This window comes from Watersipora subatra, chromosome 2 (genome assembly GCF_963576615.1).
Source record: "Watersipora subatra chromosome 2, tzWatSuba1.1, whole genome shotgun sequence".
In the NCBI taxonomy this organism is placed as follows: Eukaryota; Metazoa; Bryozoa; class Gymnolaemata; order Cheilostomatida; family Watersiporidae; genus Watersipora; species Watersipora subatra.
In genome coordinates this window covers 28,758,091-28,881,861 of record NC_088709.1, presented here as the reverse complement: position 1 = coordinate 28,881,861, position 123,771 = coordinate 28,758,091, and the positions used below count along the sequence as shown (strand labels likewise).

The 123,771-nt window shown below is 35.9% G+C and overlaps 3 protein-coding genes and 1 pseudogene across 3 annotated transcripts; 1 reads left to right on the top strand and 3 right to left on the bottom strand.

The window, feature by feature from the left end:
- Nucleotides 1-4,761: 4,761 nt before the first annotated feature.
- Nucleotides 4,762-44,025, top strand: LOC137388105 (dentin sialophosphoprotein-like). Its single transcript, XM_068074617.1, has 7 exons — nucleotides 4,762-4,778; nucleotides 12,506-13,569; nucleotides 13,963-14,109; nucleotides 16,726-16,872; nucleotides 25,029-25,178; nucleotides 28,535-28,706; nucleotides 43,920-44,025. The coding sequence occupies exons 1-7, from the start codon at nucleotides 4,762-4,764 to the stop codon at nucleotides 44,023-44,025; spliced, it is 1,803 nt and encodes a 600-aa protein (XP_067930718.1).
- LOC137387036 (uncharacterized) lies at nucleotides 42,667-43,824 on the bottom strand (annotated as a pseudogene).
- An 8,956-nt stretch (nucleotides 44,026-52,981) lies between the features above and the next one.
- Nucleotides 52,982-68,558, bottom strand: LOC137387103 (metal cation symporter ZIP8-like). Its single transcript, XM_068073403.1, has 14 exons — nucleotides 68,346-68,558; nucleotides 65,805-65,976; nucleotides 62,827-63,191; nucleotides 60,507-60,609; nucleotides 59,459-59,569; nucleotides 58,680-58,834; nucleotides 57,199-57,370; nucleotides 56,802-56,971; nucleotides 56,602-56,689; nucleotides 56,248-56,318; nucleotides 55,716-55,871; nucleotides 54,937-55,156; nucleotides 54,281-54,468; nucleotides 52,982-53,668 (listed from the first exon to the last, which is right to left on the bottom strand). The coding sequence occupies exons 1-14, from the start codon at nucleotides 68,520-68,522 to the stop codon at nucleotides 53,537-53,539; spliced, it is 2,280 nt and encodes a 759-aa protein (XP_067929504.1). The 5' UTR covers nucleotides 68,523-68,558; the 3' UTR covers nucleotides 52,982-53,536.
- A 26,155-nt stretch (nucleotides 68,559-94,713) lies between these two features.
- LOC137388104 (fap1 adhesin-like) lies at nucleotides 94,714-97,564 on the bottom strand. The gene is made up of 4 exons (XM_068074616.1): nucleotides 97,446-97,564; nucleotides 96,164-96,785; nucleotides 95,764-95,906; nucleotides 94,714-94,834 (listed from the first exon to the last, which is right to left on the bottom strand). Exons 1-4 carry the CDS (start codon nucleotides 97,562-97,564, stop codon nucleotides 94,714-94,716), a joined length of 1,005 nt encoding a protein of 334 aa, XP_067930717.1.
- Between the last annotated feature and the right edge of the window lie 26,207 nt (nucleotides 97,565-123,771).

The following is a 123,771-nucleotide window of genomic DNA, read 5'->3' as shown; positions in this document are numbered from 1 at the left end:
TCCGAAGGGCGATCGCTACGCGGATGTTTGGTATAAATCAAATTTCACCAAACCTTTAGAAAAGTCGTTGACAAAAATATTTTGCCGATGGTGGTAATAACGACGCTTATGAATTACGAAAAGTTGAGGTTTACCTCTATGGCTTGGAATAAAGTGATTTTCTAAAGTGATAACAACCGTTTCGGTAGCCGTTGGGCAAAAAACAGTTCGAGTTAACAGTGTTGAGTTCGGTTATCTATAGCAATTTATCATTACGTGGGAACGGACCAAAGAAATCGTTCGAGTTAACCATGTGTTCGAGCTATCCGTGGGCGAGTTATCCATGTTTGACTGTATTTTCATTATATACCATTTCGATTAGCTACTTTTTCAGATATGTACCTTTTTGATTAGCTACTCTTCATTATATACTCTTGTGCCATGTTTATCTTGGTTTTCAACTTTCAGTTTTTCTATCTTTTTGATTTCCCTTTTTAACTATTTACTCCTTCATTTCATTATTTACCCTTTGAGTCATGCACCCACTTGATAACTTACGCTTTTGATTATACTGTATATGTACCAAAAACAAAACTGTTGTGAAAACAAGTTTTTTTATATAATATTATATGAAGTGGTGTTGGAATTCATCTTTCACAAATACTAGCTGAATGCCCAGCATAGCTCAAATAATAAAAAAGTTTTTACACAAAAAATGTATTTTTATTTAACATATACCAACAGTTACTATTCTAACCTTCAAATTTCATATCATGAGAAAAGCGTTCTGTGCAGTTGAAATAAATTAAGAAAAAATAAAACAACTGTAAAGGTGTTTAAATGTAAATGTGAAATAATTAGCAGGTAATGGCTGAATAAAGTTTGTTCTCCTATGATTACAATAAAACATGATTTGCTAATGATACAATTAATACAAACTGAGGAGACAAAATAAAAATCATAAATATGTTGAATCAATAATAACAATTAGTACCCAAAGTAACTTTAGTATATTTAGTGACTATGATCTGCAATAAAATATCACATTAAAATGTAAAATGTGCAGTATTTACCTTAGGGAGTTCTTACCTTCAAGACAGACGTATAACATAAACTTTGAATTTAACTTAAAATGAATTTATTTTACTAAACACATACTTAAAAGCTAAATTTTAGTATGTATTTTACTATACTAACTTCAACTTTGTCATAGGCTAAAATTTTAACACTTATTTGTTCTGGGTTACATGTTTACGATATTTTATAAGGAATAACACTGAATTGAGATAGAGAGCGAGCATCGTATCTCTTTCAGGCATTGTGGGAGGGATTTCGGTGAATAGCATATCAGCATCTTCGTTATTCCAATGTAATCAGCACACTGACTACCAAATTTTAATTTCGAGAGAATTTGTTGTTCATATCATTTGGCAGAAAAAAGCTTAAAACGTTTTCCTCCTCGAATGGAAACGACGTAAACACATCATGTTCCACTTGGTAAGGCGAAAAAAGCGTATAACATGGTCATCATAACCCGAGGGCACATTGCATTAATTAATGATTAAAAGTGCACATTTAGCATGGCAATGGCGAAAAGGATATACATGTACAGTATATATGGTAAGAGCGATAGGTGTGATAAGAATGGCTGGTGAATAAGACGTGTGGTTAGGAACACTTATTAGTAAACTTGCGAATGAAGAATGTCGTGAGCTCAAATCTAGTATGAAGGTGATTTTTTGTTGCTAAAACTATTGCTATAACCAGACAGATGAACGACAGACAAACAAACACTGAGATTCATATATATATAGATTACATTAGTTGCCAAAATCCACTTAGCTCAAAATGCTTGCTTTAAGGAAAACACTAAGTTCTGAAAACAATGTTGAATGAGTCTATTGAAAGACGCATTTTTTATTTTTTTGACCTAACAGCTAGAAAAATAATTCATGAATGTTGTAACTTTATAGATCGCGGTTAACACAGAACAGACTTGAAACGATTTTGTCACAAAGAATCATGCCATTTCACACCCCATATTAGTTTTTTGCTGAACAAAAAACAAATGAGTTTTTGACTCATAGTAAATCACCAGCAAATTAACAGGAAATATTTGTTTTCAAAAATATTCATGATAACTTTATTTCATGTTTTTTTTTTGTATAAGCATATATCATAATGACTAATGATCATGACTAATGATCTCTTCAGCCCATTTGGCTCGAGTGTGAGAGTAACATATTCAGAAGCTATAGTAAATGGTGGTAACAGGAAATTTGTGCAATATCAACATATTTTATGTCAATTACTTGACTGTGAAACACACAACGGTTCTCTCAACTATTTCTGACTTTCACTGTATGCAAATTACCCCAAAGGAATCAGGTCCTCAATATTGATGAAAAATAGCTTATTGATAGTAAAAGCTATGTAATATGTTGTTTGCAACGGTATATTACAGAACGGCAGACTTTACTAAATGGTAAAAGCCTTATTTAGCCTCAGGCTTCAAGGATGTTGTTTTACTAAACTCACTGCAGTTCATTGACAATGTGAATTTGGTAGCCACATAATAGATAAATCGGAAGTTATTATGCAAACCGATGAAATACCAAAAAGAATCAGTCGCAATATCATTTTACTACACGTTCTAAGACATGGGCCTATCTACGCGTTTTTAAACCTTGAAAAGGCATAAACATGGCGACCGGCCGCTAACTTGCCAATGCACCTGAAATACTAGACAAAATATTTTGACATCACTGATAGATTTAGAACGCTTCTTTAGATATTCTTTGTTCCGTAAAGTGTTGACAAGCACAATTTAACTCGTTGAAAATGTTTGCATGAATTGAAATGTTAAATCTCAAATACATTTTGTGAGATCTGTTCCTTGGTCATATGAAAATCTTTCTAATTGCATTGTATTAATAATTCCGTGTTTTATGTGTAAAGGTATCTCAAGACTAAAACATACCGCTTAAAACCTATATGTAAGTTCAGATAAACGACCCGTTTGTGTTTTTATGAGACGTAGTGTAAGCGTAATAATATAACTTGTCGCCACAATTTTCACTTGACTCAGATCGCGGCGTAGATGTAGCGCATACTCGTAAAATTAATCACGCTTTTTGAAAATATTTGTATCATAAAAGTACTATTTGACGGTACATAGGCTATTTAAGGCGTAACGATAAGGCCTTCAGCCACGCCTACTGCAGTATGCATTGGACTAACAACTCCGAATGAGTATGCATTAAGGCGGGACTGAAAAACGAGCTTCTCTCAGTCAGGGGTGCAGTATATTGTGTATTGACCAGTGGTTCCGTCTACACTCTTATATGATGCATAGCATGACAAGATCACAAACTTAGAAGTATTGAAAAAAGCAGACTCACCATCAATGATAAACATCCTTACTGAAAAAGGTCTGCGACAGTTGGGCGTGTATAAGGAATGTAACCAGAAGGTTTTTTTCTAAAAATTGATTCTAATAATGACTAGATAACATTGACTATACATGACTTCTTTTGAGACGCAGTTGGTTTTGTCATATATTCGAGCGTATTCTTTTTTAAATTGAGGCTTGCTTATTTTATTTAGTAACTAGTTTCTGGTGTGGGTAGCAACTGAGAACTTCCCTGATACAAAGGTCGCAATGAAATAAGTTAACTCGACGACCTAATTGCCGTAGACTGGCAGAATCATAGTCAGTATTCAAATGTTTAAACAGCATTTAGAGGAAACTAATATGACAAATTTTTAATTTCCCTTATTTGAGGCGTTTGAGACATTTATAATAATCTATTTGTAACTAGATTTAAAATTTTATCCTAGCAATCATGAGCAAATACAAAATAAGATAAATGCCAACAGAGCCGCATAGAACTAGACTTTTATTGCAATAGCCGATGTGAATAGGAAAAATAGAGACAGACTGTTTCACTATATACATCATTTTGGGCAAGCCTGGGTGCCAAGTCAACTAAAATACTCGCAACTATGTATTAGTAAACAAAACCAAGATTTGCCTAAACTCTGCAGTTATCATGTAGCTAAGAAGATTTTGAAATGAGAGGAGATCAATACAAACTTTTATCTGATGACTGCTCATAATCAAGCTGATTGTGGATCTACTATCATACGTAGCCATTACTATAGACAGTTTTAGTTGCCTCGACTGGCTGCAAGAGAGAGAATTCGTGAGATTTCTTTGACTTGAGAAAAAAACGAAACTTGCATTTAATAGTTTATGTAATCGCTTGCACACAACAAATAAAAAACAGTACTGAAAACGGGTTGTATGAATTTGGTGTGTTTTATGTAGAATTTGCTACTAGTGTATGTATGTATCGTTCTATTATAGAATTATCATAGATACTTTGTTTTTCCACTAGTTCTAATACTAAGCTTGTCTATTCCTATAAATAATACACAAAGTTCTGCTAGCTCTCCCACTGACTGAACAGTTTTAGCCTCTACACTTAAATTCATTTACTTAGCAAATCACACTTATTCTGCTACTTACTCTAAAGGTCTGTTGGTATTTTCTTGCTAAACTTGTGTGGAAGAATAAAGGATGGCAGCAGATATATTGCCCACATGAAGAAACACAGCTGATTCACACTTTTGTAAGTTTTAGAGTTTGGCAATCATTAGCGGGCGCTTAAACCTCCCCCCTTTGTAAACGAGGTACAAGGAATCTTCAGCTTTAGTCTATATTGTGGCCTAGTGGCCTAGTCTATATTCATTGCGATACTGAGACAATGCTATGCTTGGATGGGGGCTAACATTAGGTAGAGCATCTTATATGTGTGTTCCTATTTGGCAAAGTTGGCAATAGGAGTTGTGCTCTCTATTCGAGAAAATAGTCAACTCTCGACTTTTGAGGGTACTAACTGTTTTGGCTTTGCATATCCATTGAGAAACAAATTTGTGACTTTGTACGATCTATCAAAATATCCAGCTATTGTAAAAGAAGTTTAGATTCTGACCAATCTACGACTCAGCCCTGATGGAATCCTAACGCTTTCCTACTGCCACCAACTATATGTGCAGTTTTGCAATAAAAAGTGGTCATTGCTTTGTGTAATATATTTATAAAATGAATATATTTGTACAGAATATTACACGAGTGAGTACAACATCTATATATATATGTCTCAAAGTTTATGTATTCGTCCGTCGTTGTATATGTTCATCTATAGCTATTAAAATCTTGGTATAAAGAATCCATACTGCAGATGGTACGATCTCAGGCTTCCCACTTGCCAGACCAATGCCTTACCAATTCAGCTACACAAGATTGATAGATTCGCTAGGCAATATTTGTCACTATATGGGAGCAAATAGGCAACCGCTTTCTATTACTACGTTGGGTGATGGCGTAACGTCACGGAGAGGGGTAGCTCTTATTAGTAAGCTTACTCAAATTATCCATTGGTGATGTGAAAGGCTATTAGCAAGTGGCCGGCAACTCTCATTACCTCTCATTGTTTATAAGTGGATTTTTAAGACCCGGGCAATGCCGGGTAGCACAGCTAGTCAAATATAAACAGTAGCTCTAAAGCATAATGTTATTAAAAGTTTTGTACTTGGCTATCTTGATCAGGTTAAGGAAATTTGTGTAATTACATGTGAAATACATGTACTATAAAATATTAGCAATAAGTCACTAGTAGATTAATGCAGACATCATCATGGTGAGAACGCATAAAACATGAAATCCTGGTATAGATAGTATTGCTATTGGTTCAACCACTGAGCAATGATTCAATAGAAACAATAAAACTGCTAAAATTCACAAATCAAACTTGGGACAATTTTAACAAGCAGCTGAAACATTGCTAAGACTAGGTGAGAAGTTTGTAAGCATCTACTGCCTGGTACTAGATACAATTTATCTGTTTATTTTTTACTGCATTGTCTTGCTTGCTTTTACTTTTGCTCTCTCTCACTCGCTTTCTCTCTCTCGTTCCCTCTTTCATTTTCTTTTTCATTCTCTCACCCACTGTCCTTATCTATCTCTCTCGCTCACTCTCTCTCACTCTCTCTCTCTCCTCACCCTCACTCCCCTATCTCTTTCCTTCGCACTCTCTCTCTCTCTCTCTCTCTCACTTTTTTCTCTCTCGCTTTCTCTCTCCATGATTTGTTCTTTTTTTCTCTCACTTTCTCTCTCTCACTTTATCTCATTCTTATTTTCTCTTTCAACTATGTGCTCTTTCTCTCTCTTTCTCTCTCTCTCTCTCACTCTCTCTCTCTCTCACTCACTCTCTCTTTCTCTCTCTCTCTCTCTCTCTCTCTCTCTCACTCTCTCTCTCTTTCTCTCTCTCTTTCTCTCTCTCTCTCTCTCTCTCTCTCTTCTCTCTATTCTTCTTCTCCCTTTTCTCTCTCTTTCTCCCTCTTCTCTCTCTTTCTCTCCCTCTTCTTCTTCTTCTTCTCTTACTCTCTCTTTCTCTCACTCTCACTCTTTCACATTGACTTTATATGCAAAAGGGTTGCCCGGGTAATGAAACAGTCTTGGACAGAAAACTGACTTGTATTAAATATATAACATCATTTCCCATTCTAACTTTCAAACTACATATCATGAGAGAAGCATTTTGAGTAGTCAAAAGAAATTAAGAGAGAAAATAAAAACAACTGTAAGGGTTTTTAAACATTGTCAAACAACTAAAACTTTCAAACTTATTATCATGAGGAAAAGGTTTTGTGCAGGACAACTAAGTTAAAAGTAAATAAAACAACTGTAAAGGCTTTCAAACAACCGTATGTTTAAAATTTAATAACTTGAAAGAAGTGTTTCGTTGAAATAAATTAGAAGGAAAAATTAAAATGTAAAGGAGTTTAACTGTAAATGTGAAATCATTAGCAAGTAATGACTGAATAGAGTCTATTTTGCTACGATTACGAGAAAAAATATTTAGTATACAGTTATATGATTTCAGTTCATTTCAGTGTTGGCATGCAAAAATTGGCATGTTAATTTTCGCATGGCAGTGTGAGCATGCGAGAATATTCTAGGCAATAGACGTACATAAAGTGGTATAGAAAAACATAGTCATTATCTAATGCAATCACTTCGTGGTAAAATCATCATCATTAAAAATAGTACCAAAATACTATATTAACCTTAGTAACTATAGGTACCTACAATATATTAACCTTAGTAACTATAGGTATCTATAATATATTAACCTTAGTAACTATAGGTATCTATAAGGACTTTAGTGCATTCTGTGATTATGATCTGCAAGATAATATAACATTACAATGTGCTGAGTATATAGTTGTTACTTTCGAGACAGACGTGTAACTTAATTGCTGAATCTAACTTGAATGAATTTAGTTTACTAAACACGTACTTGAAGGAAGTTTTAGTATGTATTTTAGCAAACTTCAAATTTTTTAACAGAAACCTTATCATTTATACGTTGACGAATCATTTTTATTATAATGGATACCGGATATAACGGATACCGGATATACCGGATAACGGATACGGATAGCTCGATATGGCGAGTTCAGCAACATGTATCTTTTAATAACTTACATAATCAGTATACTAATCACGAAATTTTAAGTTCGAGATAAATTATTGTTGATATGATCGGGTGGAATAAATTAGCCCTAACGAAAAGAAGACAAAAAAGCATCACGTTGCATATGCTTAGGTCCCAAAATATTTCTTAACAGAGGCATCGTAACTCGTAGGCGCATCCCTAAAATAATAGCTATAGCTGAATGCGCATATATACACACAAATACACACACATACACTAACTTTGAGTAATACATATCTATCTATCTATCTATCTATCTATCTATCTATCTATATATATATATATATATATATATATATCTATATATATATATATATATATATATCTATACATCTATATATATATAATAGATGCCTATGGCATATTATCTATTTTATATATATATATATACAAAATATATAATAAAAGAGCAGTGTAAAATTTGATAAAAACTGTATAACTTAGAGTTTCATGCTAAAAAGATGTTAAAATATTTAGCATTCATCAGACACTCATTCTGATTGGTATTATATATATATATATATATATATATATATATATATATATATATATATATATATATATATATATATATATATATACAGTCAAACATGGATAACTCGTCCACGGATAGCTCGAACACATGGTTAATTCGAACATTTCCTTTGGTCCGTTCCCACGTAATGATAAATTGCTATAGATAACTCGAACTCAACACTGTTAATTCGAACTGTTTTTTTTGCCCAACGGCTACCGAAATGGTTGTTATCGCTTTAGAAAATCACTTTATTCAAAGCCATAGAGGTAAACTTCATCTTTTCGTAATTCATAAGCGTCGTTATTACCACCATCGGCAAAATATTTTTGTCAACGACTTTTCTAAAAGTTTGGTGAAATTTGATTTATACTGCGATACGATGAATAGCACGGGCCAGCCGGGTCACGCGCGCAAGGATTTTCGCCACGCACATACAAAACAAAAATCGCATGTTGTTTTGTATGTGCGTGGCGAAAATCCTTGAGTGCGTGACCCGGCTAGCCCGTGATGAATAGTTTTCCGACGTTGATTCCGTGTTGAATCAACGTCGGAATGTTGAATGTTTAAAACGTCTTAAAAAATGTTGTAATTAAACGTATACGTTGTCTGAGCTACAAAAACTATTCATCGTTTGACCTGAACACAGAATACGTGTGTACATTCAATAAGTATCTATTAAAAAAGCGTGAGTGATATAGAATGTACCGTAAAACCTCGTAAAACTTCTAATTGAACTGCCTCGGAGTGTTGTTCTTAACGAATCCCAGGTAAAGTAAGGTAATCTGCATAAACTTCAAGAAAAAACGGCAAAATTGATCGTGGGTAAAACCCCAAAAGAAAAAAATGTCTTTTCTTTTGAGCATTTCAACAACGATCAAGTTTTGCCAATGTCAATCTGAAAAACGTCCTGGCAATAACATCACCTCAAACAACAAACCAATCTCAAGTGATAGAAAAATCTCTATACTTTTTCATGAAAACGTTTTAAACTTTACATTAGAAGCATTTAATTTGAAACAAGCCATTTGTGCTTTTGATTTATATTATAGTTTGTATATGTACATGTATCTACTAATAAATAAGTAAATATATGGACTTGTGACAGTGCTCTGATAACTTGAACGCTCTGATAATTCGAACACTTTTGCTCGGTCCCTTGAAGTTCGAGTTATCCATGTTTGACTGTATATATATATATATATATATATATATATAGCATCCAATATATATATATATATATATATATTGGATAATAGTAGCGCTGCCATCTAGCCAAGCTGGAAGTAGACCCTATATAACTTAGAATGAGTGCATTTGCTACCGTAGCCCTGACAGTGTGATCAATATACATTCTCATATCACAAAATATTCTTGACTACGAAACTTTACTGTATCAATTACATCTCATTCAATAGTACAATTCTAAAGTTAGTTATTGTTTGAATGTTTGAACAAGAATATGTAATCTGTTTAAGTACACAAGTTTCTTAGCAACATCAGCATTAAGCAAAAGGCAACGTATTGTTTTTTAGAATAGACTAGAGGCATAGGAACACTCAATAGCTCAAAGATTTGAGAGTACTCAAAGTAGCGTTGAAAAGATCGGAAGCAAAATGGCAGACAAATCAGGTATAAATGACACAAATTTATAGTAGAATAGATAAAGATAGTTTTTGAGTTATTTGTTACCAAGCTTGGTAACTCTTACTTTAGAATAATACTATGGCAATAGTAATGAATTCTTAGATGTCACTGTGACTTTCTGCTTTGCATGATACAGGGTCACCTAGCACAGAAGATGGTAAGTAATCACGCATTGTTTGAAGCACTTCAAACTGATTGGCCAGCCTTTGTTGAGTTAAAGTTTTATCAGTCCACCTCATCGACAGTAACGGCTTCAAATGCTTTGTAACGCTTCTTGTCTAATCAAGAAACCACTTTGAGTCGTCACAAACACTCCGACATTTAAGCAGCTAATTTGGAATTATAGTAATATTTACTTTAATAAGAGCTCTGTCTGTCTGTCTGTCTGTCTGTCTGTCTAAAGGCACGGGTGGAGGTTGGGCAAAAAAGTAGCCTTGCATAAGATTTGAACTTCAGTTTTTGGCTTAGCAGTTCAGCACACTACCCTCTGTGCCACTATAGCACCTTTAAATATTTTTACATATAGCTATTACACATGACGATCTCTCACGGTGCACTAAACTACTATCATACTAGTTCCTAAGGATGAACTTAATAATCAAATTTTAGTAAATTTTAACAGAAAGTATCGAAATTTTTCTATTATTTGCGATTGTTTTTGATGCTCGAGGTGATCTGATTGCCAGGATGTTTTAAGATTAAAATTTACAAAACTTGGTTGCAGTTACAACATTCAGATCAAGGAAAAGTGTGATTATGGCAGTTATAGTTTCAAAGAGACCGACAGAATAAAGACCCGGAAATGCTGCCACTTGAACACAATAGCCGATATCAGCTATAGCACCGATAACGGCTAGTGAAGTCATCTTATACGTGTTTTTCTTCTGAGCATTTTAATCGTGATCATGTTTTATCAATTTTAATCTTAAGCCAAAATGCTTACATCTTGGCTGTCGGATCACCTCAAACATCAAAAATAATCACAAATGGTAAGAAAGTACCAATATTTACTCAGATAAAATCTACTAAACATTAATTTTGTGCAAGTTTATCCTTGTTATATATGCAAGTAAGCAGACTTAATCCAGTTGTTATATATGCAAGTAAGCAGACTTAATCCAGTTGTTATATATGCAAGTAAGCAGACTTAATCCAGTTGTTATATATGCAAGTAAGCAGACTTAATCCAGTTGTTATATATGCAAGTAAGCAGACTTAATCCAGTTGTTATATATGCAAGTAAGCAGACTTAATCCAGTTGTTATATATGCAAGTAAGCAGACTTAATCCAGTTGTTATATATGCAAGTAAGCAGACTTAATCCAGTTGTTATATATGCAAGTAAGCAGACTTAATCCAGTTGTTATATATGCAAGTAAGCAGACTTAATCCAGTTGTTATATATGCAAGTAAGCAGACTTAATCCAGTTGTTATATATGCAAGTAAGCAGACTTAATCCAGTTGCTTTGCAATCATTAATAATATACTTGATGCAGTTTAATAGAATTGTGCTATCAAAACTGAGATACGTGTATAAAAGAGTTAATTGATTTTAACACTAAGATATGACTATAGCTACTGTTTTGGTCTTCTTACTTGACTAGGTGACAAACCTCAAGCCTGTTGTGCGCTGGTCACTATAGGTATCTTTTGCTGCCAGTTATTTGCTGATGGATTTGTAACGTTACCAGTGGCAACATCAGCAGATACCTGTCAGGTAGTAGCAGTAAAAGGGAATATACAGAGGGATGCAAATAGCTGTGACAGTTTAATAATTGCTAGTTCTTGTGAGATTTATTGATGACTAGCTTGGAGCCATGAATTGCCCGATATTTCTTTCATTTTCCAATCAAATAGCTTGACGCACCCATATAAATTTTCAATGCAAATTGCTACACTGCTGTCATGACAACAATTCATGAATACGTCCACTGAGGGCAATTCATGGGTTCATGCATTCTGAATTCATGCATTCTTGAGTTACCAATCAGAAGGCTGGTTATCAGGAACCCAACACAGTGTTCAAACCAAATATTTTCAACAACCTGGTGGATGAAATGAAGCGAATGGATATGAAGGTTGAATAAAATCGGCAAAATGTTCCGCGAAACCGCCGAACATTTACGCAGACTAAAAAACACGAACTCACATGTACACAGGCTCCCATATGTGCGCATACACGCATACACATTGAAAAAAATGCAAGTTATTAGTTAATTATGTTGCCTGACAGAATAAAACCATTTACTCCTGGTATTTGACTTAAAAGGCTAGAAAATGTTGGTGCTTGTATTTTGGACTCCAACTTGCATAAATATTTGGTTCTTGGAGCTTATGAAGTGTAAACAGCACTGCATGTAACAGCAGCACTACATGTAACAGCAGCACTACATATAACAGCAGCACTACATGTAACAGCAGCACTACATGTAACAGCAGCATTACATGTAACAGCAGCACTGCATGTAACAGCAGCACTACATGTAACAGCAGCACTACATGTAACAGCAGCACTACATGTAACAGCAGCACTACATGTAACAGCAGCACTGCATGTAACAGCAGCACTACATGTAACAGCAGCACTACATGTAACAGCAGCACTACATGTAACAGCAGCACTACATGTAACAGCAGCACTACATGTAACAGCAGCACTACATGTAACAGCAGCACTACATGTAACAGCAGCACTACATGTAACAGCAGCACTACATGTAACAGCAGCACTACATGTAACAGCAGCACTACATGTAACAGCAGCACTAACATTAATGACCGCACTAACATCAATGACAGCACTAACATTAATGACAGCACTAACATCAATGACAGCACTAACATCAATGACAGCACTAACATCAATGACAGCACTAACATTAATGACAGCACTAACATCAATGACAGCACTAACATCAATGACAGCACTAACATTAATGACAGCACTAACATCAATGACAGCACTAACATTAATGACAGCACTAACATCAATGACAGCACTAACATCAATGACAGCACTAACATCAATGACAGCACTAACATTAATGACAGCACTAACATCAATGACAGCACTAACATCAATGACAGCACTAACATCAATGACAGCACTAACATTAATGACAGCACTAACATCAATGACAGCACTAACATTAATGACAGCACTAACATCAATGACAGCACTAACATTAATGACAGCACTAACATCAATGACAGCACTAACATTAATGACAGCACTAACATCAATGACAGCACTAACATTAATGACAGTACTAACATCAATGACAGCACTAACATCAATGACAGCACTAACATCAATGACAGCACTAACATCAATGACAGCACTAACATCAATGACAGCACTAACATCAATGACAGCACTAACACCAATGACAGCACTAACATTAATGACAGCACTAACACCAATGACCGCACTAACATTAATGACAGCACTAACATCAATGACAGCACTAACATCAATGACTGCACTAACATCAATGGCAGCACTAACACCAATGACATCACTAACACCACTGACAGCACTAACATCAATGACAGCACTAACACCAATGACAGCACTAACATTAATGACAGCACTAACATCAATGACAGCACTAACATCAATGACAGCACTAACATCAATGGCAGCACTAACATCAATGACATCACTAACACCAATGACAGCACTAACATTAATGACAGCACTAACATCAATGACAGCACTAACATCAATGACAGCACTAACATCAATGACAGCACTAACACCAATGACAGCACTAACATCAATGACATCACTAACATCAATGGCAGCACTAATGGCAGCACTAACATCAATGGCAGCACTAACATCATTGGCAGCACTAATGGCATTCCATAAATAGTAGCCAGTGCAATGTGCACATATATATATTATTCAGATTGTATCGGTAATGTTGAAGCTGGTATTATATACTATTTATTACAATTATTGGAAACTAAACTAAAATCACACATATAGAGTAACTATTTTGAAAACATCTAACTTCTATTGTCAGCAGTTCACTGACGATTCGCTGCTTAGGTTACCGTTTTGATGACATTGATCTGTTTTTATACACCATGAGCATCTTTACTTTGTCATCGACCTAGATAATCCAGCTCTAGAATTGGACTGTTAGATAAGGAGTTGAGTCGTATCAAAACATTGGATTCTGATGACCATACAATGATCTAAAATTCACTTGAAGAAATCTTGTACAAAGATTTATGTGTATTTTAAGACAATGACCAAGCACAGCTGATACACACTGGCCAATCAACTAGTGTGGCTCCGCAGGAAAATCCATCACCTTCGAGCTACGCTCTTCAACCAGGCCAGCCACCTCAAACCAGCTACGCACCTCAGCCAACCACTGCGGCCCAACAAGGTATACAAACATCAGTGTCCACAAACTGGAGACAACAGAAGCCAAGTGTGCTAGAATTTAAAAGAAAATTTATAGAATAGTTCTAGGGCTAGTTAGCAAGAAATATTTAAATGCATTAACGATTAACTTACGCAAAATTTTAGTTTATGTTATCAGAAAGTATCGGTATTTTTTGATCATTTGCAATTGTTTTTGATGTTTGAGGTGATCTGATTGCCAAGATGCTTCCATATTAAAAAAGAAAAAAGTTGATCATGGTTCAAACGCTCAGAAGAAAAGCATGCGTGAAATGATGTCACTAGTTGCTATAGTTGCTATAGTTGATATCAGCTATTGTGTTCAAGTTGCAGCATTACGCGTCTCTATTCTATCAGTCTCGTTGCGACTATAAAACGACATAATCGCACTTTCACTTGATTTGAGGATTTTAATTGCGATCAAATTTTATTGATTTTAATCTTGAAACATCCCGGCAATCAGATCACATCAATTATCAAAAAGCAATCGTAAATGATAGACAAACACCGATATTTTCTGGTGAAATCTACAAAAATTTTGTGTAAACTTATTTGTCAAGCTGCAAGATTTCAAAGAATAAAAACAGAATCATAATGTTATATAGTTTAACATCGTATAACAATATTAACAGTATAACTAGTGATGTGACTACAATGATAATGGTAGCTGTAATATGACGTATCTTGTACTTAGCATATTTGATATCTATTAAATAATACTTTTTAATTTACACTTTTTTAATTACCAAGTTCTCCATAATTTAAATATTGAACGCTGCCAATTGTTATTGCCATTTTCATAACTATCATTTTAAACTTTGCTCTGATGACAGTTTTGACGCAGAACTGTAGGGGAAGTTTTTTTTATGTTAGGGAAAGCTAAAATGACCCACTTCTCTAAGCGCATAATCAATACTATTGATTCCTTTAGTTCAGTCTTCCATCAGGTCTCTGTTCGGTATCAATTTTTCTGCAATTATGAGTGAGAGCTCTTGTTTTTCTACCTTTTGTTCTTACAGTGAAGTGTAAATAATATAATATAATGTAAATATTAAAACTGAAATAAACACAAGTTGTTCCAGATTTATAGTTTCTATATATTCCAACATGGAGGGGTTTGCTTCAGGTCAATTATATGTAGAAGTCATTGTAGGTAAGGTCTTCCTTGCTTCCTAAAGATTTGAATATAGAGTTATAAACTATAGCACTGACAGGAGTTACTCTCCAATTGGTTTATAACTGGAATGTCACATTTTTGTTGATTTGTCATCATAATGATGCCTAGACTCACATAAAGGAATTAACGGTAAAACAAAACATATGACGAAAAAAACTTACAATTATAGTATCGTGACGGAGAGCTGTAGCGTATTTGCTCCCATCTAGCAACATATCTCACCTAATAAATCCACCAAGCTTGTGTGGCTGAATTGGTAAGGCATCGGACTGGTGAACTAGAAGATCTGAGATCAAATCTTTTGCGATATGGATTATTTATTCCAAGATATTAATAGCAATAGCTGGACAAACACAGACACATATACACATACTTTGAGAAATATATATATAGATAATAATGGTAATATAATCCTTAACTTAATTTAATAGCATTTTTAGCCTGAATGAGCTGAAGAAAATCAGTACATATTTTTTGTAAACCTAAAACAATTAGTAAATGATTTCATTGCTGATGTGTATTATTACGTAACCTAAGATGGTTGCCAGTTAACACCTTGGAATGTGGTCCTTTTTAGAAAATTTGTTAACGTATGTCTAGAAGCGTGATGTTTGATTAAAAATTCCCCATATTGAAAAGGCTCAAATATTATTAATTTAACCTAATGTGCCAGTAAAATCTATCAATCAAGTCATCATAACACAAAAATTGTTTCATTCAAGTGCTTGCTAAAATTAACATAAGCTTCCTGTTGGTTAAAAATGACCTGATGCATAATTTTTGTCAATTTTTTCAAAAAGTATCAATATTTTCTATCATTTGCAATTGTTTTTGATTATTGATGTGATCTGATTGCCAAGATTGATAAAACTTGACTGCAATTGAGGCGATCAAGAGAAAGGACATGCGACATGCCGTCACTACATTTAGTTGTTATGGTTACTATAGTTAATATCAACTATTGCCTTCATGTTGAAGCCTTACACGTCTCTATTCTGTCGACCTTTTTGCACTTATAGATGTCATAATCAAACTTTCATTTGATTTGAGCATTTTAATCATGATAAAGTTCTTATCGATTTTAAAATCTTAAAATATCTCAACAATCAGATCACTTCAAACATACAAAACAATCACAAATGATAAAAAAAACAACTTTAAAATAACTATTTTGAAAACATCTAACTTCTATTGTCGGCGGTTCACTGACGATTCGCTGCTTAGGTTACGATTTTGATGACATTGATCTGTTTTAAACACCATAAGCGTCTTTACTTTGTCATCGACCTAGATAATCAAGCTCTAGAAGGGGGCAGTTAGATAAGGAGTTGAGTTGTATTCAAACATCGGATTCTGATGATCATAAAATTATTTAAAATTCACTTGAAGAATTCTTGTACAAAGATTTATGTGTATTTTAAGACAATGACCAGGCACAGCTGATACACAATGGCCAATCAACTAGTGTGGCACCACAGGAAAATCCATCTCCTTCGTGCTACGCTCCTCAACCAGGCCAGCCACCTCAAACCATCTACCCGCCTCAGCCGATCACTACGGCCCAACAAGGTATACAAACATCAGTATCTAGAAACTGAAGATAACAACCCTAAAGTAAATTACCTTGAATTTAAAAGGAAAATATATGGAATAATTTTTGGGTCAGCTGGCAGGAAATACCTAAATATGTTAGTGATGAACTTACACACAAATTTAGTATATTTTATAAAAAAATATTTTGATTTTTCGATCATTTTTTCGATTTTTTCGATTTTCGAGGTATTTTTCGATCATTTGCAATTGTTTTTGGTGTTTGAGGTGATCTGACTTGATTATGGTTCAAATGCTCAGAAGAGAAGCATGTAAAAAATGATGTCACTAGATGTTATGATTTCTATAGTTGATATCAGATATTGCATTCAAATTGCAGTGTTACTCGTCTCTACTCTGTTAGTCTCTTTGCAACTATAGATGTCGTAATCGCACTTTTAATTGGTCTGAGCATTTTAAACACAATCAAGTTTTGTAGAACAAAAGTTTTGACGCAAAACCTCAGGGGAAAGTTTTCTTGTTTTATATTAGGGAATGCTAAAACAACACGCTACTCTAAGTGCATAATCAATACTATTGATTCCTTTTGGTCAGCCTTTCATCAGATCTCTGCTTGGTATCAATTTCTTTGCAATTATGAGTAGAAGCTTTTGTGTTTCTACCTTTTGTTCTAACAGTGAAGTGTAAATAAAATAATATAATGTAAATATTAAAACTGAAATAAATACAAGTTGTTCCAGTTTTATAGTTTCTATATTCCAACAAGGAGGGGTTTCGCTTCATGTCAATTATATGTAGAAAGGTATTTCTTGATTCCTAAAGATTTGAATATAGACTATTATAGCACTGACAAGAGTTACTTTCCAATTGGTTTATAACTGGAATGTAACGTTTGGTTGATTTTTTATCATAATGATGCGTAGACTCACATAAAGAAATAAACGGTAAAACAAAACATATGCTGAAAAAGCTTACAATTACATTCATACAAAGCTTGTTGTACAATTGTGCCCAAGGTGTGTATGAGCAATCCCTTGATTTGCCAAAGGATAATTTGAGTAAGCTTACTAATAAGAGCTACTGCTTCTTATGACGTTACGCCATCACATTGGGTCATGATGGAGAGTAGTAGCATATTTGCTGTCATATAGCGACATACATTGCCTAATGAAGTCATCAAGCTCGCATGCCTGAATTGGTAAGGCATCGGACTGGCGAACCGGAGGGTCCGAAATCAAATCTTCTGCGATACGTATTATTTATTCCAAGATATTAAAATAGCTATAGCTGAACAAACACAGACACATATACCCAAACTGTGAGAAATATATACATGCATATAGATAATAATGGTAATACAATTTAATATAATCCTAAATATGATAGAATTTTTAACCTGAATGAGCTGAAGAAAATCTGTACACATTTGTTGTAAATCTAAATAAATTAGTAAATGGTTTCGTGGTTTAGTTTTGGTCAAATGTGTCTTATTACGTAACCTAAGATGGTTGCCAGTTAACAACTTGGAATGTGGTTCTATTAAAAAGACTCAAATATTATTAATTTAACCTAATGTGCCGGTAAAATCTATGAATCAAGTCATCATAACACGAAAATTGTTTTATTTAAGTGTTTTCTAAAATTAACATAAGCTTCCTGTCGGTTAAAAATGAACTTACGCATAATTTTTGTAGATTTTATCAGAAAGTATTTTTCTATCGTTAGTGATTGTTTTTGATGTTTGATGTGATCTGACTGACAGGATGTTTCAAGATTAAAATTGATTAAACTTTACTGGGATTAAAACGCTCAGGAGAAAGGAGGTGCGAAATGGCGTCACTACATGTAGTTGTTAACGTTACAATAGTTGGTATCAGCTATTGCGTTCAAGTTGAAGCCTTACACGCCTCTATTCTGTTGGTCATTTTGCACTTATAAATGTCATAATCACACTTTCATTTGATTTGAGCGTTTTAATCATGATAAAGTTTTTATCGATTTTAAAATCTTAAAACATCTCGGCAATCTGATCATCTCAAACATCAAAAACAATCACAAATGATAAAAAATATATGCTTTCGGGTAAAATCTACTTTCACAAAAAATTGTAAAAATTAAGCTTTATTATTAATACAGTGATAGTAGTTTTATAGCTATCAACAGTTAGCTGGAACGTGACAAAAGCCCTATTTAATATCCTTTGATCAGAGTTATTTTTGATACGAAGTTTCTTGAAAATAATTTTGAAATGATTGAGACTGCTTGCCGTTTTATTATCACAAAATATTTACGTTTATAAAAATAAGGACTTATTACAACATAGCCTTTATAAGGAAACAATCATTTTAGAATATGTGACAAGCATTCATAACACTTTAAGAAGCCTGATTATCAGTATGAGGCAATAGTTCTTGCATAATTAATATACAGCTACAAACTACAGAAATGTCTTATCAGCAAACATTGAGTTTAGTTTAATTTCGACGCAGCTGCTACTCATTGCCATTTTAGTATCACTTCCTTGCGTGTAAACAGCCCCAAGAAGGAACAGTAGGTAATTTATACTCTCTTACTGTACAATGTGACTTCATGGTTATTTTTGTATGCACGTATAGCTTTTTAATGAAAGTGGTAATCATCAACAAAACTATGTTTTTGTTATGTGACAAAGGAAATAAAGAACACACAAACTGAGAATTATTGAGTGCATTGATAAAACATATTGAAAAGTTCTGAAATAACAGAAAGTTCATAAATTGAAAAATATGATGGTAGATGTGGTATGTTTATGTCACGGAATAGAGAACGAAGTTTGTCATACGTTAAGAAGAATAAATACAAGCATTCTGGGCATAGTGTGTGAAGGATCCTACAGCCTGCAATGCCAACACAGAAATGAGAAAGTTTGAGATAAGGCAAAAATGTTCAAAAACTTTGTGATGTGTCGAAGTATAATAGGCTGGAATGAGTGACCGATGGTATGCAAAGTATTAGTATAGATTTCTGTAAGAGGAATATCCTTTTCTGCTGTTGATATGGTGAGATGGAAAAATATATATCAACGACTGATTGGATGAAAATGCACAGAATTAAAAAAAATTACTAAAAACAGTAAAACAACTGTTCATTAATAAAAAATAGTTTATTACCTTGTTTTACAAAACTGAGGGTGCACAATATATATGCATCTATAAGTATATAAAATATAATATATAATAATATATAATATATATACATCTATAAGTATATAAAATATAATATATAATAATATATAATATATATACATCTATAAATATATAAAATATAATATATAATAATATATAATATATATACATCTATAAGTATATAAAATATAATATATAATAATATATAATATATATACATCTATAAATATATAAAATATAATATATAATAATATATAATATATATACATCTATAAATATATAAAATTAAGTAAGATGAAAGTTTAAGTTCCGTTTAAAACATTTTTATTACTAGTAGTTTCATATTGCAAAGCAATAATCATCAGGTACAATGTATAAAATTGCCAACACTAAAGGCGTCGTGTATATATAGGTTGAAATAAAAGCATAGTTGTTAAAAATAGCAAGCATTGCGAGGATGTACAATGTAATGAGACAAAGCTTAACAATTTTGGTGTTAGAGTTAAGTTTTATAATTAATCAGAAGGAATCTGTCAGCATGTCTACATGTTGATACAAGCTCACACCTTTTGTTCAATGTAGCGGTTTCACGTCTGCATATGATGTAAAATTTCTCATATAGACATAGATTACATCTTCCTGTTGTCTTATTATATGATGGTTTTCTTCTCACTATCTCCTACTTGATATTATAATTTATGTTTTGTCCTTCAATGTCCATATATACTTACTTAGCCTAGTGCTTGATCTTTTACACATGTTTCTATCGGTTGACAAATGGTTGTGATATCATTGTTTAAATGGAATATCCGTCAAACCCATGTAATGCTCATCTCATGAGCTATTTTTGGTGGTGACTGTTGCTCTGTATATGATAGACTTGCTCAAGCACTTTCCTTGTAGTGGGCAGCTACTACTATCTCGGCAGTTGCAGTCTCTCAATTCTGTATTTATTTGCGTACTGTTATGGCGCTGCAGTAGTCTAGTGTTATGAGCACTGATGATATTGCTCACATTTTTTATGCAGCTGTAACTAATTTTAACGGATTTTCTATCGAAATTTTTATGTAAAATATGGAATTTTTTGCAAACTTTATGTCTAAAGTATGAAAAAATGTTTTACCGATGTTAGTTGCTACATTCTTGTTGAAAGGTGGATTACACCGTAATAAAGTACTATGGTCGATAACACCTTTGATCAAGATGTCTTATGTAGTTCAGTGATAAAGTGTGTGGATAAAAAACTTGTGGATACATTCATTGTGAGTTCTAATCCATCAGAATGCGGAATTCCATTTCCAAAGTTTTAATAGCTATAGCTGGACACTCAAACATACCCGCATACACACATGCGACCAACTTTAATAAATATGTATAGATATATTTATATTTATTAAATATATACAAATATATTATATAATGAACATATTAATAATTACAGTATTGAAATGATTAATAACATATTATTAATTAAGTATATATATGATATACATGTATAATGAATATATAAAATATATTCATTATGCATATATTTATGTTCATTAAAGGTTGGCTTGCAACAAAATTCACATTACAGTTATTTGATATCAAAAGATTCACCATGTCTCACTCTGCTGTGTTGTAGGTGCAAAATATGTGGAAATGTGATTACAAGCTTTTAAAAGATAAAAGCGAACAGTTAATCGCAGCCACACGAGACCACCGTAGTTAAGATTCTCTTTCTAAAACGGCTCAAATGTGACGTAGTTGTGAGAGATGGTTTCTGTTTACCTTTTTATGCAACCTTATTCGTCGAAATATTTTCATAAATATACTTCACGCATTCAATAAAACCATGTCTATTGTTCTTACGCGTCTGTTTTATTGTCGTTGTAATGCCGTCACTTTTAGCACTGATATCTTATAACTTGCCGTAAAAAATTCATGTAATTTTTTAACCTCACCTCGAAGGAGTACATATCATTGTCTGATAATCAAGACGAGCTTGTTGGTCGCTTGTGATAATCGAAAAGTGCTGCAAAAATTATTTGTGAAGTGTTGGGTCATATGATCAGATTACGACTAGACGATTAGCTCAAACCGAAACAAAACTGTAAAGTAGCGAGCATCTATATTTGATACAGGGTCTTCGGTAAAACCCGAAGTGTTTGTCATAAACTAGTGCTACGATAAGTTTCATACTGAGCTTTGTATTGGCCTTTCAATTCACGTGAGAACATCACGTGACAAGACAATAACCAAACGGTAATGACTACCTCAGATAAATAAACAGATTCTAATCTACGGTGGCTTTTCGTTTTTGAGCTTTAAGAGCTTGTAATCACATTTCCACATATTTGGCACCTACAACACAACAGAGTAAGACATGGTGAATCTTTTGATACCAAATAACTGTAATGTGAATTTTGTTGCAGGTCAACCTTTTTATATATATTTCACATTATGTTAAATAAGTTACCTTTGATCTCTCATTTTACTGGAAGCATCAAATTATGAGATAGACATTTGGTAAAAATTGTGTGTCTGCTACAAACTAATTTCAAGAATATGCTAAATGTTCATAAATGTTGTGCTTCCAAGTGTTGTCAAGTGCCATCAAGTGTCTGTATAACTGTGGCAGTTGTATTTGCATAGATTAGAATAGATATAGCTTATTCACTTTTTTATTATTATTACGAATGTTTTTTTTTAATTACTTTTAGTAAATATGAGTTATTTATTTACAGTAAACAGATATGAGTTATTACAGAAAACAGATATATGTTACTACTGTAAACAGACACGAGTTATTACAGTAAACAGCTATCAGTTATTACAGTAAACAGCTATCAGTTATTACAGTAAACAGATATCAGTTATTACAGTAAACAGATATCAGTTATTACAGTAAACAGATATGAACTATCACAGTAAACAAATATGAGCGATTACAATGAACAGATATGAGCTACTACAGTAAACAGATTTAAGTTATTACAGTAAACAACTACGAAAAAATACAGTAAACAGATATCAGCTATTACAGTAAACAGGTAGGAGTTATTACAGTAAACATATTTGAGCTGTTACAGTTAACAGATATGAGTTATTACAGTAAACAGATATGATCTATTACAGTAAACAGATATGATCTATTACAGTAAACAGATATGAGTTGTTACAGTAAACAGACACGAGTGATTACAGTAAACAGATATGAGTTATTACAGTAAACAGATATGATCTATTACAGTAAACAGATATGATCTATTACAGTAAACAGATATGAGTTATTACAGTAAACAGATATGAGTTGTTACAGTAAACAGATATGAATCATTGCGGTAAACGTATATGAGTTATTACAGTAAAAAGTTATGAGTTATCACAGTAAACAGATATGAGCTATTGTGGTACACAGCTACGAGTTATTACAGTAAACAGTTATGAGTTGTTACAGTGAACAGAAATTACAGTTACAGAGGATTCAGTTAAATTTTCATTATTGTTACCACTTTTATTATTATTATTTTTTCTTTTCATGAACCACTATTGTTATAATACACTAAATGATTGAGTGTATGTGTTATTAATGTAAATAGTGAGATCTAACAAATAAAATTTTGTAATATCAGCTGCTGTACCACAAAAGGTGATGATGGGTACAAGGATAACTGTATTTGCAATATGATATCTCTTCTTATTGTACTTGATCTCTCTTAAAATTATTCTTTTCAGCTTGCATATGTTTTACAGTCATACTTCGACTTACGAGCTTAATGCGTTCCGAGACTGAGCTCGTATGTTAATTTACTCGCATGTTGGTGCAATTTATTTATATATAGAATCATTAAATATATATCGATTGGTTTCCATACTTTAAAAATGCAAATAAAACACTCAAAACAAAAATATTTTCACATAAAGAACATGTTGGTTATTGTCCTAATTTAACAAATGCTTTCAAAAAGCAACAATTAAAAAATAATGCAAGGAAATGTGATTAATTAAAATGTAAAATTAAATACATACAATAGCAGCTAACGCTAGCATTTGCCAGAGAGGGAGATATAAGTTATCGTTCATTACAACAATTGACTTTGTTAAATTTGGATTTTATCAATGTTTTAAAAGACAAACGTAAAAGCAAACCTAAAAGCAAACTTTCATTTTTAACTTAACGTATTTAAAATTTCTTCGGCGTTTGTAGTTAGAAGTTTCTCGCTGGTTAGCTAATTTTTCCCTTGTTTCGCTTTCACGACTAGCCGGCCGTTTTAAGATAATCCTATCTAAAGACGTTTGCCTTTGTCGCCCTTTCAACATGTTGCAATTAGGACGAACGCCAGTGTCGTCACAAAAGATTACTGCACGACCACTAGCCAACCCGTCCGAATGTCTATTTTTATAGTTTTGCTAGATAGCACCGGCCTTTTCATATAGCATCGTTTTAGTTACGCTGTCACCGGCCAATTGTTTATCCAATGCCTCAGCGGTCTCTCCATCAGCGGTTATGAAGATCGCTGCGCCGTTTAGAAACTATGGCCAGTCCTTTTGCAAACTAAATGCCCTGAATATAATCCTTCGGTTTGATAATTGTGGAAGTATTTCTGTCATATTGTTGAGCTAGTTCAATCACGCATACACATTTTGCATATTTTTCAATAATTTTCCGTTTAATATCAACTGTTATCATTCGCTTTTTCTTTGCATTATCTTTCATTTTACTGGCAAACTTTCGGTCAACGCAGAGTACTTTTAATGCACATAATTCTGCACTGAAAATCGCACAAAAAACACGGTACAAAAGTATAACCTGAGAAGTTGAAAAATACAGAGTGATGCTGTTCTCATAAAACACCTCCGGCATACTTGGCAACTGACTCACGTGCTCGTATCTCAAACATGGCTCGTATGTTAGTGCTAAAACTTGCTTAAAAGCTGGCTCGTATCTCAAGTCTCTCGTACGTTGGAGCACTCGTAAGTTGAAGTATTACTGTATTAATTTTTTCATTCATTCATTGTAATTTGAAGGCAAGGAACAAGTTCAGCAGATATTTGTTGTACAACCAAGTAACCCGGCCTCGTCAATGAACCCAGCCCTTTATAGTCCCGCTCCTCAGCCAGGCCCGCTACCTCAGGCCAGGTACCCGCCTCAACCTATCAGTCAAGTACAGAATCGAGGTGAGCTAAACTCAAATAGAATGCAGTGAAGCATCGACTTCCTGACTCTTCAACATACAATTTTTTTACATATCATGTAAAATTAGGATGTTTAGCTGTCGCACGCTCTATGAGAGCTCCCAAATGAGTCGTCAATATGTATTTGCATAATAAAGTCATGATGAAGTAAGGCGGCTGAGTAGTGTAGTGGTTAATGTGTTGGTCCCTATCTTGGAGTAACAAAGTTCAATTCCTATGATAAGCAATTGTTTTTTTAAGCTTTTAAGGTGGCTCCAGACAAATGGATGGACACTGCTCTTGTTATAGTAAAGACGTGAATTATTTTTTATTCACTAATTGCATAATCAATACTATTGGTTCCTTTAATTCAGACATTTATTCAGTTTCTATTTGGTATCAAGTTCTCTGCAATAATGAGTGAAAGGGTTTGTGCCTTTTGTTCTAAAGGTGAAAAGTATATAAAACAAAATAATGTAAATAAAGAAGCTGAAATAATTTTAAGTTGTTTCAGTTTATAGTTTAACATTTGATGTCCCAGTTTCTTGAACATTGCAGTTTTATAAATCAGTACATATGCGCGCAGTTCTCCTTCACACAGTTTAGTTCTACAGTAGGTTTAGCAGTTTTAAAACCATGGATTCATATTAGCTGTCTTAGAATCCATGGTAATACTAATTTTAATACTATTTTAATACTTTTTTAATCCGCTAATACTCATACTAGCTGTCTTAGAGTATTAGAAGGGATTAAAAAAGTGAAACAGCGACATTTTTTAGATTTAAATAACACGTAAAACGAAAACATAAGCCCAGACCTTTTATTCCTGTCAAGTAGTCAGCATGAGAAGAAAAGTAAAGACAAGGTAATTCAAATGAGTAAATGGTGAGAGACTGTCTGCTAATTATAGATAAATATTTAAAGAAATATCGAATGTGAAAGAAAAAGAATATAAGATCTTTTAATTTAAGTTTTATATAGTCTGAGACGAGGTGCTTGTTGCTATGGTGACCTCTACCCAAGTTATCTCCCATATTGCAAAGGCTGCATCGCTGTCTGCTTGCTTTTAAAGTGACAATAAATAATTTTTTATTGCTTGTTTTTTTCTAGTATTTTATTCAGTTTTTTTTACAAAAGCATTAATTAATTTTTCAGACTTTTACCTAGTGCTATATGATGCATTTTTAAAAATTTTATGTTTACCAAAAGTTTTTATCATTCTTGCGGTTTTTGAACAAATTACATGTAATTAAAACACAAATTTTTTCAACAAGTTATTTCCTTTAGTATTTCACACATAACATCCATGTATAATGCATGAATGGACAGCCAATGAGGCCTGTCATAGCATGTAACATGTGAATGGACAGCCAATGAGGCCTGTCATAGCATGTAACATGTTAATGAACAGCCAATGAGGCCTGTCATAGCATGTAACAAGTGAATGACCAGCCAATGAGGCCTGTCATAGCATGTAACATGTAAATGGACAGCCAATGAAGCCTGTTATAGCATGTAACATGTGAATGGACAGCCAATGAGGCCTGTCATAGCATATAACATATGAATGGACAGCCGATGAGGCCTTTCATAGCATATAACATGCAAATGAATAGCCAATGAGGCCTGTCATAGCATGTAACAAGTGAATGACCAGCCAATGAGGCCTGTCATAGCATGTAACATATGAATGGACAGCCAATGAGGCATTTCATAGCATGTAACATGTAAATGGACAGCCGATGAGGCCTGTCATAGCATGTAACATGTGAATGGACAGCCGATGAGGCCTGTCATAGCATGTAACATGTAAATGGACAGCCAATGAGGCCTGTTATAGCATGTAACATGTGAATGGACAGCCAATGAGGCCTGTCGTAGCATGTAACATATGAATGGACAGCCAATGAGGCTTTTCATAGCATGTAACATGTGAATGAACAGCCAATTAGGTCTGTCATAGCATGTAACATGTGAATGGACAGCCAACGATTTTTTGCATAGTATGTAATATGATAATGCAAAGCAAATAATGTCTCACGCAACATGTAATTTGGAGATGGACAGCCAGTGATGTTTCACATAACATGTCATCTTTGGATGAACAGCCAATTATTTCTCCTATAACATATGACAAGAGGATGGACAGCCAATGATTGTTCACGTAGCATAAATTTAGTTGTGGACTGCAAGTGATTTGCTATAGTAGCACTGAACCATAAATATATCTTGTATTAAATAAAATATTTAGCTATATACAACATATTATCATCATGTATAATAATAAGTTGTCAATAAGCTTATCCACAGAATATCAATATGGTGATAAACAGACAATGATCTAACATGTACTGCGCATATATATGAACGCTAGCTGTGCTACCCCGCATTGCCCGGGTATTAAAAATCAGCTTATAAACAATGATAAGTAATGAGAGTTGCCTACCCCTTGCTATTAGCCTGGCAGATTGCCAATGGAAAATTTTAGTAAGCTAACTAATGACAATCACTTACACAATCACCTTGGGTGGTATGCAAAGCCATTGGGAATGTGCTCTCATATAGTGACTTGTATGGGCAAGTGAACAACTCAATCTCTGTGGCCTATTGGGTAGGGTGTCAGACTGGTGAACGGTAGGGTTTGAGATCAAATCTTCTTTGGTATGAAATGTTATTCCAAAATTTTAATAGCTTTAGCTGGAATACAGACAGACATACAACCTAAAACATACTCTGAGAATTATATATATAAATAAAATATTACTGATGTATATTTTACTCTTTGTGTTATGTACTCTACTACTGGCATCTTATTTAACTGGAAGCACCAACATCAACTAATGGAATGTACCAGGTAACGATCGTGCAAGCAACATGCAATACCTGTCGTCGTTTGATTTGTATAACTGAATGTTTGAAAATTTTTACTGTCCAGTACATTTCATACCCAAATCTCATTTTATTTTCAACAGTTCTCCATTATGGTGTCAGTTTGGATCAGTTTAGATCAGCTCTTTGTAAATTCATATATTCAATTATTGATTACCAGTAGGTTCACTCACTCCGTTAGTTTTAAAGATCTGCGTCTAAAACCTTTCTGCAGATTTATTCGTCATCGAAACATTAATTTTTGGTTATTTACTAATCTTAATCTTGATTTAATAAAATTAGTAAAACAAAACTATTGAACCCCCCAAGTTGACAAGAAGTAACAGCCGAGCTACCTAACTAGCGAATAACCAAACAAACAGGAGGCCGCTACAGATCATCCATTCAAAGAACAGAATTTTAATAGTTTTATGTTGACTGCAGCATCTCTATCATCGTTTCATGTTCAGCCATCAGTTGCCGTTTTGCAGGGTTTGTGAACAGCCACCTTGTGGTGGCTCCTGTGGTAGTCGGTGTTCCAATGCTCGGAGAGAGTCCAGTAGGCATGACGTGTCCAGTGTGCCGCCATCAAATCTTAACTTGCACGAGGAACACCACCGGCGGCATGACTTGGCTTATTTGCTTCCTGCTCTTCTTCTTTGGGTGAGGCTCTCTTGTGATCATTTGGGTGAAGGTACATATACCTATACCGTAAGTCCTTATGCTCAAGCCGCGCGGCCTGTTGTTGGGCGCGGCTTCTGATTCAAGGTCATAAGCCGCGGCTAAAGCCAAGTTTTTAAAACTTACATGGTGCTCAGGGCGGCTTCTCGATAAATGCGGTCTCTGCTCAGTTCCGCGCTATAACCATAGAATCGCAGTCATGATGCACTTTTATGTACGAGGTTTTGGCGACCTACTCGTTTATGTTCAAGGTCATGTTAATGGAATACTTTAGAATAAAGAAGAATTTACTGCTCATATTTAACTCACCACACTCATAGGTAATTAACACCTTTTCATTCTTGACCGGCATCTTTCCATAAACGTGAAGCCCTCTAACAGTGCAATAAAAATCTAGCTGAGACATGGCAAATGAGTTATTGATGCAAGGGTTTAGGAATTTTAATTCGAACTTGGAAGTAAAAGAAATTTCTTTTCATGTGTACAGATGTAGCCTGGTTTCTTATTCAAGAGGACGGGGGTATAGCGAAACCCGTCTTAAAACTCTCGCTCCCGAAGGGGGTCAAGGATGACAAAACCTCAGTCATTAGCCGCGGTGTGTGGGCATACGCGGCTTGTTGGAGGATTATTTTTTCTTTCGTAAGACATCTGTTTTTGAGCACAAGCCGTGCGGTTTGAGCATGAAGACTTACGGTACATATATTTATACATATATCTATACATGTATATATATACATATATATATATATATATATATATATATATATATATATATATATATATATACTAGATGAATGCCTTCTGTTGAAAAACTGCTTATAAAGAGTGGCAGGTAATTTAGTTTGCCTAGGTTTTACCAAGCCTTCTCAAATTAGCAAATTTGGAAAAGGGCCAACCAACAATGGGCAACAGTTAACCAATAAAAGGGCACTAAAATCCAATAAATGGTTTAGATTATAGCTCTTAAAATACTTATTTTATGTGTATTCGAATACACAACTATACTACAAACGTAAATGTTTTGTAAGGTATTAACCACCAAGAAAGGATAAAATTTTGTTCTGAGACTGCTCTATTGTGGTAAATTCTACCACATCAAAAACTTTCTTTTGATGGTGTGTTTATACCAGAATGTCTTATCGGAGTTATCTCCATTTCGTCAACATCTGTTAGTCATAAAACGGTTGTAAAAATGACTTTGTCCCAATCACTGACACAAGATCGGTAAAATGCTGCATACTAGGTTTTCTGTTATTTACGGAGTAAAACTTGGAGTTTACCAACCGTATATCGCAATGTTAATATCAACAAAGATGCCACCAAATGAGCGGAATGAATATTGATGTTGTATTTCATTGGCTAAAAAAGCTGACCTATGTTGTATAGTTAGAGTTTTATGTAGAGGTTTAGTTTAGAGGTTTAGTGTAGTTTTCGCAAAAGCGTATTTCAAATAGTAAACAAACTAAAAGTCATTCCAATTATCTCAGAAGAAACACAACTCCAACAAATAATTTTGGTGCAAATGATACAAAGGCTAACTAGCAAAAATTCATTATTTTCTATTTGCTCTATGACAAGAAAAAGCTCCAACATTAGTTCTCATTCTACATAGCATGACTGAAGTGCCTTTGGCCTGTAATGACACTGCCATATATTCTTGACTACTACATTTCGTGTAGAGAAAGTACAATTGTGAACTTCTTGTCTAATCAAGAGAAAACAACTCCACTGCTAAAGTCATACAGAAATGTTTATGACTGATGTGCAGAGGAATCTACATTAGTATGTATGTACCCACTTGTTATGCTGGCTATTTCGTCAGCTTGATTGTCTACATGTATATGTATTAGAAAAAAGGAAGAAGACGGCAAGAGTATGTAGTCTAAAGAGTACAAGCAACATAATATGTACAAACTGCATAAATAAATCTCCGTTTGTTGTCTGCCTGTCAATCATGTGCTCAGTTATAGCGATAAAGTTTTAAGAACCAAAAATCTGCTTTGTATTGGAATTGAACTCAAAACCTTCAGTTTTGCAGACAGATGTACTATCCATTACACTATGTGTCTGACGGGCTGTACTATGTAATAATTGTGCGCATCGTATATGTACTTGTTACACATGCCAATCTTTTATGTCGACTGATTAAAATAGCACATTTCTCTCTTCAGCTAGCACACTTCTCTCTTCAGCTAGCAAACTTCTCTCTTCAGCTTGCACACTTCTCTCTTCAGCTAGCACACTTCTCTCTTCAGCTTGCACACTTCTCTCTTCAGCTTGCACACTTCTCTCTTCAGCTTGCACACTTCTCTCTTCAGCTAGCACACTTCTCTCTTCAGCTTGCACACTTCTCTCTTCAGCTTGCACACTTCTCTCTTCAGCTTGCACACTTCTCTCTTCAGCTAGCACACTTCTCTCTTCAGCTTGCACACTTCTCTCTTCAGCTTGCACACTTCTCTCTTCAGCTTGCACACTTCTCTCTTCAGCTTGCACACTTCTCTTTTCAGCTAGCACACTTCTCTCTTCAGCTAGCACACTTCTCTCTTCAGCTTGCACACTTCTCTCTTCAGCTAGCACACTTCTCTCTTCAGCTAGCACACTTCTCTCTTCAGCTTGCACACTTCTCTTTTCAGCTTGCACACTTCTCTCTTCAGCTTGCACACTTCTCTTTTCAGCTTGCACACTTCTCTCTTCAGCTTGCACACTTCTCTTTTCAGCTTGCACACTTCTCTCTTCAGCTTGCACACTTCTCTCTTCAGCTTGCACACTTCTCTCTTCAGCTTACAAACTTCTCTCTTCAGCTAGCACACTTCTCTCTTCAGCTTGCACACTTCTCTCTTCAGCTAGCACACTTCTCTCTTCAGCTTGCACACTTCTCTCTTCAGCTTGCACACTTCTCTCTTCAGCTTGCACACTTCTCTCTTCAGCTTGCACACTTCTCTCTTCAGCTTACACACTTCTCTTTTCAGCTAGCACACTTCTCTCTTCAGCTAGCACACTTCTCTCTTCAGCTTGCACACTTCTCTCTTCAGCTAGCACACTTCTCTCTTCAGCTAGCACACTTCTCTCTTCAGCTTGCACACTTCTCTTTTCAGCTTGCACACTTCTCTCTTCAGCTTGCACACTTCTCTCTTCAGCTTGCACACTTCTCTTTTCAGCTTGCACACTTCTCTCTTCAGCTTGCACACTTCTCTTTTCAGCTTGCACACTTCTCTCTTCAGCTTGCACACTTCTCTCTTCAGCTTGCACACTTCTCTCTTCAGCTTGCAAACTTCTCTCTTCAGCTAGCACACTTCTCTCTTCAGCTTGCACACTTCTCTCTTCAGCTTGCACACTTCTCTTTTCAGCTTGCACACTTCTCTCTTCAGCTAGCACACTTCTCTCTTCAGCTTGCAAACTTCTCTCTTCAGCTTGCACACTTCTCTCTTCAGCTTGCAAACTTCTCTCTTCAGCTAGCACACTTCTCTCTTCAGCTTGCACATTTCTCTCTTCAGCTTGCACACTTCTCTCTTCAGCTTGCACACTTCTCTCTTCAGCTTGCACACTTCTCTCTTCAGCTTGCAAACTTCTCTCTTCAGCTTGCACACTTCTCTCTTCAGCTTGCACACTTCTCTCTTCAGCTTGCACACTTCTCTTTTCAGCTTGCACACTTCTCTCTTCAGCTAGCAAACTTCTCTCTTCAGCTTGCACACTTCTCTCTTCAGCTTGCACACTTCTCTCTTCAGCTTGCACACTTCTCTCTTCAGCTTGCACACTTCTCTCTTCAGCTTGCACACTTCTCTCTTCAGCTTGCACACTTCTCTCTTCAGCTTGCACACTTCTCTCTTCAGCTAGCACACTTCTCTCTTCAGCTAGCACACTTCTCTCTTCAGCTTGCACACTTCTCTTTTCAGCTTGCACACTTCTCTCTTCAGCTTGCACACTTCTCTCTTCAGCTTGCACACTTCTCTTTTCAGCTTGCACACTTCTCTCTTCAGCTAGCACACTTCTCTCTTCAGCTTGCAAACTTCTCTCTTCAGCTAGCACACTTCTCTCTTCAGCTAGCACACTTCTCTCTTCAGCTAGCACACTTCTCTCTTCAGCTAGCACACTTCTCTCTTCAGCTTGCACACTTCTCTCTTCAGCTTGCACACTTCTCTCTTCAGCTTGCACACTTCTCTCTTCAGCTTGCACACTTCTCTCTTCAGCTTGCACACTTCTCTCTTCAGCTTGCACACTTCTCTCTTCAGCTTGCAAACTTCTCTCTTCAGCTAGCACACTTCTCTCTTCAGCTAGCACACTTCTCTCTTCAGCTTGCACACTTCTCTCTTCAGCTTGCACACTTCTCTCTTCAGCTTGCACACTTCTCTCTTCAGCTTGCACACTTCTCTCTTCAGCTTGCACACTTCTCTCTTCAGCTTGCACACTTCTCTCTTCAGCTTGCACACTTCTCTCTTCAGCTTGCAAACTTCTCTCTTCAGCTAGCACACTTCTCTCTTCAGCTAGCACACTTCTCTCTTCAGCTTGCACACTTCTCTCTTCAGCAAGCACACTTCTCTCTTCAGCTTGCACACTTCTCTCTTCAGCTTGCACACTTCTCTCTTCAGCTTGCACACTTCTCTCTTCAGCTAGCACACTTCTCTCTTCAGCTAGCACACTTCTCTCTTCAGCTTGCACACTTCTCTCTTCAGCTAGCAAACTTCTCTCTTCAGCTTGCACACTTCTCTCTTCAGCTTGCACACTTCTCTCTTCAGCTTGCACACTTCTCTCTTCAGCTAGCACACTTCTCTCTTCAGCTAGCACACTTCTCTCTTCAGCTTGCACACTTCTCTTTTCAGCTTGCACACTTCTCTCTTCAGCTTGCACACTTCTCTCTTCAGCTTGCACACTTCTCTTTTCAGCTTGCACACTTCTCTCTTCAGCTAGCAAACTTCTCTCTTCAGCTAGCAAACTTCTCTCTTCAGCTTGCACACTTCTCTCTTCAGCTTGCACACTTCTCTCTTCAGCTTGCACACTTCTCTCTTCAGCTTGCACACTTCTCTCTTCAGCTTGCAGACTTCTCTCTTCAGCTAGCACACTTCTCTCTTCAGCTAGCACACTTCTCTCTTCAGCTTGCACACTTCTCTCTTCAGCTTGCACACTTCTCTCTTCAGCTTGCACACTTCTCTCTTCAGCTTGCACACTTCTCTCTTCAGCTTGCACACTTCTCTCTTCAGCTTGCACACTTCTCTCTTCAGCTAGCACACTTCTCTCTTCAGCTTGCACACTTCTCTCTTCAGCTTGCACACTTCTCTCTTCAGTTAGCACACTTCTCTCTTCAGCTTGCACACTTCTCTCTTCAGCTTGCACACTTCTCTCTTCAGCTTGCACACTTCTCTCTTCAGCTAGCACACTTCTCTCTTCAGCTTGCACACTTCTCTCTTCAGCTTGCACACTTCTCTCTTCAGTTAGCACACTTCTCTTTTCAGCTTGCACACTTCTCTCTTCAGCTTGCACACTTCTCTCTTCAGCTTGCACACTTCTCTCTTCAGCTTGCACACTTCTCTCTTCAGCTTGCACACTTCTCTCTTCAGCTAGCACACTTCTCTCTTCAGCTAGCACACTTCTCTCTTCAGCTTGCACACTTCTCTCTTCAGCTTGCACACTTCTCTCTTCAGCTTGCACACTTCTCTCTTCAGCTTGCACACTTCTCTCTTCAGCTAGCACACTTTCTGATCATGATTGCGTAAGAGATCCGGACACAATCTTTTCTCCAAATGCTGGTTTCAGAGAGAGAAACATGGATTTTACTATAAACTAAGCTAGCCTGAGTTACACAAGTTCATTGGAAAAAGAAACTTTGCCGATTGAAAATAAACGTTCTATGCACAAACTATTTTATCCCTCGTGTATCGTAAACCAAACCTGAAGTAGAAAGCTTTGTATCAAGCAGCCTTATTTATATTGAAGTACTAAAGAAGGATGCACCTAAAGTGTCTCTTTACATTACCTAAAACCTGATTCACACTAAATGATAACAGTGTTCACACTAACTCAAACCCATTCACATTTTCATCAGAGAATATTCTGTGGCATAGCATTCTCATTATATAATGTAACTGTGGTAGTGATGAAACGCTAATCCCGCAGCAACTGTCATGAATGAAAATATAGATCAAGCGATCTTAAATGACCGATCACAAATTGTACACATTGCACAGACTGCTACATATGCTCTTCTAACCATCGGATAGTTTGACAGCGGCACTCTTTTCTGACGTGTCCGCGTTGCTTCAACAATGCTATTGGTTTAGGATGCACATGGCCGATGAATATTTGCTGAGAAAACAACCCCGACATGCGGCGATATAGCGTGAACAAGCCAGAATGTAAATGTGTTGTTCAACCCAACAATGGCGGCTTAGCATAACATACAAGTCAAGATGCTGTAATAGTGCATGAGTAGGCTTCCACTGGCTTCCATTGCATTGACATCCTGAAATCTATCTTATGTCAATATTTGTACAGTACTGACAAGTCAGTAGAGCAACATTATACAACTTAAAGGTTTACACAGCGGATGACGGCTGACATCAATGCTTTGATAGCATCAACCATGAGAGCTTATAATATAAGCTCCATAAACTCCACACATATATTATATGTGTGCTTGTTTCTTAGCAGCTTTGTTAGCATCAAGTAATGATTAAATCTTTTAACATGATGAGACTCCAATTATAGAAAGCTTTTAGTGATTCATAAGAATATAACAAGACCAGCAAAAACAGCGTTTTTGAGACAGTAGTAGTTAAAGTAGTATTAGTAGTTAAAGTAGTTAAAGTAATACTCGCTAATGATGCCACACCCGACCGTCAAGATTATACGGGGGCTACCTTAAGTCTGACTAAGCTGGACCGAAGACTGGCCCTGACGAATTTGGACCGAACACAGGCCCGTAGAATCAGACCGAATACTGGTCTCGTAGGATCAGACCGAATACTGGCCTCGTAGGATCAGACCGAATACTGGCCTCGTAGGATCAGACCGAATACTGGCCTCGTAGGATCAGACCGAATACTGGCCTCGTAGGATCAGACCGAATACTGGCCTCGTAGGATCAGACCGAATACTGGCCTCGTAGGATCAGACCGAATACTGGCCTCGTAGGATCAGACCGAATGCTGGCCTCGTAACATGGTTGCCGGTATACCCCGACACGGTAACTCCTGAACAAAACTCTTGGAAGTTAGAGTTACTCGGCTACAGGCATGAAATTATCCAACTATCATTAAATGTCTAGTTCCTATTAGTTGGCAGAACACTTGTCTGGCTGAGGTGGTGCACTAGCGTGGATGCAGCTGTGGTTCGCTGTCTAATACCACGTGCCTACGCACAGCGTTACAGACTCGCCAAATCTGTCTGTCGTCCCTCGAAGCCTTGTGTAGCTGCAGCTATGAAACGCAGTCTTAAGCCACGGCTTATGAGGAGAAGACAAAACAAATAAAGCTAGCGCTCCCTACTAGATAGTCTGCTATGAATCAAGTAACAACACCTTGAGAAAGCGTCAAAGTTTATTCACAAATATCAGCACAAAGCACAACACGAGCAGAACGCTCTAACAACACGATTGCATGTCCTTATATACACACAAAAATGGCCAAAACTAAGATAATTGGTTAAAATAATATAGGTCAATTTTACTGACTGTAATTGGTTACACGCATGGATAAGACAGCAAAACGATAAGATCCAGTCAAATCTTACCACAAAAGTTAGCGCAAAACAAACAAAACGAGTGTCTATTACCTCCGCTTTACAAGTCCTCTCTCCGATACGCCCGCTTATTACCCATAAATACCGTAAGCTAGTTCTAACATGCTAATTCTAATGCTCCTCCAAAGCGAGTAGTCTTCGCGATCTGACCTGACCCTCGTGATCGACTCGGACTATAACCTTTAGTTTCGAGCTGACTCTCCCCCAAAGGGCCCTTTTCAGGGCCACCACCTTGTACAAGAGAGTTGTTCATCTGGCTATGAGCGTTTACTTCACTACCCCCGACAAGAACTGAATTCTGTCCCAGAATAGCTACTTCTTTGTCGACCGGAAACATCTCCTGAGCCTTACACAGGTCCAAGTGGAACTCATCTAGGTATCTGGGTCGACAAGACTTCCTCTTTCCTCGGGGTGACTTCCACACCTGCTGTCTCTGAACGGCACTTGCGACCTGGCGGCCTATGTCATGGCTTTCTTGGGTGTCTTCATTTGTATCTGATTGAGCTGGAGTTTCCTCCATTTGCGATTGTTCCCCTCCCTGCCATAGCCGGATACGTCCTTCGTGTTGAACGGATAGCTTGCCGTTTCGGCTCATCTCGTAACTCTGATATGGAAGCACTGCCGTAATGTGGTATGGACCAATGTATTTGGGCTGAAGTTTTTGGCCCCTCCCAGTAGGTTTATAGAAGGATTTCAACCACACCTTATCCCCAACCATATATTTTGATGGTTCTTCACTATCTGAGACTCGAGGCATTAGCTGTTTCCTTCGAAGTTTTTCTCCAGCTATTTGTAAACGCTCCTGGAGTTGCTGGGCATAATCTTCTTGCAACACGGATTCCTCCCGTCCTTCATGGAGTAGATCAGGTGGTAGTCGCGTTTCTCTTCCGAGCATCAAATAATTCGGTGTTTCTTCTGTCATCCGGTGGGGCGTGGCACGTAGGGTTCTCATAATTTGTGGCAAAAGCTCATCCCATTCTCGATGCTCTGAATCACGCAATAGGGCACGCAGGGAATTCCCTACCGTTCGGTTTAATCTTTCTACCACTGAGTTCCCTTGTGGGTGATAAGGTGCCGTCTTGGTCTTCGTACAGTTCCAGAGCTTGCAGCATTCCGCTAGCAGCTGGGACTGAAATTGCGCCCCCTGGTCGCTGTGTAATGTTTCAGGAATGCCGAAATATGAGAACACCCGTTCATCCAGTATTTTAGCCACGGTGGAAGCTTTGCCATCTTTAATCGGAATGGCATCATACCATCTGGTAAAATGGTCTGCCAGCACTAATATTTGCGTATTTCCTGCTTCTGTCTCAGGGAGCGGTCCGCACAAATCTACAGCAACCACTTGCCAAGGCCGGCCTGCCGTTAGATGATTCTTGGGGTGGAAGTGGCGATGGCGAGCTACCTTGGCTTGTTGACACGCTGTACATGACGCCACAAATCTTCGGATGTCTCCCGTCATACCAGGCCAATACCATTGTCGACGAATAGCTAGTAGGGTTTTGTTGACTCCCAGGTGTGCCTGGTTATGATTTTCAGTCATGATTGGCAACCGCCGTTCCTGAGGGCACACAGTTTGGTGACTTCTATGGCGCCCATCTGGCAATTTGATCTGCAGAGCCCCGTTTGGGCCTATCTCCAAAAATTCTTTTCTTGACCACAATTTGAGAGTTTCTGCCGATGCATGTTTTTCATCAATAGCACCTGATGATTTCACGGCCTGTAAGACTGGTCCAATGTGTGGGTCAGCCAATTGTTCGGAGGTTATTTTTGACTTATGAATCTCTGGGTTGTCTAAGGCACTCAACTTAATCTCCCCTGTCAACCTAGCACATTGCTTGCAGTCTTGACACTCTTGGCGACTCAATCCATCAGCGTTGTTGTGCTTGCGACCGGAACGATGAGTCAATGAAAAGTCGAATTCTGACAGTGTTTCCATCCAACGTGCAAGTTGACCAGTTGGAACAGAGGTTCGTAAAAGCCAGAGAAGTGAGGCATGGTCCGTCCGTATCTCAAACTTCCTGCCGTATAGTTGTGGCCGGAAATGGTTTACTGCCTTGACTATGGCCAGAAGCTCCTTGCGGGTGACACAATAGTTCATTTCTTCCGGGGAAAACATTTTGGAGTAGTAGGCGACAACCTTCTCACCTTCCTTTTGCTTTTGGGAGAGAACAGCTCCAGTTCCCACCTGACTGGCATCTGTGTCCAAAATAAAGGGTAAGGTGTAATCCGGGTAAGCTAAAATAGGAGCTGATGTCAGCTTCTCTTTGAGTATATCAAATGCTCTTTGACAATTTTCATCCCAACGGAACTTTGCCTCCCGTTTACAAAGTTGACTGAGTGGCCTTTGGAGTTCGGAGAACCCGGCAATAAACCGACGATAGTACCCGCAAGTTCCCAGAAAAGCCCGCACATCAGTCTTGTGCTGCGGTACTGGCCAATTTCTAACAGCTGCAACCTTCTCTTGGTCTGTTGCCACCCCATCTGCACTGACAACATGTCCCAGGTAGTTTACTTGTTTTGCAAAAAGCGTACATTTGCTCGGCTTCAATTTCAGCCCCGCAGCCTTCAGTCGGGTGAATACTTCTTCCAACCTACTGAGATGGCTGTCCAAATCTTTGGAAAACACGATTATATCATCCAGATATATAAGCAGAGTTCGCCAGTGTAGCCCTCGCAGTACTCGTTCCATTAATCTTTCAAATGTCGATGGAGCTGAGGTTAGACCAAAGGGGAGGACTTGCCATTCCCACAAACCAGAACGTGTGGCGAAGGCTGCCTTCTCTCGAGCTCCCTTAGCTAGCCCCACCTGCCAATATCCGGATGTCAAGTCCAAGGTGCTAAACAAGCGGCTCCCGCCAAGAGCATCCAGACTGTCGTCTATGCGCGGAAGGGGGTAAGCATCTTTTTGTGTGACCTCATTTAGCTTACGATAGTCGACGCAAAAGCGCCAACTGCCATCTCTTTTTTTTACCAGCACCACTGGAGAGCTCCATGCACCATGACCTTCCTTGACCAGGCCATGTGCTTTTAGTTCTTCGACTTGCTTTTCAATCTCTTCCTCTTGCACAGGCCCATGTCTATACGGTCTTTGTTTGATAGGCCTAGCTCCAGTGCTGAGATTTATGTCATGTTGTACAACATCTGTTCGACCCAGATCAAATTTCTCTCTGCTAAATACTGCGTGATGTTTGCTGAGCAGATTCCTTGCTTTTACGGATCCTTCTTGATCCAGACCTTCACACCATCTGCAGACGATATCCTCCCAGTTTTTGTCTGATATGGCTGGGGTGGCCATGTCTAGGCTTTCTATTGCTTGTACTGCTGTACAAACCGCAATCCGTTTGCCCGCAGGAATGGTCACTGGATGATCGCTATAGTTCATCACCCGTATGGGTAAGAGCTGCCCATTAGGGCGGTGCAACGAGCTAGCCACTACCACTCCTGGGGCTGCTTGAGTGGTTTCAATACACCCAGCCCCATGTACCCAGACACGATTTAGTCGGGCCTGTATGACCAATTCCGTTTGCGGAGGAATCCTGCTTGCGTGTCTGGCTTGTACCCCGACCTGTAAGGGTTCTCCCTCTTTTGAGCAACAGCTGACTTTGATACCATCGCATTGGAACTGGCAAGTTTTAAAGTCGATTGAGCTGTCATGCTCCTGGAAAAAGTTGAGCCCCAATAAGGCGTGGTTGTTGATGTCCGCCACCCAGAATGGTGCACTTACTTGTAGACGACCCAGCTTAAAGGTTAGTGTTGTGACCCCATCTAACCGGATCTCCTCCCCATTAGCGAGCACCCCGCGACCTCGGGTGGGCGATACCGGTGTGTAACAACTTCGTGGCAAGGTCTCCAGCACCGCGGTTGGAATGACGGATTGTGTACAACCACTGTCGAGTAGCATGGGCATAGTTTTGTTCTCAAACCTGGTAGGAACAAATAGAGCAGATGTGTGCCCTCCAATGTTAAATACAATAGTTTGCCGGATAGGGTCCTGTTCAGCAGGGCTCAGGCTTGACCCTGCTGAACATTGCCGTTTTCCGCTTGCAGCTTTGGGGCCGGTCTAGGCATGGTCGGACAACTCCTGGCCATATGCCCAGTCTTTTGGCAACGGTAGCATGTAATTGGTGTACGCCTGGGCTGTATCTGTGTTAAGGCAGCGCTCAGCTGCTTTTGCATTTGCGCCTGCGAAGCTACCATTTGCTCAATTAAGGCGGCCTGAGCTGCAACTTCCTTCCGCAGGCAACTCACTTCATCTGTCTCGACCTGGCTTATGCGATTGGGTCCTCCAAAATTTAGCTCCCCAAACGACTGTACAAGCTCAACCACCTCTTCATAACTATCAGGAGTACGATGGCGCAGCTCCCATAAAAGCGGCTGACATCCCGATGGCAACGCATTGGTAAGTTCCTTAATGGCTCTTTTCTCTTGCTGTGTATCATCCAGCTCCGGAAAAGCTTTTTCTACCAATTTGCGCACATAAGCAGCAAATTCATGAACATTGTCATTCGCCTTCCACTTCAATGATTTCAATAGCTTCACTGCGCTATCTTCACTCAAACGGTAGCGGGAGGTTAACTGAGTACACATCCCCTCGAAGGATGTTGCTGTTAGTCCCTTTTTAGCAGGCCCCGATATCGCCATCTGAAATCTAATAGCAGCTTCTGGCTCCTCCCACTGCATTAACTGTGCAACTCGCGTGAACTGGTGTATAAATGTATCGACATCGGAGGTCCCATCAAACGTAGGTGTAGGTAGATTTGCCCTTTTTGATGCCTTCATTAGGTGTACAGTTTCTTCCGCCATATGATTCACATCAGCTGCTATGGCTCCCATCTGTCTTGTAATCGAGCTATTTCCAATAGCTGCCCTGGTTCGCGATGATATTGGTGAGGCTTGGGGTGTCGACATCCTCCTTTTTTTATGTGGGTTCTCTGATCTTTCTTCAGCAAGATCCCACTGCTGCCACCAATAAAGTAATACTCGCTAATGATGCCACACCCGACCGTCAAGATTATACGGGGGCTACCTTAAGTCTGACTAAGCTGGACCGAAGACTGGCCCTGACGAATTTGGACCGAACACAGGCCCGTAGAATCAGACCGAATACTGGTCTCGTAGGATCAGACCGAATACTGGCCTCGTAGGATCAGACCGAATACTGGCCTCGTAGGATCAGACCGAATACTGGCCTCGTAGGATCAGACCGAATACTGGCCTCGTAGGATCAGACCGAATACTGGCCTCGTAGGATCAGACCGAATACTGGCCTCGTAGGATCAGACCGAATACTGGCCTCGTAGGATCAGACCGAATGCTGGCCTCGTAACATGGTTGCCGGTATACCCCGACACGGTAACTCCTGAACAAAACTCTTGGAAGTTAGAGTTACTCGGCTACAGGCATGAAATTATCCAACTATCATTAAATGTCTAGTTCCTATTAGTTGGCAGAACACTTGTCTGGCTGAGGTGGTGCACTAGCGTGGATGCAGCTGTGGTTCGCTGTCTAATACCACGTGCCTACGCACAGCGTTACAGACTCGCCAAATCTGTCTGTCGTCCCTCGAAGCCTTGTGTAGCTGCAGCTATGAAACGCAGTCTTAAGCCACGGCTTATGAGGAGAAGACAAAACAAATAAAGCTAGCGCTCCCTACTAGATAGTCTGCTATGAATCAAGTAACAACACCTTGAGAAAGCGTCAAAGTTTATTCACAAATATCAGCACAAAGCACAACACGAGCAGAACGCTCTAACAACACGATTGCATGTCCTTATATACACACAAAAATGGCCAAAACTAAGATAATTGGTTAAAATAATATAGGTCAATTTTACTGACTGTAATTGGTTACACGCATGGATAAGACAGCAAAACGATAAGATCCAGTCAAATCTTACCACAAAAGTTAGCGCAAAACAAACAAAACGAGTGTCTATTACCTCCGCTTTACAAGTCCTCTCTCCGATACGCCCGCTTATTACCCATAAATACCGTAAGCTAGTTCTAACATGCTAATTCTAATGCTCCTCCAAAGCGAGTAGTCTTCGCGATCTGACCTGACCCTCGTGATCGACTCGGACTATAACCTTTAGTTTCGAGCTGACTCTCCCCCAAAGGGCCCTTTTCAGGGCCACCACCTTGTACAAGAGAGTTGTTCATCTGGCTATGAGCGTTTACTTCATAGTATTAGTAGTTAAAGTACTATTAGTAGTTAAAGCACTATAAGTAGTTGAAGCACTATTAGTAGATTAGTAGTTAAAGTAGTATTAGTAGTTAAAGTACTATTAGTAGTTAAAGTACTATTAGTAGTTAAAGCACTATTAGTAGTTAAAACACTATTAGTAGTTGGAGCACTATGAATAATTAAAGTACTATTAGTAGTTAAATCACTATTAGTAGTTAAAGTACTATTAGTAGTTAAAGCACTATTAGTAGTTAAAGTACTATTAGTAGTTAAGGTACTATTAGTAGTTTAAGCACTATTAGTAGTTAAAGTACTATTAATAGTTGAAGTACTATTAGTAGTTAAAGCACTACTAGTAGTTAAAGTACTATTAGTAGTTAAAGGACTATTAGTAGTTAAGGTACTATTAGTAGTTAAAGCACTATTAGTAGTTTAAGCCCTATTAGTAGTTAAAGTACTGTTAGTAGTTAAAGTACTATTAGTAGTTGAAGAACTATTAGTAGTTAAAGTACCATTAGTAGTTAAAGTACTATTAGTAGTTAAAGCACTATTAGTAGTTGAAGCACTATTAGTAGTTAAAGTATTATTAGTAGTTGAAATGCTATTAGTAGTTAAAGTACTATTAGTAGTAAAAGTACTATTAGTAGTTAAAGTACTATTAGTAGTTAAGGTACTATTAGTAGTTAAAGTATTATTAGTAGTTGAAGCACTATTAGTAGTTTAAGCACTATTAGTAGTTAAAGCACTATTAGTAGTTAAAGTACTATTATTAGTTAAAGTACAATAAGTAGTTAAAGCACTATAAGTAGTTAAAGCACTATTATTAGTTAAAGTACAATAAGTAGTTAAAGCACTATAAGTAGTTAAAGCACTATTAGTAGATTAGAAGTTAAGGTACTATTAGTAGTTAAAGAACTATTAGTAGTTAAAGTACTATTAGTAGTTGAAGTATTATTAGTAGTTGAAGCACTATTAGTAGTTTAAGCACTATTAGTAGGTAAAGCACTGTTAGTAGTTGAAGCGTTATTAGTAGTTAAATTACTATTAGTAGTTAAAGTACTATTAGTAGTTTAAGTATTATTAGTAGTTAAGGTACTATTAGTTGTGCCTATTGCGCAATTATTAAAAATGCTAGATAAGGAAATATATGAAGCTTCCATTTGCATTTTCTTTACTGCGCAGCATTTTTAGTGATATGTTCAGATTTATGCTAAATCTAGTAAAGCAAATTGTATAATAACTGAGCTAGTTTTTATTTTTGTTTTCAAATTTGTTAATAGGTTTTGGATCTGCTCTCTTATACCCTTTTGTGTGCCAGCTGTCATGGATGTAGTCCACTACTGCCCCACCTGCCGTGCTGATCTTGGTAGACTAAGGCGTCTCTAGTCATGGATCTCAAACCTAATCTCAGCAGGATTTTTTGCATGTTGAACCTGCGATTTGGTAACAATGGGAAAGTTGTTATTCAGCATAAAATTGAGGTGTTTGAGGTAATGGTTACCTATATTGATTCAGTTTAATACATGAATACAAATGTAAATACATATTATTATATTGATAAATGTTATTTTTATAACTATTTTTTTGCAGTGTCCATTGTATTTTGTACGGTATTTCATAGGTCTCACAAGACTATATTTATTGATGAGTAGTTCCTGAAAGCTGATTGGTCACTTTGATAAATCTTTTCAATACAATTCTCTTTTCAATATTGCTTGCATTGTTTTTGGGTTGTGTAAATTTGATTACCTAAATCTAAAACCACCAAATAGCTGTCCTCTTAAAAGGCAGCTTTTATTTGAATATTGAAGTGAATAATTTGTGTCTGTTGTTTTGTATCACGATTAATTGCTTGGCAGAGTTTGTTATAAAACACTATGTATTTATTAAAGTTCATCAACCATTGTATGTGATGATCTACCAATTACACTGCTGCCTAAATACATTTGTTGTAAACCTTGTGAGGTTTCACTGTAAAGATGTTAGTAGGTTTAGTTAAAGCAACTCTTTATTAGTGTTGCACTCTACTGTTTAGTTGTCATTAAATTTTAGAGCATTTTAATAAATCTAGCAATTTGTTCAGGGGTATTTGAACAACCAAATAAGAAAAAAAGCAGAAAAAACAGCAATTATCAGGTGTAGAACTTACGGTGTGCATGCTTCATTAAAAAATAAGTTTCGATATGGAGAACAGCAAAGATCAAGGTCATACAAGAGAACCATCAGGACAGCTATCCATGCATCATGCAATGTATAGACCAGCCAATTATAATTGGTATATATTTCAACAACTTTGGGTTCCATTCAATCACTCAATAATTTGTGTAAACAGAATAACATTGCTATGCAATTAACACTAACTACCAGAGAGCTTTTGGGCTCCATTTGAATTTCCTACATGTAAGGGCTATGCATGTATATGTACATGTAGGTCAACCATAGAGAGTTCAGGTTTCAATTATGTTTCCTTCATAATCATAGAAGAATTACAGTAGTCTATGTGATGGTTTGGGTATTTTAATGTGCTACTTGAAAACCAAGTTATAAAGGCCATTTGAGACTGGTTAGCATGCGCCTCTCAGTGAAGCATTAAAATCTGCGGCCTTAAATATATGCAAACTGTGACCACTAAATTTAAACTCAAATTAAAAATAATTTGCACATATTAGAATATATAAAAACTGTTAATATTTTTAGGCTAAGATAGCTGCCTGCTGGCTTTATGATAGACTTGCTCAGTAAAGGCTAAAATGTAGGTATTTGATTTCTCAGAGAGTTATCTTCTCATTAAGCTGGTTGCTACAGTGCTTATCACATATCACTAAATCTGAATAAAGAGAATAACTCCAAGATTGCGACTATACTTTGGTGTAAATAATTGCTCATTGCGTATTCTTCATAAAATGATAAATATTCTTCATTCATATCTCATTGGAAAATGTGTGGGACATTCAACATCACCATTAGCTTCTGAAGACTGGACTGGTTCAAATGTAAAAATGAGAAATCGTACCGCCTTTGTCTGACCAAATGGAGAGATAATCTCGACGCTTTTTTCACGGAAACTATATAATTGTCCACGTGAGAAGAATTGTTCTTGACTACAGATATAGTAAATGAAACTTACAACAAATATTTCTTAACAGGAGCTTCGTAACGCGTGGCCGCATCGGTAAAATAATCAACGCGCGCTATAGCTATAGCCAAAATGACACACATATCCACATACTATGAGAAATATATAAATACATTTCAAAATTTGTTGCTTGCAAATATTGACTGGCAAGTTCTTAGAGGGCATCAACCAAAAATGTGAAATGAACTCAAGATAACTCTATTGATCTATCGATTAATAAAAGGTGGAGTTTGACAGCTTGCTATTGCACGCATTTCAGAACAAAATATTTAGACCATGCAAATTATATAATATCACATTATCTGTGTAATCAGCCGTAAGTATCGCAGTTACTGCATGTTTACCAGCATGTCTGCTGATATGTGAAACTACAAAGGCATGTTCTTAGTTTGTGACCTTCACGTTCCCAAGCACTTGAAAGCACCTGTAGACACCAGCAAGCACCTATAAACTGTTATCAGTTCATAAGCTGCAAAAAAGTTTGACGTAAGTTCTTGCATCTTTTTTCAGTAAGTTCTAAACTAAAAATCTTTCATATTAAAATAAAGAAGCTCAAAAGCATAAGATTGTGAACAAACAAAAAGGAAATAATACGTAGCGGTAAACACGCAGGCAAAGCATGGGCACGCGGGCAATAAGGCTAAAATATCTACTTAGGTGGAGATATGAATCACTCAATACAATTCTTAATCTTTCCGTCACATAACTCTGATATGGTTGCACGCACAGGAGGCGTGACTGCAATGTGAAGTCTCACAAGCCAACATGGGAAACCGTAGGTGAAGGAATTTATCGTCATTGTACAAAAGATGTGAAAACATACATTAGCCTTACTGACGATGAAATGGTTTGATTCAAGATTTGATAACAATTTGACTCAAATTCTTAGAAATATTATTATTTTGTTGAATATTGGACCAAATATGTATTTTTGCATTTCTGTTTATATGGAAGTCAGTCAAATTATTCTGACCAAGTGTGTTTTAACAGCGCAGTTTTAAAGTATATTGCTGATGCCATTTTGTAGCACTATTATTATCCCTCATAACTAGTGGAGACAGCACTGGAGCCAATGCATATTAAAGTACAACCACTATTAATATAATCACAATTATTGTTCAAGAATTAGATAGAATATGTGTACGTGAGAGATGGCGCTAAAATATCTACTTACTCAAAGATATGAGTCAGTCAACATACTTGTTAATCTTTCCATGACGTAAATCTGATATGGTTGCACGCACAGGAGGCGTGGCTGTAATGTGAAGTTTCACAAGCCGACATGGGAAACCGTAGGTGAAGGAATTTATGGTGGTTGTATAGAATGGTGTATAAAAAATAAAACACTAAAAATGTAATGCAATACTTCAGGTCGTTTGTGTTGAACTTTAGTATTTAACTAGTGGCACTGCTCAGGTAATAGAACAATTACCTAATGAGTTTGAGTAACTCAAAGCTAGGTCTTTACTAAAATCATTACTAAAACAGTACAGGAGTTTTGGGTTCGCTTAACAATCGTTACGCATAATGGTCAAGAGTGCTAGTTATTAACCCCAAGCAAGCACTTTAAGCGTCAGTATTTTAAACAATGCAATGACTATTTACCCAATGAGTCCATCCTATTCCGTATAGCTTAATGGTTAAGTTTTATATCTGGAGGTTCCGAGATCAAATTCAGTGCTGTGCAGATTTTTCACTGCTAGAATTTAACTGCTATAACTGGACACAGGATTTAATAAAAAGACAAACATTGAGATTTATATATATACTATAAAACCTTTAATTGAACGCCGTGGCGCTCTACTTTTCAACCCTTCCTTTATGGTGGTGATCAATTGGAGGTGGCGTTCAAATAGAGGCTGGTAGTGTATTAGTCAAATGGCTCGTCAGAATTTTCGGAAGATACATTTAGCCTTATTACCGGCGAATCGAATGTCCCCTATATTTTGCTCTCTTTTTTTGGTAGAGCGATATTTAATATATCTTTAGGTATTAAATAAATCTGCTAACTTACCTCCAACTTGTCAAAAGTCTTTTAATAAATATGTTACGCATTTAGAACCCGAAAAATATCTCTACCAGTTAATATATATTGCTTGCAATTGACCTGTGTAGGTATTATAGCCTGAGTCTTTTTTTGCAATTTGTTGCCACTTTCAATTTTTACTTCATTCTAAATTTGAAGATATATTTTTATTATATATATATATTTACCAATCTTATGTAAAAACTCATTGCACTCAATGATATGTTTGCTCCAGCCTGCAACAAAAACTAGCTTTTTATGTGCAATAGAAGAGGATACCGCAATGATGCTATTAAATAATATGCTATACATTTGCAAATTTTTAGGTTGTATAATAATAATCTACCAAATGCTACAAATATATATTCATGAACGAGTAACATAAACGAACCACACTCATATTACATGCAGAAACAGAAATATACGCTTTTAGAAGACAAAAATATTTCTATCGTTTCCTCGGATAGCTGCGTTATGATTGGTGCTTTCGATGGAACCAACATCTTCTAGTTGTCTAACACCTTCAACAATGCCTTCTGACCTCAACTTTTCTTCTGCACTGCTAAACTAGTCGATATTAGTCCAAACAATTTTTGGCAAAGCAAACCTTTTACGCGCTGCATTTAGCACAAATGCAACGGGTGTAAAAGTTTTGCAAACCATTTTTATATATGTACATTGAAGTATTAAGACCGCGTTAAACAAGAAACTACTATTAGACTGAAACAGTTAGTAACTATTTTTATGGTGTTGCTTTTAAAGTTTTAATAAAAAATAGCAAAAAGCTTTGGAACTGGACAACGAGAGAATCGATTGTTATTGATGTAAACGATTTATCATTAATACGATTTTGTAGACACTTTGCTACTGAGCATTTGATATTATGGGTCTATAAAGTTCAAAGATAGTCAAAGTGGGGGTCAAATGGAGGGCATTCAAATGGAGGGTGGCGCTTTATTTTTCAACCCTTTTCTCATAGTGGCGGTCAAATAGAAGTGGCATTCAAATAGAGGTTTTGCAATAGATTGTTATGAAAGTATTGAACAGTACAGTGAGTCTAGCTACATGTTCAAGGGTATTTGAACTACAATAGAGCCTTGGTTCTCGAACATAATCCATTCCAGAAAGTTGTTCGAAAACCTAGTTCTTCGAGATCCGAAACAATTATTCCCATTTGAATTAAGGTATGTAAATTTTAATCCGTTTTAAGTCAAGAAAACTATTTTGGTAAAGTATTTTTTTAACATTTTACACCATCAGTTTTCAAGTTTGACAGCTTTCTATTGCACGCATTTCAGAATAAGATATTTAGCAAAGTATATGATATCAAATTGCTTCAGTAATCAGCGGTAAGTATCTGAGTTACTGAGCATATTTATAATCTCAAAAGCATGTCTACTGGTATGTGAAACCGAAAAGACATGTTCTTAGTTTGTGACTTTCACGGGTTCGCAAGCACTTGTAAGCACTTGCAGACACCTGCAAGCACTTATAAGCTCTTCTCAGTTATTTGTTCAAAAGCTGCAAAAAACTTTCAAAATGAGTTCTGCATTTTTAGTCAATGAATTCTTAACTAAAAATATTTCAAAATAAAGAAGCTCAAAAGCATAAAATATTAATGTGTCGTGAGCAAATAGAAAGTAAATATTATGTAGCAGTAAACACGCAGCGAGATTAGACGGAATGTGTGCACATGAGAGATAACAGTAAAATATCTACTCAAGTATAGATATGAGTCACTCAAGACACTTATTAATCTTTCTACAATGTAAATCTGATATGGTTGCACGCACAGGAGGCGTGGCCGTAATGTGAAGTTTCACAAGCCAACATGTGAAACCGTACGTGAAGGAATGTATGATGGCTGTATAAAATGGTGTGAAAAAATCTAAATTTTTATACTTATTGCTGTTAAAACAGCTACTTTTGAAAACATGGTATTAATATTAAACAGTCTAATTGTCTAATCGTCTAATCATTTAATTAAACGGTCTAATCGTCTAGTAATAATTTGATCATGTGACCCAATAGTTCGCAAATAATTTCTGCAGCACTTTCCGCAGCACTTATCACAGGTTACCAACAGGCTCGTCAGGATTATCAGACAATGATATGTACTCCTTCGAGCTGAGGATAAAAAATTAAACGAATTTTTACGGTAAGTTATAAAATATCAGGTCTAAAAGTGACAGCATTACAATGATAGTAAAACAGACGCGTAAGAACAATAGACATGGTTTTATTGAATGCGTGAAGTATATTTGTGAAAATATTTCGATGAATGAGGTTGCATGAAAGTGCAAACAGAAACCATTTTGTACAACTACATCACAATTGAGCCATTTTGGAAAGAGATTCCAATCTACGGCGGTCTCATGTGGCTGCGATTAACTGTTCGTTTTTTAGCTTTTAATAGCTTGTAATTACATTTCCACATATTTTGCACCTACAACACAGCAAAGTAAGGCATGGTGAACCTTTTGTTATCACATAACTGTAATATGAATTTTGTTGCAAGTCAACCTTTAAAACTTAAGCTATGACATCATTTGGTAAGAATCATTATTTATTTTTTGCAGATAATTAAGAATGCTTGATATATGATTATGTGCGGTTACAAGTAAAACAGGTGTTTAGCATGTGACCAGTCCTAGAATAGATGAACAGATCTGTAATATTCTAGAGTAATTTTTGATTTCCAGTGAGTAACCCTGTGAGGAATGTGTGATGTAGCATTTATTGCTAAATTGAGTACACCAGGAGCAATAGTTGAGGCTTATAAGTGTTCATAAATTTATAGATAGGCATGAAGCCATACTTTCAATGGTAAAGAATTACCACTGCTTGGCGTCAATTGATCAAAGGATGAATCACAGGCAAATGCAGTAAAGTTTTTTGCCATTAATTGCATTTCTTAAATCTGTTGGTTCTACAATATGTCATTATTTATTATGATTAACACATAACTATTCACAAAGATCAGGAACTGTGATGTTCAACGGTTCATAGAAAGATCTAGCAACCAATGAGACTTACCAGAGTTTCCACCTGCTCTTGCTCATCAGGAAGGAGTTGCTAACAAAATATATGAACATTTTACTTGTTCTGCAACAGCATTTCATTGTAATGTTGATAATTAGGCTATATATGGTAGAACAAGATATTTAAGTACATAATCAAAGAGCTAGTGTTCTTTCTTGTTCTTGATTGTATATATAGATTTTTCTCAATTTGGGGCTCCTTGATACCCCTTCCATCTGCCAGTTTAAGTTAATGTAAACATACTCATCTACCTGTTGCGCTGATCTCAGCAGTTTGAAGTATAAAACACTAAAAATGTAATGCAATACTTCAGGTCGTTTGTGTTGAACTTTAGTATTTAACTAGTGGCATTGCACGGGTAATAGAATAATTACCTAATAAATTTGAGTAATTTACCGGAAAAGCTAGGTGTTTACTAAAATCATTACAAAAACAGTACAGGAGTTTTGGGTTCGCTTAACAATCGTTACGCATAATGGTCAACAGGGCTAGTTATTAACCCCAAGCAAGCGCTTTAAGCATCAGTATCTTAACCAATGCAATGACTATTTACCTAATGAGTCCATCCTATTTTGTGTAGCTTAATGGTTAAGTTCTAGATCTGGAAGTCCCGAGATCAAATCTGGTGCTGCGCAGATTTTCATTGCTATATTTTAATTGCTATAACCGGACACAGAGTTTGACGAAAAGACAAACAGTGTGATTTGTATATATAGATTATAGTAAAACTCTTGAGCAGTTCAGTGAGTCTAGCAACATGTTCAGGTGTATTTGAACAACAAACTAAAGATAGGAAGAATGTAGGACATAAGGTTAATACAGAAAGTAATTATAGAACTAAAGCGCAGGTGTTTGGTTAAACCATGTGTCAATATGTAGGACAGTTATTCGAAAGGTAGTGAGACATCAACTAATTATAACCAATACATTTGTCCACAGTTTGTCGATATATCCACAAGTTCTGGTAGAGTTTTACAAGTTTTACAAGCCTCAACAATACTAGGTCATCTTTTACGTATGTGTACATGAAAAGACTCAGACTGAAAGGGGATTCTTTCCTATTTAGGATTTTAACCACAGATAAAACGTCTCAACTTTTAATTATCAAGAATGTTGTGAGCTCCTAGCTGTGTTGAAATAAGACATAAGGAACAAGAAAATAGGCTTCCAGGCAAAAGGTGTTGTGTTCCACCAGGACAATGCTCGCCCACATACCGCCGCCTGTACAACAGCCAAAATGGAGGAACCGAGCTGGTAGGCGTTAGCACACCCTCCTTATAGTCCAGCGCTGGCACTAAAGAATTTTAATTTTTGGAGTATTAAAGAACCATATGTGAGGCAAGCACTTCACTGCTGATGCAGACAGCATCAAAGCTGTGTGTAAGTGGTTTAGAACCCAGCTGACAAAATTTTATTTTGTAGAAATTGAGAGCTTTGTGGGAAGGTGGAACACTTGTATAGAATAAGGAGACAATGTTGAAAAGTTAAAAAAATGTAAAGCTCTATCTTATTGTAATAAAATGTTATTATAAAATTCCGACTACTTATTAACTGACCCTCGTACTTGGGTTTTGTTGGACGCTATATAATTTTTTACTAAAAGCATTAAGTTTCTACTAAAAACTGTGTAAGATATCAACTCATATGATGACAAAGAGCACTATAATAGAGAGTGTCTAAAAGGCTTATTTTCACAGTGGATTTTCATTTAAGGAGTGAAGATCAGTGAGTGATTAACTAGCTAATCATCTGACAAACTCATTGACTAACAGACTAACTGACACCCTGACTGGCTGACTGACAGACTGAGTGACTGACTGGCTTACAGACTGACTGACAGAGAGACAGACAGACAGACAGACAGACTGACTGAATGACAGACTGACTGCCTGACAGGATGACTGACTGACTAACTGACCGACTGACTTTTTGTTAACTTACTAACTCACTCAATGACTGACCAACTAACAGCTAATTCATGTTCTGATCTGTATATTAGCCAGCCCAAGCTACTACCTGTTTTTGCTTTACTAGCTTCTAGTAACTACAACCAATAGCAGAGCAGCAAAGGAAATCTCACCAATTATAATTCACAAAATTTTGCTTGGCTTTAACGATATTCTGCTAAACTTTTACAATTATTTGTTGATGAGACTGTGAGTGTTTTATTCACGGTTAACTTTTTTCCTTTAGGGATCAAAGTTATATTAAACTTATTGACTGAAATTTTTTTCTAAGCGGGTATACACTCAACACAAGTTTTAAAAAATGTGAAATCTCTTAAAGAAAGTAGGTGGTGTAGTTTATACAACAGATCACTACTAGCTTAGAAAAGCAATACTATCTAGTAAAAATATAAGGTCAAGGTCATTTAGTGAAATGTCTTATAAGAAAATCCGAAGTCAAAACAATCACTTAATGGACAAAGGTCCCTCAAAGGTCACTCAAACATAATTGAAAAAGCAATTATAAAATTGAGTCATACTCAATTCTTGCAATGATATGCTCTTAATTTTATAAAAATATATGTATATACACTATTATAATAGGATTAAAAAATAAAAAATCTGGTAATACCAGTAAAAACATCTACCATCAGTGTCACATTGAGATGAGTGGGGATTGCATAGCATCGGTTTATCTGGACAGAACCACAGAATGAGGAATGCATAGTCCACATCTAACATTAAATTTTAGGTTAATTTGATTTTATCTTCAAAAACTGCTATGAGCAACATGCAGCCAAATCCAAGAATAAGTCCAGTGTTCTGCAGAAAGAATAGACGGCAATTAGACTTGCATTTCCGTTTTGCCAACTCAGGAACCTAAAATTATAAAGGAGAGATTTTGACAAGATGAAAGAAGACGAGTTTTGATGAAAAAAAGAAAAAAATTGGAAGTAGCCTTGGGTAAAGGAATACAAGTAGTAGTACACAAAGTGACCTTGAAATTAGTCATTTTACAAAATAATGCCCGAATGTCTCAATGAGCTTACAACTAACTAATTATTCATCCAATTAGAGGTAAGAACCACTTTTTTAAACATGCATGAATTTTCTAGTACGTGTACATGTACATGTACATGTACATGTACATACATGTATATCTATTGTATTTCTGTAACAAAATTTAGGCTCAGGCGTGACAATTCCAAAGAAAATCTAAACCTAAACACCATGCTCAGACACAAATTCAATAAATCATTGGAGTTCGGTCATTGGATTGTACAAAAAGAAACTATAATGGAGTTCAGCCATTGGATTGTACAAAGTGAAACTTCATGGAAGCTCGGCCACTGGGCAACGAAAAAGGGAACCTGGTAACTTTCTAGTAACTTAGATAAAAAGATATCTAACTTCAGACCACCATTAAAACATTTTGTATGCACCTTATTGATTATACATGTATGAACAAATAAATACATTTAATCTACTCACCATGTTCACAAGTGACACATATAAAAACATTCCAGCTGTGGCAGCAAATATCCACTGTCGTACGCTGTCTTCAGTGCTGACAGCGATTCCTATATATAGTCCAATAAAAGCGCAGCAGGCACAGAAGAAGTTGGCGAGTAGTACTTTTTTTGGTGTTAAACCAGTAGATAACAGTACAGCAAAATCACCTAAAATATTTAAGATGGTTTCGTTGAAGAATTTACAGTTTTGTTTAGCACAAAGTTGGAGTTGTCATTTCAACAAGCATTTTGAGCTTTACTTTCAAACATTGTTAGGCTGTAAAATTTCTTTCAAAGCAACTATGGAAGACAAGGTTGCCAAATATGCTGAATTTTGTACGATAAATTTATATACTAGAAGGCAGCCAAAAAGAAAACAAAAGCCATTGAAAACAAGACTACTTGAAGGCTGCTAACTTAATATATTAAATTGAAATTATCATCTTATGGTGATGGAAAAATCACTACAAGCCACTGATTGTAAAGAATAACACATTATAAAACTGAAATGAAGCTGACAACACTGGAAAAACGTTCTGTTGATAAAAAATACGTTAAGAAATCAGGTATCAGATATTACCTCTGGTGATCTCATAGTAACAATAATAACATAAAATAATTATAAAAACAGCTTACCTAACTCATGGGGCAACTCGTGGCAAAGCACTGCAATAGATACAGCAATGCCGGTCTCGTATCTGTCAGCAAACGCTGCTCCTAGAGCCAACCCATCAACAAAGTTGTGAAGGGCATCACCAAACATCACCATGTATGCAACAGTTGGCAGCTTTAGCCAGCTCACCGGAGATTTGTGGGATTTGTGTGATTTGTGCTGAATTTCTTCATCGAACTCCTTCTGCAAACATATAAAAATGCTATAACTTCAATATAAAAAGGCTAAAAATTAAGTATTTTTATTTTATTTTATTGTTGAATTCGAGACACAAAATTACTTTGTAGGAGTGTTATAAGCTCTAAATATGTCAGAATGTTAGGATTTGCAACCAAATTTTATATAATTGTGACCTCATTTTTTAAAAGTGATTGTGTTACTTTTTTTTATTGATTTTGTTTTAATTGATCAACGAACATACTATATCAGTGTTGTGAGCATACGAATTGCATTAACTGTGTGTAAAACTGCATGTTCAGGTTCCACTTCAACTTTGGTAGGTTTTTAACTTTCAAAGGGTCTATCGCATGGCTAAAACTACAAAAAATGATATTTAGCACCAAAATGAACTTTTCAAAGTTTATCTGTTACGAGAAACAAACATTATTTCTTATTAAATAGGCCTAAAACTTGAAAATGACATAAAAGGAAGCTCAAATTCGTTAGCAAACATTTAACCAAGGAGTTGTCCTATTACTGTTATTAGAGCTGTCCTATTTCTATCACTGATAGAAACACTCACTGAGTTGGTAAGCTCTGTAGTAGAAATCGTGTGGTTCATATTCTTGCTGGTGAAGGAAATATCTTCCACAGCAACATGAATATTTTCCATAGTTTCAGCATGAGGAACTTGTCCTTTGTCTGTGCACTTGCCATGCTCCTTGCTGTGAATATGATCCTGAAATGAACAAAGATTATTTTTTAGTGTTCCTGTAGTATGGCTCACTGAAAACATAAATTTGTAATGGACACGATTAAAATGTAAAAATTATTAATTTTTTCACATGCTTAGGCTTTGATCACATAAATTATTTTATGAATAAATTCCTTGCATAGTTTTAGGAGAGTTGTCTGCTCTTTTTAAAAGAATGGCTCAGTTAAATTATAAGTCAGTATTTATTTGCACTAAACGACTGGATACAAATATCATATTTTAATCTTAATGTTATGAACTTTACTGGCCCGTTTGCATTTCAAATTGCTTCAACAGCCAACTACTGCTTAAATATTCAATAGTTTATCTATAATTTGTCTAAATTTGTCAATACACTTACATCGTCTCCTCCAAGATGACTGTGACCAAACTTTGCCATGATAGTCTCAAATAAGAAGAAAATGTAGATTGCTACAAAAGAAAAACAAAATGCTGAAGTGTTGTTTTATCTTTGCAAAGAAAAGGTAATTTCTTATTCATTTACAAGGTCTATTTTTCTTGCTTTTACATCTGCTTTGATATATTTAAATTTGTAAAAAAAATATAAAACATTTTTTACGATCATATTCAAAATATCACCTAATTTTCATATAGAAATGCAGATGTCTATGTTATATGGAACTATCAACTTTGTCATACTGACCTAGAAACGTAACTAGAATTTTTATGTATGATTTGTAAATGCTACACTTACCTCCGATAACAACAAGCATTTTCTCCGTATGATCTTCCACTTTTACTTTAGAAACTTCTGAATGGTCATGGTCATGCAGTCCAAGAGCCTAAAACAAGCAGCAGCTTGTTACAGTACAACAGTAATAGTAAATATTATACTTTATGATAAATGAGAGTAATGGCACGGCATGCGTTAAACATAGTCGTATAAACAAGAACCTGTGGGATAAGATGTAGCAGAGCGTCTCCAGCCATTGTACCGATAGCGAGTCCAATAAAGAGTGTTAAGACATCTTGTACAAAGTCGTGATTAAGGCAGGGGAAAAGAAGGCCTCCTATTAGAGCCAGAGAACTAATGATTGCTACAGATATCGTGCTGACACCCCACTCTGCAAAGAATATCATTTCGTATAGATTATACAGTGTCTTCTGCACATATATACGGAGTCTGTTTGTATTGGATTGGTCAAAAGCTCCTCTATCAGACCAACATTCGCATTCAAGATGTATTTAAAAGGTTGCTGTTATTAGTGCTTTACGCAATTATGTTGAAAAACATTTATGACAAACAGTCCTCTATTTATCACAAAGACTTATCTTGTCATCAGTAACTCACTTTCAAATGGCGTGGGTCCAGGGTAGTCCTTTTTGGTAGAATCAGAGCTTGTGCAGTAGCTGCCCAGAAGCTGTTGTACAACGACAAGAGACAGCTCAGGCAGTGTGTCTAGTGGTACGGTACCTCCATGCGACACACCAAAGGCTCCAGCCATCTCCTCCACCGTCAAACACTGAAAGTTGTAAATTGCAATGTTTGAGATTGTTTGTTGACACTACCAGAGGTTCTAGTGGAGTTTTACAATTCTAATATGGACAAATATTACAAGTTTGCTAGTGCCTTTTTAGTTCTATCATTGCTGTACTGTGTTAGGAACTTTTCTGAATTGTTAATTTTATACTGAACTGTTCCACCCTTCAAGTGTCAGCGCAGGACAGAATTCATGAATGTCTAATTAATCATGAATCACAGTTAGCTGTTTTTTAGCCAGTCATGCCTAAAAATGGAAATACCTTTTTCACCTTCACAGGAAACTTTCATGTGATTTTGCGCTTTGTACAGCAACAGTTTTAATGAATGAATATTGTGTAGCCTTTTCACCTGCAATTTCTCAACACTTTGACTAGAATTCTTACTTGGTGCAAACAGAAGCCATATGAGATGAGGCCACTTGACATTTAAAATATCTGTAAACCAGGTTAAGTGTCTCGCAGCCAGGTGGTAAATGTACCTCAGCAACCGCGATACACCCAACCAGGAATGAATACTAGCATAAAAAGTTTTTATCTGCTCAATCTTTAATCACTAGAACAAGAATTGAACATCTTTTTTGCATACAAGATCAAGTGTCTGAATCCCTCCTTCAACATAAACTGTCCTTTATATGATACTAGCCCAATGCTCGGCGTTGCACGGTTATTAAATAACAGCTTATGAACACTGGGAGGTAATGTAGTTGCCAATGGCTAATTTGAGTAAGCTAGTATCCGTGTTGCTAAACTTACTAATAAGAGCCAAGGAGAGCAAGCTTTAGTGACGTTGCGCGTAAGGCAGTGTCACTCTGCATATTTTAACCAAGATAATGACTCATATCGCCCAATGAATGCATTCATCCTGTGTAGCTTAATGGTTTAACTTGTCGCCTTGTAAAAGGAAGGTCCTGAGATCAAATCTTTTGTGATATGGATTTTTTATTGTGAGATTTTAATAGCTATAGCTGGACAGACACCGAACAATGATGACAAACTTTGAGATTTATATATACATAGATATATAGATGTAGATATATAGATGTAGATATAGACAATCTATGGAAGACCTTAATCATAATGATTCACACTCTAATGAATCAATTTATCAAGCTCTGCTTAAGAAAAAAGCCTTCTCATGAACATGAAACACTTTTGAAATTTGTGTAACAAACGCTGGTTTCCAAATTTGGTGCACAGCGTACCTGACATTCTTTATGGAAGGTATTGCTAGTTTTTTTAGCGGATTTTAGATATTCGTCTTTTGTAATTCAAGCTGCAAATTGAAAGTACCTTCTCGACCAGCTCCTCTTCTGCGTGTTCATGATCATATGTAGATCTCTTCCTGCGAGCATTTTCAGTCTCGTGCCCGTGCTCATCATGTTCGTGGTCATGGTCACTGTGATCCTCACTTGTACCCAAAGCCTTCGCTATCAGTTTTTCCAGATCTGCTCACAGAATGAACTTAATACAGGAAGTGTTTGTAAAATATGGTGAAAGTCATAACCTGAAAGTTTCTGTTTGCTTTAGAATTATCTTGTTATAAATTCTTGGTAATGGTTGGGAACACTTTCTTTTAAATGGTTTGATAAAGATTCTCTACCGTAAAAACATCAGCAATACTCATCAATCTTTAAAAAATATTAGTACAGCTTATGCATTTTTAGATTATTAAAAGATTAGGCAGTCTATTGTGCTATGAGAGGTCGTCAGGTGTGTCAATAAAGTGCAAAGAATAAGTATGTATACAATTCAGTTCAGAAAAGATGCTTTGGTGATGAAAAAGTGTGGCTTGCTTACCTTGTTTTAATACCTTATGTTGTTAGTATTCTTTATTCCACACTCTCTTTTATATAACCGCAGGGTATTCTGCGTATGTCTTCCACTCACACAAATAAAGATTAACTGTAGGATTAGCTTTTAATTCTTATTAATATTTTACCACTAATTCAAACTTCAAAGAAAAGATCAATACCTTGCCTAGGTAGAAAGAATAGCCAAGAACTTGGTATTTAAGGTTGTGTTTTTGACAAGACCGCTCTTAACCTGACCATAAGGAATGTTTTTCTTACCTTCATACGAGATGTGAGTAGCATTCTTTTCTACGCCGAGTTGGTGAAGGATATCTACTGCGAAGTCATGCTGTCGAGGTCTTATTGGGCAGTCAGCTACTAACTTGTCACCTAATGACAAAAAACTTGTCTGTAAATCATAATAAACATTTATCTTCCTCAGGCCAATTAGGAGTAGTAGAACAGTTCACATTTGTGAGTTCAACTTAAAATTGACTCCACTCTGTAATCCACTGAATCCTTTAAAAAAGTGCCATCTTTTTGCGAGCAACTACCGCGGTTCTTTTTATAAATCATGAAACAAGGTGAGAGAAGTTCAAGTGAAGCTGAAATACTTAGACATACTTTGCAACTTTATTTGTTATTTCAAGGTTTTCTGTTTGTAAAGATTAGTTGGAAAGGTATTAGATAACGTCAAACGAAGACTTAAAAGGAACTTAAACAACTTCATTGTTCTACCGACTAATAAAATGTGAAGTTTGGCATCTTGCTTTAACTTTCTATTCAGAGGTAAAATAGTTGGGCCAAGCAAATTATACAATATCAAATTGCTTCTGTAATCAGAAGTAACTATCCTAGTCACTAAGCATATTTACAATTTTCAAGTAGATTTCCTAAATGGATATTGCTAGCAAAAGTATGGTTAAAAATACAATGCTTGCACTAAACATGAAAACAAATGAAAAACTTGTGTACAGAAGTCATTAAAATTTAGGAACATTAGTGAATAGTTCTGAATTTTAAATATCATAGTAGTGAATATTTTTTAAATCATGAAGAAAAGTGTTTTGCTCGCTGAGATGCGGCAAAACGATAATAATAAAGGGGTTTTAATTACGGCTAGCGTGTTAATAAAAATGCTTTAAAATGATGAATAAGTCTTTGGAACTATTTATATAATCATTCTTAGAACTTAGGATAAGTTATAAGTAACTCAAGTAAAATTCTGGTACTTCAAATTATCTTCAAGAAAATGTAAAAGAAACTTATTAAGATAGCTTCTGTCAAAATGTTGCATCATTCTTACAGAGCGTCATAATGTACCTACCAGCTAGCAGATGATTGATAATCATGTATGACATCACTTCCGCACTTGTTTTACCACTTTTGTCGTTTTCAAACTCATGCAGCAATGTGTCCAGCCCAAAGCACTACAAGAGAATCATTTATTATACATAACAGTCAAGAATATACTTATATGAGCGAGTGTTTCACACCAATAATGTACACTTTGATAAAAGTTGGAATTTCTATCAAACTTAACTTAAGGGGGTAAAAATACTATTGGTAAAACACCATTTTTAATCTAGTATTGTGTAAAATTTTGCAGAATAAATACTCAGCACATATTTATAAAGCTTTTTAAGTTTTGAACCATGTAAAAGCTGGCAATAAAAAGTGCCATACTTTCAAAGTAAACACAGTAAACAAGAAAAACACTACAAGAGTAAGTTGTCTCACACCAACAACGCTAAATAGAAGTTGGAAGTTTATCAAATTCAATTCAATTGAATAAAAATAAGATTTGTAAAATACCACAGTCAACTAATTAGTTATAGAATTTACAAAATAAAAATTCTATACTAAGCTCTAAAGTTTTATATTTTGAAGCATGTGCATAGCTTTTGGCTTTGATTAAAAGTACTTCGCACGAACATGAAAAATGCTTCGGGAAATATGGCAATAAAAACATCATATTTCCGAGTAAATAATTACACAAGGCAGAGGAGGCTTAGCTGAAATCAAAACAATGAGACATACTTTATGCCTTTATATATAATTTCAAAGTGTCTTCTATTACCAAATAAAAAATAGCAATTTCTTAGATAACAACAAACAGAAGTATAAAATAACCTCACAGAATATGTATTGATCTGTATTGTAAAAAAGTTAAACGTTGCCAGATTATTTGCTTTAGCTCGAAATGCAAAGCAAGGCATTTGGGGTAGACAAATTATATAATATCAAATTGCTTCTGCGCATTTATAATAACGAAAGGTTCCATTGTTTAAAGCATGTCTGCAGGAATATGAAATGGCAAAGGCATGTTCTTAGTATTTGACCTTCATGGGTTCCCAAGCACTTGTAAGCACTTGTGAACACCTGCACACACCTATAAGCTGTTATCAGTTATTCGTTTCAAAGCTGCAAAAAGTTTAAAGTGAGTTCTACATATTTAGTCAGTGAGTTCTAAACTGAAAGTCTTCCATATTAAAATAAAGAAGCTCAAAAGCATAAGATTGTGAACAAACAAAAAGTAAATATTATGTAGCAGTAAACACACCGTGAAATTCAACAGAATGTGTGTACGTGAAAGATAGTGCTAAAATTGATACTCAGTTAGAGATATGAGTCATTCAATATACTTGTTAATCTTTCCATGATGTTAATCTGATATGGTTGCACGCACAGGAGACGTGACTGTAATGTGAAGTCTCACAAGCCAACATGGGAAAGCTGAAGTTGGAGAATTTTTAGCTGTATAGAAATTGTGAAAATTTCAAGTTTTACTTTTTACTGACAATAAAAAAGTTTAATTCAAAACTTTAACATTCCAACATAAACAAAATAGTTGAAAATTATCATTTTATTGAACAATTCACATTTTTCCACTGTTCAACAAAATGGTTTATGTTGCAAAGATAAAATGCAAAGATAGAAATGACAGTAAAAATGCAAAGATAAAAGTTTATCTTTGCATTTCTACTGTTATGGAAGCTAGTCAAACTATTTTAGCTATGTGTGCATTATTCTAACCCTAACTTATGAAAAAATTAAGTAACATAATATTGGCAGCTGACGACTTTCAAACAAATAGGATTAATGAAAAGATGACACCCAGAATAATGTAAAGACAGATTTTGGTGAAGTTACTCCCAAACAAACTTGTGCAAACATGATATATTTTCCTTTTTTCGCACAGAAGAAGTCAATTTAGGCCATATTTATCACAAGAATATCAGTGGGCCAGCTATATACAAAGATATAGCTAGCTGAGAAGAAATTATGCTTCGCCAATATCACAGCACATGAGAGACATGTGGGTGGTTTAAGGACAATTTTGCATAAGCAGTTGCTTTGTGATCTTGGTTGGACATGTCTAAGTCCGATTGCAAGGGAACCTGGACAACCGGTGACATGCCCAGTTGCGTAGTGCAACTTTAGGTTGGATGTCATTCCTGCCATCACTAGCGTCCTTTTTGGGAATTGAACCCCCATCTGTTGCTGATAGGTCAGCCTTCTAAACCACTAGTCTACGACTGCCCACACAATAATGACTCACTGCAACAATACCACCCTCACTAGTTTCATATTAGAATCAGGTTACAGGAGCAATAAACGTTGTTTGGTAGGAATCCAGCACTTACGTGTAAATGATCGTCATCATGGTCATGATCGTGTTCATCATCATGGTCATGATCATCGTCATGGTCATGGTCATCTTCTTCATCTGCCTCGTGATCATGCTCGTGATCAGGGTCATGCTCATGATCATGCTCGTTGTCAGGCTCATGATCATGCTCATGATCATGTTCGTGATCATGCTCGTGATCGTGATCATGGTCAGTGTCGTTGTGAGTGTCAGAATGTGATTCCACACTCCTCCTATTCACAAGATGGTAGTCATGAGCTATGTGTTCATCGGTGTCATGGTGATCCTCCTCATCGACAAGCTTCATGTAGGAGTTGTTCACCTTTTGTAGGAGGTCACTTAGTGATGCTTTCAATGTAACTACAAATAGAGTTATATATTGGGCATGAAAAACTTGTTTGCCGAAATATTCTTTTACAGAAATGAGTGTTTATTGAATATTTACTCGACTTCATTATAACGACTTAGAGACTTTAGCAAACATCATTTTTATGAGCTTCAGCCAATTTTACCCAGCTCTAGGTGTCAGCAGTTTTCCTTACCAATAATGTAAGCTCTTAGCTATTTATGGCTAGCTAAAAGATTATCACTAAGTCGGAGTCATTAATTTTACTTTAGTAGAAACTCTCGACCTAATAAAATTATATTTCCGACTATCTGAACTATTTTTGTAGTATAAAAAGATATGATGACATACTCAAACATCTTATCACAATTTTTGACGCATTACCTCGTTCAAGTAAAACGATATAAATGATAAAACGTAGATTTCAGTAATAACCAAAAGAGAATAAAGTCGAACATTGAATGTTTATAATTACAGGTAGGTTTGTCTTGCTTAGCGTAGAAGAGGTTGAAATAGAGAAAGCTACGCAAAATTTACCACCTCTGAAAAATACACAAATGTGAACAATTAGCAGAGTTTAAAGAAAAGTAAAATATGGCGTAGCTCGGTGGATATAAAAGAAACTAAGTAAAAGTTTTTGCCAAGTTTACTCGGGAGGAAATGAATCAAATTCAAACTCCAATGCATTCAATTCCTTTGGCATGAAACGGTTGCCTAACAACTGGTTTGTGCCAAAGGATGGCATGCCTTTATACTTTAGCATTTTGCTGGCAAAAAATGTGTTGAATATATCCTTTTGGTATGTGAAAGGGATAAACAGCAATCACATTTTCTCAAACAACACGTGAAAGAAGCCAGCTAATTGTTCGTATGAGGTTAGCTCATAAAGAATTTTATTGCTATGACCTCACTAGACGTAGAAAACAGGTAATTATGTTGTTGATTGGTTTTGTCCAAACATTGTCACGTAGACCCACAGGGCTTGTTGCTGCCACAGCTAAAACAAACAGTAGACAAAGGGTTGTTTTACCGGTTACCGCGTATTATTTATCTGTGATTTGCTGCCCAAACCTATTAAACCTATTAGAAAAAATTAGACATTGAATACCTAGGCTCTATGGTGCCATTAAAAACAAGATTTCTTGAGTTCCTATTGATAACATCAGAACTGACAAAGTGACCTCTCCTTCAAAAGCATTAGCCCGGCAACCGATGCAACAGCTAGTCAAAAAGTGATGCAACTTGAAGGGATGGTCTTACTGACGAACTTTAAGTTTTCTAGAAATGTAAAAATGACTCTTCAAATCTAGTTGGTGCGACTTGATACAAAAAAATCTGTTTGACTCAAAGACTAGATGCTGTTATCTCTCACTATGTTTTTATGGTGCAGATTGTACAGAATTGGAATTGTGCGCACATTAAATTACAGTGCGATAAATTTTTTCATGGACTTTCGCGTGTTGAGGATCAGGGCAGGCACTTTGTTAAAAAAGATAAGGTCTCTATAGCAGGGCACTTCTGTCTTGCTGAGCATCACCTTTGAAACTGAAATGACTGATGCGTTGAAAATGTTTAAAGTGGAATAGCTTGGACAGCATTTCCTCGCACATTATTCGCAAGTGACATTTCCATTTTTGGCAAGCATGAAACACTTGATAAAAATCTTAATTAACCAAACTTGCTGTGTGGATTTAACGACATCATGCAAACATAGTGTCTGTGAAGTGTCATTAACTAGACCAAACTGCCGAGTCAGTGGCAGCCACTAACAACAAAGTATAGTTAATGTATTTAGACCGCAATTAATTCACATAAAACTCAGGTTTATAAAAGCCACTGCTAATCAGTGCAAACCAGCCGTGACTTCTTACAAATGCGGCCATATTGTTTAATTTTTTAGCTGTCTAAAAACCAGCAATTGAATGAGCATTTTTAGTCCTAGGCAGAGGTAAACCACTACAGGAAATTCATTAAAAACCAGCTCAGTTCCTAACCCTAACCAGGGTATAGGCGAGTGCCCATCTTGTTCAGTTAACTGAAACTAAGGCAACAAGCATTTTCTAGGCATGTCATAAGTCCCTAGCAACGTTTCTTATAATCTCTAATGAATGATTATATTATCACCTCAACAACAAAGTATTCCCTCAACAAGGCACTTGTCAACACATGTCAAATATAGAACAATTTTATCTACGGTAAATTTGAAGTAGGCATGTGAAGACCAGATAACCACCTGGCGATAGGCTTAATGGGCGTGTGGAGGGAATCTGTGAAAAGGTCGTTGTACCTTTAAGTAAAGCTGGTATAGCACAAACACTAATGTTGCTGCATTGTGAATGTATCATCCTAGGAACTGATTTTTCTGTGAGAAACTTTACTGTGTATGTTGGTAAAGATCTCAACTCATTGCAAACCATTAAATAGATGCATTCTCATGCTTTTAGAAGACTGTTTTGGTTTAAATTTTAATTACCTCAAAAAAACTTCTACTGAAAAGCAAAAGCTATAATTTTTGTGGTATTTTCTTCCCACTCCATTAATTTTAATTAAAAAGCAATCTTTTAGTTGGTATTTTGTGTTATTTTAAGCACTGAGTACAATAGTTGCTTCTAATTCTTAATGGTTACCATCAGTAGAAGCATCGATTCCAAGGCCAGCACTGAGTTCTTCGTAGTTTAGAGAAAGGTTAGAGTTTTGGCAATAGATGTCTTTGTGTACGTAGAGGCTCATCAGGTACACCGCCAACTGGTGGTTTTCTAGAGGGTGTTGCAAGCCGGATACCGGATCTATGCTCAGGCACTGCAAAGAGATTCAGAAAGTAAACATTAAGTATTTTAAAGCTATTCAAACTTACATGTCTAAAAATAGATTGTGGGCATAGGTTCTTTTATTTCTATGTTCTTTTTATGCATTTCATGCATTTTAAGTTTAAAAATTTGACTTTTAATTTGAATGCAATTTTAGTCCGCTACTGTGTGAAGAACTAAAGTTTTATATTGTGTTATTATTTTAACATAGTTAATGTTAGCGTTGTTAATGTTATTCTTCTGATAGCTACTGCAAGATCTTTCTGGTTTATAGTAGGAAAGATCTTTAGTCTTAAAACTTGAAAGGCAATTCATAAGCACTATGTCTCTAGAAGCCGTATTTTCAGCTAAAAACCTGCTGAAAACCTAAAGATCTGGTGCCAAGCAAACGCCGGCACTGATAGTTGCTTAGCAACCCCGAATGATTAAAATGGCGGTGAGGAATTGAGTTCCAATCACTGTCAAGGAGTGTTTCAGATTACGGTATGGACTCGATTAATATCTGTCTTTTACCACGTTATCAGCTTAAATGTCCACCCAGCTTGTTGAAAGTTTATGAAAGCAATTTGCATACCGAGAAAACAAATTCAGTGCCCTTAAGGCAGAAATCTCACAGTATTGAGGCATTAAAATGTTGGCTGACTTAACCACTGTCTAATTAACGATTAGTGTTGTGATCATTAGGCGGCAGGTGTTTTTCACATTTTCTGTTTGTACCGAATGACAGCAGACAGATTTTCACATACTGATGAAGGATGCAACCAAAACAAAAGATGCCATACGCTAGTAGTAGAACTAGGTCTAAGATCAAGGGTATCAGCTATAATCCACTCACGGTATACCTATGAACCTAATAGCTCATTTTCAGACTTGCGGTTTTAGCTTGGGATCTCATGTTTGGTATACATTCTGCAGCAACATACCTCTGAATAAATATGGTATATCTAAAGGTTAATATTTTTGTTTGCAATGGCTGACAAGCAAATGAAAAAGAGGCTGACTGAGGCAGACGTCAGAACACTGTGAAAGACCAACAATATCCTACAGACATTGATTGACTTCCAGTTGGAAATGCCTAAATTTGAGGATTGCCGTTAGTGTTCTAAACACTAAAACAAATCAAGGTGTTTATTTTGTGTTATGTAAATATACTTTTCGTGCCTAAGTTTGTGGAATTATTTAGCTGAATGTGAGTAAAACTGTTATCATTGGTTGATCAAATAATGGCAGCAACGTGAAATACAACAAACATAATTTACCTGCAAAGCCAAGAATTTCTGTGAATATATTTTAGTTATTACAACTATGAAACGAGAGAAACCAATAAATTTATCAATTCAAAAAACTATATCACAACTATTTAGCCCAAGTTTATATAAATTTGCTTTGTTCAAGGATTTCAATACAAATCTTCTACAAAATAACATACTTGAAATTTTTCAATAAATTTAAACTAGCTGCATTAAATTTTAAATTAAATTAAATTGAATTAAATTTAAAAAGCTGCATTAAATTTTTTACTATAATTTATTCTAAGAATTTGTAAAATGGCAAGAATAACGGAAAGAATTTTGAAGCTCAGACACCAAATCGTTAAACACTCATGTTTGACCATCTCGTATTAAAATAAATTCACGACTACTTTATGGTTTCTGTCTATAGTTGATCTTAAGTCATCCTCATTGGCATTCAAGTTATTCAAGTGTAGATCAAGGAATAGGAAGAGTTAACTTTGAGTGTATCCGTCTATTACATAACAGACCTGGTGCTAGCTAAACAATGGGTTATTCATAGAACTCTGCACCCTTGTGTTACATGAAATACTGACAAAAGATGCATGCTCTCTGACTACAATGAAAGTATTTATTATATCATAACTGAACTGCTAGAGAATGTGTGAGTCTGCAATAGCATTGCATAGGAATAATAATAAAGTTGTTGAAAATTTCAAAGTTAGTATTATTTTCAAATTTATTGTTCCAATATTATTCAAATTTTACTCAGTATGGTATCCTTTTTGTATATCTAATCAATAATTTTTTAATTGGGTTCACCTAATAACTCAGCCCGCAAAACAGATAAAACAGCCCGTAACTACGGTATCAATTCCTAATTTTAAAGACAACTTCATGTTATAACCGTCTGCCTTTAGCTCTCTTATTGGTGCTATTTGTTGCATGTGTAATAGACTTGACCAGGAATATAATGTAATGCAATACAAGTCTGTGTTTAATAAAATAAAAACCAGACTTAAATGATTCATTAATAAACGCATGTATCATACAAACTGTGAAATAAACCCAGTTATTTTTTTCTCATTTCTTCATTCATTCTGGTTCCTTAATACATAACAAACTTTACCTCAGAGCAGGTCATATTTTCATTGTCAGACTCGCAGTGAATAACATGGGCAAAATCATCAAACAGCTCCTCGATTGCGTCACCCGACCAGCTGTTTCTTGTATAGTCCTCCAAACTCTTTCCTGTGCATGTCTGGATAGTGTATAGCAACACCAGCATAAGATAAACTTTCCTCATGGCTACTGCCTCAAATCCTAGTAACAGTGAATGTGTTTATTGATTGTAAGCTTCTGAGTGACTTTAGGCTCTAACCAGTTGTTATATACGCTGCTGAGTTTTAGCTGAACTGTCATTGGCTGAAGGAGCCATGTCTGGCACCGGGAGTGGTGTGAATGGTTGCACTTGTGCCCAATGAGCTGTAAGTGAAGCTAGTGGCCGTGCGGTTAGATGCGATCAACTATGAACTAATCACCAGGAGCGGAGAAACGATGTACTTGTCATCCATGAGTAGGTGGCTGTCTACTACCACTACGGCCACTACTTTTGCCACTACAAGCTTTTGAAGATTGAAGTTTTCTACAAGCGAAAAAATGTGTTTTCTTACAGGCTTTTAAAAATACCTTTTACAATAAACGTGTTAAAACTTTTACTTTCGCAGCTTAGCCAAAGCATTAATGCGCATTTGAATTAAAATTGAAAAATTCTGAAAGTCTGTCATAAGGCAGCACAACACCTGCTAATGCAGCTGCCAACAAATCGTTAAAGCAATGTGAGTCTGAACCCTAAATGTGACAAAGTAACAAACGCCTTATGAAACTTTTAAAGGGCATCTCATGGCAAACAAGGTTACCAACCAAATGGTTATTGCTACTACTCACAAACATCTATTGCAATCCACTAAATAATCTAAACAAATACATTTGAAGAATAATACATTGCAGATAATTGTGTTACGTCTGAAGTAGTCAATGCTGTAAGCACAGGTCAATGAGCGGTTTGGAGATCAATACTATTGGTGCGTCTGCTGGACGCTATTCAGCTTCACTAGATCATCAGCCGTGGAGACAATGATTATTCGGTTAAAGTTACTCCAAGTTTTAGCTTTGCAAACCAGCAGATGACAGGAGAATATGATGAGGCGAGAATTTTTTTCAGTTTCAGTTCCGATTGGTTTCATTGATCCGGATTAAGAGTGGTGCGCGTGTTGAGTTACCTTGCAATAAGTGCTTCATCGGACGTTCGCATGAGGAGGATTAAGGCAGGGCTTTGTTAAAAAAAAGATAAGGAAATCCACTCCAGAAATCGTGTAGTAAGTCATTCAGAACTGTTCAAGTGAAAAAAAGACTGAAAAGTGGAATATGTTTAAAATGATAGCACAGTATTAGCTTGTGCACCATCCTGGAGTCATCATCCGGGAGCGCCTCTTCCATTCTTCTCAACCTTGAGACATTTGGCAAAGATTTGTAAGTAGTAAAACTCATGTGACTTGCGAATTTTGGCCATTTCCACCTTGAGGATGACTCAAACTTGTGGGTTAACCGCAGTGATGTAGTGCTACCCTAACTCTCCTTAACTAAGTTATGGTTAGAGACTCTGTGTGTGTTTTTAAGTATTACTATAGTTAGGGTTAAAAAGATTTAGACTTTGCCAATTCTCAATGTAAATTATAGCTCTATTTCATTGATTCAAGTACACTAATGTCATTATAGTCGACATTCAAGGGCCATTCAATATAAAATCAGCATACAGTACAATACAGTGACGTAATGGTCATGTAACGTGACAAGATTGTGATCCTAATTGGTTGTCGACAACAAAGGCTAAGATCAGATTACAGCGAACCAATTGCAGTCAGCATTTGTACTGAAGGACAAAGGTCAAAGGCGTTGATTTTTATCATATACTCAACTTATTTATTACTACAGATGTGCTCATTTCTCATATCATATACATGATTTTAAAGTCTTGCAAGCTTTGGCGCCGGGGCTTCACCCCGGACCCCACTGGGGGGCATGCAGCAGCCCCCAGCTGTTCCAACCGCCACTACGTGGCGGTGGAGTCGCATTGCGACTCTTGGTCGCCTACATCCACTTATCTCAACTTTGCAGTTATGTTTAAAAAAAGGTTAGCTCTACATCACTGGTTAACCGCGTCATGGAAACAGCGAATAACTGGTAGCTGTGTATTTTATCTAAGGTTTGTCTCCTTTTAAACAATGTGTGATTCTTGTATTTTGTATAGGGTTTACACGATGGGATACGCATGAGGCCTTCAGATTGGACTTGCATGCCAATCACAATATTAGGAAAAGTACAGTAGTTATATACTAGAAGAAAATGCTGAAGCGTTCGTACAACAGTACAGATATGGGCTGCATATGAAGATACATTAAAGTTTGCAATGGTACACAATAGCAAATTTAGGTTCATTGGCGTTCGCAGCAAAATGTTTGGGGATATGTCAGTTAAATCATGAACTAAGCTCTTGCAAATATTTTCATGGTCTTAGGCTTTAATATAGCAAACCCGTTTGGAGTTTGTAAAAACACGTTTTTTTATTCATTTACAGGTATTTCACATAGTAACTAGCTGAATGTCGGCGATGCACATGTAATAAAATAATTACCTGATAAATTTAAGTAACTTACCCAGTAAGCTAGTAAAAATCTTTGTTATAATAAGAACTGTGTGTGAAGCCAGCCTAATGATCGTTACGTTACGCATAATGATCAAGTGTGCTAGCTAATAACTAGTAGTATTATCCCAAGCACTTTAAACGGTTTTTAACTGATGTAATAAATATGATCACAATCATTCATTGCTATGGCCAGTTAGACACACAGCCTAGTGGTTTAGTATTTTGTTCTACAGACCTGGAGGTTTCGATTCTAGAGGAGAAGGATTTTTTGTTCATAAAACTTTGAGGCTATAATTGAACTGACAACGAGCGGATGACGGGCGGACGATGAGCAGACGACGAGTGGACGACGAGCGGACGATGGGTGCTCAATTAAGATGAGCTGGTAGAAAGATGGATTTACTGATCGTTTTAATCGTGATTAAGTTTAATTGACTTTCATCTTGAAACATCTGGACATCTGGATATCTCAAACACAAAATGCCACAAATGATAAAAAAAATACTGTAGATTGCTGATAAATCTACAAAATTTTGTGTAAGTTCATTTTTACGGCGTCTACAACATTTTTCTAAAGGTAGCACGTAGAACATAACTCCAAGTTTATAGATAGACGTAACACTAAACAAATATCCCATGCCTTTATTTTTTTGGTATTTTGTGATGCATGCTGTGCAGTACCGATGCATAAGTTTTGAGGCATTGGTAATGCACTGCATTATTGCGGTGCAGTACGCAGTAATGAGCACAACTCTGGTCTATTGATGGCGAATAGCTTGGGGTTATGTTGTTAAACCATAGCCTAAGATCTCTACAAGTATTTTAGTGTTTTAGGCAATGATAGCAAATGCTTGCATTATAATAAACTCGTTAGATGTATGTTAAAACTGTATTTGGGTCATCTATAAAGTACTATGTTGGTACTCCTCTAAGTACCCTTCTAAATAATCCTTTAGGTATCACTCAAGGACTCCTCTAGGGCTCCTCTAGGTACTCCTTTAGGTGCTCCTCTAGATACCCCTTTGGGAACCCATAAACAACATAGAAGTATCTTAGTCACCCATCGCTTTAGCAGCCTCTGTATAATAAACTTTGGTCTTCCATATGACTTCTCTACTTAGCCTCAGCTCCTTTAGTTTAGGCATTCTTACAGCTTCGACTCTATGCCAAACCTTAGCTTACCGTTTAGCCTTAGCTATATATAAAGCATTACTTTCCTCCTTACTTTCACTTCACCATGCAGTTCAGAATTTTATTTATCTTCAGGCTCCTATAAAGATTCAGCTTTGCTTGTAGAGTTGTAGCCTCTATGATACACTAGAAAAGGCAAGCAAGAGTTAACACATTTAGAATTGTCTAATAAAATCAGTATTGTCCAGTGAAATAACATTGAAGCTTTTTAATCTTTTTAAAGATGAGAGAAGGGCAGGGTACTAAAAGTGATTAATCTTGTCATTTGCTCATATCATGCATCTAAAGAGAAACTCCTTGGCTAGTTATGGCTAAATGTACTAGCCTTTGTTCCTGCTGCATAGATCAGTCAAGCGGCATGTATGGCAGGTTTTGATTCTTTTTCTAATAATTAATAACACTTCACTTAGAGATTAGCCAAGTTTTGCTTTGTATACCCAGTCATTTAAATTCAATATTAAAATTTTTTTCAATGTTACACACTTGCTATAAACACAAATTTTGCCTAAAACGGAGATGTCTAGCAGACCAACACTGTTTCCCACAACAATCAGATAATGGTAGATACCTTGATCAACTCAAAAGCTGTGAGACTAATTTCTCTTGCATTGTCAGCCATGACAGCTGCTTGCTCGACCTGAATTGTTTGGGCATAGCTAGACACTGAGCTATTGAATATGACATCACTTTGCGATAATTTCCATTCAGCTACCGTTTGAAAAAGAGTTTGTTTGACCTTCTAAATTGCCAACCGTAAAGTTGCAATATTTATTAATTGGTATATAACACTTTGAAAAAAATCAACTTTTTGACTCTAGTTCATAATATCCTCTTCTGTACGGCAATGAACTCTGAAGAAGTAACTGTAGCAGCCAATTTGGTAGCCTAAATTGTATATGTACTCCTTTTATTCTAGTGGTATCACTTTTTGGGCATTTTACTAATAAATATATTTGCTGGTATTCCACTAATTGTCTGCCATATGTATCCCTCTGGAATAGTGGGGCTTTGTTTTGTGGCATGGCATGTTCATGTCGATCTTTCAGAGCCAATTCTTTCCAGCCAGGAGATTTCTTTGATAGGATCGGTCTTCCAAATTGTAACGATTTAATTTTATGGATCTTCGCCAGTGTGACGTCGGTCCTTGGTTACATCATCGCTGACCTGTTACTGTAACAAACATTTACCAGTCAAATTTGTGTCATTTGTTCTGTGGTAATTTGATTTTAATGTTTCATATTATTTTTAATAAAGAAGAGTCTCTGCTTCCAACTAATGCTTTAAACTTTATAAGACCTTATGTCAAAATATAGATCACTCTTTACAAGAGTAATATATATTTGACATAATATACATTGAGAAGGCACTACTTTTGTAAAGAGTATAGTGCCTTCTCAATGCGAATAAAAATCTCAGGTTATGCAAACAAATGCTTAGGTTAAGTTACTCTATAGAGGCTGTACTTTTTAAATCTTTGACAAACGAACATGGTTGATGGTTGAACTCCAGGTGAGAATTATTCAGACAGATGGTCTCATATATGACAGAGCAAGAATATACAAAGGTTTAGAAAAGTTATTGACTTCAAGACTTGAAGACTGTTCCTTCTTGATACAAGTCTACATGATAGCAAATTACATTTTTATTTCTGTGTGTGTTTCACTATTTTCTGCTGTATTATAAATAAATTATCAAACATACGATAATGCAATTTTTTGAAGCATTATAGTCAATTTGATTTAATTCTTATTATTAGCTTATCTAAAATACATATTATAATAATAATAGCTTCTCCTTTCTTAGCACTAGAGTGCTATGATCTGTACAGACAATAACATCGCCCTAAATAAACAAATTCATGTTTTGTGGGCTTCTGTCACGTAGCACACGACTCAACATATCTGGTGTGTTGACATGTGGTTGACTAATGAAAATACATCTGGTCATGTTTATCATTGCCTGGTAGCGCTTGAAGTTCGACCTCATAAAATTCTACGAATGCCTGAAGACACAAACACTAGCTAATGGCCAGAGGTGCCATAGTAGATACCTTAGCTGTCTGTTTGATTGTATCTTCTCAAACAGTTCTCCATTACTAGCTTAATCAGATAACATAAGGTTTTATGTAATACAGTACCCTGTTGAAGGGTTTGGGGTGACAAGGACTCTTATAGACAAAAATATTAATCTGCTATTATATTTTATTACGTTTCTTGTTTAGTAATATAAATAAATTGTATAAGAAATATGTGAGGCTTTATTTTAGCACATTCTTCGCTTTTACTGTCATAGATGATCCAAAAAATTAAAAAATTGCATTAGAAATAGTGCATTCCTTTTAATCACAGATGTCACCTTACTAAATCTTGAAATCATCCCCTAAAAAGCCACAATGGATCTTGTACAGCGGCACTTAAAAGCAACAAATTGTCATGTAAGAGCCAAGCTGTCTGATTAATATTCATCAGAAGTTAAACCCTCCACCATGTTTGTCATAGAGAAATGTGTTGAAGATCTATTGGCCATATTAGATAGAATCAAAAGTTCAGCTCAGATATATTTCACAGATTACAGCTGTATAAATGAAGTTGTGATTCTTGTCCAGGCACATAGATTGCAGAATAACATATTTTATATAAATATACGTATTATTTACAATCTATATATTGTAAGTAATGCTTACATTTGAGCTTGTGCTCTTTTTATGTTGGTTTGAAAAGAAAACCAGACGAAATCAGTCGGCTATGGTAGGAAATCTACTCCATGATGTTTCATGAGCGCCTTATGCAAATCTTAAAGCATATTTGGTGACGCAACGTTGCACAGAAGTTTGCTTTTATTAGACTTTTTAGCGAAGTCAAGCGACACTTTTGTGGTTTATTATCACTGCACTTATGTGAGTTGTTCATGACGCAAAAATATCGCGCATCACCTCGGCGCTTCCCGCCCTGCATCACCAATTATCCACAAATCAGGCTTAACTTAAATCAAACAGAGAATCATCTAAACTAATGCTTTTATGTAGGAACACAGTCTAAAACAGCTACTAAAGATGTGAGTTAATAATTAATCTCTCAGTCTTTCGAAAGGAGTGACTAGATTAGAAGAAATTTCCAGGTGATTGGCCGATGCAGCGCTTCAAAACAGTGATTAAACCTTTTGAACTACACCCCTAGCATGATAATGATCAGCTATGATTTACTCCACACTTGTCACCAACTTAGTGCCACTTCACGCGTGGCGCTGCCAAATCTCACAAATGAACTTGGCAATGCACCAGCTACAAAATAATGATGCAATATTTTAGTATGTCTTCATGAGGCTCTAATAGGTAACTGATTAATTCTAGACTGTTTTCAGGCGTATAATTGGCAGATTTCGTCTGAAGAAATAGTCTATTAGAAGACACTGTGGGCACAAAAAGTTATGCAATTGATCATAGTATAGCTGTATGGTGATTTCATATATTTTCCTAAAATATGCCTGATGAATCTGCTCAATTACACCCCTAAAGATTGACTTGCACACAATTTTAGTAAATCTAATTAGAAAGTATCAGCATTTTTCCATCATTTCAATTATTACAGATGTTTGAGGTGATCCGACTGCCAGAATGTTTCATGATTAAAACCGACAAAACTTGATCGGTTAAAATACTCAGAAGGAAAATATGAATGAAATGATGTCACTAGTTGTTATCGTTGCGATAGTTGATATCAGATATTGCATTCAAGTTGCTGTGTTACGCGTCTCTACTCTGTCCTCACTTGACAACTATAGATGCCATAATCGCACTTTCGATAGATCTGAACGTTTTAATTACAATAAAGTTTTGTCAATTTTAATTTTGAAACATCCTGGCAGTCAGATCACCTCAAACATTGAAAACAATCACAAATGATAAAACAATAACGATACTTTCTGGTAAAATCTACTAAAATTTTGCGTAAGTCCATCTTCATGACTGAGCAGGTTGGCTTTACTTTCCAATGTTTATTTACTTGTTGATGGTATTTGACTAAGACTTTTAATTTGACGATTTTTCCATGATTCATAAACAGATTACATTAGTGATAGCCTGGGCAAATATCTATGTACTTTTGTTATAAAAATGATTATTATTCTACATTGTAAATAATAATTTTGCGGAATATTCTCAGCTTGCTATTAGCCTTTTCATAGATGGTGACACATTGTGTGCATTCTTTCAGATTTATTTCTCTTGAATTTTTGAACTAATTTTTTTTCATCAAGTAAGACAATTGCCATAAATAGATCATAAAATTATTGATGAAGACTCTGTAGGTGGTATAGCTTGGCTATCATGGCTCAGAGCCCAGTTGTGACATGTTTGTCGACATGTTAGTTTGTGACCGTATTTTTGTGGCTAACACTTCTGCTAGCCGCGAACGATTTTGTAAATGTATACAGATGCCTACTACAAACATTTGATTTCTCTTAAAATAACTCCATGAAAATCCTCCTCTAATGGCTCCTTGGTCTCTGAAAGTCATATCAATTGAATATCTAGTAGAAATAATCATAACTCCATAATATTCTTAGATATCATGGCTTAGTGGTTAATAAATATTTGATATCTTTATAAGTTTTAATTGTACGTCCAACGTCTATGTTTTCAAAAGGCTAGCGCTTTATACTAATAACAAATATACTGTAAACCTGTATTTAAATGCCATCTCTATTTAACCTCTGCTCTAAGGAAAAGGCTGATAAGTAGAGTGTCATGGCATTCAAGTAGAGGTTTTATGCTATAGGTACTGATATTTAGAGTTCAAATGTCAAGCCTCGGTTTTACAGAATCAATAAAGCCTTAAATCTAAAATATCCAGTTTTCGCCACTCAATGTTATAGGAAAATGCCCAAATATCATGACGTTTTATTTATTTCAAAACTATATTAAAGCGAACCTGATGTTTTCTCAACTTTTTATACAATAATTTCTAATGAAACATACAAAAAATATCCACTCATTAATATTGACAAGTTGCATTCTCTTGATAGACTCTAGGACTCATGGTAGCCTTAGTTCCTAATTACCTGTGTATTACACATGCATTATTTTATTTATACATTATATTATAAGTTATTATATATTATGCTATTTCATGGCATACTCTTTGATCATCAGCAATATATTGGCTGTGCAGAACTTACAGTCAAGCTTTGACACATTGCAAAAAAACAATATATACATATATGTATTATTATATTTTGTTATCTATTGTAGTGGTGTGTGGCAAATAGAGAAAGATTTTGGTAGATAGATGTCGTAAGTTTAATCTGTTATATAAGAATATGAACAACTTATTTAAATAAAATTACTCACTTTTCGTGACCACGCTAAATATGTCTTCTCAAAAATGGGTTTTGATGCAATATGTGTGTGGTATTTATCTGATGGTTTGTGGTATTTCACAAGATCTATCTTATTTTAGTCGCGTTCATGACATGCTCTGTTGGCATTTGAAGTAGTAACTGCAGTCGTCACACAAAAAGTGTCAGAGTCGATAGCAACTGATCTAGACTGCCAAAATCTTGCAGTCTAGATCAGTTGCTATCAATTCTGACAATTCCACCTCAACTGGTCGACAAATTCACTTCCACTGTCTGCAAATAGTCGGACATATTGATTGCTTGGTGACATTACAAATACTCCACTGATGCAAGCGGTCAATTTATCGGGTCAATCAGACCGGCATGTATAAGCAACTTTTTCATCATAGGATTTTTTTTAATTTTATCGATCAAATAGTATCGATCTAAGTTCTGTTGATCATTGCTGGTGCATTTTCTTTCGATCGCTATATTTATATGGATATTCAAATGTATTTGTCAAATGCATGTTATCAACTGTGACTTTTATTACTATAAGAGTTTTTTCCATTTTCAAAGCCAACACTAGATTACTAAAACATAACAAATATAATTAACAATAATTAAGAGCACTTATTCAAGAAGAGACCAAGCGAGAGTGTTCAGTGATTGCAGCTTTTGGTAGATGAGTAACACAAGATTATCTTCTTGATTTTCAACGGTAGAGCTTGTTTCTCAAACCTAAAGGCATCTTCTTTACTCATTTTAGGCTCATTCTCAATCAAGTGTCTTTATTATCAGACATATGCCAGTTTTAAGACCACTAGAGTCTGTGACCAGAACTCAACAAAATAAAGCTGGAAGGTGATCAGACTGGGGAAGGACAATCGACTGAACTTGGTCTCCATATTGGATATTGCTCTGGCATTGTCTTATTAAGAGATCTATCCCATCAGTCTGACCACATTGCATGTTTGATGTTCAGCTGTTGACAGAGTTTCACCTCGATAATCATGCTATTATGTAAACCTTGAGCTACAATTCTTTTACCAGAACTCTTCAACACACCATGTACATGTATCTATATCAGCAGCACGGTATTCAAAGCATTTGGTTTTGCATATATTTATAGCTTCTCCAGTTTTTTCATTTTATGAGATTCCAGTGTTGTTGACAACATGTTATCATTGCCTCCAAAAGCTCCAAAGATTTTTCCAAACTTATTTGTCACCACGTCTGGCTAAGCAACATTCCAATAATATCTGCTTGTTAACTTCAAGAAGTTACCAACATGAACCAAGATAGGTGACCACATCGGACACCAGTTACTCCATCTCTATGCATCCTCCTCTCCATTTAAATCCTTAAAGCTAAACTCATATTCTATTCAACACCTAACATCATCTACTCTGCTTCTTCATCTTGCTGGCTTGTCTAATTTGCTTACTCATCTTTACATTGCACAACCTTTCCTCTTTATTTGCTTCTATCATCTCATTAAAATGTTGTTATTTAATATGTTCTATTTTATACTGCATGTTGGCACAGTCTATATCTTACTAAATAATAAGTTTTCTTATTTTCAGTCTAGTATTCATGCATATATAACCTTGAACTTACAATATATATTTCTCTCTCCTGCACTCAGTCGAAGCGACTAAGACAGTCTACGGCTGTATTCTATAGACCCGCATGCAAATGTTTAGTGATTTCTGCCTTTCGCTAGACCAGATTCACTCTCTTGACAGGAATTTTATGGCATCCAGCAGGCAAGAACAGGTGCAGACATGCTAAAATTTCCATTCTGTGGCAGTGGCTGGCCGATAAATACATTTGTTTATTCTCGCCTTTTAAATGCTGCCATGGTATATCACTAGTATAGCGCAGTGTTTCTTCAGATATTGATTTTGGTTTTGTAAGGGTATCTAGTTCACCCTTCTCATTTGTATAAAGATTGCGGGTTAAGTTGCGGTAGGCCTGATCCATGCACAGATGGTACCGGAATACATGTGTTACTGGTAGCAGGCTCCTATAGCCTGGCATGATCTATTTATGTAGAAATTAAAAATGTGTCAATAATAGTCTAGTTATCTTGTTCTAGATTTGAACATTAGAAAATTGTTTATTTCAATTTGAATAACTTTACACCCATTTTGTGTCCAAATCAGCTTTTAAGAATCTAAAGTGGTGAATCGATGTTCTAGATGGAAGCTATTTAAAATCAGATGAAAAATAAGGAAATTTAAGACAACAACATGAAGTCATTTTTGTAAAATGTGTTGTTGTAAAGGAATGAAAAACATTGAGTGGCAAGTACGACGAAAATAAAAAGGCACACTGAAAACTTGTAAACAAGATGTTGCCGGAAAACTCCGTGGGTTTCTAGTCATTAATCTTAGGCCATAATTTAACTGGATCTATCAACGAGATGATTTGAGTGTTGCACTGATAAATTATTTATTATTTCATTGCCATAATAATATTGCATCGCTAGCAACAAAAAGCAAAATAAAGTTTTTCATTCTTTGCATTTTTAGTCGGAGAGCTAGTTATTGGGATCAGAAAGGTTCATTACATACATCCCTCAATCGCTTTGCAGCATCTGTATTTTTGCTTGATTATTAGGGCAGCGTTTACAAGAGATAGTATATGGTAGTGTCTAATATATATTATAGCGTTATATCTTATATAAGTAAAGTTTTAATGACATCTCTCTGAATAAGAAAATTGTTTCATAAATAAAAGTATTAAAAATTAATTCAACAATTATACAATTTATATGACAAGTGTCATAATAAAAATTGGTTTTTATAAAAATCCAAGATGTAAAAATTATATCAAGTTCTGACACTTTCAGTACGCTATGTTAAAATAAACTTGCAGAAAACTTTAGTATATTTTATCAGAAATATCGATGTCTTCCAATCACTTGCATTTTTTATGTTTTGTGTGATCTGACTGCCAGCACGTTTCAAGAATAAGATCGACAAAACCTGATTGCGGTTTAAAAGCTCAGATTCAACTGAACGTGCGGTTATGACATCCATAGTTGCACTTCAGCAATGAGATCGACAGAATAGAGACACCTAACGCTACCACTCGAACACAATAGCCAAAATCAATTACGAGAGAGACAGGAAGCAGCGCAACTAGTGACATCACTTCGACACTTAATTTTCATTTGAGCCTTTTAAACACAATCAAGTTTTGGCAATTTAATCTTGGCAGTCAAATTACCTCAAACATCAAAGCAATCACAAATGATAAAAAAATAGTGATACTTTCTGATAAAATCTATCAAAACTTTGTATTAGTTCATCTTATCTCTTTCGTAGGGAGGCTATTACTATTACTAGCATTTCGCAATGACTCTTATTTCTTTTCCAGATTACTTCAGCCTTAGAAGTCAACACGGTGTAGCTTTAGAGCGTGATTCACTCATACAAAAACAACAGCGTAATAACTATGCAATGTTGCGCAATGTTACCTTTAATAACAATGCCTATTTCTGCCAGTCTACTTTTGTAGACTGGCAATATAGACAAGCTCTTACGCCTCCTTTCACTACACACATAGTTGAAGAGTAATAGTCTGTTGTGTTTATTCTTTCCAATTGCTGACAGAAATGATTACGATAAATCAGCAGCCTTTGCCAAGCTGCCGTAGATGTGTTTGCACAATGATTGTGAATTATTGCAGTTTGATTACATTAATGTTTTTATAAACTTTTAGCCGTCTCTTTTTTGTCTGGGTCTGTTTCAGCAATATGGAAACATTTGGAACAGTTGGTAATAAAGTTGTTGCCGGATAAAGGGATGGGAAAAAATGATTTGGAAGAGAGATTAAGGTAGTTGAGATGAAGAGAAAGTGTTGGTTCATGTACTTTATTGCGGCCTTCACAGAAACTATCTATCGAGTGTAGACAGCGGTTGCATAAGTAGTTTTTACATTTAATATATATAAGTCAATCAATAATCAATCAATAATGATTCCAAGTAAGTTATGGTATAAAATTCCATAGATGTACATGTACATGTATATGCAAAATATGCTGCATATACTTATTGTACTCGTGCTGATGTAGTGCAATTTTATATGATGCAAGAACACAGTCAAACTTGGAAGAAACCCCGTTACTCACGATCGGCAGCTACTGCACTCAAAAATGAATATAACTTCAGTCACCAATACTCAAAACTACACACTCTGCTGAACCTTATAGCTGAATCTCTGCTGAACTATCACCAAAGTCTGCAGCTTATAATATTTTCTTTGATGGTATTAGCAGTTTCTCTTTTGTTCTCCAATGGTTGAAGTTTTGACCCTCTGATTGGTTGTAAAATGTAAAGGATGGTTCACACTATTTTGCTGTTTACTTCGATCGATATACTTCGATTTACGTCGATGAGAAGAATTTTCCCACTATCATAAACCCATTTGCATCAGCAAATACTCCGTGACATAGTGTTATCATTTTTCTTTTAATTTTTTGCGAAGAAACCTCTTTGTTTTCACGTTCCTAAATCAAATACTAGTCCCGCAACAACTATCAGAAATATAAATAACAAATTACACTATCCTTGACCGCAAATTACTATCGCCAAAATGGTTCACATTGTGCAGGCAGTCACCGATGCTCGGCAAAATATCGGGAAAGTTTGACAGCTGCAAACTTTCCCGACGTATCTCTATTGCTTGGTCAATGCCATAGGTTTATGGTTCACATAACCGGCGATGAACGCCGAAAGAAAAACTGCGATCTAGTGTGAACCAGCCTTAAGCTGCTGGAATACTCGCAGGTTCACTATCTATTCACACAAAAAAACACATAATGATATAAAAGCTACCCAAAAATATAAGAGTTACTAATGAAGTTACATAGATGATCAGTGTGTGTGTGTGTGCGCGCGCGCGCGCGCGCTCGCGCCCTTTTCATATTTTAACTTCTGTCATTTGGATATTCATTGATTCACAGTTGTTTAGAGACGTCATGGTGACCAACACCTCTGTCTGTTTGTCCACACAAGAGTCTCTGTTCACTTCAGTTTCAATGAAACTTTGGAAGATCTCTCTAACTTATTGTTCAATAAAACAGCTAACAGCGGTTTACTTCTTGTAATAATTTACATTTTTGATGTAATAAATTTACATAAAGTTGTTTGCGAGAGAGATACGGCTGATATGCTTGAATGAATTTAGACCCAACCATGTTTAGTCACCCTTTAGTTATGACACTCAACACATAATATATACATGTATATACCATAAAACCTCTATTTGAACACCATGGCATTCTATTTTTCACTGTTTCCCCTAGTAATGTAGTAATAGAGGTGCTATTCAAATACAAGGGGCGTTCAAATAGAGGCTCTACGGTATATTCATAACACCGGGCTCTTCAGTAAAACCGCTTCACTGCTTCACATATTCATCGATCTCTGATTGACAGTGCTAGCCACAGTTGGCCTTGTTTACAAAATCTGTTTTTACAAAACTTTTATGTGGTTCAATAAATAGGTGGATGTTTTTACCATGATTTGCCTGCATATGACTTGTTAGTTAGGAGTTCAGTAATTCATGAATGTTGTGAACTTTCATAGATATCGGCTAATAACCTGTGAGCTTTTAAGATGATAGATGTACCATTCAGAGAATTACTGATCATTTACTTTTTCTCTCAATTCTCTGTTAGTTCTTGAAAGGCAACTGGATACAAACATCAACAATTTCCTGTGTATTCACTTCTGTGCTTGCGCTCAGCTTATATGTCCCTCAGTTTATTCTTTAGTCTCCCGCTTTTAAATAGTCATGTACAATGATTACAAACTTGGAATTTTGTTATTTATTTTCATTTTTGTTTGCTAAAAACATTCAATAGATTTGATAGTTATGATTCTTTTAGTTGAATGCAAAAAGGGGAACACTGCAATGAACCATTAAACTATATTATATGCCAGTTAACAGTGAACTTAGACAAGATTTCGGTATTATTTTAGGTTTTTTTTTATGCTTGAGGTGATCTTACGGCTTTTTATTAAAATCAACAAAACTTCATTGCGATTAAAATGCACAGAAGAAAAATACGTGTGAAGTTACGTCACAAGTTATTATCCTTGCTGTTGTTGATATCAGCTATTGCGTTTAAATTGCAGCATTACACGTTTCTGTTCTGTCGGCCTTTTTGCAACTGTAGTCGTCATAATCACACTTTCGCTTGATCTGATCATTTTAACTGGGATTAAGTTTTATCAATTTTAATCTTAAATATCCTGACAATCAGATTACTTTAAACATCAAAAACAATTGTAAATGATAGAAAAACACTGATACGTTTTGATAAAATTTATACTAATTTAAACTCATCTGTTTGGACATAAGGGAAAGTTTGTTGAAAGGAAGTCAATTCACCTGATGAAGAATTACAGCAACAAAAGAAATAATTTTATAATGAAAGAATTGTGTGTGAACAGCTTAAAAAACAGTTCTATATGTAAAGTATTTTATCTCTAGTCTGTTCTGCAGTCAATCTAAGGGAGCTAGCTTAAATGGCTGGCAGACGTTCTAATCAGATGAGAAAATCTTATGTTTACAGACTGCTAAACTCTCATTTATCCTTAACATTCAAGATACCATATGCTAATTTAGAACAACTAGATGTCGTTGTGCGGGTGACTGATGTGTATTACACTGGTGCTGGTATTTAGCTATCTGAATCTAATGATATATTTATTAAATTTGATACAGCAAACTGCTTGACATCTCACCAGTAGGATGGGCTTGCCTTAGAAAATATGATGACATAATTTAGCAATTGGAAATTTCCTGGAAGATAATTACAGAGAGCTAAGCAATCAAGTCTATTTCAGCAACAAGTAAATATTCGACATGCTTCTTAATGCATCCATCACAAAAAACGCTTCTCCTTGTTTCTATATGTTGTAAATGATTGTGCAAGCATCTGTTGCCAGAAACAACAAAGCTTAATATATCATGAGATAAAGGTTAAATTTAGAAGGTACCTCAGAGTTTGACTCCTGATTGGTTAAAATTATATGACTCTTGGGAGGTCTGATGATGCCTTCAATAAATTATAGCCTGAACCGAGCATGGTAGTTCAGTAGGAGGCTATGTTGAGAGACCCGTGCCCTGATGCAGTTTTCACTATCTTAGGCAATTCTGGTGCTTAACTATGAATATAAACAAACATAAAAGGCAACTATTGGTTTAGCAGGGTTGTTTGTAAGTATGTCAAATTAGCATGGGCAGATTACAACTACAACTAGATTAAAATTACAACTAGAGCTTCTTAGCTATTTCTTTACGTATTTTAGCTAGAATGTAATTAATTTTCTGAAACGTTGTTAGTTCATGGGCAGACATTTTTTACCATATTTTGAAAAGTTTTGATCCAATTGCCACAAAATAAAAATGAGAGAGATCTAAAAGTTTTTCCTACAAGATGGATTAGTTTTAGCGAGTGTAAATTTTAGATAATAACAGCTTTAAACTTTTTAAAAATTTAAGATAAAAAATCCGAATTTGCCGTGGCAATTTTCTCCCCACTATACTCTTCCTAGGCACTTTAGCTACAACAAAATCACAGTCACCTTTCAAATCATCATATTTACTGCTAATTTACTAATGAAAGAGAAGTCAGAGTCTCATCGAGATAAAATATTTGTAAGTATATCATATTAGTATCAGCAGTTCCCTCCTGATTATAACAATCGGTACTGATAGATTTTATTTATTCACAGATGTTTGGAGCTACACCTTTGATACAATAGCAAAGATGTAATAGCTTAAATTAACTTTCGTAGTATGAATTTAAGCAATTTAGCTCAGACATGCTCATCTAACTTTAGAAAAACCATCCTATATTTTTGGATACTCATGCAACATATGCAACTGCATATTCAGTGAGTTCAAAGTTGTTGGGTTGGTAGTATTGGCTAATAATATCATGTTGCATATCAGTATAATCCTCATGTTTTCAGCTCTCCTACAAAGATTGAAGCCAGTGTATCTTATAACCGCTCATGGCAGAAGGCAAGATAAACTCAAGGGCCTTTTACTTTGTTTGGCACTCAATGTACTCAATGTATGACAACAAGTTAACAAGTAAATTGTAAAGTTGTCACCAACTTGCCATTTTAAAGCTTGGACAAACCTTGTCATTACTGTTGTTACCTAGACAGCTCGAGAACGAGTCAATTTAAACTGCGCCAGTGTGGCACCTTGTGAGGAAACATTTGTTCTGTATCTCTTTTGGAATATGCTAGTGATTTAGCACATGACAGTCATCTAGCACATGACAGCCATTTGGCACATGCTGGCCGTCTGGTAAACCAGCCATCTGGTAAACCAGCCATCTGATGCATGATGGCTATCTGGTGCATGACAGCTATCATCTGCATAAAAGCCAACTGGCACACGCTGTTCTTTTAGAGCCTGTCGGCCATCTGGTGCATGACGGTCATCTGGTATGCTAACTATATGGTGTGGAACAAATATTTGGCATGTGACAGCCATCTGGCAGGTGACAAACTTCTAGCAAAGTTTTGCCATCAGAACGCCAAAGAGGATATTACCATTCCTACATGAAATGGCCACGGATGTCACAAGATTTATACCTTGGGCAAACAACAAAATTAGCAAAATCTTCCATGCAATAAAACTGTTCACTTTGTAAAGACTGTATGTTGCAAGTCAGTAGGCTTAAAGCTGATTTCTACTCGCAAATAAATTATCTAATACTATTGTTATCTCTTCTGTTTGCGACACACTGAGCAATCATGAGAACTGTCAAATTGATGAAAAAGTTCACTGCTACTTGTTGGTGATCGCTGTTGATTGGCAGCTAGTTTTGTCTAATCTATATTATATATGTTAGGTACCGGCAGCCGCTGTGTTTAGTTAATATTTGAGTATTTTGTCATTTCATCATTTTACCATTATAAAAACTGAGGATGGCCCAAGCCTTAGATCTCAGCTATCTACAAGTTTATTACAATAGGGCATCTTTTGCACATTATATCACAGGAGTTGTTCTAGTTTTTTTTCTAGTTCTAGTTTGTTTTATGTGAATAGTTCTATCACATAAAATTAGTGACAGAACTATTCACATTGTAAATATGTATGTATGCTGAGGGAGTATGCTGAGGGAGTATGCTGAGAGAACAACACACTAGAATAATTTATATTAATAAATTATCTGATACCATTGTTATCTCTCCTGTTTGTGACACACTGAGCCAATAAGAACAATCTCAAATCAAATCAAATGTTGATTGCTACTTACATAGGGATAAATGGGAATGTTTTTTTAGTTATATGAGCAAATTTGTGTTAGTTTTTTCAATTTTTAATTCCAATTTTTGAAATCTATGAATCTTGAAAGCAAATTTTTATACTGTAATCTCAAGTTGCTGAAATTATTAATTTTTTTGCTTAGTTTGAGAGAGAAACTTCCGTTTAATGTTCATCAAGTGCTATAAAGAAAGTAAATTGAGTACTAGCTAGGGGAATGAATTCTCAATGAGTTCTTACTAAACTCTCTCACCCTCAAACTGTTTAAATTGTTCAACTCATTGTGTAATATAGTAATTTATAATTATTATATTGATATATAGTTATTATAAGTTATGCACAGTAAAAACATATTAGTATGTAAGCTTGACCTGTTTAGACTCTAATAGACGCAAACATCGACCTGTTTAGCATTCTCTAAACTGCGATGTTTTTTCTTCTTTGAAGTATGAATGGAAAAGTGGGAGAAAGCCTGGCATGCCCACACTTTGGAGTCAAATCAATGACTTTATTTTGGTTTTTATTTAAAAGTTCTGCGAACCATTCAGGCCTGAAGCTGAACAGATATATATGGAAGCATTTTCAGTTCTATGATATGTTCAAAGTTTATTCGCCCAATGAATTTCTTTGTTAGGATTTCATAAATACTGTTATATCTGCGTTGCCCTAGTACAAGAGAGGTAAGCTCTACCGACTAGCAGATGTAAATAGTTTCTCAAGCTTATATTATACCTACTCATACCCTGGTAGGCAAGTGCGCTGTGAGAGATCGTTGGGTGTAATAATTAACAGCACAATTATTCCAAAATGTGGCAGATTACCAAGTCGAAAGTTGTTAGTTTGAATTTCGTCGAAAGAAACCTTTTTCGTAACCTGTAATCGTGGACAGACAAACAAACGAACAGACTGGCGAACACGGCTCTAATTATAGTAAATAATATTACTATAGGAAACCAGAAGATGAGCATTAACTATTGATACTAAAGATTACCTATTGTATGATAGCTAAGGTTTTCTAAGTTATACTATTAAAAATCCTTTATTTACACTAATTAAGCTTCAAGAGCCCAGATGAAATGTACAATAAACAAAGCTTTTTGAGATTATGTACTTGCTTTGTTACTTGAAAGTTTCATACAGTTAGCCTGTGCCCCTCAGGTTATATAACTAATTAATGCAGGCTGATTGAACTAAATTTTTAAGTAATAAAGTTATTTCCTTGTACCGCAAATTTATTTTAGCTCCAAATCAATCATTTATCTTGTCAAAAGCCAAAAATTTCTAATGCCGATACATTTAGGAAAAGTTGATTCATAACCTTATAAATAAACTTCTATGATGTCAGCTTTGCAGCTATTTGAACTCTTAGCACACCTATTTGTTAGACACCTTAAGATATGATGTATCTGACATCTGATGGACACCTGTACAACCACTACAGAGGAATAAAACCATTCCTCATTCCTTAACATAAGGCATATTTAAGGCATATCACCTACATGTATATCACTTTATTACCTTCTTATGACTGGGTTTGGTGCTAAAAGGGCATCAATCATTCAAAATATCACAAAAAATGATACTTATAAGAATATACCATGGCATTAAAGATGCATGGATAGGGGCGATATGCCATAGAGATTTGTTTATTTTTAGTTGTTGAAGTGGCTATTGCAACATTTCTTCAAGTTACACTGTATCTTATCATTGTTTGCATGAAGTCAATTCAGGTCAGAGCTAGTAAAGAACTGTTTACTTAATTTCTACGATGTTTCCTATTATAGATATACAAATAGATACATACATGTAGATATATATTGATTGATATTAACTGTATTTACACCGGTCAATGCCGCTTACAGCAAATTAGACGATGAGACGAAAGCAAAGAATAGTAAAGCGAATTATGTATACTGGAAAATTAAGCTATTTGTTGCATAATGCTGTTCTATAATCTGGATTGGAAAGATGATTATGCGTGTGATAATATGGAAGGTGTACTAGCTTTTTTGGCAAAGTAGGAATGTAATGTATGGTCAGGCCGATTGAGGATACGATTTGAATTGGTATCGATGTTGAAGTTGAAACTCTTTGATGTTTTTGATGAAGTGTCTAGGACTTGTATCGTATTGTTTTTTAAGGTGCCTGCTATATTTAAATATTGACTTTATGATAATCTCTAGCGAACAAATATACCTTAAGTTACATTTGCACAAGTTGGTGTGTAGCATTCCCATTTTGCCGGTTAAAGAGACTCTCATACAAGTTGAGTAGATTTTATCAGAAGGTATCAGTGTTTTCTATCATTTGTGATTGTTTTTGATGTGTGAGTTGTTCTGACTGCCATTGTTTTTGATGTTTGCGGTGATCTGACAACCAAGATGTTTCAAGAATAAAATTGACAAAGCTCCATCATGGTTAAAACGCTCAGGAGAAAAATACGAGAAAAATGATGTCATCAGTTGCCATTATTGCTATAGTTGATATCAGCTATTGCATTGAAGGTACAGAGATGCGTGTTTCTATTTTGTCGGGCTCTTCGCAGCTATAGATGTCATAAACGCACTTTTACTTGAACCGAGTGTTTTAACTGCGATCAAGTTTTGTCGATTTTAATCTAGAAACAACCTGGCAGTCAGACCACCTCAAACATCAAAAATAATTGCAAATGATAAAAAATATGAATAATTTCTGATAAAATTTACTAAAATTTTGTGGAAGATCCTTTTAAAAAACAAAGCAGTTAACAATAGAGGACCATCTCCATGAGCATTAACGTCGTTTAGTTTATATTGCACAGTTTTTATGAACTAACTTTATGGCCCCAAACCTACTCATTTTAAATATCCCTTCAAAAATGGCGTTAACAGTTCTGCCACTCATATTGTGTGCAGTAAATATTTGAAATGAATATATGCATGCCCTAGACCTACCTTCTTTAATAAGAGAATAGATAGTGTGATCGGATATTACTGGAGTTGTTACCAACACTTTCATTGTCTACCAAGTTGCAATTATAAGCTCAAAATAAGATGCTATTTTGTGTCATGTTTAGATGCTTGCTTTGCTGCTTATACAAAAAAAACAAAAATGCTATCATTTGTAATTTTCAACATATGGCACTTTAGTGAAAAGTACCTTTACAAAGAACCGGTTTGCGTAATTCGAAAAATAGTTTCTATTCACTGGAACTGGTATACAAAAGGGCTCAGAAAAGATTGCAACAGTTCAAACATGCCACCTGGATGCAATTGTTGTCACAAGAACAACCAAGTTGGAAGTTATATAAGTATTTAACGTAACTTGTGGTCACAATATGGCATTGTTTGTGGTATCGAAATTATGGTCAATGATTACTGTTATTAGAGGCCACTGTCGGGTGCACCTACTTGACTCGGTCACGAAGTAGAAGTGCCTGCCTCTGCGCCTCTACGTACACCTTTACTCCTGCCTCTCCCCCCTACCTCTCCCTCTGCCTTTCCCCCTGCTTTCTCCCCCTGCCTCTTCCTCTTGCATCCACTACAACCTCTGCTGGTGTATCTTGTGTAGCACACACTATTCATAAATTTAAGTAAGCCATATGGATGGTAACCCTGTTAATAGAGATATGATATTCCTCTCCCTGTTGTTTATTGCCATGAAGTTGTTTCTTAAAATCATAACTACCAAGCTAGCAGTCTCTAACGCAGGGACAAATCATCATGTGTAATAATATCTACATAATTATTGTGCATTACCACAAGGTGGCCAAATGGTGAGGTTGGTAGTGTGTGGTTGTCAAGATCAGTATCTGAGTTAAACTCTTGTACAATGCATTATTTTTTCCTAATGCATTAAGCATGGCTTTGAACAGACTGCTGGACACGGCTTTTATTATAGTAAAGAGTAGTACAGTATGAAACCAGAAGATGAGCATTAACTAGCGGCGATAACTAGCGGCGATAACTAGCGGCGATACCTAGCGGCGATAACTAGCAATAATAACTAATGGCGATAACTAGCGGTGATAACTAGCGGCGATAACTAGCGGCGATAACTAGCGACGATAACTAGCGACGATAACTAGCGGCGATAACTAGCGGCGATAACTAGCGGCGATAACTAGCGGCGATAACTAGCGGCGATAACTAGCGGCGATAACTAGCGGCGATAACTAGCGGCGATAACTAGCAACAATAACTAGTGGCGATACCTAGCGGCGATAACTAGCGGCGATAATTAGCGACGATAACTAGCAGCGATACCTAGCAGCGATAACTCGCGACGATAACTAGCGGTGTTAACTACCGGCGATAACCAGCGACGATAACTAGCAGCAATACCTAGCGGCAATAACTAGCGGCGATAGCTCGCGACGATAACTAGCGGCGATAACTTGCGGCAATAACAAGCAGCGATAACTAGCGATGATAACTAGCGACGATGACTAGCGGCGATAACTCGCGGCGATAACTGGTGGCGATAACTCACGACAATAACTAGCGGTGATAAAGCACAACTTTTCCTTCTTCAGAGAGTTTAACTACATTTGATTTGCCCTTTCTGGCCCTTCCTGATCATTTCGTGCTACACTAGTGTACATAAAGCTTTGTGCGAATGTACGAATCCAACCCAGTAGCATTTCCAAAGACTTGAATCTTGGTGCTAAAGTAACCAATATTATCAATATACTATTTAACTGAAACACAGCAAAACTATGTATCATCTTCAAAATGGTTTCATTGTTTGTGAGTTAAAATCTGTACTATAATAAGAGCTGTGTTCATCTGTTTGTCCATCTGTTTGTCTCTCTGAAACCACTTTCAGAGGATAAGAAAAACAATTTCTTCTGATGGGACTCAAACTCACAACTTTCATATTGTCAAAGCAGCATTCTATCACCTGTACCAATCACCCACCTTGTCACATTATGGGATAATTGTACAGTTAGTTATTACACCTTGCAATCTTGCACGCACACTAGACTGCTAGGGTAGTATTCATAATTATTATAATAATAGTTATAGTATATGTATGTTATATAATCTATATTATATATAATAATAAATATGGTTTTAACGGCTAGCAAGTACAAAAAAGGAGATTAGATTTTAAGCTTTAAAATTTGTATTATTTTAGTCTTAGGGCAAATTAGAACTGAGTTTATTGAAGAAATACTAAATAATTGTAATGTGCTTCATCTTTTGGCAGAGGAGTGTATCTAGTGTACAGTGAGAGTTTGACGCAAAATTTAAGGACACTACAGCTATGCAAAGTTTACAGGTAAAGATAAAAAGGTATTGGAGTTTGGATCACTGCCTACACTCGCTCAGGCTTGCTAACATGTAGTTTTCTAGAAGTTTTTGATCTTTAAGTAGTCATAAGTAGCTGAATAGTGTATGCTGTATAGTATAGTCTGTATGTTTGTATGTCTGTATAACTTTTTATTGACCTTGATCATCATCCAAAAAATGCTTTTCATCACATGCCAAAACAAAAGAAAAAATGAAAAGACAAAGATCAGGAATAATTGAACAGGTGGAACAAATATGTTTTGAAAATCTAATAATAAGTAATATAATAGTAATAGTAACTACTATAATATATATTTATATATAGTAATATAATATTTAATAATAGTAATCTATTAGTATTGCGGAGGAGTCAGGATTGTGAATTGAAGGTTGTAAGTAACAAAAAAGTCAAAAACTAAAACATACGATGGTGGATATAGTATGTCAGTATCCCTAAATAGAAAGTGATGCAGGTCATACGTGTGAAAGAATAAATACAAATAACCTGGGCATAGGTAACTCAGAATTTTCAAACCTGTAACGCAAATTCAAAAACAAACAAGTTGAGGATATGTACAAGAATTAGTGAAGACAGTTCAGTGGGAATAGGATGGCTGCTATCCTTGGCCTTAATACTCAACACTGTAGGAATATTTTCAAATTGTCTCATTTGCGACTACCAAATAAGTTACTAAAACCCAAACTATCAAATTACGCAATATTTTGAAACCTGTAAGTTTTTGAAGTGGCATCCAGATGTTTACCTGATAAACAAAAGAGAAAAGAGAACCTCCTGATGCCTTTTGCTGAACATGGTTACCCTAAAAGACTGTTTGGTTTGGTTATGGCTTCGAGCTGTCTCAACAACGAGCGTTTATGCTTTTTTGATGATTTTAGTAATATAGGCCTATCCACAATAAAGATAAAAATATTAAACTATCAAAAAACTACAAAACTAAACTTTTTGTAATTTTATCAGTGTTTTCTACCAAAAAAAATAGTTGAATGAGATGTGTCTATTAATTATGGACTGACTGTCAGCCAATGTAATATATTTGTTGAACTTAGTATGCTAACCTGTAAAACAAATCAATGTTGTGTTAAAGGCTTGTTCGACACATGTCATGGCAAAGACTAGAAAATGGTTGAGAGCAGCCGTAGCCTAGTAGTCTAGTCTAGAGCTCTTGACACACAAGCAACAGGTTGGGGATTCAATACCCAAAATAGGTCACTAGTGATGCCAGGAATGACACCCAACCTTAAATTTCTCTCTGCAACCGGTCTCAGACATGTCCAGCCAAAACCACAGAGCCATGGTTTGTGCAACAATGCTCTTAAAAAATACGTACAGCCTCTGCAGTGACAACCTCTGCAGTGACAGCCTCCATAGTGACAGCCTCCATAGTGACAGACTGCAGTGACAGCCTCTGTAGTGACAGCCTCCATAGTGACAGCCTCCATAGTGACAGACTGCAGTGACAGCCTCTGTAGTGACAGCCTCCATAGTGACAGACTGCAGTGACAGCCTCTGTAGTGACAGACTGTAGTGACAGTCTTTGTAGTGACAACCTCCGTAGTGACAGCCTCCATAGTGACAGACTCTGTAGTGACAGCCTCTGCAATGACAACCTCTGTAGTGACAGCCTCCATAGTGACAGACTGCAGTGACAGACTCTGTAGTGACAGCCTCTGCAGTGACAACCTCTGTAGTGACAGCCTCTGCAGTGACAACCTCTGTAGTGACAGCCTCTGCAGTGACAACCTCTGTAGTGACAGCCTCCATAGTGACAGACTGCAGTGACAGCCTCTGTAGTGACAGACTATAGTGACAGTCTCTGTAGTGACAGCCTCTGTAAAGACAGCTTCTGTAGTGACAGATTGTAGTGACAGCCCTTGTAGTGGCAGCTTCCGTAGTAGCAGCCTCTGTAGCGATAGACTGTGGTGACAGCCTCTGTAGTGACAGCTTCCATAGTGACAGCTTCCTTAGTGACAGCCTCTGTAGTGACAGCCTCTGTAGTGACAGCTTCCATAGTGACAGCTTCCGTAGTGACAGCCTCTGTAGTGACAGACTCTGTAGTGACAGCCTCCGTAGTGACAGCCTCCATAGTGACAGCCTCTGTAGAGACAGAATGTAGTGACAGAATGTAGTGACAGCCTCTGTAGAGACAGCCTCTGTAGAGACAGCCTCTGTAGAGACAGCCTCTGTAGTGACAGCCTCTGTAGTGACAGCCTCTGTAGTGACAGCCTCTGTAGTGACAGCCTTCGTAGTGACAGACTGTAGTGACAGCCTCTGTACTGACAGCCTCTGTAGTGACAGCCTCCGTAGTGACAGACTGTAGTGACAGCCTCTACAGAGATGGCCTCTGCACAAATGACTTCTGTAGGGTCTGTAGACATTATACTCAATCTTCGAGAGATTGCTTCCTGATGATGATATCACACCATCACATATCATGATGGTGGGATAATCCATCAAGTGGTGATATAACAGCTCTGTATGGCTTTATGCTTTGCATGAGCTATTCTAACATCCTTAGCTTGGCTGCAGCTATCTTTTCTGTCTTATTCAGCTTTGACACAAGGTCATTCAACTCGAAGATAATGACTTTGTAGCAATTACTTTCTAGGTAAGTTCTAGCTAAGATTTGGTAAACTTTGTTTTTCGTATCAAGCAGGTAATGCTCTCATTTAGGTAGCTTGGTGCATAGCCTGAGGTTTGTGCAATCTTGATCAGCTAAGGGTGGCCAGAGTGAAGCCCCGGTAACAAGGCTCAAATGCTCGTTTATGAAGCCTATAGCGGAACACCTTGAAATCCAAAATCAGATATTGAAGATTTTAGAACAGAATTATATCCTTCAATGCTTGCTATGAGAACCCAAGGAACAGGATTTTGCAAAAATGTTTTTCTCATATCTGCCAATAAATGACACTTCCTCCATCTTGAATGTTATTGGGTAATGGTAATTGAGGCATAAGGAACAGACACAGATAACATAATGATCTGCCGGGTCTTTCTTAGGTGAAGATACTATCAGTTAGACTGCATAGAAATCTAGACCCTTCAATCTCTTTATCTGAATTGAGGCTGGTTGCCTCACTTTTTTACAGCTTCTCAGTCAGTATGCCTTTAATTAATGCCTCCATCAACTACCAGAGCTCAGCAATAATATTCTTTTAATTTAAAGATGTACTTGCGAAAAATTTTAGTAGATTTTATCAATAGATATTAGTATTTTTTCATCATTTGCGATTGTGTTTGATGTTTGAGGTGATCTGACTGTCAGAATGCTTTAAGATTTAAAGCGACAAAACTTGATCACGGTCAAAATTCTCAGAAGAAAATACGTGCGAAATGATGTCACTAGTTAATATCGTTACTATAGTAGATCTTGGCTATTGCATTCATGTTGCGGCATAACGGGTCTTTACTCTGTCGGTCTCTTCGCAACTACAAACGTCATAATTGCTTTTTCGCTTGAGCTGAACATTTTTATCGCGATCAAGTTTTATTGATTTTAATCTTGAAATATCCTGCCAATCAGATCACCTGAAACATCAAAAATAATCGCAAATGATAGAAAAACACCAACAATTTTTAACAAAATCTACTAAAATTCTGTGCAAGTTCATTTTTAAGATTTAACTTATCAGAAACTTTCCCATCTTTCCTTCATTTAGAATATGTATGAGCCAGTTGAGCTACTCTGCTAGTTTATGAGTAACCAACCACTGACTGACAGACTGACAGACTGACTGACTGACTGACTGACTGACTGACTGACTGGCTGGCTGACTGACTGACTGACAGACTGACAGACTGATGGACTGACTGACTGACAGACTGACTTACTGATGAACTGACAGACTGACTGACTGACTGAATGATTGAATGAATGACAGAGTCACTGATTAACTGACGGACTGACTAATTGACTGATTGACTGATTGGCTGGCAGACTGACTGACTGACAGACTGATGGGCTGACTGACTGACAGACTGACTTACTGACTGACTGACTGACTGACTGACTGACTGACTGATGGACTGACTGACAGACTGACTTACTGATGAACTGACAGACTGACTGACTGACTGAATGATTGAATGAATGACCAAGTCACTGATTAACTGACGGACTGACTGATTGACTGATTGACTGGCAGACTGACCAACTGACGGACTGACTGACTGACAGACTGACGAACTGATTGACTGACTAACAGACTGACTGACTGACAGACTGACTGACAGACTGACTGACTGATTGACTGACGAACTGACTGACAGACTGACTGGCTGACAGACTGACAGACTGACAGACTGACAGACTGACAGGCTGACAGACTGACTGACAGACTGACGAACCGACGGACTGACTGACTGACGGACAGACGGACTGACAGACTGACTGACTGATTGACTAACATACTGACTGACAGACTACTGACAGACTGACTGGCCGACAGACTGACTGACTGACTGACTAACAGACTGACTGACAGACTGACTGACTGATTGACTGATTGACTGACTGACAGACTGACAAACTGATTGACTGACTGACAGACTGACTGACTGACTGACTGACTGACAGACTGACTGACAGACTGACTGGCCGACAGACTGACAGACTGACTGACAGACTGACTGACTGACTGACTGATTGACTGATGAACTGACTGACAGACTGACTGGCTGACAGACTGACAGACTGACAGACTGACAGACTGACTGACGGACTGACGAACCGACGAACTGACTGACAGACAGACGGACTGACAGACTGACTGACTGATTGACTAACATACTGACTGACAGACTACTGACAGACTGACTGACAGACTGACTGGCTGACAGACTGACAGACTGACAGACTGACAGACTGATTGACTGACAGACTGACTGACAGACAGACTGACTGACTGACTGATAGACTGACAGGTAACCAAACTACAACAACTGACTTAGAGAGATTTTTGTTCATGTATAGAAAAGCTTTAAAAACCTGTTTTTAAGACTACTAAAGTTAATACAAATTTCTCTATTTTATCTGGATCAAAAATAAAATTCAATTTAATTTTCATTGATTAGATAACATTGATTCTTTTACACAAATGACTCTAGCGCGTTGCAAAAACTCCAATTTTCTAATCTAATTTTAATCCAGCTTCTATAGAAAAGCTATAATAGGTTGAAAAGCTCTAACAATTTGAAAAGCTATAACAAGTTACAAAGCTCTAACTGGTTGAAAAGCTCCAACTGGTTGAAAAGTTCTAACACGTTGAAAGGTTTTAACAAGCTGAAAGTAGTCTGGAGTGAAGTCTACATAAGTGAAACATTTCTCCATGACCAGCTAGTGCCTGTAAAGTCTCTCGTGGCACCATCTAATTATTCATATGTTTATATTTTAAGTACCTGTTGATCCCATCTGATTCAGGATTGCACATGCAGCAATGACATGTGACGGTATTCATGAGGTGAAACACAGTACGAGTGGGTGCTAGGGATAAACCAAGCCCCTCCATGGCAACCATGACCTATGGGCATACTCAGCATAGCACAACTACCAGAGGACCTTTACCGACACAATTGTCAAAATAGCCTGTGATTTTTTATGTACCTTTTTGGAAAATTGATGTTGCAGTACTACCCTACACCCTACTATCCAACACTTGAACGATTACTCACAGGGCCTTCACATCAATGGTTCTCAATTCACAATATGTCAATATTGTAATTTTAATAATGATTCAAAGCCAAATTTAGTTACAAACTTACAACAACTTTGTGGCAGTTTTCGAGCTGTATTATATTTACTAAGTTTCCATACAGCAATAGTGCAGTGACACCGGGGTGCACTAGCGCTGAAACATTACGCTGGGCCGACAAGCAGATCATGTGACCTCTTATGTCAAAGTTTTCATTTGCACATTTTAACAAAAAAAGTTCTGCATATGAAGCAGAAAAGCAAGACCTATGCACAGGCACAAGTGCGACATTGTTGGTCGGTAACGTCATTTCCATGGCACAAAATGGCGCGTCGCAAGAGTGTTTCACTTCCAAGCAACAATATCGAACCACGACCGATTGACAGCAACACAGCTGTTTCCACAATAGCATTACAGCGCCACAACCGAAAGAGAGTGCCACTACGCTATTTCTGTTTGGAACCTAGGTAATTTTATCACAGAAAGGTCGATCAAATAGCAATCATATCAGCGAGAGAGCAATTCATCACCTCACTCAAGCGTTGCCATATCGGAACAAGCCAACGCGACTCTCATCCTTCACAAATATGAAATGAAAGGAAACAAATCAAGTTTAATATGCCCATAATTAGAAGTGTTGTTTGTGCTGATAAGCCTGTGCAATAGTCATTGCTTCATTAACTTTGGGTGCATATCAAAAATGCTCTGGGCTTTTATGATCTACATCTGTATTTGTTTGTTAAGGGCAATTGAATCTTGACGTATGAAACTAATTTATTCTGATAGGAATTCTGTATCAGAGCAAATAATTTTAAAAACATGTTTTCTTCTGTTTAATGTTTTTTAGCCAAAGAACTATGATAAATCTTTAAATAATTTTATATATAGAATTAAAATGATTGCATTACGCAAAAGTGTGTAAAAACTAAAGGTCTTGCATTTAAACTATATATAAGGTTTTACTTACTAAAGGAACAAAAATGCTTTTTATTATGATTGCAAGTTAGGAGAAATGATTGCATCGTAAAGGACTCAAACTCATAAACAATAAAACAATTTGGTTATGTGTAAATCTGTCAATTAAGTGAGTGACAGATATACTTGGAATAACTTACTCTATCTTACACTAGATTCAGTTTTAAATAATTTAGTTTATATATTTTACTTGTTATTTTCAAGTTTTGTTTTAATTCATATCACACTGTATGTTTAAGTTACTTTGTATGTATAAACAAATGTGTGGTGCGGTTTACATTTAATGTCAAAAGATGGAAGTTTAGGGGTGATTGTTAGTTGAGGCCGGGCTGTCGCTGTGCATAAAACTTAAACATAAAAAGGAATTTTAAACATTACTATTTTGCTTATTTGAAACAGCAAATCAAATTTAACTTGCTGTTGTTTTAAAAAACTTCTCTAAGACAGTAAATTAAATTCTGTTCAAGATTTAAAAAATTGGGGCTGTGGGATGGTCTTCAATGGTATCAGTTTTGCTACACTTGTACAAGTGCGTATAAAACATTTATATGTTGAATAGAATTTAACAACTGATATCTTTCCTTGTTTAGTACAATAATTCTTTTTCTTCATGTCAAATTTGTTTTGTTGTTAAAAACTTTATGATTCTTTTCATGGCATGTAGTGGAAGACTGCTGCATCTGCCGAGTTATCATGCGGAGTTATCTGTACTATAAAATCTGCGGCATCTTTGCCTAGTTCTGCGAAAGGTCATAAACAAAATATGCTCGCTTCAAAATTTATAAAAATTATTTATTATATAATACTAGTGTTTTATTGCATATAGCTAGCTAGCTAACTATGGCATAGATATACTGCTTAAATCTAGAGTCAGCAGGTGAATACAAATATTTAACTTTTCTATACTGTACAAAGTAAGTTATACGAGAACATAGTAAGACCAAATAAATCAATAATCAAGGTAAATCAATAATTCGATTAATCTGCAAATATAAACCTTAACAGCTAATAACTCCTAGAGATAATTTATGTCGGACTCGAACTCGCGTGTCCAATTTGGTGCGCATCTGTGAGCATGTCACTCGAAATGATAAAACATGTGAATTGGGTCTCAGAGTGTGCAAAACCATTTAGGTCATCCTAGAATGGGCTAACAAAAGAGAAACAAAATGCAGCATACCATTTCTATATTAAAACATGGAGCTTTATTAATAAAATAGTAACCCAGTTAGGATGCAATTATAAACTGCAAACCCCATGAAACTATACACTATAGAATATAGTTCAGGCATGAGAAGACAACTGAGAGTGCTTTTTAGCTGCACATATCTCAAATAGGCAGCAAGTAGAAGTTGCTGACTAGCATTATGAACATATTAGATTGTGTACAAGGCAATTCTTGTGTAAGTTGTATCAAAACTTTGCACTATAAACTGAAGAATAACTTATTCTGACTAAAATTTCTATCGTTGTGCCAAATGCCAGAAACACTCAGAAGAAAATCGTGAAAGAATAATAATCGATTGAGTTCTGCAAATTATATTAATTCAATTATACATTATTATTCTTATATTATTATTATCACTCATTATACATAAAGTTATGTTTTGCAGTCGGAGTCTGGTATCAAATCTATATTCACAGCTTAAGTTGTTTTGCTAGCTGAATCTGGTATCAAATCTAAATACACAGCTTAAGTTGTTTTGCTAGCTGAGTCTGGTATCAAATCTATATTCACAGCTCAAGTTGTTTTGCCAGCGGAGTCTGGTATCAAATCTATATTCACAGCTTAAGTTGTTTTGCTAGCCGAGTCTGGTATCAAATCTATATTCACAGTTTAAGTTGTTTTGCTAGCCGAGTATGGTATCAAATCTATATTCAAAGCTTGAGTTGTTTTGCTAGCTGAGTCTGGTATCAAATCTATATTCACAGCTTAAGTTGTTTTGCTAGCTGAGTCTGGTATCAAATCTATATTCAAAGCTTGAGTTGTTTTGCTAGCTGAGTCTGGTATCAAATCTATATTATCGACCCAAGTAATTGCTAGAGCCGCTAAACTAGTTCTGTAGCAACCCATAAATCACATTATTGTGGTTTCTTTTCCTTCTCCTTCAGCAGTGCCCGATATTTTTGGTTTCAAGAATTTACATTCATTGTGAACCAACTTTGAATGATTCATATTAACCTTGGTGGTACAGTACATATAACTTTGTCATTGAGTTAACTCCACTTATCCCTTTATGTGCTAGCTCCACCTACCTGATGGCTCGGCCTATTCACCAGTTCAGGTTATGCATTAGCTCCGCCCATTCACTAACTCGCTTATGCCCTAAGTAGCTCCTCTTCTATCACTATGTTTCCATGGCGCGCAGTACTGCGAAGCAGCCCCCTCCGAAGTCGAGGGGATTGTACGTTTCCATGCTGCGCAGAGGTTTTCAGCAAATCAGCCGGAGAAGAGAAATTGTATAAATCGAATCGCCTGATGGAGAAATAGAATCGATCACAGATACCGAATGTCCGAAACAGCCTTTTTATGCTTCTGTCGTCATTATACTTTTATTTACAATACACATTCACAAGGTTTTACAAACCTTAACACAATTTTTACAAAGTAATATATTTTTAAGTAATATATTATTTAAACGTTAATTTAAGGCTTGCCACCTATTTTTCGAAAAGTGTTGGCATCGATAACAAAGTCCAGGAAAGTAATCACTTCATCATCCTCGTGAATGCAGACCATAATTAAATTTAGGTGAAAGAAGATCGGAAGAATAGAAAAAAAACAAGATTAGCGGGATAACCTTTGTACTAGTTTATAGCCCTCGAAGAATCTGTCTCCACGACATGAGAGCTATGCGCAGCCACTGCGCAATCGTTGTTTCCTTGCTGCAAATTTGCACTGGCTTCGCACTGATCAGTGCGCAGTGATTTCAGTGCGAAGACGCCGTTTCCATGATTCGGAGATAGCGCAACTCCGAAGCACTACGCATCATGGAAACATAGTGTATGTTAGCTCCGGCTACCTGATGGCTCCGCCTATGCACCAGTTCAGCTTGTATACTAGCTCCGCCTATACACTAATTCGCTTATGCGCTAAATAACTCCTCTTTTATGTTAGCCCCGCCTATGCATTCCTCGACCATGTTCCTATTAGCACTATTAAGGGTCCAACTCAACTTACCTACACAAACACTCCTTCATGTCTACAGCAAAACCCAGACACAGTGCCAAGTGATCTACACATGGTTACCAAAGTAAAAATATTTGTATTTACCTGTAAATGAAACTCTGAAAAGATAAGCTGTAGATTTTAACTCTGAAATGGTGGAAGATCCGCCTGTAACCCACTGCAAGTGCTGACAGGCTAGTTCAAAGTCATGGCAGCTCCCAATAACAGGGATTTGTGTGTTGCCAACTGGCATAAATTCTGTTTCAATGCTTCTTATTCAATACCAACATATTGGTCTTCGTTGAACCTGTAGTAATTTACGTACATGTGATTGACCATAGAGCTTGACTTCTGTTGGATTATATTCTGATTCCAGTTTATTCATTTCTAGTTCAAATAATTGTTACTTTTCATTGCTAGCATGTGATGAACAATTGTTCGTCATTTTAGTCTCTTACATCTATTTTGTCTTTCTTTTTCATTCTTTTCCATTTATGCTTTACCTTATGTTATTAGCGAGTCCACTCATCAGTCTTTATTAAGGTCGTACACTCATAAAGATGCTACCGTTACAGCTAGTCCAACTTTCCAAGAAATAAATGCAGCAAGTGGATACTAAACAGGCATGCAAACACCTTATCATAGAGGTTTATGCATCACAGAATGGTTAGTAGAATAGATTGATTTTATCAAAGGGCTGTCAAAAGTCTCAGAAGTACCATTACCAACCTCAGGTATTTATAATTACGGCTACAAGTATGTTGAAAATCATCTCTGCATGATACAACGGAGCAATCCTCTGGGTTATCTGCCATTTACATCACCTTTTTTCGTGGGTTAGCCATTAGACCTGTTGGCCATTACTTGAAAGATTCTCAACCACTGATATACAGTTGTACCCTGGTATAGTCTAGTGTGCTGTGAGAGATCATCAGGTGCTGATACAGCGCTGGGAATAACTATGTGTACAATCATTCTAAACCGTGGAAGGCAAATAATAATTACAGATTATAGCATGTGCACAGCGGAGCCTGTTGTTGACAGTTCGAATCACATATGAGGCAATCTTTGGACGGCAGACACAGCTCTTATTATAGTAAATATTGTAATGGTACTTCAAAGAGGGGTTTAATAAAAATTGAGATTAATAAAGATTGAGATAAAAATGTCTCAGGAGGTGAACGAATAGTTGGTGAATATCTTCTAGTTATTTTTTAAGATCTGTGAAAAAACTTTATTGATCAATGTTCAATTGATGTGCTCTGTGTAAAAACATATCACACTAAATTTTTGTGAGCTTTCACCAATTTGAAGGTTGGCATTGGCACTATGCAGAAAATATTAAAACGGTTTTATATATTTGATATAATAAACAGATATTTAAAAAACTAACTAAAACATAAAACTAATAACTTTCACGCTTAAGCTGATTGCAAGTTATACTTTGGCAGCAAATCAAAAAACATTTTTGAATGAAAAATTAAGGCATGGTGTAAACAAATCCTAATGTTTCATTACCAGTTACAAGTCTAATAATAGTAATGTTGACATTGTTCACAGGAGTTCCAATTAAAAAGCTTTAATCTTAAAATGGTGCAGCAGGCCATTTGATTCTCTGGTGGGAGAAGAATATCTCACACTATCACTACAAATGTGAACCGAATAGTTTTATTTTGAGGCACCAATTCTTTCATGACAAATAAAAGGGTTATAACCTTAGGCTAAGGTAGTCTCTGTTAAAACAATCTCAATAATCTTCTATCATATTATAATTGTATCATATTATACCAGTTGGCAGTCTCGTGTGTCGTGAAAGACTGTCATGAGTAATCAGTATACACATAATTAACACATAAGACAGTAAGGTGATCAAGTGATGCAGTAGTAGTGCGCGTGCCTTCGAATTGGAGGCTCTTTGTTCGATTCTCATGTGATACAATCCTTTTTCCTAACGCTTTTAGCTTGGCTTCAGATAGACAGACACAGTTCTTATTATAGTAAAAACTATGTTATAAAATATAGTAAGTGTTATGAAAAATAATACTATAATGTATTATATTATAATACCATATATTATATTGTAGTATCTTATAGTACTATACTATATATATTAATCATATTATGGTGAGACTTTGTTTGAAGACCCGCTACAATGTGTTTTCATTTTTGTCTTATAAGATGAAAATGGATCTACTTTCCTATGAGGCTTAAATCATTAATTCTGAGTGCTTTAAAAGTGCAGAAAAAAGATGTTTGCTTTGACAAAAGGTTTGTAGATAAAATGAGTTAATGTTCTTCCTAAATTTTCTGCATTCCACTCTGCACATCGATAGATTAAATTATAATCACATCTGTAAATATAGTCACATGCTTTCAGCGTACCAAAGAAAATGAAACTAAGAATTTAAGACACTCTGGTGATTGTTATCCTTGTATCGTATGCACGACCCACTTTCAATGTTTGGTTCTGAGTTTCACATCTCGTATTATTTAAGACGGTCACGAGAACGCTTCGATTCAAACCTTATTGTTGTTCAAAAATTCTCTTCATTGTTTGTCTGAAGAAAATTTTCTCTACACGCCAATCATCATCGAGCTCCAAAGGTGAAACGTCTATTTGTTGAAAAGAAATACAATAGCCCTTGACTCTTACAATGAAAGAAGAGATGAAGAAAGAGAACCCGATAATAAGTATCGATATGCTTATAGTTTTCGACAAAATTAATGGGGCTATTATTGTGGGTTGGCATTCCACTATTTTGTATGGTAAATTTTCTGTGCTAGCAAATATAGAAGTTGCACTTTCATATAAACAGATTTTGATGTTATACTAGAAACCATTAGTTACTCTCCATGCAAAAAAATTTATGGCTGCCAGTTGTACTTTTGGCAATTGTATGGAATACAGTTGGAAACTGTTAGAATGGCCAACTGTCAGTTTTGCATAAAACAGTTTTTTTAATTTTTTGGTAGTATCTTTTCTAATAGACTAATCTGTATTCTTCAACTGACTAAAAAAGCACTTTAAGTTCTGTCAAAAGCCGCTGGTCTCACAGCCAAAGTCCAACTTTTCATTCACAATTTAGTCACTCTAGACCATAGAAGTTCTTTCCAGCTAACTATAAAACACTAGCTGTTAAATCATAGCTTGAAATTTGATCTGCCTCATCTGTTTGAATGCGAATGGTAAATTAACACTGTACTTGTAAAATATGCCCAAATATGCAAAGCTTTCAATAATAGAAATAGTTGTCAAGAGTTTACCTCCTACCAACTGATAAAAATAGTATTATGATTCGATCATAAAGTCAGCAAATGGGTTGCTCAAAGTCAAAGCCCGAAGAAGCAAAGGTCCAGCAGCCACAAGTACCTGTAAAGCAATCAGAGGATATTACTAATCATCCGTTTATGCAGAAAAGATCAGGGTTAGACATGAATGAAGATGATGGATTGTTTCCTACACGACAAAGGAAAGAGACAGGAAATCCGACAGCAGTTGAAAACAGAGGGCCGACTTCACTGATTCCAGGCTAGTTTCTTGTTACTTTACAATTCACTGATCCCAGGCTAGTTTCTTGTTACTTTACAATTCACTGATCCCAGGCTAGTTTCTTGTTACTTTACAATTCACTGATCCCAGGCTAGTTTCTTGTAACTTTATGATTAGTATTTTTCATAAGACACTGAATATCTATCAGTCTCTCAATAAGTTAGTACTTTTTCACAAGCTAACCATTCATTCGGATGTCATGGCTATATCTTAAAGGAAGTTGAGAGCTTTTCTCTAATCAACGAAGCCCCTACAACTATAACAAACAATTTTATATCTTTCATAATCTTTAAACTGTTTTTCATTCATGATAAATCAATATATTTACTTTTTTAGCTTTTACCTCTTTTTCATAATTTGAGCCTTTAAAGTTTAGTCTTGGATATATAAGCAGGTCATTTGACTCTAGGCTGTATTACAGACTTCCTATCAACTGTGACCGCACTTAGAATAGCCCAATTTTTTTGGACTATAAATCCTTTTCAAGCTCCAAGCTTGCAGAGTACCATAAAAAATACAGAAAATTTAATAAAAGAAATAGTTTTTTACACCCTTTCAAAGAAATCATGTTTCAGAGATAACTGAAGATAATGATTGCGGTACACTGAGTCTGATATAGTGTGTATATTTATTATGTACACTGAGTCTGATAGAGGGTGTATATTTGTTATGAATAGAAAAATAATTAGTTTTGGTGTAAAGCTCTTGATGTTAATGAGAAGCGTTCAAGTTTTATTTATTTTTGTTTCTGTCTTACCAAAAGTTTCAAGTTGGATGTCATTAGAAACTAATGTTCTGTCCGCAGACATCTTTCATTTCTCGGTTGGCTAGAAGTGTCTTCAGTATTTTGGCAATATCTAAAGAACTAGCTGGTCAATCTACTTGAAACCTTGCAATTGGGCTTAAAATTTATTACTCACAAAGCGAAAAACATTCATGATCATATGCAACCCAAAACTATTTAGAAACAAAGTGAAGCTGCAAAGTGAAGCTGCAAAGTGAAACTACAAAGTTAAACTACAAAATTAAACTACAAAGTGAAACTACAAAGTGAAACTACAAAGTGAAACTACAAAGTGAAACTACAAAGTAAAACTACAAAGTGAAACTACACTGTGAAGTTTACCCAGGAGTCGGATCAGGTGGAAAAACAATTCCGCAAACTAACTTTGACCCGGGCTTCAAAGCGTTGAATTTCAAATGATGAATTAAAAACCGCAATTTTAAAAAATCAATTTTCAGATTTGAGAAAGCTTGACTCCAAAGTTTTTTTAATCTTGAATAATTGCCCATATCTTCAATATGGACAGCAGATTCTTAGTCTATCCTAAAGTTGGTGTTGCAATGTAGAATACTTTTATGGAAGAACTAATTCTATACAAGTAATTCTTCCGAAGTCTACTTAGATGATTGTCTGTCAGAAAAAAGACTAGTTTGCATGAGAGAGAATGAGTGAGTGAGGGAGAGAGTGAGAAAGTGTAGGAGAAAGAATGAGAGAGAGTGAATGAGAGAGGGAGAGAGAGAGAGAGGGAGAGAGAGAGGGAGAGAGGAGAGAGAGAGAGAGAGAGAGAGAGAGAGAGAGAGAGCAAAAAAGAGAGAAAGGGAGAGGTAGAAGGAGAGAGAGAGGGAGAAAGAGAAGGAGGTGAGAGATAGAGATAGAGATAGAGAGAGAGGAGAGAAAGAGATAGAGATAGAGAGATAGAGAGATAGAGAGATAGAGAGATAGAGAGATAGAGAGATAGAGAGATAGAGAGAGATAGAAAGAGAGTGAGAGAGAGAGATAGAGAGAGAGAAATAGAGAGAGAGATAGAAAGATAGAGAGAGATAGAGAGATAGAGAGAGAGATAGAGAGAGAGATAGAAATAGAGAGATAGAGAGATAGAGATAGAAATATAGATAGAAATAGAGAGATAGAGATAGAGAGAGAGATAGAGAGATAGAGAGAGATAGAGAGAGAGATAGAGAGATAGAGAGATAGTGAGATAGAGAGATAGAGAGATAGAGAGATAGAGAGATAGAGAGATAGAGAGATAGAGAGATAGAGAGATAGAGAGATAGAGAGATAGAGATAGAGATAGAGAGATAGAGAGATAGAGATAGAGAGATAGAGAGATAGAGAGATAGAGAGATAGAGAGATAGAGATAGAGAGATAGAGAGATAGAGATAGAGATAGAGAGATAGAGATAGAGATAGAGATAGAGATAGAGATAGAGAGATAGAGAGATAGAGAGATAGAGAGATAAAGATAGAGATAGAGAGATAGAGATAGAGATAGAGAGAGATAGCCAAAGAGAGAAATAGAGAGAAAAAGAGAAGCAATTCTACAGAAACTATAGATTACAGCTTGTATAGCCTGTGCTCCAGGATCCACCACGCTTTCAGATTAACTTAACATAAGAGGTACACAATCAAGGTCAACATGTGGTGTTCAGTTTCTAATTACATACTTCATAAAGTATAAAAGAATCACAGTAGTTTTTCTTTGATTTTAGTACACAAGGGTACAACATAATCAAGTTTGTAAGGTCTATTGACAGCGGATAAGCGCATGTATAATGATACACCAGCAAAAGCCATGGTTCAAAAACCTTCATAATTATTTTAATGTCTTTAATCAATGATAATGAAATGCTCACGTTTGGTGTATGCAAACAAAGTGATTTATTGGGTTCATTAGCAGGTCATCGATAAAGTAGTTGCCATGATGATCGCATCACTAAATTGCAGTCCGTAAAAGATAACTCCAAGCTTATGGACACCCATAAGAATAAACAAATACTTACCGTGTGCCCTATTGCAAGATCAAAATTTTTTGAGGTTTAGTTATTTGTACATTCCACGGTATTTTTAGGGAATTTATAAGCACCTCAACTTAAGGCTTGGTTCACATATACATGTATCCTGCAAGCTGGACAGGGTTCGCCACACTTGTCTGTTTTTTATCATGAATGCTTTGCTACAACGTATATCAGCCACATAGGTTGTAGAGAAAGATTATTTATGAAACTCTTGTTTGTTAGAGTTAACAGTGCATTAACGCATTAACATGTGTTAACATTAACATGTGCATTAATAGTTTTGTCTGCACATGCGCAAGCAAAACTATTATAAAAAGAAAGTGCTATTAATTAATTATTGTTAAGAATTGTTGTTATATTATTATATTACTACTAACAATTACATACGAAGCTTGCCGAGCCGTTTATATGAATTCCAGATCAATTTTTTGTCACACAATGTTGGCTGGAAATCTAGTGTCGTTGAACTTTCATGCACTAATTGGTGTGATTGGTGATTGGTGTGAAATGTTTGATCCTTTAATCTCACAGTGTTCATATGAGTTGCCAATGACCCAGGACCTTTGCACGTCATCTCGTGCAAAGGTTATTCACTAAGGCTATATTCACTGTTTCCATGACACGGTTAATCACATGACACGGTTAATCAAATTTCCGTCATCTGCAAGATTGAAATAGACAAAAGCCTGCAAATCAGGCTGGTTTTGTTACTTGCAAATTTTTGCCGATTGTTTCATGCTCGTGAAAGATGGAAATGGCACTTGTGGATGATACGCAAAAAACACCGGAAGAGCTATTCCATTTCAAACCTTTTCTGCATTTCAGTCGTTCCTATTTCAATTTGAGTAGTTTCAAATGCGCTGCTATGACTTATGACCTAGAATCACTGAAACCTGGATTGCACGGTAACTCAATGTGCGCACAACTCCAAATCTACATTCTACATGTTGTACAAACAATGATTGTGAATTCTACACTGGGAAAGAACCATACTCACAGTCAAAGATATTATAACGCAAGCTCTATATGACTCAAAGTTAAAAATTGCAAAACGCAATGCATCTGTGAGGACTAGATGAAGATATCATAGCTACATGTGTCAAAGTCAAATTCTTAAAAATATTGAGTTATACATGTAGATATCATTTTAGACACAACTATTTTTTCCAATTTCACCACACTTATCTGTTTTTATCATGAATTCTTTGCTAGGTCAGCCACATAGGTTGTAGAGAAAGCAATTTATATAGCAAGAATATAACAATTTGCTATATTACAGACATTTGAGGTCATTAGAAGGTCATGGAAGGTCATTGGACAACTCAAACATAAAAAACTTGTGGCGCGCCATAGCTATTTCTAAAATAACATCATTATACCTATAAGAAAAAGACTTTATGTTCATCACCTTTTTCATTGCTGATTTATGTTTCTAAAACTAATAAATTGATTTATGAGGAAGCTACACTCTATTAAATTGGTTTGCTCCGCAAATCTTTTATAAAATGCATCGAATTTGCCCTTGCCATTCCTCCTTGTATAAAAGGATTGGTTCTATGTTCTATTGATTGTGTAAGTCTATTTGATGGCATAAGCAAAGCAACTTAGTGAAAAGCTAATGTGAAAACATGGAGTGTACTGAGCCAAACTAACCATGAAACCAATTTGAAATATTTTTGAAAGGATGTTTAATTTTTAAAAATCTAAGCAGCCTGATTGCAGTAGAAGCTACTTACTCCTCTCTTCGCTAATCTTATTCTCATTGTCTGTAAAGATTTGAGATTTTTCTGCAATATTTTCGCTCAATGGCACACATTGATCACATTCTGTCCTCTTGATTTGACAATTACTCATAAAGTATTTGTAGCCTCATAAGGTACATTGTTATCATACTGTTAGAGTTATGTTTAAAGTATGTTGAGTGATAGTTATGAGTCAGGCACATGACTCCCTTTATCATGGAATACACATGAAGAGTAAATGATGGCTGTCACTGTTGACAAACAATAGCATAACGTGGCACTTGTTACTCAAAAAGTACAATTTTAAATGAGGACCCTTGGTTAACAGCTGCAGATATTCTTTATGGTTTAGGCTATTTTTAGAACTATGTTCTCCACAATGCAAGGAGAACATCCAAAGTTGCTGCAAAAAGATTTAAGCCTCAGCTGTTGTTTGTTTCAGTCTGTGTTATTTTGGACGCACAGACTAAAACTTTTAGGTTGGCTTTTGTGTTAAGCCACTTCTGCACCTATTAACATATCATATATGAAGGCTTGACGGTGTGTAAATCCTTTTATCGGAGACTAGAGTATCTCACGGAGTAGCTATAATATTTTGACATGTATTCCCTTGGATGAGATGCCCTGGCTAAGCCTATAACAACGTGAACAGCAGCACCTGCCTAATCTTATCTCATCATAGCTGGTCCTAGCTCAAGGCTGTAGCAAAAAGTTGAAAATATTTTAATGATTACAGTCTCTGCTTGATGGGAAAGTCGCGTGTCAGCCCAGCTAGATTCCTAAATACATTAGCACCCTTGACCTGTAGAAAGCCTGTATGCTAGTGCTTAGAATACAATTAGTGTTGTTGATGCTCTGATATGAATGTTATGTATGGAAAAAGGCTAATATATTGTCAGACACGGGCATATACATGTATAGTCGCCACACTTTAGGCAATATACTCTAGGCAGCCGCTTACAAAAAGCTGGTCAATTTGTAAAACCTTTTGGGATAACATTTATATATAAAAGACAATTTATAGTTTTAAGCATATCCCTCATGTGCATAGTTTCCTCTGATAGCTAAGCTAACTTTGGTTAAACTACATTTTTCTTCTACCTGGCACCTGCTCATGCCTGTCACTGTCGATGGATAAATCATCACTAAAAGTTCTACTTGATCAAGCTGATTGTACCAGCCTTAGCTTGTCACATACATGCAGACATATTTTCCTTCACACTGCATAAGCTTGTCAGCTATAACTACATAAACGTATGACCATGTTTGCCACGTTTACGACCTTTGCAATGACATGTTAATATGGCGGCAAAGTGTAACGGGTAAATTTGAACAAGCTTGCCAATTGCCCCCTCACAGTGTGTGACTTGCACCAATAAAAGCTTGTCACTTTTTAAACCTGTACAGGAATATCACTTGTATTTAAATTGATCTTTTGCTGGATCGCTACCTGAACCACCTACAAGACCTATCTTTTGAACTCTCACTAAACTTTGCACTAGACCTCTCACTAGCCTGTCTTGTCAAACTGTTGTTTTGCGGAGTTGTCCCCCGCCGTGAAGAGTGAGCAAAACAACAGCTTGTCATTATACGCACTGCACCTGATGCATCAGCTGCACTGAAAGGGAGTTGTTCTCTTTCGTCTATGCGGTCTATTCGGCTGCAATGTTATGTCAGTCGCTTCATTGGTAATCATAACGGATTGAGCCCAAAAATTTATGTAGAAAAAAGATAAAAACGTTTAACCAGAGACCAGTCTCTGCGATAAACTTTAGTAGAACTTAAGAACTTAGGCAACAACAGCAACTTGAACGTGTTGCCGAGATGACAAATCCGCAAAAACAACAGTTTGTCAAGACAGGCTAACCTCTCACTTGCTATCCACTAGACCCCTACTAGACATCTCACCAGGCCTTCAATTAGACATATTGTTGGACCTCTAACTAGCCTCCTACTAGACCTCCCACTAGCGATCACTAGCTATCCACTTGCGACGCTTGCCACAGGTTTCACATATTTTAGCCAAGGAATTTAGCCATACCATAAGTAGATTTATCATGTTTGTGACACTATTTATTACTCCCTGCTGGCAACTCTATGACACTAGAAGGAAATTAATCAAGCTCTTTATCTTGATAAGACCTGGCATGATAAGACTTCATGCATGCATTCCTTTCCAGTCGGCTGTGTAAGTGTATTTATTAACGTGAAACTCATGAGCCGAGATACAAGTTACTGTGAAAAAAACACCAGAGGGTTTGTAAACCAATATTTTAATTTGCAAAAGCAAATTTAATAACAATCAAGTTTGCAATTTGATTGTTATGTCACATCTCTCACATAACTCAGTCTTGTTTGTAATACAATGTTTTTCACGTATGTGAAGATGTATCCTATTGCTCAACTACATGTAGGTGTCATTTCTATTAAAAGTTAAGGAGGCCTTTGTAAAATACTTTAAAGACCTACGCTTGCAGATAAGCCGGCGAGTTAACCACAAGTTAAGATAAATCTATCTAATGTAGCCTCAATTCAAACTAATGTTTGTTCTGTAAATTACGATTGATAGATAGGGAAACTATCATTAAGAATTCGGTATAGTTCAAAGAACGTGGTAAATGCCACATTGATATAATGGCCTGTTTAGGTTACTTACTGCTATTTCGTATCCCATTAAATCTGCATGTAGATATGGCTATGTACATTGATAATTTTATTGACTCAGAATAACTAAGCGCATATTATTACAGCCAATGGGGGTGGTAGCCTTAGCAGAGGATCTCTCATCAGGCTGCCAGAGTCAACTGTGGATGGGAAAAGTGGTCATCCTTAACTACCAACAAACTAGACTGAGATCTACAAGTTTTTTAATCAACAACAAAAGCCTACACTGAACCATCCAAAGGCTTATTGACTGTAAAATTTCATTACCCTAATAAAGTTTTACAAGATGAGATAAATCCAAACTTACACTTTGTTCACTGAACCCGTTGTGATCAGATATTTAAATCAAGGTAGAGGTGCAATAATTTTTCAAGTTCAAAGACAAAAACATCAAGGAGCACATGATGTTGCTGACCTGAATGTTTGTTACAGAACATCATTATCTCAGAAAACATGTTTTTTTAAATGCCACATCCTTTTCTGATTGATAATAAAGCATTATATTTATTCTAATAATACACGGAAAAGTTATAGCTTCATTATTGATTAGCCTTAGTTACTTTCTTCGCCTGCTAATGTTGTGCTTCTCTTCAAGCTTTTGGTCTAAATGCTGAAATAGAAGGCTTTGCAAACTGCTATCGTATTCATACCTCTGCTTATCAATCATCTCAACAAATTAACATTCAAACGTAGTATCAAAGTATAGCAACTAGTACCCTAGCACTCCAGTGTGCCAAGAAAGGTCATCAGGTGTAATAACTAAATGCACAAGTATCCCATAATGTGGCAAGGTGGCTGATTGATGCAAATGGTAATGAGTTGGTCTACTGGCACGCGAGTTCAAATACTGCTGAAAGTATTTGAAATGTTTCCCAATCTCTCAGCGTGATGTCAGACAGAAGGACGTACACAGCTCTTATTGTAGTAAAGCTTTGACTAGGTTAGAAGTAATTTACATGATACTAGTGGAGTTTCCAGGATCATAGGAAATTCGTTAGTAAAAGTTAAAAAGCTACCGAAAAATTAAACTAAAGCATGCAAAAAATATAAAATAAAAATATATAGACTGGATTAGTTTAGACTTCATCTAGCATAAGTTAGGGTAAGTTATTTGGTGTTTCCATATCATTACCTCTACCTCTGAACCTAGGCGTTGTCGTTTTCATACTTTTGTTTTCAAATAACAATAAAAACACATATTTCCTTGTTTTAATATTTATATTCAGCTTTTTAAGCAAATTTATATAATACATTTATCCAAATTCTGCATAGATTTAGATAAATGTATAAAGTGTACAAAAGTTTTAATACTGTTTTCACAGTATAAAAACTTAACATTAAATCTGCACTGTTTAATGCTAAGTTCTTTTACTGTGAAACCAAGTAAAAAATATATTTACTTTTACATAAATGTTTGCTTTAGTGCGCAATGGTTTCGACTTACAAAAAAATTTTGCAACAAATTAATTTTGTTTGGATAGGTTTGATTGTGTTATCATCAGCTTTGCAAAGATAAACCTGCAAAGTACCTAGAAATAGAAAAGCAAGTCAATTATTTGGTCCTTCAAAGGTTTAAATTCTATATCCGAGCTTAAAATATTTACTATAATAAGAGCTGTATCCACCCATTACCCTGAAACTGTTTGATGTTGAGAAAAAAATGCATTACTCATGATTTGAATATCCTCCTTCTGCTTAACAGCCAGACACGCTACCATCCTTTCATCAACTACCTTCTTAAATTTATGGAAGAACTAGATGGATATCCGACGTTGCACAGGTAACAAAAAACAGCTTGTAAACATTGCATTACCTTTACACTACATTACGCGCAACTGTTTATAAGCTGTTTTTGGTACCCCTGCTACACCAGGAACTCATATAGTGAGGCCTGCTGGTAATCGTTGCATATGACGTAACGTCGTTACGCATATTTTAACCGTAGTGATGAGTATCTTCTCCATTATTGATCACCAAGCTCCATTAAACGTTGTAGTCTGATGAATAAGCTTGATGCCTCCAAAGCTGGAGACTCTGAGATCAAATCTTCTGCTAATCGAATTTTTCGGTGCTAAAACTTTATCGCTGTTACTGGACAGACACTCACATTTATATACGATAATGGCCTGGCAACTTCTTACAGCGCACAGACTGCCAGGTAATAATATACATAGTGCAAGTTTTAATATTATTTTTACTTCGTTTCTGTCTAACACATTTTTATTACACACTTCATAATATTATTCTATTAGAGTGACATAGCTTATATCACAAATCAATCATAATCCTTTTTTGTACATTTGGGATTTCATTTTATAACAAACCCACAAATTAATCACAACAAAGTCGCTAGAACAGCTATCAAGCCATTTTAACAGATGCAAGCACGCTTGGCATTCCTTCACTACTCTTGTCACGTCTGTACCGAAGCATAAGGTTTAGAGTTGATACTTGGCCCACCAGATCATACGCCTGTAAGGAGATTCCTGGCAAATTACCAATTAAGAATGAGTTAAGCATAACATCCATTCAAGCTGCATGAATAGTCTATAAGTATTTTTATCTCATTAATTTGGTATAGAAACGTTGATACGCAGTTAAGTAGCGTCGCTAATTTATTAGCTGTACTTGATGACTGGAAAGCTCTGCTTTCATCTATAATACCACTATAATAATAATATAATACCAATCTATAATCTATAATCTATAATCTATAATCTATAATCTATAATTCAGCTGGTAAAACATTTAGATAATAATAACAAAAATAATGATTTGATACCAGACTCCGCTGGCAAAACATAATTTTGTGTATAATGAGTGATAATTATAATATAAGAATAATAATGCTTAATTGAATTAATATAATTTGCAGAACTCAATAAAATAGTTATTCTTTGACTATCTTTTTTGAGTGTTTCTGGCATTTGGCACAACGAAAGAACTTTTAGTCAGAATAAGTTATTCTTCAGTTTATAGTGCAGAGTTTTGAGACAACTTACACAATAATTGACTTGTACACACTCTAATATGTTCATAATGCTAGTCAGCAACTTCTACTTGCTGCCTATCTGAGATATGTGCTACTAATAAGCACTCGCAGTTGTCTTCTCATGCCTGAACTATATCCTATAGTGTATAGTTTCATAGGGTTTGCAGTTTATATTTGCATCATAACTGGGTTACTATTTTAATAATAATGCTCCATGTTTTAATATAGAAATGGTATGCTGCATTCTGTTTCTCTTTTGTTAGCCCATTCTAGGATGACCTAAATGGTTTTGCACACTCTGAGACCCAATTCACACGTTTCGAGTGACATGCTCACAGGTGCTCACCAAATTAGACACGCGAGTTTGAGTCCGACATAAATTATCTCTAGAAGTTATTAGTTGTTAAGGTTTATATTTGCAGGTTAATCGAATTATTGATTTACCTGAGCCAGGCCGACATAAATTATCTCTAGGAGTTATTAGCTGTAGAGCTAATTGGTAAAATGATACATGTATGTGAAACAGGGTCACAGCTAAGGCCTGATTGGGCCTTGTAAATGGCATATACCTATTCTTATCATGAATTTTACCTGTTTGTGTCAAAACCTCTTAGCTTGTTGTTTTTATCATAATACTAAATCATTTATCTCTTTATTATTTTTTCCGATGCAGACAATTCAACCTTTTATTTTGATTATTACCAAAAGCAGGTAATCTGAAAAACTAAATCTAAACATTTAACGTAGCTTATTGTTTCAGCAGAGTTGCAGATTTTTTCACTCTGCAAATCAGATGGCTGTCACCTATTTAACTCATTTTTAGTCATGTCTGTGTCGTGTCATATCTCCACTAGCAATAAGGCCGACATTACCTGACATCACTTTCCTTTCACTTACAATCAGGTACCATGCAGCAAGGGTGTATATTTTCAATGTTAACTGCTACATTGCTTTCATGACAACAATCCATAGACATGTTTATTGAGGGCATTATTGAGTTTCTAATCAAATGGGTGTTTGAGAGGTTGGTTCTCAGGGAACAGACAAAGTTTTGAAATCAAATATACGTATTTGGTGATCTGTCTGAAGGCACGAAGCATGTGTGTGTGTGAAGTTTGAATGAAAGTAGTCAGAAATGTGAAATATAATGTGAAATTGTGAAAGCCACAAATGTGAAATAATTTAGCATTTATGCAGATGAACAAACACACACACGCACACACACGCGCACACGCACACACACATGCGCACGCGCACGCACACACACACGCAGACACACGCAGACACACACGCGCACACTCACACAGACGCACACACTCACAGACGCACGCACACGTGTGCACACACACACACGCATGCACACACACGTGCACACACACACGAGTGCACGAGTACACACAATGACAAAGTGGTCTTTATTAAGAGAGATGCATGTAAAATTCTTGCTAGACACATTGAGGAACTGTCCTTGACACAGATTTGATTAGCTATAGATCCAATATAAGTTGAGTAAAACATAAATATAACTTGGCGTCACATTGGCAAAAACAAAAGTCAGATTGATGGTCACACAGACTGTTTCCTCACAATTCAAATGATCGATCTTGCCAAGAACAAAATTGTTCACTGGAACAGCTGGCCTTAGTAGATCTACTAAACTGTACATAACTGAAAAAAGAGATTCCTTTAGGCTTATTGGCAAATTCAGTTCAATTATCCACTAGTGTGGACACAGCTACCTATTATAAACAGATTGGGATTATGTAAAGAAATCATCAAGCTCAAAAGGATTATAAAGATCATGGGGTCAAAAAGTGGTGATATTTGTTTAGCAACCATGATTATTCATGGCTCTGACAAAGATTCGCCTTCAAACTTTGCCATATTCCATCAGAGTACAGCCAACCACAAGTTAGCACATGACGTTACATATATATTGTTGATCAGTGACAACGTTTCCTTATGTTTACATTCTTTCTTAACATCAAAAGTAAATAGAAACAAATTTTGACATCAATTATCAAAAGTATTACAAATATGTTGAATTAAGAATGTGTGGCGACTATTTATATTGATGTTGCTAAGTGGAACAGTATATAAAACTATCTAGCTGATATGCTATGGATACCTGAAAACATACTCCTTTGCAGCTAACGGTTATAGCAATTGTCTGGTAACTTTCAGTCAGAAAATGTAAAAATAACCTCATGGTGTCCAGTGTTAAAGTTAAAGATGAACTTACACTAAGTATTAGTAGAATTTATCAGAAAGTATCAGTATTTTCTATCATTTGTGATTGTTTTTTATGTTTGTGATCCGAGAATAAAATTGACAAATATAAATTCTGAAAGCGCTCAGATCAAGCTAGAGTGTGATTATGATATCTATAGTTGCAAAGAGACTGACAGAATCGAGATGCGTAACGCTTCGACATCAACACAATATCTGATATCAACTATAGCAACGATAACAATTAGTGACATCATTTTGCATTTATTTTTTCTGAATATTTTAGCTCCAATCAAGTTTTGTCGATTTTAATCTTGAAACATCATGGCGGTCAGATCATCTCAAACATCAAAAACAATTGCAAAAGATTGATAGAAAAATACTGATATGCTTTGATAAAACGTATTACAATTTGTGTGTAAGCTCATTTTTAAAGGCACGATCAGCTATCATTGATAATTAAAATGGTTTTTTAAACCATCAGTGCAATAAATTTAGTTACTTTCTGAACTGTTTAAACATTAGGTGTATATCAAGTGTGTAATACGCTGCTTAGTGGGCTACATGGAAGCTTAAAGATAGACTTAATCGTGAGCTATATGGTGGGCTTTTTAAAACCAAGATCATCATCAATGAAAGCTTCTTTTAATATCAACAGCTCAGTTTTATTAGCAGTACGCAGTTCCTAGTTTCAGTTTGTTCTGTACCTTTTCTAAGTGTAGTTTCTTACAGAAATAAGTTACACACGCATACAGCTGAACTTCATCTACATTCTTATTATGCCTACAAAGCTCACCATACCTGAACCAGGCTAGTATCGACTGTCTACATATAATAGATATGCAAATATGTTCATAAAGTAGATATATGTACATAAAGTAGATATATGTACATAAAGTTGATTATATGTTCATAAAGTAGACATATGTACATAAAGTAGATATGTGTACATAAAGTAAATATATGTTCATGGAGTAGATATATGTTCATAAAGTAGATATATGTACATAAAATAGATATATGTTTATAAAGTAGATATGAGTTCATAAAGTAGATATGCGCTCATAGAGTAGATATATGCTTATAAAGTAGATATATGTACATTAAATAGATATACATTAAGTTGATAACTTAGACTTGAACTACCAAAGACAGTCAAAATGCATCCCTCATCTTTAGCATAAAGGAATGTTTGGCTTGATCATAATCAAAATTTCCTGAACCATCAAACCAATTTAGACATTTGGATTGCCTCTAATAGTGTTTCTGCAGACAGAGCCAAAATATATTTTCTAACCTAGAGCCGGTTGAGCCGTTCCAAGCACTCTAAGTTGTTTTTAGTAAGTGTTTATCAATATTTTCAATTTAATGATATGCAGAAACAGTTCCAACATGTATTTTTACGTAAGACTAAATGTCTGACAAGTTTATACAAATATAAAACCAATATGTATAAAAATGAGTTCCCTGGTTATAATTTTAATAGCTGGGTGCTTCAAAGAATGCTACCAAGTTGCTGTCTAGTTAACCAGAATAGCCATTAAACTATTAGTGTAATATAATGCATGTTCTGGACATCAATAAAAGTTATTAATTCGGAAAATTACTCAGGTCACTATGACACCTTTGATGCAAATTTGATGTTGTCTTTTTTCATAGGCAGCGTCTAGATTAGAGCTAAAACAAAACACGAAGCACCAGTATGCGCATGTGTGATCTACAGAGGTGATTTTAATCATGAGACTACTTAAAAGAAACACATTATTATTTATTATTTGGTAAGTATGCATTAGGTAAATTATTACAATATGCAGATCAATAAAAAGCTAACGGTGTTAATTATACATGAGCATTATAAAATATCAATCAAAATTTACCTTTTTGTCTCATTTTGGTATAACTGCAGTATCTGCACATTATGACAAAACATTCAGTAAAAACTATTATTCATCACCAACTTTGGCCATATTTAAAAAGGTTTTCAAAATATGTATACTTATATATAAAAAAGTCAATTGATATCCTTTGGAGTTTTGGTAGTGCCTTATTAATTAGTTGGCCAGCCCTTATTGTTAATCACAGGATAGGATAAAAGTGAGTACCCAATAAATAGATTATATTTTTTTAAACAATGTCAGTGGCGGACAGAGTGTCTACAAAACTTGCTTCTCGAATGTACACAGTTTGTATGGTTTGCTATATACAGAATGCTAGTTTATACCCTAAATGACAAAGAACATATGAACTACTAGATGGTTCCATAATTACGATCACAGCTGTATATTTCACCATATAATATGTAATATAGCAACTTGACTGTCATTCAAACATGCATAATGCAGTCAAGGTTTCAGAGATGAAAAAAACACTTGACAAAGGATGTTGGTGAGAAATGTCTAGAAAAACAAATTTTGAGGCTAAACATAAAGTGCAGATACTAATGTGCTCTCGTTGAGATTGAAGAGATAAACGACGCCCGTCCACCCACTCGTACTTACTGTTAAGTGCAAAGTCATATGAGATCTGACACTTATGACAGAAGCTCAATTTTTATAATATGCCCAGCGCTCCAAACCCAAAGGTTTGGATTAGAATCCATAAAATCACAGGCTAACCATAAGCCTTCATCTCTGCGCTTCAGAGAGACTATGGGTGCTATGAGGTGCACTTATTCAGGCAATGGGCCAAATATTTCGTTTACCGTTGACCAGTTTCCAAAATTGAGATTTATATCAAGGTAGATTCTTCCAAAAACAGATTGAAAATAAACATGTGAGTAAGTTTAAATTGATATCATCCAAATTTACTGAGTTTGGTTCAATTTAACAATATCTTCAAATTGCTTAGTTTATTCTGGTTGGTTGATATGCAATTTATTAAAAAGACAGCTACATTAGGCCCCTCGCCCAAACTTAGTGAAATCTGAAAAAAGATCGCTCGCAGCAGGATTCATACTCACAGCCTCTGATTTTGTAAATCAACATTTTACTGACTGCACCAAACGACCACCTAGCTATGTTATTACATCTGACAATCTCTCACAGCACTCGAGACTGTTAGGGTACAGATAGATATAGTTGCTGAAGCCAAACATTGAGACCAATATAGCTGTCAACTCACCAGAAATTGTCTCATAACCAGAAATTGTAAACTAAAGAAGATCTGAACCTTCACACGTGTCTTGAAGCTGATTACGATGTAACATTTCATCATATATGGTGACTTTCATTACAGCATAGGTCAACCATAATTCCTTTCAGTTCCTTCGTGATATTGGTGATGAGGCCACTCTGTAGCATACTCCATGTTTACATGTATGTTGAAGCTGATGCTATAGAGAAGCAGGTGTAAACGGCGGCGAAGGCTTTTAGAAAGATTCCTACAACTCTTTATGTCAAGACAGCCAGTTCGCTTGATACCCAAAGTGACATCAATACTTAGTGATTCCTTATATCTTGCAAATATATATATATATGTATATGTATATAATACATATATTATTATATATATTCTATATATACATATATTACAAATATGTTCCTTCTATATATGCTATATAATATATATTATATATTATATATAATATATATTATATATAATATATATTTAATACATTATATAGATTATATATACTATACATTATATATAACACATCTATTTATTACAATATATATAGTTTTAATCTATTGTAATATATAATATACAATATATATTATATATTTTATACATATGTATTATTTATATTAGCCTATATATAATATACCTACATGTATATTACAATACATATGTATATTATCTTTATATATTACAGTAGAAACAGTCGATTATACAAATTCTCATGCAAGTTTCTTTTTTTGTCTTTTAGTCAAAATTGCTCAATTTTTATTTTTGGAAAAGCAGAGAGAAGTTGAGTTAGTGACTAACAAGTAGAAGTCAGCCGCTGTCCTCGATAACTATGATATTGCATGGTGCTCTATTGCTTCTTTCTAGTAACCACGAAGTATGGAGTAGTGGTTTAGGTCATGTCTGTGTTCTTAAATCTGTGTTCTTGTATGGGAAGCATCTTGAAGTTTGTGAAACTATCTAAACCGGCTGTTTGCGGCAGCAGCTACTCCTTCGAAGTTTTTCCGCATCTCAGGATCCGCATCAAGTTTTTCTCGCTAGAGATATTAACTTGGTAGATTGAAACGAGTTAATACAGAAATGGCTGACTAAAAAGGACTAAAAATGACTGACTAGAAGTCATAAGATCATATTTTCATAAAGATGACTGCAGAAAGTTATTTTCACCTTATTTGTATAATTTGTTGGTGTACCATCAGCCAATAGCAGTTATTTTCACCTTATTTGCATAGTTTGTTGGTGTACCATCAGCCAATAGCAGTTATTTTCACCTCATTTGCATAGTTTTTTGGTGTAACATCAGCCAATAGGAACCATAACAGGGTCGCTGTTATCTTGACTTGAGTACTCAAAGTCTTTTAGACTGCTAAATCTAGATAATTTATTATGATAGGACTCTTGGAGATAAACTACACAAATTATTTTCAAGCATATAAAGGCTTATCGTTAAAGGCGGTGGAATGAAAGCAGTGTTTATTTATTTTGGCAAAACAGTCAAAAGAGAAACAGCTTTACATTGTATATATAACAGAAAAAGTTGAAAAGTTGTTCTATATATATTACATATACATGTATATTACATTATATGTATATATGTATGTATACATATATATGTATATATGTATATATACATATATATGTATATACACATATATATATACTTAATATGTATATAATGGATAAACTAGATGAATACCCAGTGTTGCACTGGTAATAGAATAATCACCTACTGAATTTGAGTAACTTACCTGGAAAGCTAGATCTTTACTAAAATCTTCGCTAAAGCGATACCTTCATTTTGGGCCAGCACAATCGTTATGAGTAAGGGTCAACAGTGCTAGTTATTAACCACAAGCTTTAAGCACGAGTATCTTAATCAAGGTAATGACTATTTGCACATTGAATTCATTGTATTCTATGTAGCTTAATGGTTAAATTCCTGGCCTCTAGATTGTGAGGTCACGAGTTCAAATATAATGTTGTAAGAATTTCTCCTTGCTAGATTTTTATTGCTATAACTGTACACAGGATTTAATAAAAAGACAAAATGAAAAACACTGAGATACATAGACATATGCATGTGCATGTGCATGCGCCTGCACCTGCACCTGAGCCTGCGCTGGCACTTGTGCCTGCACCTATGCCTATCCCTACCATGCCTATACATAGACATTTACATATACATAACTTTTACTGCTATTTGAATTCAATAAAACACTTAAATAGCTATAAAGGTAGACAGCGGACAATAAAAATTCATAATGGTAAACATTGGCCAATAAAAAGTTCTAATGGTAAACACTGGCCAATAAAAAGCCATAATAATAGAAATTGGACAATAAAAAATCATAATGTCAGAAATTGGCCAATAAAAAGTCAATGCTAAACATTGCCAATAAAAAGTCATAATGGTAAACAATGGCCAATAAAAAGCCGTAAGGGTAGACAATAGTCAATAAAAAACCATAATGGTAGACATTGACCAATAAAAATCCATAATGGTAAACATCGACCAATAAAAATTCATAATGGTGAACATTGGCCAAAAAATAGTCATAATGGTGAACATTGGCCAATAAAAAGCCATAATGGTAAACATTGGCCAATAAACAATCATGATGGTAAACATTGGCCAATAAAAAGCCATAATGGTAAACATTGGCCAATAAACAATCATGATGGTAAACATTGGCCAATAAAGTAAGTCACCAAAGGCTACTTTTTGCGCTGATCACCCGCACTAATGCATGGAGTAAACTTTAAAGAATAACTGCCACGAACAGCTTTCTT

Excerpts from the sequence above, each read along its gene's own strand:
- LOC137388105 (XM_068074617.1), top strand. Across the intron at positions 14,110-16,725 it reads AACCACTGCGGCCCAACAAG|ACAATGACCAGGCACAGCTG; the intron begins GTATACAAACAT and ends GTGTATTTTAAG. Across the intron at positions 16,873-25,028 it reads GATCACTACGGCCCAACAAG|GCAAGGAACAAGTTCAGCAG; the intron begins GTATACAAACAT and ends TGTAATTTGAAG.
- LOC137387103 (XM_068073403.1), bottom strand. The coding sequence starts at position 68,522 with ATGAGGAAAGTTTATCTTATGCTGGTGTTGCTATACACTATCCAGACA. Across the intron at positions 54,469-54,936 it reads CGAGTTGCCCCATGAGTTAG|GTGATTTTGCTGTACTGTTA; the intron begins GTAAGCTGTTTT and ends TAAATATTTTAG. Across the intron at positions 53,669-54,280 it reads ATGTGTCACTTGTGAACATG|GTTCCTGAGTTGGCAAAACG; the intron begins GTGAGTAGATTA and ends TTATAATTTTAG.
- LOC137388104 (XM_068074616.1), bottom strand. The coding sequence starts at position 97,564 with ATGGTTGCCATGGAGGGGCTTGGTTTATCCCTAGCACCCACTCGTACT. Across the intron at positions 96,786-97,445 it reads GAATCAGATGGGATCAACAG|TTCGTCGGTTCGTCAGTCCG; the intron begins GTACTTAAAATA and ends TCTGTCAGTCAG. Across the intron at positions 95,907-96,163 it reads ATCAGTCAATCAGTCAGTCC|TCAGTCAGTCAGTCTGTCAG; the intron begins GTCAGTTAATCA and ends TCAATCATTCAG.